The following is a 132,330-nucleotide window of genomic DNA, read 5'->3' as shown; positions in this document are numbered from 1 at the left end:
CAGTGTCATCCCAGGGTCCTGAAGTGGAGCACGTTCTGAGGACACTGCTCAAATGGCTTTGATAGCTCTGAGATGCTACTGATTTCATTGTTACAAGGTTGAGGAAATCCATCCAAGGTCCATTGGCTGACATCGTCCACTTTAGAGTCTCCGTTCGCCTAGACACTTGCTGTCAAAGCTTGGCCGGGAGAGCTGTCCAATCTGTTCTGCCCTCCATGGAGCTAGACATCCTCTGCGGGCCTCAGTGAACTGGTTGTCGTGTCCCCCATGACCTTGCTGTCTACTGCACAGGCTTCGGCAACCTTGGAGACCCAGTTCTGACTCATGCACTCCACGGCCAGACCTCAGATCCTGTGATCTGTCCCATGGTTGGAGTTCTGAGTCTGGTAATCCAGTTGGGGAGGATCCCCCAAAGAAACCTCACCTGAGGTGACCCCAGACCTGACGCCTCTGTGTGCCAGCCAGTGAAGGATCCAGCTGAGTTTGTCACCCGGCTCAGCCTACACACACATTGGTGGTTGCACTGGTTAGTTCTGTCCCCAGCCCCATCTCATATGCAAACCAATGGATGCTACAGCCCAGCGTAATCCTGCCCACCACACACTCGACTGTCACATACACCAGAGGCAACTGCAACCTAGTCGGGGCAACCCCTAATAACCCCCACCAGGCCCGCCCTCAGCCCCAGTTCCTGCTCATACTGGAATGTACAGCAGACTGGTCAAGTGTATCCTACATCCCATTTGGCTCTTGATGGATGTTGAAGCCTCACTCAGCCCAACCAACCTCATTATCCAGCCCATACTCATGCCATCAGGTGCCACTGCCTGTCCAGCCAGGCCTGTCCCCAGCCCTGGTTCCCATGCTGACTGGTGGGAGTTGCAGCCCACATTTTCCCTGCTAGGCCCCCACTCCCAGCCCCAGATATTAAACTTTCCAGGTGATTGTGCAGTGTAGCCGGCCAGGGCTTGCCCCCAGTCCCAGCAAAGTCCAACCAGCCTGTGCGTACTTTGGTTCATGCAATGCATCAGTGGGTGTAGTCGGTTAGCCCAGGCTGGCTCTCCCCTTAGCACAGCTTGCATGTAGACCAACAGGTGTTGTAGCCCTGCCCGGCCTGGTCTGCCCCCGATTCCAGTTCTCACACTCACCAGTGGGAGCAATGGCCCAGCAGGGGAACCTGTGCTGCCCCCTTACTGCCTGCCCCTCTGCCTGTCACCGGGTCTCATGCATGCTGGTGGAAGCTGCAACCCAACCTGGCCTGTCCTGCACCCCATCCTGGTTCTCAGGTCTTCCAAGTGGGTGTTATGAACTGGCCCAACCTGGCCTGCCCCCAGACCTGAGCCAACGCATGTGCCACTCCCAGACTCTTACACTGCACAACTCGCCCCCGCCCCGTCTCGGCATTTGTATGAGCTGGTGGATGTTGTGGCCCCACACCCAGTTTGCCCCACACCCAATTCTTGGGTGTGCCTGCAGTTGCTACAGCCTGGACCAGCCTAGCCTGTTCCCACCCCCAGTGCTCATGAATGCAGATGAGTTCTGGGATCATGCCTCACTCAGCTCATCGCTACTCCAAGCCCTCAGGCAAACCAGCTGACATGGCAGTCCCAGAGGGGTGAGCCCAGGATCCCCCACAGAACCTATTCCCACACCCGGTTCTCTCATGTGCTGGTTAGTGTCACGGTCTAGCCTAACATGGTCCACCCTCCATCCTGATGCTCACTGGTGCTCGCTGGTGCCGACCCCCAGCCCCAGCTTTCATGAGTCATGGCAGATGGTGGCTGATGCCAGCAAAGCCCAGCTCAGGTCTCCCACATGGGTAAGTGTACCAGTTTGGCCCCCAAAAGTTCTTCCTGTCTCCCTCCTCTAAACCGCCCAGTCTCAGCCCCCTTATTTACCTGCAAGTGCAGGTTGATGAAGTGACTCAGAAGCCACTCTTCACCCGTCAGCAGTCCTCCCTTCCACACATGCCCAGATCTGCTTCACTGAGCAACCCACAGCCCCCCATGCCCGCTGATCCCCAAGCCTGGTCCTCTGGGGGTGTGCCGTGCCAGCCTTGGGCCCTGCCTGCCTGCCCAGGGCCTATACATGCTTGTCTGCAAGTCCCCGGCCCCTGCTTGCTGCTGGGCCTGCATCTTCCCCCCATATATCTTTAAAAAGAATAATAAAATAGGCATCTACACTGGCACAGTGTTGTAGTTAGCACCATTCGACATTCACCAGGCCCAGGATGCCCGCCAGCTGTTGGCTGCTTTTCTCCCAGCAGTGTAACACTTGCCTAGGTACAATGCAACCTAGGCAGTTGCGTGCAGCTGGGGGTAAAACTAAATCTTAAAAAAGAAGAGTAAGGGCCCAGCGCAGTGGCCTAGCAGCTAAAGTCCTCGCCTTGAACGCGTCGGGATCCTATATGGGCACCGGTTCTAATCCCGGCTGCTCCACTTCCCATCCAGCTCCCTGCTTGTGGCCTGGGAAAGCAGTCGAGGATGGCCAAAGCCTTGGGACTCTGCACCCGTGTGGGAGACTCAGAGGAAGCTCCTGGCTCCTGGCTTCGGATCGGCACAGCTCTGGCCGCTGTGGCCACTTGGAGAGTGAATCAGCAGACAGAAGATCTTCTTCTCTGTCTCCTTCTCTCTGTAAATTTGCCTTTCCAATAAAAATCTTTTAAAAAATGAAAATGACCAGAGTTTTCTTTCCTCGCTCCCTCTCTTGTCTCTTTCCTTCTTTTTCTTTGATGCAGTGAACGCGTTTAAATGCAATTTCCCACCCACTGCCGTCCAGCTACAGGCAATGTTCCGGTTTCGTCACCAGGTGGCTGCATTGCCCCACGCCTGGAACACTTGCCCAGTGGAGAGGGCTGAACCCCAGCTCCCCAAGTTCGCATCCTGCTCTCCCTCCAGCTGGGTCGGCCCTGGCCACCCCCCAAAACCTCTTCTGCTACCGCCCATGCCCTAAGATGTAACCAGATGAAACTAATGAAGATCTGGATTAATCTATTTTCTGTGCCAGGGCTGGGCTGCGCTGAAACTGCCGGAAGGGAACTCAGTCCTTGTGTGCCCCGTGGGTACCAGGGAGTGAAACCTCCGACCCAACACCACGGCCTTCAAGGCCAGGAGCGGGTGCTGGGTCTGGAACCCTGACACTCACAGGGGTCTTCACCACCAGGCCCAGTGCCCGCCCCTCTCTGGATGCTCGGGCCCCTGCACCCACCTGGGAGACGCAGATGCAGCTCCCGCTCCTGGCCGTGGCCTGGCCCAGCTCTGCAGCTGCAGGCGTCTGGGGAGTGCACCAGCTCGTGCAAGCTCTCAGAGAAGCACCTAAGGACAGAGCAGGTGGGGAACCCTGGGCCAGGGCAGCCCGCGGCCTCCAGGGAGGAATCAGGCCTTGGTGGATGCTGTGGTTCACCGTGATGACCGCTCGGTGGTGCCGGAGGACCGGCTCCGGCTGCTCCGCCCCCGCCAGCCTCAGCTAGTGGGCTCCCTAGGCCCTGCCTGGAGCTCCAGCCTGCAAGCCCCTCCCAGCCCTCTCAGCTTCTCTCCAGCCTGCCTTGATTTATTTGAAAGGCAGAGTTGGAGCTCTTCCCCTCTGCTGGTTCACTCCCCAGATAGCCGCCACTGCCAGGCTAGACCTGTCAGAGGTCAGGAGCCAGGAGCGTCTCCCTGTCTCCCTGTGGGTGCAGGAGGCCGAGCACGCGGCCCATCCTGTGTGGCTCCCCCAAGCAACAAGCAGAAAGCGGGATCAGAAGTGGAACCGCCGGGACTTGAACCCCCACCCATATAGCATGCTTAGTGCTTTGGCGCAACCTGTCCTTTCCTGAAGTCCGTGTCAGTGTCCCCAGGGTCCTGGGTCATCACTGCCTGGACCGCTGACTGCCAAGGCATCTTGTGGGGGAGTACCTCAGACACTCCCCTCCCTCAAGGCCACTGCTTTCCAGCATGAGCCCCAAAGTCCTGGCCAGTCTGCCCCTGGGCAGAACCAGGGGCAGGGGACAGAGGGAGGGGCGGCAGCACTGCCTGGCATGGACAACACCGGGAGGGGCCGGGGAGCTGGGTCTTAGGACAGGAAGACAAGGACCTTGGAGAACCTGAGCACATGGGTGCTGTGGTGGCCGGGGCAGGGAGGACCCAGTGTGCATCAGGTGGCCAGGGGGCTCTGTGCTGGCCTCCCGCCTCCCTGGGGACTCTGGGCCGGCCTCTTCAGTCCCTGGGGGCTCGGTCAGTGTCTGCCTCTGCCCTCCCCGGGGACTCCGTGCCAGCCTGCCCCGGTCCTGCCCCCTCCTCCTGCCCCGGGGCCTTTCCTTTCCGGTGCAGGTGACCCGAGCACACCCCTTCCCCTCAGGTGACTATAAACACACTGTCGGCAGCCGGCATGCCTTCCCCTGCCTTCCCCTGCCTTCCCCTGCCTTCCCCTGCCTTCCCCTGCCTTCCCCTGCCTTCCCCTGCCTTCCCCTGCCTTCCCCTGCCTTCCCCTGCTTCCCTGCACAGCCAGAGCCCAGGGTGTGCTGGGGTCTTCCACCTGCGAGATTAGGTTACCAGGAACCCTAAGGGCTGTGGGACAGCCTCTTCTTGGGTGGGTGTCTGGGATATTTCTGTTCCATCCCAACAGTGGCTCCCTCCTAAGGGGTCCCTGGGAAGGTGCAGCAGGGTGCAGGAAACGGGTGAGGCATCCGTGACCCTGCAGGCCAGGCGTGAGCCTGCCACCACCGCCCTGCTCCCTGTAGCTGAATATTCATCGTGGTTTGGGCCTTGGCCCCTGCCTGCGCCCCAGCCGCTCTATTTTTACCAGCCCCAGGGGACGGCTGACGACATTGCCTGGCCAGAGGTGAGAACCCAGACGCCGCCAAGCCTGGCAGTGCCACCTGTTTTGTTTGGGAAACAGGACATCTGTGTCCTGGCCCCCGGCCTGGCCCCTGGGAGCACCTGAGTCACACCCCCCGGGGCCCCGCTGAGCGAGAAAGGCTCTTTGGACAAACCGAGATGATGTTGATGCAAGGCACGTCCAGAGGTAGTGTCAGGCCCAAGGGCTGGCTCCCCTCTGCCCCGGAGTCCAGCCTGCTGCTTGGCCACCATCTTGTAAGTGCTCCAGCTGCAGGGGTTGTGTACCCAGGCGTGGGCTGGGGCCGGCTGCCTGGGTGAGGTCATCTTTAGCCGTGGTTAGGGTCCTCCTGGGGCCCGGTGTCCTGGGGTCAGACACTGGGATCCCCTCCCCGCTCCTGCCAACTCTGACCCTGTGTGCTGGAGCAGCCCCTGGCAGGTACCTGTGAGGCAACCCAGTAGTGTGTAAGAGGCTGCTGTCCAGAGGAAGCGGGTCACGCCGGTGACAGTCTGGGGTGGGGCGAGGCCTGGGGTCCTAGTGCCCCGTTCTCAGGGGTCACTACAGGACCTCTCTAGACTCTGTGTGGTCTCTGGGGGGGTTGCCTGCTGCAGGAGGCCAAGCTGGGTACACGGTGGGCCCTCGGGCCATCTGGGGGCCCAGCCAAGGCCCCCCGGGGCCGAGCGGCCTACGAGCACATACAAACACACACACATCTGTCCTCTGTCCCTTCATCCCCTCTTGTGCACCTGTGCGCTCATGCAACTTTTGGCTACATTTTTTCAGTTGCTTCCAGGATCAGGGAATTTCTGGGTTATGTCACCGAGACACTGTGGAGCAGGGGTTCCTGCTGAGAAACTGCATCTGCCCTATGGGATGCTGTGAAACCACCCCATCCCACCTCTCATCCCCCAACAAGCCCTGTAAGGACCTTGCTTGGTCTACTGCCAGAGATTTGGTGTGCCTGAGAAAGCACTTTAGCGTTTAGGTCTGGGATGAGCCGAGGTCCCTGGAGACAACCTCCATGAGGTCTCAGGTGGTGAGGTGGGCACAAGTAGGGGTCGAATACCAACGATGGACACAGGTGGTTGGGTCACGGGCACAGGTGTGTGTGTGGGGGGGCAGGACATCCCAGGTGGGCTGAGCAGGTGCCCTCTGCCGAAGGCTGCTCTCCCCGACCCAGCTCTCAGGTGGCCAAGTTCTGGTTCATTCCGTGGGTCCCATGGGGGGTGGCAGCTGGAGGGGGACCCCCAGTGCTGGTGGCACTGATTCCTCCCCACCTCTCCCCACCGGCATGGGAGAGGGGTGCTCAGATGGAGTTTCAAATGACGTGAACTCACGAAATGGAATGGAAGAGAACCCAGGCACAACACGCTGAGGCTTGGGGATGCAGCAAGTGCAACACCAAGAGGACAATTCGTGGCTCAAGGAGGAGAGGGAATGGCAGTGAGCCAACAACCCTAGGCCATTTGGAACTCAGAAACTAGGAAGACGGTTCCTAGGTTGCAAGAGGAAGGAAATGATAGAGATTAGAACAGAATTAAAAGGCATTGGCATTGGTATTCCGTGTGGATGCAGGTTCAGGTCCCAGCTGCTCCATTTGCCATCCAGCTCCTTGCTAACACAGCTGGGAGAGCAGTGGAGGATGGCCCAAGTGCTTGGGCCCCTGCACACACATGGGAGACTTGGAGGAAGCTCTTGATTCCTGGCTTCAACCTTGCCCAGCTCCCATCCCTCGTGGGCAGTAAGATCCTCCATCTGCTGGTTCACTCCTCATGTGACCACAATGGCTGGAGCTGAGCTGATCTAAAGCCAGGAGCCTGGAGCTTCCTCCAAGTCCACTTCCCATCCAGCTCCCTGCCTGTGGCCTGGGAAAGCAGTCGAGGACGGCCCAAAGCCTTGGGACCCTGCACCCGCCTGGGAGACCTGGAGGAAGTTCCTGGCTTCGGATCGGCTCAGCTCCAGCTGTTACAGTCATTTGGGGAGTGAATCAGTGGATGGAACATTTTTCTCTCTTTCTCTTCTCTGTATATCTGACTTCCCATAGAAATAAAGAAATCTTTTAAAATTACAAACAGTGCCCAGAACATACTTACCTTAGTTTCATTGCTCATCTGGCACTAAATCTTACCTGGGGGGTGTCTGTGTATGTGTGGTGTGTCTGTGTGTGTTCTGTGTATGTGTGGTGTGTCTGTGCGTGTTCTGTGTGTGGTGTGTCTGTGTGTCTGTGTGTCTCTCTGGGTGTCTGTGTGTCCCTGTGTGTGTGCACAGCAGTCCCCCACCCACCCAGCTGCAGTTTCTGCTCCTGGGCATCTAGCCAGACACTGGTTGGTACTATCTGGGGGGATCCGTGCCCTTCTCCCGAGCACTGGCATTCCTTTTCCACTCATCACGCTTTCCCAAACAGCGCAGTGAGCCAGCGATGTGCGTGGCGCTCTGCCACTCGGGGGGCAGAATCATCCAGAGCCACTCCTGCACTGCCAGGGGACTCCCGACTTATGGCCAGACCCAGACAGCGAGGCACCCCTGCCCCCAGCTCTGAGAGCCCCTCTTGATACACTCCCCATCCGTGGCACGCAGGCACAGTCCACCTGCACCCAGCCGGGGGGGGGGACCGTGCCGTGCCTCACCAGCTCAGCTTTTAGCATCACTCTCCTCTGTGTGACAAAATTGGATCTAGAAATAACCCACATCAAAAGGAAGAGACCTATTAGCGGCCAGAAGCACTAGGAGACAATGGGACTCGTCTTCGTGTATGTGATTAGCATGGGTGGAAAACAAATTCAGCAACAAAAAGAAAAAGAACTGATCTCCCGGCAGTGGGTGTGGGTGTGTACCCTGTAGGCTGGGATGCCCGCAGCCCTCACCTGAGGGCTGAGTTGGAGTTCCATTCCAGCATCTTGACAGGCAGCAGGAGATGGCCCAGCGCCTCTGATGGGATGCGGCTCTCATCAGAGCATGAGAGCCAGGGCTGGGGGCGGGCCCGGCTGGACAGGCAGTGGCACCTACCAGCTTAGGTATGGGGTGGAGGGTGGGGTCAGTCGGGGGACTAGACCAGTCCACTGCACATACCAGCATGTGCAGTAACTGGGGCTGGGGTGACCCTGCCCATTGGTCACTTATGAACTATCTTGGTTATCAGCCGGGGTGTGTTCTAAATGTATGTTCACATGTGCTTCACTGACCCTTGATGGTTTATTTAACACTGGTCCCCAAGTTCAAGGGGCAGGACAGACTGTAGGGTGTTTATAAGACACACCAGCATTAATCCCAGCCGCCCCGCTTCCCTGCTTGTGGCCTGGGAGGGCCGTCGAAGACGGCCCAAGGACTTGGGACCCTGCATCTGCGTGGGAGACCTGGAGGAGGTTCCTGGATCCTGGCTTTGGATTGGCGCAGCTCCGGCCGTTGCAGCCGCTTGGGGAGTGAATCATCAGACGGAAGATCTTCTTCTCTGTCTCTCCTCCTTTTTGTATATCTGACTTTGCAATCAAAATAAATAAATCTTTAAAAAAAAAGACAACCCCGGCGCCGGCTGTTTTCTTAGCTTGCCATTAGCTCAAGCCCCTGAGTAGATCACAGCCATTCTCTTAGGGTGTAGGCATCCCCCAGGCTGGGTTCCTAGGCAGCTCTGGACACTCGCCAGTCCCCGTGGGGACACAGCTTCCAGAGAGTCACGCTGGATATCAGAGGTGCAGGTGGGGAGGGGACTCCGCACACCCCAGAGATATAGACCCCTCCTCTCTTTCCTCACATCCTCTGCGGTGGGGGCTGAGTTCGACTCAGGCGGGCGGCTGTGGGCACCCAGGCTGTATGGGATGTGCTCAGCTCTGGAGGCAGGCAGCTGTGGGCACCCAGGCATATGGGATGCTGACAGCTCCGGGGATGACTGTGGGCACCCAGGCTGTATGGGATGCTGACAGATTGGGGGTGGGCTGCTGTGGGCACCCAGGCTGTATGGGACGTGCTCAGCTCTGGGGTGCAGGTGACTGTGGGTACCAAGGCTGCATGGGATGCTGACAGCTCTTGGGGGTGGGCAGCTGTGGGCACCCAAGCTGTGTGGGACGTGCTCAGCTCTGGGGGCGGGCGGCTGTGGGCACCCAGGCTGTGTGGGATGCTGACAGATGGGGGGTGGGCGGCTGTGGGCACCCAGGCTGTGTGGGACGTGCTCAGCTCTGGGGGGCGGGTGACTGTGGGCACCCAGATTGTTTGGGATGTGCTCAGCAATGGAGGACGGGTGGCTGTGGGCACCCAGGCTTATGGGATGCTGACAGCTCCGGGGATGACTGTGGGCACCCAGGCTGTATGGGACGTGCTCAGCTCTGGGGGTTATATCTCCCTGTGCTCCTGGAGCGGGGTAGGGCTGCGGAGGTGGGAACCAGGAGCCTAGGCCGGAGGATCTGCGGGCCAGGCACGTGGTGGTACTGGTGGGAGGTGGGGGTTGGCATGCACTGTCCCCGTTTGCACCTCCCTTGCCTTCAGTCCGCCAGCGAGTGAGCCGAGCTCCAGTTTGAGAGTAATTTGTCAGCCACTGCCTTTCAATTTCCTCCGGGCAAAGCGAGTGAAGGACACCTGCTCCGTCTGGCACAGAACTCAAAGGGCCTCACGACAGGGTGGGGAGGGGAGCAGGAGAGCGGGAGGCAGCCTGCCTTCCCACCTCGCTCTGTCTCCCTCCAGCTCCAGCCTGGCACCCCACGGCTGCCGGTGCACCAAGTCCCTTGGTCTCTGGTGCTGAGGGGCAAGGGGGGGAGGTGGGACGCTCTGAGGAGGGGTGTCTGCTGGTTGCTGCCACCCACCGCCATGCAGGCTGGGGGGTAGTGTCAGCTCAGCCCTCACGTGGGGGTTGCATTGCTAGGTCTTGTCACTGTTGGTCTCCCAGGGGCACCCCTGGGTTTCCACCCCGGACTCCATGGTGGCCTTGTTTCCAAGTCCTGCTATGGTGGGAGCAGGGGGCAGACGGGGAAGTCTGGATAGTTGCCAGGTCTGCCCTCCTCTGGCACACAGACTTGGAGGAGGTGATAATGATCATGGCACCAAGGCTGGCATCTGGCGTGGACGTGTCCAGTGCCCAGGGCTGCGGGCTCTGCCAGTCACACTTCCACAGCTGAAGGTGGGCCTCTCACCCTCACCACACGTTGCCTTGGGGTCTCTGCTCTGTCCCCAAGGGACGTCCTGGGAGTCCTGGCCAGGGCGGTGTAAGCATTGGTTCCATGCCAATGGGTGTCCCCTCTGCCTCTTCTGACCTGCATCGTCAATGACTTCTGTCCAGCTCACTGGCCGGGGCCCACGGAGGCTCAGCCCTAGGCACAGCAAGGGGCTTGTACAGCTGACCGACAGCTCCAAGGCGGAACTGGGGCCTGGGTTCCATTCTGGAAGTTTCTGCAGAACGCAGTGGGGGTGAGCAAATTAGGCACTGGATTCTAAAACGGCCAGATGGGATAATTTAGAACAAGGTTGGAATGCTCCCAAGAAAATGCTATTGGCCTTTCCCCCCAGATGTGACCCCGTCCCCCACCGCTACTTTCTGTCTCTGCAAGACACAAAAAGTGCCAACCGCCCCCATGCCCACATCCACAAGGCAGCTTGGCAACGCCATAGCCAGGTGAGCCCAGCCTCCGGGCTCCAGGCCTGCTCTCGTCTGCTGCTTCTTAGAGAGGATGCTACGCTGTTCCCATCCTTCCTGGAGCTATGGCTTCCGGCAGACTCTCCCAGGAGCCTCAGCGAGACGTGGGACAGGCATATCCCTCACCTACTCCCTGGGCCCTGGGTGACACAGCTGGGTCTCCGCCGGGCATGCTGTGGTCCCTGGAACACCCACCGGTGTCACTGAGAACGAGCTAGCCCAGCTCTGCATGGTGGCTGGGAAGCCTTGGCGTCCTGGGGACATGTTCGAGGGAGGATGACAGCTCTGACACTGTTGCTAAACACGTCTTGGGGCGGACCAAGGATAAGAGCTGAGCCAACACAGCATCCTCCTCTTCCCGCCCCGTACTGAGGACTGCCGTGGGACAAGAACATGTCCGGAAGGCACCTGCTCAGGCCCCGCCAGCCCCTGTCCCTGCCTCCTCCTCACTTCTAGGTCACCTTGGATAAGCAGGGAGGGTACTGGAAGGTCATGGGTAAGGGCATGATTTGATTTGCACACCATTGAAAGTGTCCTCCATTGAAACACCATTGAGAGGTATGGAAGTTACCTCCCCGCAGGCCCCCTGCAGCTGTCCTGTTAACCTGGGAGCACTTCACCGTCCAGGACAGCTGGCCCGATGGTCCTAGAGGAGCTCCTGGAAGAGCACTTGCCTCGAAGGCCTCTGTTGTTCTGGCCTTGCGTGTTCCCAGGGATGGAGGTGGGAGAGGGCTTCACCAAGGGGAAGTAGGAACGCCAGACAGGGGACACCCTGGCTCATCCAAGAGGGCTGCGTGGGGTGGAGGGGGCCGCTGAGCCCCCAAGAGGCATGCAGCATGCCCCGTGAGACACTGCATGGGGTGGAGGGGGCCGCTGAGCCCCCCAGGAGGCACGCAGCATGCTCTGTCAGTTCCAGGTCCCTGCCCTCCAAAGGTTCCAACTTGAGCAACTGTACTGCTTCTTGGCTGTGCTGATCTGTTACCATGGCAACAGGAAACTCCCATCAGGAGACATTTCTGCTTACACACACACACACACACACACACACACTCTCACCCATTTCCTAGTTCAGGGCCTCAGGTCCGACCACCATGAGGGGCATTGTCCTAGGGGTATCCCAGCCCCTGCTAAGCATGGCTCCAGAATGCTCTGGGCGAGACGTGCCACTCCAGCCCCTGCCCACGCTCTGGGGCTCCTGGGACTCCTGTGGGCTTGGCCTGTCCTTTGCTTGGCAGTGAGGGCTGGTACGGTTCAAACATGATCAGCTGGGCACCAGTGCTGTGGTATAGTGGGTAAAACCATGCAGGGGCCTTGCCCACTCTACACTGCCGAGCTCCTAGCTGGAGCCTAGCAACCTGGGGGGCAACTTTTGGGGGGGAAGTCAGGAGGGAGCACCCAGTGCCCAGGTGACAGTCACATTCATGGGTCCCCCGGCTGGTAGAGTGCAGGGCACAGGAGAATCCTGGGGGACACAACCAAGGTGCCAGCTTCTTACTTAGTTGAACAGTAGACTGATAGAAAGAGAATCTTCTATCTGCTGGTTCACTCTCCGGATGACTGCAACCGCCAGAGCTGAAACAGTCTGAAGCCAGGAACTTCTTCCAGGTCGCCTGTCTGGGTGCAGGGTCCTAAGGCTTTGGACCATCCTGGACTGCTTTCCCAGGCAGGGAGCTGGATGGGAAGTGGAGCAGCCAGGACATGAACCGGCGCCCGTATGGGATCCTGGTGCTCGTGAGGTTAGAATGTAACCCTGGGAACACGGGGCCCATCCTTGGTCTTGCTGCTTTCCTCGGAGCAGGTGTTTGGCTGCGCAGTTGGGATGTCTGTGTCTTTTAACAACCGAATCCCCCAACTCCAAGTCTACCTGCAGGAAAGACTCAGATGGAGTTCCTGGCTCCTGGCTTCAGCGTGATGCAGCTCCAGCCATTGCAGGCATTTGAGAAGTGAAGCAGCGATGAGAGCTCTCTATGTATGCTTCTTAACTTAGCAGAGATCATCAAATGCTTTTGCCTCTCAGTTGCAGATGGCTGCTGTGGCTCAAGCCATTGCATCGCCTTCAAAGCCAGAGGCAAAGGGTGGCTGCAGGAAGTCTTTTCCAGAAACCCTGTTGCACATTGTTTCTTGTTTTTGTTAGGATTTGTTTATTTTTATTTGAAACACAGAGTTACATGGAGCGGAGAGACATACAGATAAAGATATTTTCAATCTGCAGGTTTACTCCCAGCAGGACCACAATGGACAGATCTGGGCTGGTCCGAAGCTTCTGGCTCTCCCATGTGGGTGCAGAGTCCCAAGGTCCTGGGCCATCCTCCACTGCTTTCCCAAGTGCATTAGCACGGAGCCGGAAGAAGTAGGGCAGCTGGGTCTCAAAACAGCATCCGTACAGGATGCCGGCACTGCAAGTTGAGGTTTAGCCAGCTCCAGGACCTGGGAAGCTCACTGCAATGTCCACTTCACCCACACACGCAGCCCCAGAGCGCGGCACCTGGCTTAGGACCACGCTGAGGTCCCAGCTTTTCCTTGAACCCCTTGGCAAGCTGGGGGCTGCTGGGCTGGGCCGAGTTCCCACGTGCCTCCCTCCCCTCCATGGCTTTATCCAGTCCTGCTTGGGCTGTCCTGGAGAATCAGCCTGCCTCGCCACTTGGACAGAGTAGGAAGTTTTGCCCGCCAAGAGCCAGTGGTATCAGGAGAACGGCCTTGTGAGGCTGCTGGAAGCAGGGCTGGTGACGCTTCCTCCCCTGGTGGGCTGGACCCCAGGGTAGACCCTGTCCCTACCCCTACTTCCGGGGCCTTGACCTTCCAAGCAACCCCTGGTGAAGGATCCTGAGCCCCGGCAGGCCACAGCTTGTCCCCTTGGCGGGCAGGATCTGGGGCCGCTGGTGGGGGCGCTCCTGGGCGCCAGAAGCACACAGGTGCAGGACACGGAGGAGCAAGGCCAGGCAGCAAGTGTTGCTCTGGCCTCGGCTGCGGGAATTCTCCGGCCCCTCCCCGTCCCCCCACCCCCAGCCCAAGCCTCGTTCAGAAGAATCCAGAAAGAGGAGAGGTGTGTCCGCTTTGGGCCTTGCCATAGGTGGCCAGAATTGGGGCTATTGAGAAATAATACAAACCCCATAGGAACAAGACAAGCGGCGAAGAAGTTTGTTCTCGCCAGTGTCCAGTGCCCACAGCAGCAGCCTGGCATAAGGAGGGGTCTGGGCACCGCGAGAGCTGCTGGTCAGGGTCACTGGAGAGCTGGGGCGACTGTGTCCCCTGCGAGTCTCTGGGGAACGGTGTCTGCCTGGCTAGGGTTGGGAGCTGCTAAGGGGCAGCAAGTGGCATTGCCACCACACAAGGTGAGCCAACAGTACAGGGCCTTATTTGTCCAAGGCTGTCCCCCCAATACACCTGTCCCACGGAGGAAGAGCCTGACTCCCAGACTAGGACAGCAGCCTCTGTGGGAATGAGGTTACAGGTAAGCCCCCGGAGTGGCTCCCCTCTGCACCTGCTGAGTGGATGTGGTGAGATGGCTAGGAAGGGCCCTCAAGGATTCTTCTCTTCAACAAAGGTCAGGAGGTCACCAGCCAATGACCCTGGGGGCCGTCAAAAAGGAAATTCACCTCTCATGCCTTCCAGCTTCCAGCTAGACCCTCGGCCAAACCCAGTGTGGGTCAGCTCTGCCTCCAGTTGCAGTATAGACGGAGTGGGGAATGGGTTTACATCTAGAATTTTCTATGCTGTGTGTCATCTGACCACGCAGTAGATGCTCAATACGCATTCACTGGATTGACCCTGGTGGGAAATCTTTTTTATGCAAATAAGTTGAGCCGGACACGAGCAGTTCCCCCAAAACCTTGGGCTCCTGCAACCATGTGGGTGACCCAAAAGAAGCTCCTGGTTCCTGGTTTCAGGCCTGTCCAGCTCCAGTCATTGCAGCCATTTGGGGGAGAGAACCAGTGGATGGAAGCTCTCCCTCTCTCTGAAATTCCACCTTTACAATGCTTTTAAAAGTCGGTAAATCTCTTTGGAGGTTCAGATGATAAATGTGATGTACATTTGACCACAATGGAGAAAGCAGGTTAATGTTTCAGTTTAGCCGAGTCATCTCTAAATGCTACCCGACCATGATAACAGGACAGGACAGGGACAAAAAAAAAAAAAAAAAAAAAAAGGACTCATATTGATGTTTGATTGGACCCGAGCTTAAACTTGAAACTTGTTCGAAGTTCCGTGGTCTCCCTGCTGGCAGCATACACTAATTGCAGGCCAGGTCCTGGTACCTCTGGCAAGGCCCTTGTGGCAGGTGCACAGCCCAGGGCTCCTGGCTTGTGAGGTGGGCTCCCTGGAAGGACTCTTGGCTTCTGCTGAGTTCTTTCTCTCCACAGAAGGGACCAGCTGGGCTCCACAAGCAAAACAAGCTTCTGGGAGAACAAGGGGAAAAAAAATATCTATCTCTCCGTGCCCAGCTAGGAGCCATGGACCCTTTCTTTCCTGATGTCTGCAGGAAGAAAACAGCGGTTGGGGTATTGGAGGGAGGTAGACCAGAACACAGGGAGAGGAGAGATGGGTGCTGGCTTGTACACCTGACTCACCGCTCAGCGGGAGGCCCCGCTGGAACAGCAAGCTCCACCCCGCTCGGTCCTCACTCAGCCCTGAAATTACAAACAAATCCTTGGCCCGGCTCCTAAGGAGCTTGTGGCAAGTGCACAAAGCGCAATGAGACATACACACGGGACCTGAGAGAGGCCAGGTGGGGCTTGGACTGGTGCTGGAGCTCCGGCCCCCCAGGCCCTGCACACCCTCTGTGCCCCGGCCTTCTCTGCGTTAGGGCTCATGACGGTCAGTAACACCCAGAACATTGCGTTTGGGTTTCAACACTTGGATGGGGAAATGAGGAAGAGGTTGTGTGTGTGTGTGTGTGTGTGTGTGTGTGTGTGTGGTGGCACCACCAGGGGAGGTGACAGGGAGGGATGGCTGACACCTCCATTGGAACTTTGAAGGGTTCAAGGAAAATGTACTCTACAGATCAGTTCGCTTTGGTGCATTTTTATTTTTATTTTTATTTTTTATTTTTTTTTTTATTGTTGCTTACATTGTATTATGTAGTACAGTTTTATAGGCACTGGGGATTCCCCCCACCCCTCCCATACCCCTCCCCCCATGGTGGATTCCTCCACCTTGTTGCATAACCATAGTTCAAGTTCAGTTGAGATTCAGTGCTATTTGGTGCATTTTTAAAATTCCGTGTGTACATTGTCCACGTACAAATAGCAAAGTACAAATGTGAACGTTTAGATTTAAAAAAATTACACCGCCCAAAGTCTTGGGATCCTGCACCTGTGTGGGAGACCCAGAAGAAGCTCCTGGCTTCAGGTCAGCTCAGCTCTGGCTGTTGTGGCCAGTTGAGGGAGTGAACCAGGGGAGTGAAGATCTTTCTCTTGGTCCCCTCTTCTCTCCATAAATCTGATCTGCCTTTCCAAAAGAAAAAAAAAAAATAAATCTTGTTTTAAAGTTTCTGGCTTTCTTTTCTTTTCTTTCTTTCTTTTTTTTTTTTTTTTGAGATTTATTTATGTATTTGGAGGGCAAAGTGACACAGAGAGAGGAGAGAGAGATATGTTTGCTGTCCCCAAATGGCTGCAGCAGGCTAGAGCCAGGAGCTTCTTCTGGGTCTCTCACGCGGACACAGGGGCCCAAGCACTTGGGCCATCCTCTGCTGCTTTTTCATTTTTTCAGGCTCTTAGCAGGGAGCTGGATCAAAAGTGGAGCAGTCGGGACTCGAACCTACCAGCGCCTATGTGATACGCGAGTGTCGTAGACAGCGGCCCCTAAAATGTGCGTTTTAATGTTTTGTTTTCCATGGGCTTTCTGCAGTACACCAGCCAGGTTTCCTGTTTCCATCACAAAGAAGCTTCCTAAGCCCTCTGGCAACGTGGAGGCTTTGGGTCAAAGAAATCGCAGCATCACTTGGAAACCAAGGTCTTAGCTGCAGGTCCCGGTGACCGGGTGACTTGCGCCCGGTTCTCAGGGCCTTGGACTTGCGGTCAAATAACAATGATGATAAACCATCTCTCAGCCCCTTACCTGGAGAACAGGTGAGGCTTAGCCAACGTCAGCTGTGTTTGTGATGCAGGGCCATCTTCCCATGCACTCTGTGCAATGACCACACAGAAGCGAGCGTGGGTGAACACACTGCCTGCCTCTGCCTCCCTCTGCTGCCCAGGGAGGGCATTTCGGATGATGAGAAAGCCTGGCAGCCAGTGCCAGCTTGTCCCATAGCGGGAGGCAGCCACGAGGGACTGTTTCTGCCAGCTGCCTGTGGAGGCTGCAGATGGCAAAGCCGTGGGTCTGCCGGGGCTGTGATGAGAAAGCGTCCGTCATCGCTGCCACCAAGCTCATGCCCTCCTCAGAGACGAGGGGACAAATGGCTGGCCTGGACAAAGATGGCTTCCACGGCAATAGTGGAATTCCCCTGCAGGTTAACTTCAGTAAAACAAACAAACAAACAAACAGGTGGGTTACTTTTCTTTCCTCCTTGGAGAGAACAAAGATGGGTTCTCTGGCTTCCTCTCTCTCCTCCCTCAGCCCATTCTCCAGTGGCCACCAACATACTCAGCAAGCCCTCCACTGATGACTCTGAGGGAGGGAGAGCCCTGAGCTGGGGTGGTAAGCTCTCCCCATCATGGGATAGAAGAGGTTGTGAGGCAGGCACAACTCCCCACAGGGGAGTGTGAGCAACCTCTGGAGCACCTTGCCCTGTGTCCACCCTGGTTGAGAAGAACTGACCTGGAGCAGGTGTCTAACCCAATGGGTAAGATGCCCACATGCCACGCTGTACAGTCTCGGGGAGCAATCCCAGAGTGGCCAGACTGGAAGCAACGCCCACGTGGGATGCTGGCACTGCAGGCGGAGGCCTAACTTGACACGTGCTAAGGAATCAGAGGGTGCCCGTTGAGCCGTGGCCACAGCCTGGCAGAGCTGGAGGCCATCGCCCCGAGGAGGACTCACTGAGCCCTTGTTAGGACAACAGCTGGCAATCCTTCCATGTAGAATGGAAGAGTCTTGTTGACCAACTTACCAACAAGCAGCTAGCCAGGTGTACACTGGTGGCAGCAAATTTCGGTCTGAGTACTTGGGCGCCTGGCACCCTTGGGGAGAGACCCACATGGAGTTTCCAACTTCCTGCCTTGGCCCAGCCCTGGCTATTGTAGGGTCTGGGGAGTGAATTCCATCTGTTGGTCTATTCCCCTGATACACTTGTAACTGAACAGCTGGGATGGGCCAAGTTGAAGCCAAGAGCCACAAGCCAGGAACTCAGTGCAGGTCTCCGTATGAGTGGCAGGGGGACCCCATCACTGGAGCCACCACCCGCTGCCTCCCGGTCTGTGCACCAGCAGGGAAGTGGAGCCAGGAGCCAGAGTTAGAGTTGGGCATCATGAAACCTAGGCAACTGTGACACAAAGCATGGGTATCTGCTCAACCATATGCCCACTCTGGACTTAGCTTCTTCCTGTATTTACAGAGAGGAGAGACGAGCGAAAGGTCTTCCATGTGCTGTTTCACTCCCCAGGTGGCCACAGTGGCAATCGTATCCACTGGTACATGTAAGCACAGGCTGGTTGGGCTTTGCCACCGCATGAGCTGGCAAGTGCTGGGACTGGGGGCAAGTCCTGTCAAGCTAGACTGCAGAACTACCTGAAATGTGCGAGATCTGGGACTGGGAGTGAGCCTAGCAGGGAAAACATGAGCAACCCTCTGATGAGCTGCAACTCCTACTGGTGAGCATGGGAACCAGGGCTGGGGGTGGGCCCGGCTGGACAGGCGGTGGCAGCACCCTCTGGCATGAGTGTGGGCTGGAGAGTGGGATCAGCTGGGTTGAACTAGTCTACAGCACCCGTTGTATACAAGAGCTGAATGGGATGTGGGACAGACTTGACCAGTCTGCGTACATACTGGCAAGCACACGAACAAGGGCTAGGGGCAGGCCTAGTGGGGGTTATTGGGGGTCGCTCTAAGGCTGCAGTTCCCGCTGGTGTACATGAAGGTTGAGTGTGTAGTAGGCTGGGTCGGTGAGGGCCGCAGCATCCATTGGTTTGCTTAAGAGATGGGGCCGGAGACAAACGACCCAGCAACTGCATCCACCAGTGTGCATAGTCTAATGTGAACCCCGTCCTGGCAAATACACAAGGAGGCAGATCTGGGATCACCCTAGATGACGTTTCTTTGGGGATCCCTGCCTCAGAACTCCAACCATGGGGAGAATCGCAGGATCTGTTGTCGGACCATGGCGAGCATCTGTCAGAGCCGGGCGTCCTCAGTGGAAGAGACGGAGGAGTGGACCACACACCCAGGTGCACATGGAGGATGTGGCAGTCCATTGGGGCCCTGCTGAGGACATCTGGTATCACAGCAGAGGAAGGAGGGCAGCACAAACTGTTCAACTACCCTGCAAGCCTTGACAGCAAAATCTGGGCGAGTGAAGACTCTGGACTACGTCAGTCAATGGTCCCTGGAGGGATTGCCTCATCTTTGAATTGGCAGTAGCAACAGCATGTTAGAACTACCGACACCACTTGAGCAGAAACCTCAGAGCATGCTCCACATCGGGGACCCTGGGATGACATCAGGAGATGTGCCCCATCCCGGGGTGCTGGGGTGGTTGGGAGGCTGGCTGCGGCTTCTCTCCTTTTGTTCTCCTTCCCCCAGATACAGGAAGAAGAAAAAGAAAATTTGGAAACAAGGGTCTTGCCCATTTTCGCCTAATCCTCAACCCTTTAAGTTGTAAAAAAAAATTTGTTCATTTTTATTGGAAAAGCAGATTTACAGAGAGAAGAGAGAAAGAGAGACAGAGAGAAAGATCTTCCATCCGCTGGTTCACTCCCCAAGTGGCTGCAATGGCTGGAGCTGAGCCAATGCAAAGCCAGGAGCTTCTTATAGTTCTTCCACGTGGGTGCAGGGTCCCAAGGCTTTGGGCCATCCTCCACTGCTTTCCCAGGCCACAGGCAGGGAGCTGGATGGGAAGGGGAGCATCCAGGACAAGAACCAGCGCCTATATGAGATCCTGGTGCCTGGAGGGGGCAGATTAGCCAATTGAGCCATCATTCTGGCCCTGGAACTTTACTTTCCATTTTGTCTTTTTTTCTTTTCTTTTCTTTTCTTTTCTTTTCTTTTCTTTTCTTTTCTTTTCTTTTCTTTTCTTTTCTTTTCTTTTCTTTCTCTTCTTTCCTTTCCTTTCCTTTCCTTTTCTTTTTAAAAAACAGTGATTTCATTTTTATTACAAACTCAAAAATACAGAAAGAAGGAGAGACAGAGAGGAAGATTTTCTGTCCGATAATTCACTCCCCAAGTGAGCACAACGGCCGGTGCTGTGTCAATCCGAAGCCAGGAGCCAGGAGGTTCTTCCAGGTCTCCCACATGGGTGCAGGGTTCCAAGGCTTCGGGCCGTCCTCGACTGCTTTCCCAGGCCGCAAGCAGGGAGCTGGATGGGAAGTGGGGCTGCTGGGTTTAGAACCGTGGCCATATGGGATCCTGGCATGTTCAAGGCGAGGACTTTAGCTGCTAGGCCATGGCGCTGGGCCCGGAACTTATCTCTCAATGCCATTTTCCCACAGACGTGCCGTGTGTATGTATATGTGTGGGCACATCTGTGTGTCCAGGAGTGTGTGTGTGTGTGTGTGTGTGTGTGTGTGGACTCTGGCCAGGAGTTGTAGAGCTGGGGATGTGAGGTTGTTCTGGATTCCCTGGGGGATGGCAGCTGGACCACATGCTGTTCACGGGACATTTCTGCTAAGGGAGTGTTTGTGATGACAGAACTGTTCAGAGCCTGTTCAGCAGAGAGCTCCCTGTGGCCCGCGTCAAGCCTAGAAGCACCTGTTGGGCAGCCGGGTCTCGGGTGCTGTCAACAGCATCTCCTTTCACTCCATCCTCGAGTCGCAACAGCAAGGGGTTTGATGTCCCCACCTGCCGCTCCCGGATCTGGCTCTGCTACAACCCATCTTGACTCTTAGCTGACCCCAGCAGTCCTGTGCCCCGTGTGGTTCTGGCAAGAAGAATTGGGGGTCCTGGGGGTAGTGCAAGAACATGTGACAGCCCGGGCTGTCCCTGCAGGCTCCTGGAAGTCAAGATCTACTTCTCCTGGGCCCAACGCGGTGGCCTAACTGCTAAAGTCCTCACCTTGATTGCACCAGGATCCCATATGGGCACCGGTTCTAATCCCAATGGCTCCACTTCCCATCCACCTCCCTGCCTGTGCCTGGGAAAGCAGTCAAGGGACAGCCCAAAGCCTTGGGACCCTGCACCTGTGGGACACCTGGAGGAGGTTCCTGGCTCCTGGCTTCGGATCGGCATAGTACCAGCCTTTGCAGTCACTTGGGGAGTAGTGAATCATCACGGAGAATCTTTCCCTCTGTCTCTCCTCCTTCTATGTATATCTGACTTTGCAATAAAAATAAATAACTCTTTCTTTTTTTTTTTTTTTTTAATCTACTTCTGCTCGTGGGCCGTTGGTGTGACCAGAGATGGTCCTCAACCAGCCCTGCTTGCACACTTCCTGTTTCAAGGCTCTCAGTGAAATCGGTCTGCACTACCGCGTCACTTGCAGACAGCAGACCTTACAGGACGCTGGGCGCCGGTCCCCGTGTCTCTCCTCCTCTTCCCCTGCTGCTTTGGCGCGGACATAATCCACACACCTGGTGCTGGAGGCAGCTGTCGGGCTGCTGGGTCCCACCCTTCCAGCAGGTGCAGGCGCCACCTCCTCTGGCCAGCCCACCAGCCCCTCCCCCGCCCACAGGACAATTGCTCTGGGGGAACTCCTAGCATTCATTCACTTCCCAGAGGGATGCAGGTCACGCACTTTGCATCCGGAAGCTTCTTGCCACAGCCTGGCAAGAGGCGAGTGTGACGGAGCCAGTGTGCACAGTAGGCCTTGGATCCTGAGCAGAGCCTGGCCCTGTGGCTGTTGCCAGGCAGTGGTGACATAGGTTATTTCCTGTCATGTTAGACTGGGATGCCAGCAGGCTGTAGGGCTCCACACGTGGAAGCTGGCATTTTACAGTCTGTGGTCTGCAGCAAGATCAAAGAATGCTTGCAGATGAAACCAGGGAAGCGCTCTGAGCAAAGATGGCGGTGAGAACAGAGCTTCAACTCAGAGCCTCAATCCAGGGGACAGCACCGTGGGCACGCCTGGCTGGGCTCCTCTTCACAGCCCCAGCTGTGGGATGCCCAGTGCAGCCTTGGGGTCCTTTCAGTGACAGGCCATCCCCGGATATGACCGTGGACCCGAGCTAGGAGCCAGAGGAAAGATCTTCGCTTTGCAACTTGCCCAGTCTGCGATGATGTCGGCAACAGGGAGGAGGCTGGTACCTGGCTCCTGAGATGAGACTGTCCCAAGTCTTCTGAGGGGGCCCTGAACTGATGCTGGGTGTCCTCGTATGAGGCAGGAAACAGGGGGCGGCATTGTGGCTCAGCATGCTAAGCCGCTGCTTGAGATGATGCCAGCAGCCACGTGAACACCAGTTCAATTCCCAGCTGCTCCACTTCCCATCCAGCTCCCTGCGCATGCCCCTGGGAAAGCAGCAGAGAACGGTCCAAGTGCCTGGATCCCTGTGCTCCTGTGGAAGAGCCAGAGGGAGCTCGTGGCTTCAGCCTGACTGAGCCCTGGCTGATGTAGCCACTGGGCTACAGTGAATGGAAATATTCTCTCTCTCTTATTCTTCTTTTCCTTCTTTTTTCTTTCTGTCTTTTCTCACTATCTTGCTTCATTCATTTATTTAAAGGCACAGTTAGCCAGAAAGAGGAAGAAGCAAGCAGAGAGAGCCTTCCAATATTGGGTCACACCTCAAACGGCTGCGACGGCTGAGACTGGGCCAAGCTGAAGCCAGGAACCCAGAGCTGCCTCCAGGTCTCCCATCTGGTTGCAGGGGCCCAAGCACTCAAGCCATCTTCCACTGCTTTCCCAAGCATATGAACAGGGAGCTGGATAGAAAGTGGAGAAGCCAGGACTTGAACCGGTGTCCATATGGGATGCAGGTGTAGCAAACAACTGCTTTTCCACGGGACAATTGCTTTTCAGATAAATCTTGAGAGGAGGAAACAGAGGCCACATGGGAAGGAACAGAGACCACAGTGATGTGGCCACAAGCCAAGGACTCTGGGGGCCATAGCTGTAGGAAGCATCCTGCCCAAGGGCCTTCATCCAGCCCTGCACAACGCCCCATCCAGGACCAACACCAGGGCAGGGCGGGCTAAGCTACCTCTCGCAGCACTAGCATCCTACACAGGCACCGGTTTGAGTCTCAGCCGCTCCACTTCCCATCCGGCTCCCTGCCAATAACCTATAAAATCCTTGGGTCTCTGCACCCACAGGAGAGAATCAAAAGAAGCTTCTGGCTTCAAGATTTACAAAGAGCTTCAGAAACCCAGGAACAGTAACAAAACAACAACAACAACAACAAAAAAAAAACCCTGCAAAAATGGGCAAAGGAAATGAACAGACATTTTTCAAAAGAACAGATTCAAATGGCTAACAGACATATGAAAAGATGCTAAGGCTCCCCAGCCATCTGGGAAATACAAATGAAAACCACGTCCAGGTACCACCTAACTCAGTGAGACTGGCCTACATTCAGAACTCAACTAACAACACCTGCTGGCGTGGATGTGGGGAGAAAGGCGCCCTCCTTCACTGCTGGTGGGAGTGCAGGCTAGTACAACCACTGTGGAAATCAGTATGGAGAGTGCTTGGAGAATTGCAAATCAACCTGCCATATGACCCAGCTATCCCGCTCCTAGGAATATACCCAAAAGGAGTGAGATCTGCATGTGAGAAGGGGATCTGTAGTCCTATATTTACAGCAGCACAATCTACAATAGCAAAGACATGGAAACAAACCAGACGTGTGTCCAAGGAGGAGTGGTTAAAGAAACTGTGGTACATCTACTCCATGGAATATTACCAAACTATTAAGAAGAATGAAATTATACCATTTGCAACTAGATGGTCCCAACCAGAGAACAAATACCATATGAAATCTCTAATATAAGGAAGCCGTCATTCAAAGTGCAACACCAATAACCCATTTTATACTGTTTTTTTTGTTGTTGTTGTTGTTTTGCTGCATCCCATGTGTTTCGATGTTTTTCATTTCAGTTTCACTTATTACAAATACTTTCTTTTCTCTTGTCAAATTCATTGCTGGCTCGTGGATTACAGGGTGGCATCATTTTACCAGGAGACATGTGTGTTTTCTTTTTGTCACCCAAGTGTTGGCTACTCAGTGGTGCATTTTTTCATGGTGCTGTAATCTTTCGTTGTTATTGTTGTTGTTCTAATTCATACCAGTTGCTGACCTTATTTCGTGGCTTCTCATTTAACGGGATGTATAGTGGTGGAGTAATGGAGACTACCATATCCAGATGTGGGGACACAATGCAACATGCATCCCTGCTTCCAAAGCAAAGACGGACTCCCAGTGAAACTGCGGGAAATGTGTAGACAATGGGAAGCTGGACTGCCTGACATCGTCTGCACCAGCAATGTCAGGGCACACTTACATAACAGACTGATGGAATCATGGCTCCTTATGAAGGACTATACTATTGTAGCAACACGGGGGAAAACTGTCGGGGGGCGGGGGGGGGGAATCTCAGACTATATGAAATTGTACTGTAAAATTCCAAAATTCAAAAGAAAAATTTAACAAAAAAAGAAAAAGCAGAGGCAGCAGCTTCTGGCTTCAGACAGGTTCAGCTCCAGCTGTTGTGGTCAATGGGGAGTGAACCAGCAGAAGAAAGATCTCTCTCTTGTCCCGATCCCCACCTCTTTCTGTAGCTCTCCCTTTCAAATACATAAATAAACCTGACAGGCAAGAAGCCTTGACCTTGAACTTCAGAGCTCTCAAGCTGCAAAACAACAGGTGTATGTAGTTGCACGCCAGTAAGGTTGGGCTGACTGCTGACGGCAATTACAGGCAATTTCATTTTGCTGTTCTTATTTTCAGACCACCCGGAGGCAGAGAAACTCCAGATGCAAGCCAGGGACCTGCCCAGCCCCCTTGGTCACGGCTGAGCTGCAGCCACTCCCTCATTCTTGCCTGTACCACACAGCCTGTCCTGAGCCAGAGCGGGAGCCCCAGTCCCACACGGCTGGCTGGCTGATCACCAGACCAAAGACTAACTCCTCCACATTCCCAGAGCTCTTTCATGTCTTCTGAACTCACCTTGTTTGGGAGCTATTTATAGCTGTTTATGATGGAATCAAAATGAGTCAGACTGAGAATGTTGCTGGAGACCCGGATTTAGCAAGTAAAAGTCCTTGGTCACATGAACTCTCCGAAACTTCCTGTGTGGAGCCCGGGGCACCGACCTTGGGTTAAAGTAAAGCAAGGTACGTAGCAGTCCTCCCTGGGTTGGGGAGGGGTTTGGCATGCCGTAGGAGATGTCTGGGATTGTGGCCAGTGCTGGACTCCACATTTCGGTGCAAAGCTAGTTGGAAATCCACATATGGGGCTTGCAGACTAAGTGGGCCAGTACCAGTTCCAGCAGCTGCACTTCCAATCCAGCTTCCTGCCAGTGCACCTGGGAAAGCAGCAGAGGATGGCCGAAGGGCTTATCCCTTACTACTTAGGACACCTGGAAGAAGCTCCTGGCTTCAGACCAGCCCAGCTATTTGGGGAGTGAACTAGCAGAGAGAAGTTCTCTTTTCCTTGTGTATCTCCTTCTCCCTAACTCTGCATTTCAAATAAAAAAAAAATAAATAAATCTTTAACAACACCAAAAAAAATGCACGCATCATTTCCTGATAACAGGTACTGTGTCATGAACTTTTTGAAGATCCCTGTTAGGCAGGCATGGGCAACATCCTCACCCATCCGCTGAAGATGTGGACTCAGGAAGCACGATGAAGAAGAAACCAGTCCTACACAGAGTATAGGACACACACCTCCAGCAGTTACAACCATTTGTATCCAGCACGCAGGTCCCTCCCTTATGTTCCTCATTGGCTGAGTACTGGAGGGGTGGGGAGGGGTACAGTCTTTCTGGCAGCTGCCAAAGTTACAAAGTGACGGCCTTCCTGCCTCTTCTCTGTGCTTCGTTCCCTCTGGTGAGTTCACTCCTCCTGTGAAGGTGTGCAGCTGGTTGATGCGCCTTCCTGTCCTGTGCCTTCTTGTCAAGTTAGTTGACATCACAGAAAGGGTTTCCACACCCCGCCCTTCTTACCTCCCCTGGTGCCATAGGCCCCTTGCATGCCCTGCCCCTCCTGCATCCTACTGTGCTAGGTTAGGTTAATTAACTACAGGGAAACTTTGGGCTCCCGCAGCTCCCTTCCTGCCTCTGCCACTTAGGTAATTGATTGGAGGAAGCTTAAAAATCCCTGACTGGCTGCTCAGCGCAGTAGTTCCTGGAGTGCAGTGTGAGCTGCTGTGGCCAGTAACACTCCCTGTTTGCCTGGTGAGTCCTGTACCATCTGCAGATCGGCTGTACTTTTCCATTCTGGGTTGCCAGCGGACCACCAGGAATGGTGTTAGGTTTCCTCAGAATTCAGAGAGATCACGATTCGGGGTGCCTGCTCCAAACTCTAGCTCACACTGCAGTCACTGTACCTCGGTGGGGCAGTGGGTTGCTGATGGGTGTAGAGCCCACCTAGAGGCTCCGCATGCCACGCCAACAGCAGGGGCTGTGGCAATGGGCACGTGCCCAGGGCACCACCAGGCAGTGACACTTTCTGTAAGGAGGAGGCAGAGCCAATCTCAGCTCTGATCACAGTGTTTTAGCCTCTACAGCTGGCAGACCCAGTTATCTGAATCTCCCAGAGCATCCATCAACCAAACACCCAATCCCAATAATATGTTGGTGCTGCTGTGGCATGGAGGGGAGGGGTGTGCGTACCTGTCCCTGGGCAAGCCATGGAAATAGGTGTTGGTGTCTGAACGATGCACCAAAAACATCCTTGTGCCTGTCTTTCGGAGCCCAGGTACACCCCACATTCTCTTACGAAAACCTGTCCTGAGACTGGCCTTCTGGTGCTGTGTAGTATGCTGTAGGATCTTAATATCACATAAGGGTGCTGGTTCAAGTCCCAGCTGCTCCACTTCCCATCCAGCTCCCAGCTCATGTACCTAGGAAATCAGTGAAGGATGGCCCAAGTGCTTGGGACCCTGCTTCCCCGAGGGAGACCTGGAAGAAGCTCCTGACTCCTGGTTTCAGAATGGCTCAGTTCTAGCCATTGCTACCATTTAGAGAGTGAACCAGAAGATGGAATATCTTTTTCTGTAACTCTGCCTTTCAAATAAAAATAAATCTAAAAAACAGAAATTCTGTTGTGCTTCAGTTGGCAGCATTGGTTTATGTTGCTATGTCTGAAAACTGTGTCTGACATTCATTGTTCCCATTTGACAGGGTAGAAATCTGAGGGTCAACCACTTGCTCCCAAGTACAACTAGCCTGCATGTGGGCCAAACAGGCACTTTTTTTTTTTTAAAGATTTACTCTTTTTTTTTTTTTTCTTTTTTTGGAAAGGCATATTTTTAGAGAGGAGAGACAGAAAGATCTTCCATTCGCTGGCTCATTCCCCATGTGGCTACAATAGCCAGAGCTGAACCGATCTGAAGCCAAGAGTTTCTTCTGGTTCTCCCATGTGAATGCAGGATCCCAAGGCTTTGGGCTGTCCTCGACTGCTTTCCAAGGCCACAAGCAGGGAGCTGGATGGGAAGCAGGGCTGCCAGGATTAGAACCAGCAGCCATATAGGATCCCGGTGTCACTAGGCTACCATACTGGGCCCAGACTGGCACTCTTAAAAAACAAATTTACTTATTTGAAAGTCAGAGTAAAAGACACACACAGACACATCCATCATCCACACCTGCCAGTTGGTGTGGAGCTGCCTGGGTCAAGAACTGCACAGGGCGGTGCTGATGCCCAAGGTGGCACAGGAGCTCTTGTTGCAGAGTGCAGATCACACCAGACCCAAGTGTAGGATGTTAAAGATTTTTTTTTTTTATTACAAAGTCAGATATACAGAGAGGAAGATCTTTCTTCCTTCCATTGATTCACTCCGCAAGTCACTGCAACAGCCAGAGCTGAGCTGATCCAAAGCCAGGAACCAGGAGCCTCTTCTGGGTCTCCCACACAAGTGCAGAGTCCCAAAGCTTTGGGCCATCCTCGACTGCTTTCCCAGGCCACAGGCAGGGAGCTGGATGGGAAGTGGGACTGCCAGGATTAGAAATAGCATCTGAGGAATCAAGATGGCGGAATAGAGTAAGGACACGTTTAAACGGACAGAAAAACATTTAATCAGGATGAAGCAGAGAGGACGCATTCCTGGAAATAGGAAAGGACAGAACAACAGCAGAGGGGTACCTGGAGACTGACAGACACAGGAAAGCAGCGGACACAACGGTGTGGTGTTGCAGTGACTGATACTCCAGCGGCATTCAGCTAACAGCAACTCCACCAGTAGCCGGAATTCCACCAGCAACCAGTTGGGAAGTGACTTTCACTGGGAGCTTGGGAGGTGAACACAGACAAAGAACTGTCCATCCTGCTGGTCCATTTGATTTGACCAGGAGCAGAGACAGAGCGGCAGATTTCAGACAGGCAGTGCAAGAAGAGGGTGGATTTCTCAGCCCAGTCAGCCCCCTAGAGCTCAATTGGGTGCCATTTTGTGTAAGGAGGCAAAGGCAAGGGAAAGGCCTGAGCATACGCCGAGCTGGGAGTGAACTCATTTCTGACTCAGTGAGCTGCATCGATGTGGCATTCTACAGGTTCCACCCGGGGCAGGTCTGGGTAGCCCTCAGATCTGATGGCCAGCAGATCAAGAACTGTAGTGGTGGTACGTCTGGCACCATTTTATATACTGTGGCAATAGCTTTAGGACTGTGCAGGACTGTAGGGACAACATTGAACTGCGCATGTGCTGAGCTCATAAGAACTCACTGAGTTCAGTGGATTGCACTGGTCCCACAGGACCCGTACAGGTCAAAATAGGTCCGTGTGGCACCCAGACCTAACGTCCAACAGGTTCCCACAAGATCAACACCACCAACAATCTAATTATATAGGACACCTGGTGTCTCTCTAATCATGGGACCTGCTCCAACCAGAAGTGAGGGGAAAGGTTGCAGAGACAACTGTGCAGCCTCAGCATGGTATCACAGGAGGTGGAGAGTGGTGAGCCAGGAGCTGGGTCTGTGGAGACCATGGTGGAAATCTAACATAAGAGCCCAGGGCCCGGCACGGTGGCCCAGTGGTTAAGGTCCTCGCCTTGCACGCGCGGGATCCCATATGGTTCCCAGTTCTAATCCCGGCAGCCCCACTTCCCATCCAGCTCCCTGCTTTCCAATTATAAATAAATAAATAAATAAATAAATAAATAAATAAATAAATAAATAAATCTTTGAAGAATCCAGACTTGGAACTTGCTGGAGGTTGTGGCACAAGTGTCTGCAAGCAAAAAGCTGTGTACCAACTGCAATAAGTAAAAATGCATTGTAGATCTGTGGGTGACACAGCTTGGAAACCTGCCCCAAGGAGAAGACTCTGCTAACCAAAAGTACAATGACCAAGAGCAAAAGAAGAGACAAAGGCACAATGAATATTACTGAAAACTCCCCTGCAAAGGAGCAAAACCCCCATGCCAACCTCAGAGTTAACTGAGGAAGACATTGAGAAAATGGGGGACACAGAATCCATAAGACTCATTTTAAAGCTTCTGATCAAAAATGAGAAACACTGGGCTCGGCGCAGTGGTTAAGGTCCTCGCCTTGCACGCCTGGGATCCCATATGGGCGCCGGTTCTATCCCGGCAGCCCCGCTTCCCATCCAGCTCCCTGCCTGTGGCCGGCGAAAGCAGTAGAGGACAGCCCAAAGCCTTGGGACCCTGCACCCACGTGGGAGACCCGGAAGAGTCTCCTGGCTTTGGATTGGCATAGTATCAGCCGTTGCGCTCACTTGGGGAGTGAATCATCGGATGGAAGATCTTCCTCTCTGTCTATCCGCCTTCCCAATAAAAAAAAAATAATAAAAAGTAAATCTTTAAAAAAAATTATAAAAAAAAATGAGAAACACATACAAGAGTTCAAAGAATTTAAGGAAGCAATAAATCAAATCAAGGCTGATATATCCGAAATTAAGAACACAGTAGAGCAAATTAAAAGTACAATGGAGAATCTCCAAAATAGAATGAAGCAAGCAGAAAAAAGAATCTCAGAATTGGAAGATATTTCCTGTCATCAGAGGGAAGCAAACAAAAAGCTGGAAGCAGAGCTGGATCAGGCCAAAAAAAGTTTTCAAAAATTGAAAGACACTATTAGAGGCCAAATATAAAAGTTATAGGAGTTCCAGAAGGTGCAGAAAGAGAAACTGGGTTTTTAAATGTATTTAATGAAATAATAAAGGAAAATTTCCCTAATCTGGAGAATGAATTGGGAAACAAGATCCAGGAGGGGCACAGAACTCCCAACAGGCTTGGGGGAAAAAAAAGCAATCTTCATCCAGACAAATGATTATCAAGCTCTCTTCAATTGAACATAAGGGAAAAGTCATTAAATGTGCACGTGAATAAAACCAATTGACATATATAGGAATGCCAATTAAGCTCACAGAAGATCTCTCACAGGAAACTCTACAGGCAAGAAGAGAATGGAGTGACATATTCCAGATTCTAAAAGAAAAACATTGTCGGCCTAGGATAACCTATCCAGCAAAGCTTTCTTTTGTCTTTGAAAATGAAATAAAGTTCTTCCACAGTAAAGAAAAAGTGAAAAGAATTTGCCTCTTCCAAACCTGCCCTACAAATGATACTTCAAGATGTTCTCGACAGAGAAGAGGAATAGCACCTACCAAAACCAAAGGCAAAAGGGAAAAACATCCCAGTAAAATGACAACAGAAGACTAAACCAATGAACAACCCATTGCTAAAATGACAGGACCAAAGTACCACCCATACATATTAAACTCTGAATGTCAATGGTTTAAACTCAATCAAACATCATAGATTAGTAGACTGGATTAAAAAACAAAACCCATCTGTTTATTGTCTGGAGGAGACACACTCCAACAAAGAGCAGCGGAAACTATATCACATGGGTTTTGTTGTATTCTGTTAGTTTCACCTCTTCAAAACACTTTCTTCTTATTAAACCATTCAATGACTCATAGATCATACAGTGGCATCATTTTCTTCAAGAAGGTTCTTGATTTTCATTTCTTCAGCTACACGTTACTCATTTAATAGCATGTTGTTTAACTTCTTGGTGTTGTTAATTTCTTTTTTCTCCCTGATGCTGATTCTGTTTTGTGGCTTTTCATTTAAGGAAATGTATAGTAGCTGTGTAATGGAGACTGTCATATCTAGTAACATGTCATTTAACTTCACGGCATTGTAAATTTGTATTTTTCTTTCTATTGTTGATTTTGTATTATGGCTTTTCATTTGAGGGGATGTACGGTAGCTGTGAAATGGAGACTAACATCCAGACGTGAGGATGCAGTGTGGTATGCATTTCTACTTCCAGACAAAGATGGACTTACAATGAAACTGTGTGCTATATCTTGACAGTAGGATGCTGGACTCTCTGCCATCGTCCATGCCCGCAATGATGGACATATGACATATGTAGGAAGAACTATATTTTAGTAATGATATAGAGGAACTAGGTGGGAGGAGGGAATTGGGGAGGGGATAAGGGAAATGCCAGGAGCCTATGGAACTGTATCATAAAATGATGATAATAATAAAATGTCAAAAAAATAAGAAAAAAAAAAAAAGAATCAGCATCTATATAGGATTCCGGCAAATTCTAGGCGAGGACTTTAGCTACTAGGCCACCATGCCAGGCCCGGCTTCCAGAGTTTTAACAAGCTCCCATGAGTTCTTGGTGCAAGCTCAAATGTGACAGCTACTATATCAACTCTCAAAGCATCCCAAGGCCAGAGGTTGTCCTTCCCTCCACGGCCCAAGGAAGCTGCTGGAGCTCCAGCCGCGACATCCACGTCCCAGGAAGCAGAAAGGGAAGGTTAAGGACACTGGACTTCAGCCACGTGGGAGCCCACTGCTTCCTCTAGCACAGACAGACTGGGGAAATGCAGTCTGTTCCACATCGTCAGGCACGTGGTTACAACGTGGGGTTCTGTGCTGTGGAACAGCCTGGTGTTGGGACAGCCAGGCATCCCCTCACCTGCCGAGGGTCCATCCGGCAAACAAACCTTGAATTGATCGCTTCACCACCTCCAGGGGTGTTTTGGCTGAAAATGTCACATTTCTCTTCCCCGTTAGAAGTCCCAAACACACCAAGACTTAAAAAAGAAAAAGATTGAGTCTTTGAAAGGCAAAGTGACAGAGGCAGAGAGAGAGAGATCTTATATCACTGGTTCACTCCCCAAATGGCCACAACAGTCAGGGCTGTGCTAAGCTGAAGCCAGGAGTTCCATCTTGGTCTCCCACATGGGTGCAGGGGCCCAAACCCTTGGGTTGTCCTCCACTACCTTCCCAGGTAAAAAGAGCTGGATGGGAAGTGGAGCAGCTGGGACTCGAACCGACGGACCTATAGGATGCTGGCATCACTGGTGGTGGCTTCCCCTGCTGGCCATAGCACTGACCGGCCTGTGCCAAGGCACCTCAAGGCCCAGCATAGGAGGCCCCAGCCAGGCCCCATGCAGTCATCAAGTGAGGAGACATGGCAGCCCTGCCTCGGCCTGCCACTCAGCCAGGTCCATAGAGACGAGGCCCATGACCGCTCCCTTCCCGAACCCTAAAGGAGGCTTGGAGAACCAAACATCACCGTGTCGGGCTGGCCCGGGCACAGGGAGCATACACCCTGAGGTCCCAGTCATGCACACACGCTCCTTCTGTTACAGCGCCTCCTCTGTCAGTGCTGCTCCCCACCCCCGCCACCCCTCCACCCACTCGGGCTCATCACCCACTTCTATTCCCAGCATCCGAGTTCGCATCACCCCTGTTTGCCTAAACTGGGTCAGGCTGGGAGGGAGCCAGGGGCAGACGTGGGCTTCGGAAACCCAATTTAACATACACCTTGACACAGCGACTGATGAAGAAAATGGGCCTGCTGGAAGTTCAAGTGCCTGCGTCGCATGGCATTGTGTGGCAGCAGATGTCCTAATTAGGGCAAAAACACTAAACCCACAGCACAAAGAAGCAGAGGCCTGCTTTTGTCGTTTTGTTTTGTTTTTAAATACATGTAGGGCAGGTTGGCGGTAGGGAGGCCTCCAGCGGGAGCTCCCAGCCAACAGGAAAACAGTGGGGCAACTTCAAATTCTATGGCGTACACTTGGGGTCTCATAGGGACCTCCCACCTGGGGACCCCCATGGTCACAGTCAGCCGTGGCCTTGTCCCTTTGTGAGAGGCCTCCTCCAGGAAGTCACAGCTGTGACCCCCCTTGCCTGGAGCCCTCCGGTTCTCTCTCTCTCTCTCTCATCCCTCCTCCCACCTCTCTGCTGTGTTTTCTTTCTCCCTACCCTCTGTCCCCAGCAGCACGTGGGACCTGGGCCTGTCCCTGGCTGCAGCCCCCAGATCCAGCATGGTGATGCCCACTGCGTACGGAGCTGGGCACACCAGCGTGCTGTGACGGAGGCGGTGAGCAAGAAAGATCACACCAAATACAAGCATAGCAGGTACTCCAGGAACCACCATGCCGCAGGGCCAAGGTGGGTTTTGTTTTGTTCTGTTTTTAAGATTTATTTTCATTGAAAGTCAGATTTACACAGAAGGAGAGACCGAAAGGAAGATCTTCCATTCCCTGGTTCACTCCCCAAATGGCCACAGTGTTAGAGCTGTGCTATTCTGAAGGCAGGAGCTTCTTCTGGGCCTCCCATGTGGGTGCAGGGTCCCAAGGCCTTGGGCTGTCCTCAACTGCTTTCCCAGGCCACAAGCAGGGAGCTGCAAGGGAAATGGAGCAACAAGAATATGAACCAGCACCCATATGGGATCCCAGCACATGCAAGGCAAGGACTTTAGCTGCTAAGCTACTGTACCAGACCCAAGTTAGGAATTTTTAAGTTCCCGCTGGTGCTGCAACAACCAGGAACTTTTTTTTTTTTCCTCCTTCAAAGCATCCAATCTGTGGATTCATTCTGCTTGATGCACATTACAAATCATCAAGTCAGGGCTGCTGTGTCGGCTCAACTCGCCTGCACTTCCAAGTGTGGCATCCCATAAGGGCGCCAGTTCAAATCTCAGCTGTTCCACTTTCCATCCAGCTCCCTGCTTGTGGTCTGGGAAAGCAGCAGAGGATGGTTCCAAGGCCTTGGGACGCTGCACCCACGTGGGAGACCCCGAGGAGGCTCCTGATCAGCCCAGCTCCCGCCATTGCAGCCATTTGGGGAGCAAACCAGCAGATGGAAAATCTGTCTCTCCTCTGTACCTTTACAATAAAAATAAATAATAGATCTTTATAACAAAACAGAAAAAATTATCCAATCAACCTACATTCAGATCACACCTTAAGGCAATCAGCTAGTAGTTCTGCTTATAGAATCAGATAGCTGTGGTCAGCTATGCTCCAAACTTAGTCAAGACACCAAAATGCAGTCACGTGTGCTCACTTCTCGGCGTGCTACCACGGGGCTGCACCCCATCATAGTTACATCGACTCGCTCACACAGTCGACAGTTACCTTGTTTTGGTGTGGAAAAGGCTGAGTGTCAAAGTGTCAAAAGATTTTTTTTTTTTTTCAGGATGTATGGGAAAAGTACAAAGTGGGAAAAATGAAGGCCTAGATTCAAAATTAGTTTTGCAGGCCCTGCACCGTAGCCTAGCTGCTCAAGTCCTCACCTTGAACGCACTGGGATCCCATATGGGCAACGCTTCTAATCCCAGCAGCCCCACTTCCCATCCAGCTCCCTGCTTGTGGCCTGGGAAAGCAGTCGAGGACGGCCCAAAGCTTTGGGACCCTGCACCCGTGTGGGAGACCTAGAAGAGGCTCCTGGTTCCTGGCTTCAGATCAGCTCAGCTCCAGCTGTTGAGGCCGCGTGGGGAGTAAATCATCAGATAGAAGAACTTTCTCTCTGTCTCTCCTCCTCTCTGTATATCTGCCTTTCCAATAAAAATAAAGAAATTTTTTTTAATTAGTTGTGCACCAACTAATTAAAAAAAAAAACTTTTTAAAAAAATGGGAGAGAGAACCCATCTTTGGTTTATGCCCCCCAGGCCTGAGTGGCTGGCACAGGGTCCGGCCAAGGTCAGAGACCAGGGAACCAACCCAGGTCTCTCTTGTGAGAAGAGGAAGTCAACCTGTCTTTCTCTCTGAGATTTACTGATGTATTTGAAAGGCAGAGTTAGAGAGAGAGAGAGAAGGAGAAGCACAAAGGCAGAGAGCCTCCATCTGCCCGTCACAGAGGACAGGGCTGGGTCAGGCCAAACCAGGAGCCAGGAGCTTCTTCTGGGTCTCCCAGTGTGGTTACAGGGGCCCAGAGGCATGGACCATCCTCTGCTGCTTTCCCAGGCCACAAGCAGGAGGCTGGATCAGAAGTGGAACAGCTGGGACTTGAACCCGTGCCTGTGTGAGATGCTGGCACTGCAGTAGGCAGCTTAACCTTATGTGTCACAGCACCATCCCTGTCATAGATTGTTTTTAAAGTCCCTTTGTTGGTTTGAAAGACAAGGGAGTGGGCCCGGCGTGATGGCGCAGTGGTTAAGTCCTCGCCTTGCACGCCCGGGATCCCATATAGGCGCCGGTTCTAACCCCGGCAGCCCCGCTTCCCATCCAACTCCCTGCCTGTGGCCCAGGAAAGCAGTCGAGGACGACCCAAAGCCTTGGGACCCTGCACCCGCGTGGGAGACCCAGAAGAGGCTCCTGGTTTCGGATCGGCATAGCATCGTCCATTGCACTCACTTGGGGAGTGAATCATCGGACGGAAGATCTTCCTCCCTGTCTCTCCTCTCTGTATATCCGCCTTTCCAATAAATAATAATAATAATAATAATAAATCTTAAAAAAAAAAGAAAGAAAAATAAGGGAGAATGTGATGAAAGCATTGTCTTCAGCATCGCTAAGTACTTGGAGCAGTACCTGCAATATCTGGGTTTCTAGGTTCTTGAAGCAGGTGTCCCGTGGGGGGTCTGGGTTCACAGATTGGTGGAGGAGTGAGGAACTGTCGCTGTGTGGTGGTGGTGGTCAGCAGGAGCGTGTGTCCAGTGAGCATAGTAACTGGCATCTCTCAGTGGGGGTGGGAGTGGGGTGCGATGCAGCCACTCCCCACTCCAAGTCCGGCACTGGTGGTCCTCTGGTCCCAGCTTCTGGTCCTCATGGCACCCACTGTGGGGCTTACTCCTCCCTGGGCCTGCAGGCCTCCCTGGGGGGCAGCTGTGGCTGCACTGGGACCTTGGCCCCAGCACTAGGACTGGGCCCCCATCTTGGTTGAACTTGAACTCGCCGGCTCTCCTCTGCCTGCTGGGAAAGGGTGCCAAGGCTGCCGCTGGCTCAGCCTCCCATTCCTCACGCTCACGGTCTCCAGTGTGCTCTGCTTGACCCTGCGTTCAAAGGAAGCTTTGAAACAACACACAGGTGTGGCCAAGGACGAGCTCATTGTGATGTACTTAGCTTCAAGCCTGCAATTTTCTCTCTCTTTTTAAAGCTGCTCTCTACTGGGGGAAAAAAAATCATCTGGATTTAGAGATTGAAGGATGTTGGCTGTGTTCAGTGCTGTGTCTCTCCAGGGCCTGGAGCCCTGAAGGAACTGGGAGATTCGGAGACGGGACCCAGGATCACCCTGCACTCGGCTCCTGTAGAAGACGCAGAAGCATGGAAGGCAATAGTAAAGGACTTTCTATTCTAGTATGTTTTGACAGATTTGAAAGGCAGAGAGAGAGAGAGAATCTTCTACCCGTTGATTCACTCCCCAAATGGCCCAAGAGCCAGAGCCAAGTCAGGCTGACGCCAGGAGCCAGGAGCTTCATCTGGGTCTGCCATGTGGGTTCAGGGTACCAAGCACTTGAACCAACCTCTGCTGCTTTCCCAGGCACATTATCAGGGAGCTGGATTGGAAGTGGGGCAACTGGGACTTGAACCAGCACCCATATGGGATGGCAGCATCTCAGGAAGTGGCTTTACTGTTCCACCACAGGCTGACCCTTAAAGAATCTTTAAAAACACAAGACAGGGCCCGGCATCATGGCCTAGAGGCTAAAATCCTCTCCTCGGACACCAGGGATCCCATATAGGCACTGGTTCTAATCCCGGCAGCCCTGCTTCCTGTCCAGTTCCCTGCTTGTGGCCTGGGGAAGCAGTTGAGTTCCTGGCTCCTGGCTTCAGACTGGCGCTGTACCGACCGTTGTGGTCACTTGGGGAGTGAATCACTGCACGAAAGATATTTCTCTCTCTCTCCTCTTTTCTATATATATTTGACTTTGCAATAAATAAATCTTTTTTAAAAAAACTACAAGATAGCTTTGAGACACAGTGAATGCTCATTGGACACCTTCTTATTATTTTTAAAATTTTCTATTTTTAATTTTGTTTACTTATTTTTTTTTCTGACAGTCGGAGCTCTGATCCAGCTCCCTGCCGATGCCCCAGGGAAAGCAGCTTCAGGTCCTAGGGCTTCTGCCCATCTGGAGATCCAAGAACTTGGAGCAGTACCTGCAGTACCTGGGTTCCCAGGTTCTTGAAGCAGGTGTCCCGGTGAGGGGGGGGGGGTTGGTTCACAGAGTGATGGAGGAGTGAGAAAGTGTCACTGTGTGGTGGTGGTGGTCGGCAAGGGTGTGTGTCCAGTGCGAACTAGCAGACGGAAGCTCCATCTCTCTCTCTCTCTCTCTCTCGCTCTCTCTTCCTCTCTCTCTTCCTCTGTCACTTTGCCTTTCAAGTAAATACACCAATCTTTAACAAATAAAGAGCATCCTGAATTCCGCTACCAAATAACTGGGGTTTGAATGTGTTATTGTGTGAGCATGACCGCAGGGGTGCAGCACCGGAAACCCGCCCAGCTCCCTGCTAATGAAACACACGGATGCCAGAATGACATCACAGCATGGCAGACAGCAGGGGTACACCCCCGCTCCCTGCCCCAGTCACTCCAGAGGCTTAGCAACCACGGGTTGAAGCAGGGACTGTGTTCCCTGAGGAAACCTGTTCTTTATCTGGCCACTCCCCCATGGTTGGACAGCCCAGACAGTCACCTGCTTGGAAACTCAACAACAACTTCACACTTAAGTGCTGTGGAAATTTCCTGAACCTAAGGTCCCATGCCACCAGTCAGCATCGCAGTGTGCCTCCTGAGCCAAGAGCAAACCCAGCCATGCTAGAACCCCCCAAACTCTGTCCACCCCACCTCTTCCCAGAGAGCCCAGCCATGCTAGAACCCCCCAAACTCTGTCCACCCCACCTCTTCCCAGAGAGCCCAGCCATGCTAGAACCCCCCAAACTCTGTCCACCCCACCTCTTCTCAGGGAGCCCAGCCATGCTAGAACCCCCCAAACTCTGTCCACATCCACCTCTTCTCAGGGAGCCCAGCCATGCTAGAACCCCCCAAACTCTGTCCACCCCACCTCTTCTCAAGGAGCCCAGCCATGCTAGAACCCCCCAAACTCTGTCCACCCACCTCTTCTCAGAGAGCCCAGCCATGCTAGAACCCCCCAAACTCTGTCCACATCCACCTCTTCTCAGGGAGCCCAGCCATGCTAGAACCCCCCCCCCCAAACTCTGTCCACACCCATCTCTTCTCAAGGAGCCCAGCCCGGGCTCGTGACCAGGAACAAGAAGCATAAAACAAAGTACAAAGGGGCCTGGCGCAATAGCTCAGTGGCTAAAGACCTCATCTTGCATGTGCCAGGATCCCATACGGGCTCTGGTTCTAATCTTGGTGGTCCCGCTTCCCATCCAGCTCCCTGCTTGTGACCTGAGAAAAAAATCAAGGACAACCCAAAGCCTTGGGACCCTGCACCCACGTGGGAGACCTGGAGGAAGCTCCAGGCTCCTGACTTCAGATCGGCTCAGCTCCGGCCATTGCAGCCACTTGTTAAGTGAGTCATCGGACAGAAGATCTTCCTTTCTGTCTCTCCTTCTCTATATATCTGACTATGCAATAACAAAATAAATCTAAAAGAACCAAACCCCAAAGTATTAAGAAGAGAAAGAGGCAGAGAAAGTTGTAGGGGACCTGGTTGATCATCTGGTACATTCAAAAGAATTAATTAAAGACCCCAAATGGGGAGCCAGCATTGTGGCTTACAAGGCTGAGCTTCCGCCTGTGCTGCTGGCATCCCATGTGGGCACCAGTTCAAGTCCCAGGTGCTCCACTTCCCATCCAGCTTCCTGCTTGTGGCCAGAGAAAGCAAAGCCTTGGGAACCTGCACCAGTCTGGGAAACCCAGAGGAGGCTCCTGGCTCCTGGTCAGTTCAGCTCCAACCAGTGGACAGAAGATCTCTCTTTCTTTCCTTTTCTTTGTGTATCTGCCTCGGCAATAAAAAACGAAAAGTTAATCTTTAAAAAAAAAAAAAGAAAGAAAACGGCTCTCCTCCCCCCCGCCAGCCCGTCTGATTGTTAGCTCTGCATTACATGCACAGAAATCCTAACAGACTTGGGTTGGAAGAAAACAACAAACAAACAAAAAAACCTCTTTAGCAAATCAGACTTCAGACAAAGCACATTTTTTGATTGACTGATTTGAAAGACAGAGTTAGAGAGAGATCTTCCAGTCACTGCTTTGCTCTCCAAATGTACGGAACAGCCAGCGCTGAGCCAGGCGGAAGCCAGGAGCCAGGAGCTTCTTCTGGGTCTCCCACATGAGGCAGGGGCCCAAGAACTTGAGGCATCCTCTGCTGCTTTCCCAGGCGTGTTTGCCTGAGAAATGGACTTGATCTGACGCCATATGGGATGCCACTACCATGCCAATACCCACAGAACATTATAAAAGGCTTAGGATTGATCTTCAATTTGCTGTGGGCCAGCCTCCTCCCCGATCTCCCAGGCGTCCATGCAGGAAGCTTGGAAGCCCAAGAAAGGAGAGGGTGAGTGGCAGGGATTTTCCTAACTGCTGCTTCTGTTTTTCATTTTTTAGGGGACTTCCCACGTTTGCTCACTCCCGAATGCCTGCTGCAGCCGGCTCAAGTCCACTTCCAATCCGGCTCCCTGGCTAACACGCCTGGGAAGGCAGTGAAGGATGGTTCAAGTGGGCCACCTGGACAGAGTGCCAGGTTCCTGACCACAGCCAAGTCGGGGCCAGAGCCAGGTGCCAGGAACTCAACCCTAGTCTTCCATGTGGGTGGCAGGGGCCCCATGATGGATGGATGCTGTCACTGAGTCTGTGCTGGCCAGGAGCTGGAGTCGGGAGTCAGATGCAGACCCCTGTAGGGGAGGGAGTGGACTCAGGCAGGCTGATCCACCCCGTTTCCCATGTTGGGAGACAAGGCCTTGCCTGCAGCTGCTCCTCTTCCCTCTACCCAGGAAACCTGGCAGAGCCTCCTCTTGCGGGGGGGGACGGCCCAGAGCAGGAACGGGGTCCTGAACTCCAGCCCACTGTGCTTGCGGCAGGGCACCAGCAAGGAGGGCCCAGGCTACAGCCAGGTGCATACCCTGAGGCCAAGTGCAGGTTCTGGAAGGCAGGCCTATGGGCCCAGGGCAAGGGACCTGGCAGGAAGAGGTGGGCTGGCGGGCTGATCTCAGCTCCAGAGGCTGCCTGAGCCCCCAGCCCCTTCCAGCAACCCTGACTTTGGGAAGGACAGTGTATACGCATGAGCAGAAGCAATGAGGCTTGATTTTTCCATTGTCTGTCCTTCAACTCCCCTTTTTTATAGAGGAGGGACATTTTGGGAGTAGGGGGCGGGGTGGATTCTGGGACACCTGCTCCAGCTGGCAAAAAACCATTGTTAGTGACGCCAAACTAGTCGTTTTTTTTTTTTTGCACACATGGCTTTCTGGGGCCTGGCACTGTGGTAGCCTAAAGCAGCGGCCTGGGGAGCCTTCAGGAGCCAGGCTACTCGTGTTGGCTGGGTTGTTAGCCCAAACCCACCCGGAGCCTCTCCGTGGGATGTCCCTTCCAAGGCTTCCCTCCTGAGCCTGAGGATCCCCAGGGGGCCAGAATAGAGGCTATGTCACACCCACTTGGCCTTTTTCTGTTGAAAGTGGCATTTGTTTGATAGGCAAAGCGATCTATCTGCCATCCCAAGTGGCCACCACAGCTGGGAGCCTAAAACTCCACCGGGGTCTCCCACGTGGGCATAAGGGCCCAAGGACTTGGACCATCATCCGCTACCTTCACAGGCCACAAGCAGAGTGCTGGAAGGGAAGTGGAGCAGCTGGGACTCGAATGGGTGTCCATATGGGATCCTGGTGCTTGCAAGGTGAGGATTTAGGCATTGAACCAAAGCACCAAGCCCTCACGGTCACATTTTAGAGCCCAGAATGTTCTCTGGCAGCCCTGGAAACCAACCAAGCTCTAGGAAATTATTGGAGAATTGAATGGCTTGTTTTGTTTGTTTGTTTGCTTGCTTGCTTTTTGTTTTGTTTGTTTAGGGTTTTTTTTTTTTTGGTGGTGTTTGTAACTCTAGGAAAAAGCAAAACCAAGTCCGCACCCTTGGCCTTGGCTGGACTAAGTGGGTGGCCGTGTGTGCCTAGACTGGAAATTGACCCGCCAGGGCTCTCTGTGCAGGACAGAACACCCCCACGGCCCTTGGCGAAGTTTCTGCAGGGACTTGCTAAGCCCACAGTGGGTACCTTGGCTCTGGCTGCCTGCAAACTTGGGCTCCTTCACAAAGGTGCCCTTATTATTACGGACAAGCAAACACGCCTGTAGCTCTAGCCAGGGAACTAGCGGCTGGGGCAGGTGGGCACGCTGCCCTTCCCTGGGGTGTGGGAAAGTTAAACCAAGCTGCCTCCTGGCTGAACTTGGCCGAGGCACGGGCGTCCACACGGGCGGCATAAACAGGCCAAGGGCCTTCTTGGCAGCAGCTCTCAGGCCACACCGATGTTCTGAGCCAGAAGTGAGCATATTAGCTAAACCACTGAAGCACATGCATGCATACGGATGATGGTTCAAGTCCCAGATGCTCTACGTCTTTTTTTTTTTTTTTTAAGATTTATGTTACTTTTATTAGACTGTCAGATATACAGAGAGGAGCAGAGACAGGGAAGATCTTCTGTCCATTGATTTACTCCCCAAGTGGCTAGAAGGGCCAGAGCTGAGCCGATCTGAAGCCAGGAACCCAGAGCTTCTTCCGGGTCTGTGATACGAACAGCCTGACTATAAGTGCTCCACACTGACATTGCTCCAGCAAAACATGACCATAAATAAAAATGGAGCTTTGGGAAATATGGGTTGGAGTACTATTAATAATCTTAATTGTATCCTTAATATCGTTATAGTTTTATCAGAAATTGATGACCCAGAGATAGCTGCAATAATAGACCTCCTTTGCAAGTTATGCTGTGACTTAATAATGGATATAGTGTGTATATTAGAGTCTTTTAATAAAGGTGACTCCATCTTCCTAAACTACTGGTGAAATGGGGCTTCCTCTCCTATCGCTCCTGTCAAGAGACTCCTGGGTACACAAGCCCTCCCCTTATCACCTTTGTCAAGAAACCACAAAGTACGTAAGCATGTCATGGTAGGAATGATAAAGAAGAAACAATTGTATACTAATGAATAGGTATGTTTTGAGAATGAATATGCATGTTTCTTAGAACTGAGAGAAAGCAAGTGTTACTGATAGATAACACGTAATAACCAATCAAAACATTGTAAACAACTGCCTGCCTTGCCCCTGGATTTGTATATAAACCCATGCATTTGTCCCAGTCAATGAAGCCAGCAGGCTCCCACTAGATCGGAGCCAAAGCCCCTGGGCTTCCACTCGAACTTGCAGGCTCCCACGAGGCCGGAGCCAAAGGCCCAGCAGACTTCCACAAGACTGAAGTCAAGAGGCACTCTCGGTGGCTTCCCCCATCCTGTTTGGTGTGTGCTTGCCTGAATAAATGCTTGAATGCTTGATTGCAAAGCATCCACTCTCGACTCTTGGCATTTGTTCGGGTGACCGGGCTCGGTGTTCGCGACAGTCTGCCACATGCGGGTGCAGGGTTTCCAAGGCTTTGGGCCGTCCTCCACTGCTTTCCCAGGCCACAGGCAGGGAGCTGGATGGGAAGCAGGGCTGCCGGGATTAGAACTGGCACCCATATGGGATCCTGGCATGTGCGAGGCAAGGACTTTAGTCACTAGGCTACTGTGCCAGACCCTTAGCATGTCAGCACAGGATTCATTCCCTTAGGGCTGAGGTGGCCAGGGGGTTCTCCTCTCACATTGCACCACATTCGCTCCCAGTCCTTCCCAGGGACCTTTGTTTGGTCTCATCAAACACAGGTGCCACTGTTTCCAACCCCTGGTGGCAGGAGGGGCAGGAGCAGGGGCAGGCTGCGAGCTGCAGGATGGGGCCGAGCTCATGGCTCTGCTCCAGCAGCCCACTCATGGTCCAGCTCACTCTCTCGAGCCAGGCCTCTGCCGCAGACCCAGAGCTGGGAGGTGCGACCGCAGCCTTCTGTCCCTGGAGGCTGGTCTCCTCCACCCCGCCGGGGGAAATGGGTGTGTCCATGAGAAAAGACTGGAAAGTGCTTCCTTGGCCATCTACCTCTGTGTATCTTGGGGACAACCTCTGTGTTTGGGATAAAGGCAGGGGTGGGAATTTGGTAACCCCTGCCCCCCACTTTATACCAAGTGGGAGTACCGGGATTCGAGTCCCCACACTGCTCCTCATTTGGGCATGCCTCTTGGTGCACACCTGGGAGGCAGTGGCAATGGGCCAATCCTTGGGCCCTTGCCATCCAAGCACAGCGACGCTCATGGCTCCGCCTGCAACCTGGTCCCAGCCCTGGCTGCTGCAGGCACCTTCGGTTGGGTGGAATAGCAGATTGGAGACTGTTTCTTTGCCTTCCACTCCGTCAAATGGACACAATTGAGAAGGATGCTCTTGGGAACCTGACCTATGCTGCCCCTCTGTCTGCCCACCGGGGATCAGACACTGGGCCGATGTGGTGATGAATGGTGTTAATCATCTCCTGGTAGCACCAGCAATCCATATTGGCACTGGTTCTAGTCCCAGTTGCTCCACTTCTTTTTAAATAAAAGTTGTTGTATATTTCTTTTTTTTTTTTAAGATTTATTGTATTTTTATTTGAAAGTCAAATATACAGAGAGAAGAAGGAGAGACAGAGGAAGATCTTCCATCCACTGATTCACTCCCCAAGTGACCACAATGACTGGAACTGAGTCGATCCGAGGCCAGGAGCCTGAAACAGCTTCCAGGTCTCCCACACCAGTGCAGGGTCCCAAGGCTTCAGGCTATCCTCCACTGCTTTCCCAGGCTACAAGCAGGGATCTGGATAGAAAGTGGAGCAGCTGGGACAAATATCGGTGCCCATATGGGATCCTGACTAGTGCAAGGTGAGGATTTAGCCATTGAGCCATAGCACTGGACTCGCGGCTCCACTTCTGACCCAACAAGTTCTCTGCTTATGGCTTGGGAAAGAGCAGAAGATGGCTCTAGTTTTGGGGTCCCTGCATGCGCGTGGGAGACCCAGAGAGTGTTCTAGGATCCAAGCTTCAGCCTGATTCCACCCCAGTGATTGCAGCCATTCGGAGAGTAAATGAATGAATGAAAGCTCTGTCTGTCCCTTCTCGTTCTATTTCTCATGCAGATAAACAAATAGGGCCCTGTGCTGTGGCCTAGAGGCTCAAGTCCTCGCCTTGAATGCACCAGGATCACATACGGGCCCTGGTTCTAATCCCGATGGCCCCACTTCCCATCCAGCTCCCTGCCTGTGGCCCAGGAAAGCAGTCAAGGATGGCCCAAAGCCTTGGGACCCTGCACCGGTGTGGGAGACCTAGAAGAGCTTCTGGCTCCTGGCTTCGGATCATCTCAGCTCTAGCCGTTGTGCTCACTGGGGGAGTGAATGATCCGACAGAAGATCTTTCTCTCTGTCTTTCCTCTTCTCTATATACATATATCTGACTTTGCAATAAAAAGAAATAAATCTTGAGAAAAATAATTTTATTTATTTATAATTTATTTTTTATCTTAAAAATAAACAAATACATTGTTTCTTACTTTTTTTGAAAGAAAGAGAAATAAAAAAAAACCTAACAATATGTCCAATCGGGTCAAACAAGGAAGCTTCTAGAAAAGATGAAAGTACTTGTTGAAAAAAAAAAAAAACCAGAAGGGGTTGTGATTGGGAAGCAGCTGGTGGATGGAGGAAGAACCTTTGGCTAACAAAATAATTCAGATGAAAATGACTTAACCAGGCGAGATAAGAAAGCATATGGCGCAAGGACCATAATGAAACCAGGCAGGAGGACCATAATGAAATCATCGAAGACACAAACTACCTCCTGGGATGGTGAATTAAAGGCCACTTGGTTGAAGATTACACAGAGAAAGACTGCAAGGAAGAAACAATGCGTGGTTTTTAAATATCCCAGAGTGAGAAACAAGTGCAAGCCACCTGCACAGCTCAGAGCAGCCCCAGGAAGGACAGGAGGGGGTCAAGCTGGAAGATTCCTGGGGCTCTGGTCCCACCCGGGCTCCAAGCGGCCCAGAAGGCCAGCAGAGGACGAAGCTGCACACGGCCGCGACCTGGGGCACCCCCAGCCTGCGCTCCTTCCTGCCCCACGCGGGGAGATCCCTCAAATGCTCCTCAAATGCTACTGCTCATGTGTCTGGCACCCACGGCCAAGGTGAACACGTGTGCACAAAGGGTGAGCTCTGTCCCCTCCCCTCGCGCTGCCCTCCATGCCACGACCATGACCGTGATGGCCAGCACTGACCACCCAGGGAGACAACCCCTGCCAGTATGTCAGTGCATGCCTCACATCGGGGACCTGGGATGGGTGGGAGGCTGGGTGGGGCTTCTCCCTCTGTTTCTCCCCTGACCCCAGATACAGGAAAAAATGATGATATTAGTGTGGGAACAATGGTATTACCCACACACACAAAAAAAAGAACCCAAAGAACAATTTTTAAAAAAGCAAATGCAAATTTTTTTAAAAAGCAATAAAATAATTTTTTAAAAGATTTATTTATTTTTATTGGAAAGGCAGATACAGAGAGGAGGAGAGGCAGAGAGGAAGATCTTCCATCTACTGGTTCACTCCCCAAGTGAGTGCAACTGCTGGAGCTGAGTTGATCCGAAGCCAGGAACCAGGAGCCTCTTCTGGGTCTCCCACACGAGTGCAGGATCCCAAGGCTTTGGGCCATCCTCGACTGCTTTCCCAGGCCATAAGCTGGGAGCTAGATGGGAAGTGGGGCTTGCCAGGATTAGAGCCAGCGCCTAAATGGGATTCTGATGTGTTCAAGGCGAGAGCTTAAGCCACTAGACCACCGTGCCTGACTCCGGGTTTTAAAAGCACCATGTAAACCAGTAAGACACCTGGATAATATTTATAGTATTGATCATATGTTGAAATTATAAGATTATCACTTGGCTGTCTTGGGCTGAATTAAAAGCCATGATGCTTATTTGTTCGTTTACAAAAGGTATATTTTTGAAAGGCCAAGGTAGAGAGAGAAAAGGGGAGACAGAGAGATGGTCCATCTGAGATTCACTCCACAAACGGCTGCGATGGCCTGGGCGGACACACCTGCTGCTACCGCCTGGCCATGTCCCAGCTCAACCCTTCTCTCCATCACAAACCCCACTCTAGACCCCACCCCTACCCCGCCAGGTTTTCCCTTCTGCACGTTGTTGCCTCCACCTTGCAGGTCGGTGCTCCCACACAATCCCAGCACGTGAACTTTTATTTTTTTTTTTTTACAGCAATGCCCTTAATTAATTAATTAATTAATTTTTATTGATTACATTGCATCATGTGACACAGTTTTATAGGCACTGGGATTCCCCCCTCCCCTCCCCAAACCCCACTCCCCATGGTGGATTCCTCCACCTTGTTATATTACCACAGTTCAAATTCAGTTGAGATTCTTTCCTTGCAAGCATCTACCAAGTATAAAGTCCAGCACCTTATTGTCCAGATAAGTTCATTCGGTTTCTTGGGGAGACCATCTCTGGTCTGAAGGTAGAGCTGGCACAGTATCATCCCGATCATTTAAAAGCCCCGACATTACATCAGTAACAATTTATAGTGTTATGGAATTAGTTGACATGGTATTGAGTAACCAATATGTTAAAAGAGAAAAAAAAAAAGAATGCAAGTTCTGAACCACATCCTGTGACTTCTACATTGACATTTCAATTATTAGTTTATATATAACTGGTTTCTTTTTTAAGATTTATTTTATTTTTATTGGAAAGGCAGATATACAGAGAGGAGAGACAGAGAGGAAGATCTTCCGTCCGATGATTCACTCCCCAAGTGAGCGCAACGGCCGATGCTATGCCGGTCCGAAGCCAGGAGCCAGGAACTTCTTCCAGGTCTCCCACATGGGTGCAGGGTTCCAAAGCTTTGGGCCGTCCTCGACTGCTTTCCCGGGTCACAGGCAGGGAGCTGGGTGGGAAGCGGGGCTGCCTGGATTCGAACTGGCGCCCATATGGGATCCCGGGCGTGCAAGGCGAGGACCTTAACCACTGTGCCATCGCGCCAGGCCCTATATAACTGGTTTCTATACACCTTAAAACGGCTATAGATTACTATTCAGCTGTCTCATGTCTATTTTAATTTTAGTATTTAGCAGTTAGAGCGTTGAAGCATGACTTTGCTGAACCTGGCTGTTTTTCGGGTAGTTTAACTCTATAACTCCAACAAGACATATGTCAACACTTTAGGTGAACAGTTTTAGGAGGGGTGTGCAGAGAAATCCTCAATACCCCAGTGAGGAGTATCTAATCTCTGTGTCCCACCAGTGAGTTATAAGTCCCAGCACATGAACTTGGGGGAACATCCCAGTCAGAGCCAAATAGCCCCTGGGGTCCTACAAAGCTCTGTGACTGCATCCAGGTAGAGAGAGAGAGAGAGAGATGCTGGTTGGTCCAGACACACAGCTCCAAAGGGGCCATGCGGGGACGAAAGTCAGTCAGGCCACTGCAAAGTCTGACCTCGCCACCAAAAATTGGACCAGCCGAAGCCCGCAGAAATGGCATCAGTCAGCGACAACACAGCTCAACCTGTCCACGTGGCGAACCCAACACGCTCTCAGTTCTGAACGGAACAGCTGCCTTTCCTGGCTTGCAGCAGAACCCTCAGAACAGACACACGGTTTTGTGACAGTTTTGGCCTTTGCAGAGGCAGTATTCTTCTGACATCTGTTTGCCACATTATGAAGTCAGCTTTGCCCTTTGCCCCTAATTCTATTCACTATTTTTAGGGCAACTTTGTCGAAACACCATCCTTGTTTGTGTTATCTTTCTGGTGTGGGGACTTTTTTGGTAAGTCATATTATCTATTTATATCTGAATTATATATTTTTAAAGAATGTTCTCATTATTCTGCCAGTGACAAAACTGGGGCTTGTGACACAGCATGATGAGGGGGACAGGGAGAAGATGACACAGTTGCCATGGAGACGTTACTGATGACTATTGGACTGCTCTGCAAATTCTGAATAAAACCCAGTGTTGACACAGTGAACCATAAAGTTGCAAAAGTAGCAGGGGCCGGAAGGTACTTAAGCCCTCTGGCTACAGTGTCAGGACAACTGAGGAACCTTAGAGCAAGTATTCATGGGAAGTCTTGATTTTTTTTTTTTTCATCTTTAAGATGGGGCTCCTGGGCCTGGCACAATAGCGTAATGGTTAAGGTCCTCGTCTTGAACATGCTGGGATCCCATATGGGCACCAGTTCTAACCCCAATGGCCCCACTTCCTATCCGGCTCCCTGCCTGTGGCCTGGGAAAGCAGTGGAGGACAGCCCAAGGCCTTGGGACCCTGCACCCGTGTGGGAGACCCGGAAGAGTTTCTGGCTCCTGGCTTCAGATCGGCGCAGCACTGGCCATTGAGGTCACTTGGGGTGTAAATCATTGGACGGAAGATCTTCCTCTCTGTCTCTCCTCTTTTCTGTATATCTGACTTTCTAATAAAAATAACATAAATCTTAAAAAAAAAAAATAAAATGAGAATGCTAACGTCTACTTTTTCCAATTCTGTTTCACGGATTCAGTGAGGCAAGGATGATAGCTCATTCCCATACCTCCTTTGGTTCCATGGCAGCTGTGGTCATGACCGTGATGTTCATGACGGCTCTCCCTTCCTGCGAGCCCCAGCTGACTCCGAGCCCATCTCTGATCCCACTCCAATAGAGCTGGGTGCCTTGGGTGGAGAGATCCACAGCTGGACCCTTCAGCTCTGCGCTCCTGCTCATCTGGGGTGTGGCTGCATGCTGTCTCCCAGTGCACCTGCAGGGATCAGCCGGATGCTCCCTCTGGGCCCAGCCACCTGGCCCCCTGCTCCCCCTCATCTTGCTGCCTCTCTCCTGCTCATGAGGGGGAAGGGCTGAGCAAGGGCAGGTCACAGCTTCTGTCCTTTCTCAGGAGCCCAGCTGCCTGACACTGGTCACACAGCCCCCAGAGCATGCCCGATCTGGGATGTCCCCCTGCAAATCCATCTGCAGCCCCTGTCCTCGGCCTAGGATGCTGTGGAAGTTAGAGAGTAGCATAGGCTCCGCCATGACGGTGAGCTTAAATAAGATTCCACAGGTGTATAACCAACTCCTCCAAGGGCTTGAAGAACTGGCCCAGGCACCCTGGCGTAGCAGGCTAAGCCCTTGCCTGTGACACCGGTATCCCATATAGACACTGGTTCGAGTCCCAGTTGCTCCACTTCCCATCCAGCTTCCTGCTTATGGCCTAAGAGAGCAGCAGAAGATGGTTCCAGTGTTTGAGCCTGGACACGCATGAGGGAAAGCTGAAGAAACACTTGGGTTCGGATTAGCCCAGCTTTGGCCCTTGTGGCCATCTGGAGAGCTAACCAGCAGATGGAAGCTTGGTGGCTCCTCTCTCTGTAACCCTGACTTTCCAATTAATTAATCTTTAAACAAACAAACAAAAGAACTGGCCCGGCACTGGAAGGCTGCAGTGCCTTGCCAGGCCCCTGCCCGCATGCAGGTAGCGGCCCAGGCCACCCAGCAGGTGCAGGGGCAGAGGCAGGGCACACGAAATGCTTGCTGCCATGCCCGGCAGGGAGGGACCTGGGCTTCTTGCCCCTAGAGTCCCCGGGAGCCTACTTAGCAAGGGGGCTGACACTGGGTATGCAACCTGGAGCCCAGCTGAGGGGGCCATGCTGTGCCCCACTTACCTCCATTGTTCTTATATCAGCCGCTTTGGGTTTCTTTTTTTTATGTGAATAGACATGAGCCAGCTGTCATTTCTGAGCTAAATCTCCTATTTCTATTTAATAATCCGGGCCACGACCCGTCGCCTAGCAACAGAAGCCGCCTCCCCGCGCCCGGCGACGCCCGCGCCTCCTGCCTCGCCGCGCCTGCGCCTCCTGCCCCGCCCCTGCGGCGCGCGGTGGTGACGTGTCAGTGCGCGCCGCTCCGGGAGCGGACCCGGGTGGACGGGCCCATGGCCTCCTCCGGCGTGGGCTCTGCGCGAGCGGCCGAGGACGCGCTGCCGCCGGCCGCCGAGCCGCCGCTGCCCGAGCCCAAGCCGCTGCCGCCTGCCCAGCCGCCGCCGCCTGTGGCCGCGCCCCAGCCGCCGCCGGCGCCCCAGCCGCGCCCGCAGTCCCCCGGCGGCATGAAGGAGGAGGAGAATTACTCCTTTTTGCCTTTGGTGCACAACATCATCAAATGGTAAGGAGTCTAGGAGAGGTGGGGACGAGGCCTGAGGCACGCCCCGCCGAGCCCCCACTTCTCAGACCTGCCACCAGCGCGCCTGGAGTGGTGGGGTGCATGGGGTGTGGGGGCCAGCTCCTCGTGGGGTGTGGGGGCCAGCTCCTCATGGGGTGTGGAACCGACTCCTTGTGGGGTGTAGGAGCCAGCTCCTAGTGCAGTGTAGGGGTCAGCTTCTCGTGGGGTTTAGGGGTCAGCTCCTCTCCCTCACCAGGCCCCAGGCAGGGGACAGCAGGCATTACCCACCATGCAGAAAAGCCAAGCGCTAGCTTAGCTCTCCCAGAAGGTGGTCGCCCCGCTGGCCCCAGTGGGCAGGGCAGCCCCCCTGAGCTTTGGAGAGAGACCCTGTCGGGAGCGCTGTGCAACCGGACAGTCCTGTGCCACCACCTCCTGCAGATGCCACTCGAGTCCAGTTGCATGTCGGGAGGGAGTTTTTTAAGTGGGAGGTGCACCCTCTCAAGGAATAGCAATTAGGAGCCTTCTTGGAGAAAGTGCCTATTATGCAAAAAATGATCTGAGTCAGACTGAAGCCAGGAGCCAGGAACCTCTTCTGGGTCTCTCACATGGGCGGCAGACGCCCCTGGGCCATACTCTCCCTGACTTTCCCAAGTGCAGAGAGCTGAATGGGAAGTGGAGCACTCTGGGTCTCTTGGTTTGCACCAGGAGGCTGGCTCCTGCGCCGACAGCGTGAATTCCATTTCTCTTGGATTTTCCGATGTTACCTCATTTTTCCTCACTGTCAAGTACCCATGGAGTTTGTGGAAACGGTGCTGGCCGAGGGGATCTTCAGCCCCGACGTAAGCTTGTGCAACCACCATCATGTACCTGGGACCCGGTACTGGCTGTGAGCTCCTGGCTTGCAACTCATATTCAACCATGACACATCAGAGCTGGGCTAATGGACAGAGCTGTTGCTTGACGCACTGGTGACTGGCTGTGCTGTGATGGAGTGGCCAGCAGCAAAAGGATAGCCTTTATTTTTTTTTTTAATGCTGCATTTATTTATTTTGGAAGATTTATACAGAGAGAGATATCTTTTTTTTAATAGCTTTGTTTTTTTTCTTAGAAGATTTATTTATTATTGGAAAGGCAGATTTACAGAGAGAAGGAGAGACTGAAAGAACTTCTTCTACTGGTTCACTCCCAAAATGGCCGCAACGGCCCGAGCTGTGATGATCAGGAGCCAGGAGCTTCTTCCGGGTCTCCTACATGGGTGCAGGATTCCAAGGCTTTGGGCCGTCCTTGATTGCTTTCCCAGGCCACAAGCAGGGAGCTGGATAAGGAAGTGGAGCAGCTGGGACATGAACCGGTGCCCCTGTGGGATCCTGGCAGTTGCAAGGCGAGGACTTTAGACATGGAGCCATGGTGCCGGGCCCTGAGTAGGTGTCTTCTACTGACTGGTTCATTCCCAGAAGGCTGCACCAGGCAGGCCTGGGCCAGGCTGAAGCCACAAGCCAGGGGGCTTCGTCCAGTTCTCCCCTGTGGGTGGCAGGGTCCCCGGCACCTGGGCTGTCTTGCAGTTCCTTCGTCAGGCCATTAGCAAAGGGCTGGATGGGAAGTAGAGCTGCTGGGACATGAGCCCAGGGTAAAAGACTGTGGCCTGGATCCCATATGGGCGCCGGTTCAAATCCTGGCAGCTCCACTCCATGTCCTGTGTTGGGCCAGCATGTGGTCTCCAGTGAGGGTGTGCCCAGGAGTACCAGCCCACGGATGCTGCTGTCCTGGGGGATTATCCGGGGTGACCCAGAGGTGAGGTTTCAGGAGAGACCAAAGCAAATCGTGGACAGTGACAGGTGGGGGCTGTTCTACGGACCCCGGCACAGCGCCTGGGTTTGGCTGGCCACGCCAGCAGATAAGAGGGAGAGAGAGAGGGAGAGAGTGGACATGGGTCTGGGCTCGGATCCAGGTGCTGGCTTTCTGTCGCTTGCCGTACCGCCTGCCCTTTCCCAGCTGCAGTTCTGGTCATTGCAGATTCTAGCAGGGGCCGTTAGCCCTGTCACCTCTGTCCAGGTAACCAGGTGGCCACCTTGTTCTGTCACGGCAGGTGATTGAAGCACCCCTCCCTCCCCAGGCAGAAGCAGGTGGTGGGGAGCCCTCATGAAATTACATCCACAGTTGGCAGTCTGAAGGAGGTAGATCCTGCCGCTAGACTGGCACCAGAGAGCAGTGGTCCCTCCCTGGACAGTGACCAACTCGAGAGAAACCACCTTCCTCCTGAGAAAGAACCCTTGTCTGTCTGTCCCAAGGAAGGGCCTGCAGCTCCCACTCAGCGGACGGCCAGACCCTACAGGAAGAGGGCTGAGCCGGCAGCTGAGAAGCCCCCAGGAGAGGCAGGGGTGACTTCACGGTGAGAGCTGGCTGGAGCCTGCAGTGCAGGCTATGTGTCCAGCTGGAGGCTCTTGAGGGCCCAAGCTTGCCAGGGGCCGTGGCGCTAGCAAGTCTGAAGCCAGGCGAGGAGGAAGGGCATGGCATGGGTGAGGGGCCTCAGCCTGGCTACAGGCTCGGCCCTTAATGGTATCAAACCCCAGTCCAAGTTGGAAGGGAGAGAGCTGACAAGGAGAGAGGAGCCAGCAGCAGGGCCAGCACAGCCGCCTTGGCAGCAGGGCTGTGGCCTGAGGGCTGGCTGGGGGAGCTGGCAGTCCAGCAGGCCTGGCGAGCCAGGGCGAGGTCAAGGCCGGGCCCTGTCTGCACTGGGAGCCTCAGTGTGCGGCCACTGCCCCATGGCTTCTTCCTGTTTGTTGAGCCTCTGCCCAGGGAATAGCTAAAAAGGACTGGCCCCTGACACCTCGAGCATGGGCTTTCCTGTCCCTCTGGAACATTCCGCGTCCTGGGTTGGTTTCTGTAGGAGACTTTGTAAGGGTCTGAAGGGTGTACCATCCACCCCGGGGTGACTGTGGAGACTCGCACGTGCAGGCTTTTCCAACTCAGACAAGTGGAGAACAGGCTGCCCTGTCCCGGACTCCTCTCCGCGTCCCACCCAGCAGCCCGCCTCATCAGGCCACCACCGCGGGCGTACCGTTAACCTGAGCTGCGGCTGGGCCTCGTGTAAGCAGTCTCGAGCTCAGAGCAGGTGCTGCACCCGGGGCCGGCTATCTGGTGTGAGGTTTAGAGCATTCTCATGAAGGATGCAAAAAGGCCCACTTGCCAGGCATGTGAGTCGGGTGCTCCAGTTAACCTGGGAAGTCTGTCAGCTCGTGTAGCTGGGCTCCGGGGCAGCCCTGGAAGGGAAGGGGGCGCGAGCAGCCCGTACCCCCTTGGCGTTCACCTTTGTTTGAGGGGCCCCAGCGCCAACACACCATATTCCTTTTATTGTCAGCACCCATTGATTGAGCCTTGGGGGCTCTACGAGTGAATTTTTTTTTTAAAAAAAGATTCATTCATTTTTATTGCAAAGTCAGATATACAGAGAGGACGAGAGACAGAAAGGAAGATCACTTCCCAAGTGACCGCAATGGCCAGGAGCCAGGAGCCAGGAGCTTCTTCCAGGTTTCCTACGTGGGTGAAGGGTCCCAAAGCTTTGGGCCGTCCTCCACTGCTTTCCCAGGCCACAGGCAGGGAGCTGGATGGGAAGCAGGGCTGCCGGGATTAGAACTGGCGACCCTATGGGATCCCGGGCATGCAAGGCGAGGACCTTAACCACTACGCCTTCGCGCCCGGCCCTGCGTGGTTGTTTTTATGCACTCTCTGTCGGAGGTGTGAGGTGTGAGGAGTGCTTCCCGCAGTGGCCTGTCTGCTCCCTGGCTGTGGGTGCCGCATGCTGTCCTCTGGCTGCCCCCTCCTGGGCCGGTGGGCCCTGGCAGGAGGGCTCTCCTGGCCAGATGACGCTTAGCTTCTTGGGTTTGCTATAGAATGGGTGTTGAGTGCAGTGTCCTGCCCTGGCCGGTCGCCCACCCATGCGGTGGACCCCGGGCACTGTCTGGCCAGGTGCTCCGTCCTGCCCGCCCGCCGCTCGGCCTGCAGTCTCCCGGCACGCGTGGCTAACATTCACCTTGCCTTCTCCCCCTTCCCTTTTGCTCACCAGCTCGAGTCTTTCAAAGTGGTCGCAGAAAATGTGCTTTTACCCAGCAGGCGTAGATGGTAAAATTCCCAGGAGCTCTCTGAGGTCACCTGCTTGGCCGTGATCTTATCTCTGTTTGCACCTGTGCTGCTAAGCCTGTGACACGCTCACCAAGCAGGGTGTTTCACCTTGTTTTGTATCTTTTTGAAAAAGGTTTGTTTATTTTTATTTGAAAGGCAGAGTGACACACAGAGAGAAGGACCTTGCCCTGGGTCTCCCACATGGGTGCAAGCACCCAGAACTCCATCTGTCCTCCACTGCTTTCCCAGGCTCGTTAACAGGGAGCCGGGTCAGAAGTGAAGCAGCTGAGACTTAAACTCACGCCCACCATGTGGGACGCCAGCACCGCTGGCGGAAGATCGGCGTGCTGCGCCACAGTGCCGGGCCCTGGCTTGTGGGGCCGGAGACTTCTCGTCTCCTCCCGGGTGCTCTGTCTCCTGATCCGTCTGCCGAAGCAGAGTTTTCTACTCACAAGCCCCAGGGCTCCCTGTTCCGCCCCGACTCAGGGGGTCTCAGACCCCCGATGGTCTTGTGCCAGGAGCATCCACCGCAGAACCCGGAGGGGGACCCGCCCACCTGCCCCGGGACGCTTTCATCTCTCCCGCAAAACCCACACAGTCCGGTTCTGCTGCAGCAGCAAAGGGAGGAAGCTCCCAGCACGCCTGCGCGAAGGTTACCTGCTCTGGGACCGCCCTGGCCGTGTGCAGGAGCCGCAGGCCCCCATGCAGGGGGGGGAAGGGAGAGGAAGTGCTGGCCACCAGGCCAGGAAAGCTGCTCTTCGTGTGTGTGTGTGTGTGTGTGGGTGTGTATGTCCATCTCCTTCAAACATGGCAGATCCAATCAGCCTGAGCTCCTGATCTCCACAGCCAGGTTCTGCCACTGCCCGCCCTGCTGCCGGCCCTGTGGCCTGACCATCCCCCTGCAAGCCCCCAGGACGCTGTAGATGGACACTCAGCGTGTCCTAACGGCCTGTTCTTGCAGATGGCTGGGGGTGTGGGCTGGGCGGTCAGGGCTGGCCTCAGCCCTGCTGAGGGCTGAGTCACAGGCAGGCCGTACTTGTTCAGCACGTCCACTTGTCACGGTGGGTCAGCAGGCCCCGGGCTGGCCCCGCTCACATGGGAACACGGTAGGACCGGCCTGCTGCTTCCCACACAAGGTCTATTTTAATCTGCCTGGCCCTCCAGGCCAGCTGAGGCCTACTCCCACCTTAGGGGAGGGGATGGGTTGTGCTGGCGGTGGCTGCAGCCCGTGTCCCTGGTGAGGATGAGTGATGGCTTGGAGGGGCTGTGCCAGGCCCCCCTCAGGCCCTCCCCGTTCGTCAGCCCCTTGGTTGTACTTGTGCAGCATGCCAGGCAAGCGTCTGCAGGCCCCCCAGGACAGAAGCCCCACTGCGTCACAGGGTGCTTAGGGCAATGTAAGACATTTTCTTGGGGTGAACAAACCTGGTGAGTGGTGTTGGGTGGGTAGCCGGGAGCGGCTGCTCGATCACCTGGAGGTCACTGGGGCAGAGGGGCTGGGCAGGACTGGCCAGGCTGGGCTGGGGGGGTGGGGTGGGGAGCAGGCCCTGGGGCAAGTGGGGCATGTCCCAGCCTCCAGAGGGGGTCCACAGAGGTCAGGGCAGTTCTCCCCAGAAAAGGGCTTGGTCACCATGAGCCAGGAGGCAGGGCTTGAGGGGCAGAGCCTGCTCCCCTGCGTCCCCAGGGTCCGGCGGGCCAGGAGCAGAGAGCATGATGTCATGGGCAGTGCTGTGACAGGATCCGCCCACTGTTCCCCACAGCGGACGTCAGCACAGGCCTCTGCAGAGCGTCGTGGTCACATCTGTCCCAAATTGCCTACGCTTTGATCCAGAATTCCCATGCGTCGGAAGTGATCTTCCACACAAGTCTTGCACAAGCCCCAGAGGACGTGGACACAGTGTCCGTGGCTGGCGGGGTCAGCCGCAGACACTACAAAGCCGCCGTCTGCGTGCTGACGTGGGAGCCGCATGCCCTGCTGGGTCAGAGCAAGGCCTCGCGCAGGCCTGTGTTGGCACGCTGCTGTCTGCGAAGGGGCCAGCTTCAGTCACCCTGGGGGTTCCACTTTGTGCCTGAGTTGCGGGGGTTTGGGGGGCGGCACAGCTGCTGAAGCACCTGGGCTAGACGGGGGCAGAGCGATTCCCAACTCCATTCTGTTTTCTTGAACATTCATTCCATTTACTGGAAAGGAAGGGTTAGAGGTCTTTAGTCCGCTGGTTCAGGCTCCAAAGGGCCAGGATAGCCAGGGCTGGCCAGGCCAGTGCCAGGAGCCAGGAGCCTCTTCCATGTCTCCATGGGTGCACATCCCAAGTCTTTGGGCCATCTTCCGCTGCTTCCCAGGTCACGAGCAGGGAGCTGGATGGGAAGTAACGTGGGCACTGTGGGCCAAAGCTCATCCCACCACACGCCTGGGCTGGCCCCAGCAGTGGCACTCCTGTCCACCTCCTGAGCACATGAGGTGCTACTCCGGGCCCCTCTTCACCAGGCGGGTGTTCTCCCCTCTCCCCAGCTTCTCCTTGCCTGGGCGTTCTCCCCTCTCCCCAGCTTCTCCTTGCCCGGGCGTTCTCCCCTCTCCCCAGCTTCTCCTTGCCCGGGCGTTCTCCCCTCTCCCCAGCGTCTCCCTGCCCTGCAGGCTCTCAGCCTCTTGCTCCCTCTGAGGTGGGCGGTGACTCACAGAGGCTCTGAGCTGTCTGTTCCGCTCACGTCTGGGTCGGCCTGTGCTGCCAGCAGCCTGCAGCTGTACCCCCCCCCTCAGTGTTCCGCTGGCCCCTTGGGTCGCTCACCTAGGCGGAGTGACCTCCGGGGGCCATGGCTCCCTCTCACCTTGGGTCCCCACTGGGCAGCTTTCTCGGCACTGCTCGCTGCTTGCCGACAGCTACCTCCTTGCGCAGCAGTGCACCGAGTAAAGAATGGCAGCCCTGGCCACTGGGGCGCTTGCGGAAGTGGGCATCTGGGCCACGGCCTGCTTTCTTCCTGGCAGCTCCAGGTTTCTGAGGACACAGCAGTGTGGCAGGGTGGGTCAGACCCGCACTGGGCAGTGACCTGTGAGCAGGAAGGCCTGTGCTCCGCCCACCTGCCCGCAGGGACACGATGGGGCAGATCTGAAGGGGCAGTAGACCCCAGTGACCGTGGGTGTGTCAACCCAAGGCAGCCGGGGCAGGAAAACTGACAGGCTGGTGTGAACTGTCCATGCCCACTCTCCCAGGCTTTAGCAATTAACTATTTGTGTCCCCGGGAAGTCAGGCCCATCTAAGCAAAGGGCATTAGATGGCATGGGAAGGACCGACCAGGTGCCCTGGCGCAGCCGAGGGCTGTGTGTGCAGTGCAGCAGGCCCGCGGCCCGGGTGCCCGTACAGGGCCAACAGTGGCAGAGTGAACACAGCCCACCAGTCTCGGGGCCGAAATGCCCCACTGGGGACAAGGTGGCCGGCGGTGGCAGCGTCTCCCTCCTGTGCTGCCCTGTGGGCTTACCCTCAGAGCGCCTCCCCGCCTGTTAGCTTTTCATCTCAGCCACTTGTTTACAACAACCAGTCCACCAAGAAACTTTAAAAAAAAAAAAGGGCTGAAACAACTGATTGCCCTGAATCTTGGATGGCGGAAGCAGGGAGCGAGGGGTTCATTTAGCCTTTCCCTTGGCGGGGACAGAGAAGTGAGGGCCCCCTCCCCCGGCAGCCCACAATGGCCAGGAGACACGCTGGGTGAGCTCCCTATAAAAGGCGTGGGTTGCATGACTAAGCTAGGGAGAACTGCTTGTAGCAATGTAAAATTTATGAACCACTCTGTGGAACTCGGTGGTGATATTAACAGGTATGAGCAGGCAAGGAAACCGCAGCTGAAGTTCCCCCTTGCAGGGCCTGGTCGAGCTCCACACTGGACTCCCTGCCGACCTAGGCACAGGGGCCAGGGACGCGGACATGAGGCGGCAGACGTGGCCCCGGCCCCGCAGAGAGCACTCGGGGCTGCAGGCTGTTCCTCCTGCTCTCCCGCAGTGCCTCCTCGGGGCGGGCAGAGCAGGGCAGGCAGGCAGGGTCCCACCTGGAAATGCTAACCTCTGTTGTCATCCCAACCCTGTAGCATGGACAAGGACAGCCCGGATGTGCACCAGGACCTGAACGCCCTCAAAGCCAAGTTCCAGGAGATGCGCAAGCTCATCAGCGCCATGCCAGGCACCCACCTGAGCCCTGAGCAGCAGCAGCAGCAGCTGCACAGCCTGCGGGAGCAAGTGAGGACCAAGAACGAGCTGCTGCACAAGTACAAGAGCCTCTGCATGTTCGAGATCCCCAAGGAGTAGCCGGGGACGCGCCACCTGCTGAGTCGGCCCCCCTCGCCCGGGTGCGCCCTGCTGAGTTGGGGCTCCTCTCTGCGGCCCCCCTCGCCCGCACCTGGTACACGTTGTTCTGGTTTCCAGCACTCTGCCAAGCATTTGCATAGCATCCCCCGACACGTCGGGCCTGTACTCACATGGCTTGGTTTAATGTAATTAAAAGAGGCTGTGGGAGAATGAGAGGCCAGAGGGAGGCGTTCCCGTTTGCTCCCTTTCTGGTGTGAGCTGAGGAAGGGAACGGAACGGAATAGATCTGTGGGGGTGGCCGCCTGGAGCCCCGCAGGCCAACTGAGCCTGGGCCTCACCTGCCGCTGGCCTCTCGCTGCTCCTGTCCATGCGGGACAAAGGGCCACATCACTCCAAACCCACACAAGCTTCCGGGGCTGGAGAGGGCCGCAGGCCTCCCTCTTGTGGCTCTCGGGCCCACCCCAGGCCTCAGCACTGCCGGCCATGAGCACTCATCCAGCTGCACCCCTGGCACCCCGTCCTGTGGAGGAAGGGCAGGGTGCTGGGTCCCCAGCACTGCCATCAGTACTGCTGGCCTTGACTTGCAGGGACCTGGCCAGCTCCAGGGCTTGGCAGGTGCCTACCAGCTGATCTAGTTGGCAGACCTGCTAAGGAAGGCATTTGTGACCCAGAGCGGCCATGCCCACCTCCTGCTGTCAGAAGATGCCTGGCCTGGGCTGTACGGGGTGCCTGGGGGGCACCGTGAGCTTTGGGGGCTGTGGACAAGAGAGCCGGCTCTGGGTCTGAGTTGGACCCTCTGTGCCTTGGGAGCTGTAATCAATTATTACAGTTATTTTCTTGAAACTTGCTGGTAGGTAGACTGGTTTTAAGGCTCTGATCAGAGCCCGTGAAGCATCGCGCCTTCCTGCCCACGCAGGAGGAGGGGTGGGGGGGTGCACTGGGAGCCTGCTCGGAGTTCTAAGCAGCAGGATCTTATTTTTTTCAAAGCGAATTAAAAAGAACTTTCTCCACCCGCTGGCCATCATGGTTTTCGTTTTGCTGAGAAACACGTGGCAGGATCTTGGCTAGTGGAGGGGAGTGTCACCCCCCTGCCCCCAGCACTCCCACCAGCCACCGAGGTTGTCACCCAGGGCACACCTGCTGTGGGGCTCACGGGGTGCTGGGTGCCCCTGAAGAGGTGGAGCTGGAGCGGGGGTGGGTGGCAGTCCCCTTGGCCAGGCGCAGAGGGGCTGGGCACCCCAGAAGGTGGAGGGCGGATTCTGAAGCCTGCAGCCCGGAGCTGGCGGGGGAGGGGCAGGGCCCTCTGCCTACCCTCACCTCCCTGCCTGTTCTCACTTCCCCTGCATCCTGCAGCCTGGTGACCGAGGGCAGGGATGCACTCTGTGAGCTCAGCCACGGGGAACCACTACTCCAGGAACAGCCTTAGGGGCCCCTTCCCCACAGAGGCCCTGCACCCCACCATGCCCGGCTTCTCCTGGGGGCTGGTTGGGGCAGCTGTGTCCAGGAAGAGAAGTCCGCAGAAGCCCAGCCTCAGCGCCCCTCCCCTCCCCTTTCTCCTCTCCCCTCCCCTTCCCTCCCGCCATCTCAAAGCAGAGGAACTCTTGGATTTCCATATTAAATTTATTTTAGATATATAAAAAAAGCCATTCGTTAACTTAAAAGAACTCACACACACACATAGTATAAACAGCTGGATAAAATTTTTGTTCATGTCCGTGCTGACACCAGAACTATTATTAAAGTGCAAGTTTTATGTCTGTCTGTCCATGGGCAACATCATAGACACACATACACGCGTAAACAAGTCGCTTGGCTGTGATCCGGCCGTTCCCACCGGGCAAAGGCCTTGGCCAGCTGCCACGGCAACGCAGGGAAACAGACAAGCTCATGCCCACCCGCTGCTGGGCGGGAGCCGCCCCTCCTAGACCCACGGCCCCAGGGCAGGGGGCGCCGGCGGGAGCGGCCAGGAGGGAAGACGCCAGTGCCTGCGGGCCCGCGAGGGGCGCCCCGGGACACCAGCACCCCGGCCCTTGCAGGCTGTGTGGCCGGCCCGGTGAGGGTGGTCGCGCTGTCCTAGCTGATGACGCAGCGCTCCTTGTCCTTGGCCTGGCCGCCGGCCTTCTCGCGGATGTACATGAGGTCGCTGTGCACGCTCGGCCTGCGCGCGAAGGGCGCCACGATGCCAAAGGCGTCGCCCGCGTCGCCGCCGCCGCCGCTGCTGCCCGCGCGCAGGAGCTTCCTGCTGCGCAGCGCCTTCTTGTGCAGCGCCTCGCAGTAAGGCATGGTCACCTTGCGGTGCAGGTCCGGGCTCATCTCGCTCGGCAGCTTGGCCATGGCGAAGAGCGCGCGGAACATCTGGTCCAGGCTGCTGTTTTTCTTGGCCGAGATCTCGAAGTAGGCGCAGCGCCGGGGGTCGTCGCCCACCAGCTGCTGGATCTCGCGCGGCTCCACCTCGCGATCCGAGTCGCGGTCGCCCTTGTTGCCGCAGATGACCAGCGGCACCTCCACGTTCTCTTTGGTCTTGTTCTTGAGACGGGACTTGGTGTCCAGAATCTGCTGCTTGAGCCTCTGCACCTCCTGGAAGGAGTCGCGGCTGTCCAGGCTGAATACCAAGATGAACACGTCTCCTGCGGGGCGGAGGGGGACGGGGTGAGGACGGCGGCCCGGCTGAGCTCCGGGCGCGCCCTTCCCCGCACCAAGGTCCCCGACAGCCCGATCCGGAATGTCTCAGTCGGATGGGGGAGTGGGGGTGACTCCCGCAGCGGCGCCAAGCTCAGCGCGTCCCTGTCCGAGGGTCCTCGCATCCCGGCCCGGGGAGGTCAGGGGTCAGGATCCGACTTGGGGGGGTGCCCGGAGAAGGACTGCGCGCGGCACCCCAGCCCCGAGGAGATTGGGACAAATCGGATTTGGTGGGTGGGGGAGAGAAGAGGGCTTTCCCGGGGCTACGCCAAACTCTACAAGCGCCAAGTTCAGACCCACGGAGGAGGTCCTGGCGCCCCGACTCACCTGTGAGGATGGAGAGGCGCCGCATGGCGGGGAACGGGTGGTTCCCCGAGGTGTCCAGGATGTCCAGCTGGTAAAGCTCGCCGCGGATGGAGTAGAACTTGCGGTGGAAGTCCTCGATGGTGGGCGTGTAGGTGTCCTCGAAGCGCCCAGTGAGGAAGCGCGACACGATGGCCGTCTTGCCCACCTTGGACGAACCCAGGATGACCATGCGGTAGCAGTTCTTGGCTGGGATGCCCAGTTCCGTGTCGCTCGGGCACATCTTGTTGATCATCGCGGCCAGCTTCATGGAGAGGGCTGGGGGGGCGCGGGCGCACAGATGGAGGAACGCAGAGGACAGCGGGGAGCGGCTAGAGAGCTCGGCTCGGGCGCGAAGCGGTTTCTCCCGCGGGGCCGAAGGCTGCGTTCAGCTCAGGAGCTTGGCGACAAGGTCCCGGGAACCAAGCGCTGTGCTGGCCCGCGCCCGCGTTTATATGCAGCCCGCGCCCGCCCGTCCCCGCCCCACGGCCGCCCCGCGCGTCACTGCCCGCTCCGCCCCGCCGCGCGCACCGGCTCGGAGAAAACAGTCCCGGGCCAGGTTCGGGCTGGGGATGCTGGACTTACGGTCCCTGGACGCCACGCACCCGTGATTCTTTTTTAGGGGGCTGGGGGAGAGCAAAGCTCCCCTTAAACCTTAACGCCGCAACACAAGCACGTGCGTACGCGTGCACTCGCTATTTTCAGACCTCAGTTTCCCCCCAAAAATCGCTGATAATCACTCCGCTAAAGCAGCAGCAGAGCGTTTGCGGGGTGTTCGCGCACATCCTGTGCTTAAGACCCCAGCCCCGCAGCGCTCCGTGCGGGAACTCGTTCACCGCAGGGCATGTTGGCGGCCTCCGCCGCAGGAGGGCAGCAGAGGGTCCCGCCGAGTCGGACGCGCGGTGGGGATCGGGGCTCAGGATCTCGGCGCTTTGGGGTACTTACTGGTCGGGGGGCGCCTGCCCACCCTCCCCCATCCCACCCTGCGCTCTCTGGCTCCCTTCCGCAGCCAGGCGCGCTAAGTGGCCTGGAGGTGTCGTCGGGCGGCTGCTGACCCCCGAGGACGTGGAGCCTGCCCTTGCCTGGGACAGAGTTGGATGGCTGGAGGTTGTCTTCATCCAGCCAGCGCCCGGGAGGCGTGGGGGGCGGGGAGGAGGGTTAAGCAGCCTGCAGTCACCCCTGGTTTGTATGCAGGGAGTTGGGGCTGCACGCATGGCATCGGAGAGGGCACACCTGTCCAGCCCTGGACAGGCCAGTGGCATGCGGGCTCCTGGACCCCATGCTTCCCTGCCCCCATCCTTTCCCATCTCCGTGTGACCCTGTGAGGCGCGGTGGAGCCCTCCGCGGGCTGCTGTGTGAACACCTGGGGGCAGCCACCGCAGGGCCAGATCCCCTCTCTAGGTCAGTGACAATGCTGGGAAATGACCAAAGGACAGCGGCAGGGACACCAGGCCCCACCTGAGGTTCCAGCCACAGCGCCTGTGCCTGCAGCATCGCCCACCCCCACGCGCGTGCGCGCGTCCAATCACAAGAGGCGGCCTTTATCGCATAAGTAACAAAGGCTCTTGTTTAAAAGACAAAAACAAAATCCAGAGCAATTCTGGATGAGCACCAAACCACAGTCCCAAGGATTACACAGGCACCGCAGCCCCTGCCCGAGCTGGGGACACAGGTCCCCCCACCGCCTGACCTACCAACCCGACTGCCCTCCCCTGCTCTGGGTGGGGGGCACACGTACCCCAGCTTCTCTCACATGCCTCAGCCAGGGTTCTGAGGGGCTCAGTGTGTTTGGGACCTGCGGGCACCGTGGCATAGTGGGTTAAGCCACCACTTCATCTCCTGCATCCCTTAGGCACTGGTCATATCCCAGCTGCTTCACTTCCCATCTAGCTCACTGTTAATGGCCTGAGAAGGCATAGAAGGACGGCTCAAGTGCCTGGGCCTCAGCACCCACACGGGAGACCAGAAAGAACCTCCTGGTTCCTGGCTTCGGGCTGGCCCAGTCCTGGCTGTGGCAGCCATCTAGGGGAGTGAACCAGCAGATGGAAAAGGCAGTAGCAATTGTTGGGGTTGGCGTTGTAACCTGGTCTAGAGGCTAGAAGGTGCTGGAAGGTGTGGGACGCTGGGAGCGAGGACAGCGCCAGGCAGGCCTTATCGGGTGGGAGTGCCCATAAGCAGGGGTGTGGCCTGGGAGCCTGTGCCTGATGACCCAGGGCGTGGCCCAGGAGCCTGCCTCTGCCAGCCCTGGTCAGCCACCATCCTACCCTCGACCCCTTCCACCGACAGGCCCCATCCTCAAGCCGGTGCACTTTCCTGCTCTGTCCCCCACCCCACAGCCATGTGGACCCCTGGAGTCAGCAGCAGGTCCTCAGGTGAGGGGGTGCTGGTGGGTGTGCTGGGGAGATGCAAACAGAGAAGCCAGGACCAAAGCCCTGGGTAGGGGCCAGTCACCTGGTACATTCTTGAAGTGCTCCGTGGGTGTGGACATGCCGCGGGGGATAGCAATGTCCCCATCCCCCTCCCCACCCGGCACAGCCGCCAGCCACAGGGGATATGCTGTGGGCCTGCCCTGTGGCCCTCTCTCACCTGCCCGAGGCCACAGCAAGGCTCGCCCAGCTGGACAGGCAGGTCATCCCAGCTGATCCCGGTCCCAGCCACAAGCCCTTCCCATGGCTCGGCACATATCCGTCTGCCTTCCAGAGGCCTCCTTCGGGTCTGAGACATGTGGATACTGGATTCTGACCAACTTGGCATTGAGCGGGGAATGGCAGGTGTCTCTGGGTGCCGCAGTCAGCGGTCCCTCACAGTGTCCCATGCATCTGAGCTCCCCTGTGATCCCCTTGACCCCGGTGGCTCCTCTCCGTCCTCTGCACAGTGGAGGGCGAGCACACTTGTCCATACACTGGCCCCACTGCGACCTGTGGCAGAGGGAGCGACGGATGAACGAGTGGACAGAGCGTGGCGCGTGTCCCTCATGGTGCAGGGGACAGCAGCCCACTGAAAGCCCGAGCATCGCCCTCTCTGACCAGGAAACTGCCCAGGGGCTCTTTGTAGAGTCTTGCCCTCCTGCCAGGGGCCCAGATCCTGGTTGTGCCCGGCCCCTCACCCCCCACTGGCCCAGGCGAGCCACCTGCACAGCCTGAGGGAAGACACAGGTGTCCCCAGCTTGCCACAGTACGGCCTCCATCTCTGCTTTGTCCTCTAAGTTGTCCACCTCAACTGATCTGTCGCAGCTGTCTCCTGCAGGGCCCCTCACTGTGACAGGTGCGCTGCCTAGGAACACTGCAAGGCCGGGGCGGAGAGGGGGGTGGATCCCAGAGCGCCTCTCCAGCTCAAGGAAGGGGAGGAGGTAGGTGGGTCAGTGGGAAGCCTGAACTGGTTGCCAAGGAAACCACACTGCCTCCCCGACCCCTCACCTGCCCGCCAATGTTTTTCACATGAAGCACAGATGGCAGGCACCAGGCCCAGTCTCTCTGAGGCCAGGAGGGATCCAGGACGGGCGGCAGGATGCCACCCCAAGTGGAGTGGCAAGCTAGGCACCTGCCCAAGCCAGAGGAGTGAGGAGGGGCAGCTGGGCATGAGACCACGACCATTGAAGGACCTGGCTGACGGCTCCTGGCCAGAAACTCCCAGGCGCCCACTACCCTGCCCTGCAGAGGGCCTCTGGCTTGAAGCCAGGGCTTGGACACAAACGCAGAGTGACACTTGGGCCTGGGGACAGCTACGGGAGGCTGGCCCCGGGACACTGTCCTGTGCTGTCCTCAGCCAGGTAGTGGAGCCTAGGAGTCATAAGTTGAGGAGGTGGGCCTGGCATGGGTGTGGAGCCCTTCCTAGAGAACGCAGGTGCCCACAGGGCCTTCAGGGTCCACAAAAGAGATGCACAGGGCAAAGCTAGCCAAGGCAGCAGCTCTGCTGTGATCATCTTCCCAAATCCTCCCAGGGGAGCATGGAGACGTGGGGTGTGGCCCAGAACGGAATGAGGGCGGTGGGGAGCTAGGGGCCATGGGATCCTACGCTGTGATCCCCTGTGCCCTGCCCGGCACCAGCCCCCCAGACCCCTCCAAGCAACAAGCATGAGTCCCATGGTGGTCCTTTATATCCACGGGGCAGTCCTGGAAGACTGCATAGTCTTGGAAGACGCATGGCCCTGGCGTCTCCTCCACTGACCGCAAGGGGAATCTCGTGGGGGCACGGCGAGGGGAGATGGCCAGACATTGGGGCCTGCTGGGGTCAAAGGGGCTTTATTGGTGTGTGCGGTTACGGCCCGGGCTGAGGCCACGCGACAGCGGGCCCAGGGCCCCCAAGGCAGCAAGTTCCCAAGGCTCGGGGAGGGCTCCGCTGGCTGCTGCTCCCCCACGCGGGGTCTGCTCATCTCCGTTTGTGGGACCTGGCAGTCTTTTGCCGGTAGATCTCTGCAGTGAATGGCCTGTGGGAGGGGCCGGGCATGGCAGGCCATGGTCAGCAGGCCCTGGGGGGGTGGGTGCCCAGCCCCTCCCCTCCAATAGGACCCTCTCCCCCCACCCCCACTCCTACCCCCACAGGTGAGAGCCATCAGGGAAGGGGGCAGAGGCTGAGGGTGGGTGCCCACCCCAAGCTCCTGCTGTGCACCTGTGACTAGGCAGCCCACATCCCACCCAGCACGCCGGCCCCTACTCACTCCTCATAGTAGACGGCCACCACGTAGACGAGGGCCACCACAGCCGTCAACACCAGGCCAGTGGGGCTGGCTTGCCTGAGGAGACAGGTGCGCACACATCAGGGTGCCCTGCCCCCCCAACACTCTCTGGGCTTCACCAAATAAGCGACACTGGCCCCGTCTCCCCTTCCCCGGCCCGGCTGTCTACCCGGCAAGCAGGATGTGTGCCATCCTGGCCACGGGATTCCCCAGCCCAGAGGCAGGAGGGTCTAAGCCATGTGGGGACACGAGTGGCCTCTTGGAACAGCCCCAGTGACCAAGTCTTGGAAGAAGAGAAGTGGGGAGAGGGGCATCAGGAACCCCCACCCCCATCTGCCCTCCCCACCCCTAGGGGGAGGTGTCTGTTCTCTCTCCTGTGCTCAGGGGCAGAGTGCCCAAGTTCAGGACTGGGCCTGCTGCTGTCCCACGGGCTGCCAGGAGGGAGCCTGCAGGGACCCTGGACCCTGCCAATGCCCCCCACCTGTCAGTCTGTTCATTTGGGAGCTCAGCCCAGTTCTGGGGGTTGGCAGCGCCTCTGCAGGGGGCGGAGCTCCCCCTCACTGCCACAGGGAGATGCTGCCGTGGAGTGGCCAGCCCCAGAGGTGCCATGGGACCTGACAGCCACGCCCCTCCCACACCACACCACACCCCTGCTCACAAGCCCAGATGCAGCGACACTGAGCCCCAAGTGGGGAGCACCCCGTGGCTCAGGCACCTGCAGCTCCCCACGAGTGGGAGCTAGATGGGCCCGGGGTAGGCCTGGCAGCCACGAGGGACAGTCCACAGGCCGAGCTCCAAGGACTGCACACACACAAACCCCAGCTGCTCCAACTCCTGCAGCTCAGAGGGCAGGGGGTGGCAGTCAGGGGGCGGCAGCTGGCTCCTGACACGCCGCCACGTAAGAGCAAAGTGTGGGGGCTGGCGCCAGATGTCACACTTTAATTCTTCACCTGCAGCACCCACATCTCACATGGGTGCTGGTTTGAGTCCTGCCCCACTTCTGATCCGGCTCCCTATGAATGTGCTTGAAAAGCGGTGAAGATGACTCGAGTGCCCGGGGCCCGTGCCCACGTGGGAGACCCACACGGGGTTCCGGCTTCAGTCTGGTCCAGGTGTGGCCATCTGGGGAGTGAACCAGCGCATGGAAGATCTCTCTCCCTCTCTCTGTAATTCTTTCAAATAAATAAAGCAGCCTCGAGAACAAGGACCTTAGTGCCTCCTCTGCCCACAGGACGGGGGGCAGGAGCAGTCCCGGGGAGAGCACCCCCTCTGGAAGGGTCTGTGCTGTGGAGCTGGGTCCACCTGAAGGGCTTCTGGAAGCCAACGGGGCACAGGGAGGTTTGGGGGTTCACTTGGGCAGCCTGCATGCCCTCTCCACCAGGCAGCCCTCGGGGAGAGGCTGGCGGGAGGGAGTGTGGGGGGCTTCGGCATTTATAAATGATGAAAAAAAAAAAAATCAGCAGAGGATCCAGTGCTGGGGGTGGGCAGGGAAGGGCGATCACACTGCAGGTGGTCCCTGGTGGGCTGGCTGGGCTCAGAGGATGGGGGCTTCCGAGACAGGGCCAGCTCCCGGCCCAGCCCGGCACTCACATGAGGGCCCAGCCCAGGTAGTTGGCCGTGCTTCCCCAGTACATGGGGTTGTCCAGGATGTTGAAAGGGAATGTGGTCACTCTTGCTTCCTTGAGGATCCCGAAGTAATCACCTGTGGAAGAGTGGGTGGTACAGGGGTCACTCAGGGGCGGGGCCAGGCCTCCTCCAGCCACCCCCGGGCCCTTGGCACATGCTGGTCCCTCTCTTGGATCGTAGCTGATCCCTGTTCTGTGTGTCCTGTCCCTTCCCCCTCCGCGCCCCCTCTGGCCCCCGCCCCCATAACCTCTCCCCTGGGGCTGTGTGCCTCACACCTCCACCACCCCAGGAGGGCAGAAAGGGCCACCCAGTCTCCCCATTCCCTCCCCACTCTCCAGGTGCTTCTTAAGGGATAGATGGCGGTCACCCCCAAGCCGTGGTGTGGAGGAGGATGAAGCTGTGAAAGCCACCAGGCCCTGTGCCCAGAAGCCCCTCCTGTGGAGGGACAATGCACCTCCCTCCACTCCCCGCTCCCCAACTGGCAGAAACTAGGACAGCCACAGGCTGGGGGGCAGCCGGCACCTGGGGCGCCGGCTGTTGTCTGGGGACAATGAATGCAGGGCTTGGGGCTGCCTAGGGGCTGCTGGGAAGCAGGAAGTGGGGCAGTGGAGCCAGGAGGTGGGTGGCCTGGAAATCCACCGGAGGCTGACTCACAGCAATGGGGCAAGGCAGGGGGTTTCTAGGCCAAGGCTGCGCGGGGAGGGTCTGCTGCCTCCCTCTGATGGCCTCTGCACTTCTGGGACCCTGGGCAGAGGTGAGGATGCAGGGATCCCCTTCTCCCCCAGGGGACCAACAGCCCTGCCCTAGGAAACTGCCCTTGCCCCGCCACAGCCCTGCCTGCAAGCCCCAAGTGCCACGAAGGGTCATTGCATCTTGGTCTTGGCAGGGAGCAGGAAGAACGCAGTGGAAATGGCCAAGGGGATGGAGGCTCTGCCACTGCACCCCTGTGCACCTGCGCTTTGCTGTGCAATGGGGTGCACAGGCCGAGTGATTACCTCGGAGCAGGGGATGATGGTGGCCCAGGGCCAGGGGGAGCTGCCTCCACTCCAGGAGGCGGGGTCAGATGTCAGCTCCCAGCTCCTGGTTGACCCACAGCTGAGCCAAGCCCCCCAGTGCTCACCTAGGAAGGTCCCAGTGAAGCCCAGAGCGAGGAAGCTGGAGACCACAAACAGGATGCCCATGGCCAGCAGCGCGAGGCCCAGGTGCTGGACCAGGGCAGTGTCCAGGCTGTCCATCTTGGGCTGCTGCAGCATTGCCTCTGTGAAGCTGCGGAGAGAGGTGGGGCAGGCAGTGGTGTCACCATGGAGGGGCTGTCCCACCACCCCCTCCTCCCAGCTAGCCTTTAACCCCTGTGGCTGCAGGTGGGACCTGGGACCACCCAGGGAACCCTATGCTGTCCTAGGAGGGTGACTTTTTGGTTTTCCATCTACCCATTCATCCAGCCACCCCCACCCATCCACCAGCCAATCTATTCATCTATCACCCCCACCCATCCATCGTCCTGTCCACCCACATCATGTACCCATCCATTCATGCATGGGAAAAACCCATCTTCCTTTCTCTTTATCCATCAACATACACTCCATTGAGTCCATCTCCACCTGTTCGGGCATCCATCCATCTATTCATCTACCCATCCCCACCCATCCATCCATCCATCCATCCATCCCCACCCATCCATCCATCCCCGCCATCCATCCATCCATCCATCCATCCATCCCCACCATCCATCCATCCCCGCCATCCATCCATCCATCCCCACCCATCCATCCATCCATCCCCACCATCCATCCATCCATCCATCCCCACCATCCATCCATCCATCCATCCATCCATCCCTGCCATCCATCCATCCATCCACCCATCCATCCATCCATCCATCCCCGCCATCCACCCATCCATCCATCCATCCCCGCCATCCACCCATCCATCCATCCATCCCCGCCATCCACCCATCCATCCATCCATCCCCGCCATCCACCCATCCATCCATCCATCCATCCCCATCATCCATCCATCCATCCATCCATCCATCCATCCATCCATCCCCACCATCCATCCATCCATCCATCCCCGCCATCCACCCATCCATCCATCCATCCCCACCATCCATCCATCCCTGCCATCCATCCAGCCAGCCAGCCAACCCCTCCCTCCTTCTCTCTTCATCGTCCATGCATCCATTCATTCGTCACAAAGCCTAGCTGCCTGCAGGGATTTCCAGGCAGTGAGGTCAGCAGGCCCGTTTGCTCAGCCCTTCGCTATGTTCAGACTCTGACACTGTTCTCAGCTCTGACCTGTGATGAGACATTCTGCTTGGTTGGGGGCGGGGATCAGGGTGCTGGTCCTTCCCTGCCATGTGCCCTGTACTTAGCATGGGCAGCAAGGGACAGAGAGAGCAGCACTCCCCCGACCCCCTTCTGCTTCCCTCATCAGAGAGAGTGGAGGGGAGGCATACCCTGGACAAGCAGCCGACAGGCCGCAGTACATGGAGGCCGGCCTGAGGTGACCTGCCATGGTGTCTCCATGTGTGTCAGGACAAACCCAGCCCCGGGCACGCTGCCCACACCCCCAGCTCTCTACCCAGCCCTGCTCTCCTGCTTGTCAGCTCTGGGTCACCTTGTAGCTGCAGCCAAGCTGCCAGGATTGGCTCAAGGCCACAGCTGCCCTGGAACTAGTGTGTGACGTGAGGAGGCCCACCCTGCCCCCCACCTTCAGCCTGTAGGGCTGGCTGCTGTGGCCCGAGAGAGAGAGAGAGAGAGAGAGAGAGAGAGAGAGAGAGAGAGACGGATGGTGGGGTGGGAGAGGTACAGACGGAGGGCTCGGGGACGGGGCTCACCTTCCGGCTGTTGGCTCTGGGAGCCCAGCTGTTGCCTTGCTGTTTGTGTGCACACAACAGGCCCTGGGGCTTGTGGACAGTGGGAAGGACAGACACGCAGGGTGACCAGAGCAGGAGGAAGTGCGGGGTGTACAGGACAGGTGTATGCACCCACACACGCACACACACGAAGGGGTACTCCAGCTGAGACTCTGGGGAGACCATCAGGCATGACCAAGGCCAAGGACACAGACCCTGGGGCATCAATCGTGGAGGCCCAGCCTGCTTCCGGGCCCAGCAGGAAAAGCATGATGGCCAGTGGTGGCAGCAGTGGCTGCTGAACCCCGAGCGTGGACCGGCCTGAGGCCAGGCCCGCGGAGGCCCACAGCGGCTATGTGGCTGCCGCAGAATCAACCTGCGTAGCCCTCGATCCAGCCCCGCCAGCATCAATCAAGCTGTGGTGGAGGCTGAGGGCAGAGACCTAGCCGGTCACAGCCACATTCTCTTGCTCTGTGATCAGAACATCAGGGTTATGGGAATTAAGGCCCAATTAGGTGACGGCGGTGTTCCGGCTCCTGCATCAGAGCCGGGAAAGCACAGCCCCTTCTGCCCAGGAGATGGACGAGGGCAGGCGGCCTCGGGCTCTATTTATAAAGCTTGGGATCGAGCTTCCGGGCACTGGCAGGCCTCTGTGGGGTGCAAGTGGGGAGGAAGGCATTGTAGCCCTGAAGACCCCAACCCACAGCTCCCAGACCAACGGCCCAACCCTGACCAGCACCATGTTCCTGACTCCCTAAGGTCAGGGCGTTACCCCTCACCAGGCCACCCCCTTCCCCAGTTGGTGGGCCTTGCTGACCTCCCTGCCCCTCCTTGCAGCCCTTTCTTCCTGCGGGACGCAGCTGCTGCCAAGGCTCCTTAGAAAGAACGTGAACACACACAGCCCCTCTGCACCTCAGCGGGGCGAGGTATGGGGTCGGCGGAGGCGCCTGGAAGGCCTCCGCATCCCAGCTGGCCCCCCTTGTGGCCCTGTGTCTAGCCTAATCCTTTTGAGTTTGCTTTTATGGACCTCACCCACAGCTTCTGACCCAGGCAGGAGATGGGAGAACTCAAAGGAGTTCAGGGACCCACACCCCTGTCCCACAACCACACTTCCGATCTGATGCCAAATCTCAAGTTCAGTGTTCACAGTGCTGCCCGAGTGCATCTCAGCCTCGGGGAGCCTGGGAGGGGACCCATCCCCCCTCCAGCCTTCGGAGACAAGCTCACAGCCCAGTGATGGGGACCAGGAACAGGGTCACAGGTTAGCCTCCTCTGCTGAGAGCCTGCCAGCTCCACCTCAGGCTGTGACTGGGGCTGCTACACATTCACAGCTTTAAAGACCACAAACGTGGCCAAGGAGCGAGAGGGACCTGCACTTGCCCCACAGTGCCAAGCTGATGGGAAACAGGGACAGGCAGACCCGGCTGCCCAGAGCCCCCCGCCCCATCTCCTCACAGAGGGCATGGGTTGTGGGAAGAGTCCGACAGGGGAGCTACGCAAGCCCCTGCTGCCGCCTTCCCCATTCCCACTGTAGCCACAGCACACAGCTCTGCCCTGACCAGCTGCCCGCCACCGTGGTCTGGATCACACCTGGCCCTGACCAGCTGCCCGCCCACTGTGGTCTGGATCACACCCGGCCCTGACCAGCTTCCCGACACCGTGGTCTGGATCACACCTGGCCCTGACCAGCTGCCCGCCCACCGTGGTCTGGATCACACCTGGCACTGACCAGCTGCCCGCCCACCGTGGTCTGGGTCACACCTGGCCTCCAACTGCCCAGCCCAGCTGGTGGAGTGACCCCTGGTGACTGGGACCCTCACACTGTCCCGCGGCCCGACATCCCTTGGGCTCAGCTCCCACTGGGTTCCGGCCCCCTGGGAGGGCAGGGGCAGTAGCCAAGTCCAGGGGGTGCTGGCAGAGGGTCTGGGTGGTTGCTGGCAGGGAAAGGAAGAGGGAAATTTTCAAGGTGGGTCACCAGGAACCCACGGATGTCACTGCCTCCTGCACCTCTAAAACACAGGCTTGGCATCGTGTGTATGTGGTCTCCCAGAACCTGCAGGCAGCACATGGCTGCCACGTGGTTGCAGCTGGGAGATTCTGTCCCCTGTGCCCTCTGCGAGGTCACTGGGACTCCTGGGGAAGGGGGCGCGGGGTGGCTATAGAGGTCTCTGATGGCCTGTGCTGACACAGCCCCTCCACAGCCCACATGACCCCAGGGCACCTGCGGCGGGTGGCCGGGCACACTTACCAGTGGGAGCGCAGCAGGTTCAGCAGCAGGATAGCAGCACCCAGGGCATAGCAGGCCAGGTAGGGGGACCCAAAGGCCTTGCTCAGCCTGTGCGTTTTCTGTTCCCATCTTGCAACCTAAACATCCAGAAGAGAGAGCGGCACGTGAGCTACTGTCTGGGGCCGCCCGCAGTCACGCCCATACCCTCAGATCTTCTGCCCATCCTGGGGCCAGGACCCAGATCTGCACGCCCACTGCCTTTGCCCGTTTGGACTAGGGCCAGCTGCGAGGGAGGAGTCGACCCAACATGAGTGCAAACCCACCAAACAGCCAAAAGGCACGGAGTGAGGCAACGAGCGAGTGTGGAGGGTTTGCACCGGAGACGCACAGACCCGGGCTCCACCCCTCCTGCCCTCGACCCCCACCTGGCACCCACTCACCACAGGGGCACCTCTGGCATCCAAGCAAACCACCCCCCAACCTGGGACCTGCCGGGGTGATCCCATTTAAGCCCCAGAACCCATCTGTTCTCCTAACTCCTGGCACGTGGGAGAGGACAGAGCCACGGCAAGTGTTGCCAGCCTTGAAGCTGTCCCCAAGCTGCCCTGCACAGCCGGCTCTGCTGCGCTTGGCCCGGCCCTGCACAGGGATGCACAGAGGCAGGGAGGGGGTGGGGAGGATGGCCGGAAGCAGGTACGCACACACAAGCAAATGTGCAACGTGTTCCTAGGCACCCGCGGCCACTGTGGTCCTTCCTGGTGCCTGGGCATCTTCACTTCTCACCCACAGATGCCCACGTACACCACAGGGCTGACCCTCAGGGTAGAGTCAGCATGGCGCCCAACTGCAGGCAACACTGCGTGCTCTGAGCAGGTGAGGCCGCGCTGTGGAGGGGTCACCTGGAATGCCCCCTCTGACACGGACCCTGCAGCTCCGGGACACCCTGGGGGGGCACAGGGAGGTGGTGAGTCAAGTCAGGCAGGAAGTTCCACTTCCAGGGTGAGCTCAGCAGTGACTCAGGTTGCTGGCCTGCGCACGCAGCCGTCATTCCCAGCAGTCCACTGGGAAAGCGGTTATCAGCTCCATGGTCCAGGCCCCGCCCTGCCCCCTGCTGAGGCTGGCAGGGGGGGTGGGTCGCAGGGGACCATGCAGGGGAGGTCCCAGGTGCCAGGAAGTCCACCTCTTTAGGCCACTGGGTGTTTCTTAACAAAAAGCTCTCTGGAGATAAAACTGCAAGTGGTTTTCACTTGTGCTGCCATGATCTGTTCCAGAACATTCCCCTAACCCTGCCCCCTCCCAGCCCAATGCCTTATTTCACCTTGTGCAGCCAGCAGCCCCTGGGGGCTGCCTCTAGGGATCCGCCCCTTCTACATCGGCTAGGTGTGGCCTCCAGCTGCCACTGTGCACCCAGCCCCCTCAGCTGCAGTGGGCAGAAACCTGGGCTGTTCCCCGCCGCTACAGACCCCAGAACTGCTGGCAGCCCCGTCCTGTGCACTTGCCTGTGTCCCCTGTGGGAGTGGACCTGCTGCCCGGCTCATTTACCGCCTGGGCAGCCCTCAGCCAACACTTGCTTGCTTGCACTAGAGCTGGCCCTGGGGCAGGTGGGTCTCCATCTGGCCCAGGAGGCCGGGCACCAGGCCACGCACGCAGCCACCATCTGTGCGCCTTCTGTGTGTCGTGAGGCGGGGCCTCGGGCAGGTCTCACACTTGAACCTGGTGTCTTTCTTTCACTGCCGAGGTGAACAAGAGCCCACCGCCCCTCTGCATGAGCTGCATGGCCTCTGATACATAGCAGTTTTATGTTGGGGCATGGCACCCATAGAAACTGCTATCTACAGCGTTGGCATCCCATCAGGGACACCAGTTCAAGTCCAGGCAGTTCCACTTCTGATCCAGCTCCCTGCTGATGCACTCGAGAAAGCAGCGAAGGATGGTCCAAGTGCTTGGGCTCCTGCACCCACGCTGAAGACCCTGATGTGGAGCTCCTGGTTCCTGGTTTTGGCCTAACCAAACTGGCTGTTGCAGCCATTGGGGGCACGAACCAGTGGAGGGTTCCAGCAGTCTGTCCCTCTGGAACGCTGACTTTTAGAATAAACACATATTAGGGCCTGGCACAGTGGCCTAGTGGCTAAAGTCCTCGCCTTGAATGCGCCAGGATCCCATATGGGTGCCGGTTCTAATCCCCAGCAGCTCCACTTCCCATCCAGCTCCCTGCCTGTGGCCTGGGAGGGCAGTCGAGGACGGCCCAAAGCCTTGGGACCCTGCACCTGCGTGGGAGACCTGGAGGAAGTTCCTGGCTCCTGACACCGGGATTGGCACAGCACCGGCCGTTGCGCTCACTTGGCCAGTGAATCATCGGAGGGAAGATTATCCTCTCTGTCTCCCCCTCTCTGTATACCCGACTTTGTAATAAAAATGAATAAATCTAAAACAAACAATAACATAAAATAAATACATATTTTTAAAAATTCAACTTTACTCAAGCAGCCTCTTTCAGATCCTCTGGCACGTGCCCAGCCCCACAGCACCTGCCAGCCGTGCAGACTGGCACCAGGCCACAGCATTACCTAGTGAGGCCGCTGAAGAAAAGAATCAGCAGCCGAAGGGCTGGGTCGCGGGCAACAAGAGGAGCCTTCCCAACCACCTCATCACCCACTGGGAGAGCCTGGCAGGCAGCACATGGCCGGTGTCCCCCTGGACCCAGGCAGGTCCCACGGGTGAGGCGTCCCCCTGGACCCAGACACCCTTGCCAGTCCTTGTGCTCTCGCCTGGCACTTTCTGGGGTTCTATTCTTTTCCTTTTTTGGAGGGGGATAAAATTCCTTTTGAAAGATGGAAATGACAGAGGAGACACAACAGGGATTCACCTGCTGGTTCTCTCCCCCAATTCTGTATCAGCCAGGGCTGGGGCAGTCCACAGGCAGGAGCCAGCAGGTCTGTCCAGGTCCCCCAGGTGGGGGCAGGCCCCAAGCACTTGGGCCATCCTCTGCTGCTTCCCCAGGCATATTAGCAGGGAGCTGGAAAGGAAGCAGAGCAGCCGGGACTCGAACCGGTGCCCATGGATGCTCGTGTTGGAGATGGCAGCTTAATGGACTATGTCACCACTACCCACCCCCTTTTTCTGTTTCACAGCTCTAAATTCATGGCTTGCCGAGGGATAGCATCCTTGGGCTCAGACACGGATCTCAGATGGGAGCCCAGGATGGTCTGGTCAAGCAGCAATTGATCCAACAACAAAATGTGTTTTCACATCGTGGCATGAAGTGCAGTGGGCCTGTCCCACTCCACCCCGACCCTTCCTGGTCTCGGGCAGCTGAAGGTGTTGCAGGATGCACATCCCCAGTAGGCTGGGCAGCTTCCCCTGCTGTGCCAGGCTTGGCTCCCTGGGACCACGGGGAGTTCTGTGGGTGACTCATGACTTGGCTCAGATCTGGACATCAATGTGCATGGCCTGTGTGACCCCAGGCCACTGCCTCTGCTGGAGCCGGTGCAGGGTGCTGGTAGACCTGCCGGTGCTGGAGCCAGTGGACCTGCAGGGCAGGACAGCCCCAGGAGCACTGGTCCCTGTGCCCAAAGGTCCCGGACAGAAGCAGGAAGGGCAGGAGCTGCTGGGCATTCTGTCATGGCCCACCAGCACTGGCAGCCCTGTGCCCAGGGTGACAGCTGAGCAAGGACACACCCTCTGATCACCTCACAGACCATAAAGACTTCCAGCCACCTTCACATCCAGCCAGCCATCTACCTGTACCCTCAGCTGTCCACTAGCCATGCAGCATCTGATGGATACCCCTGCCCCTTAAACCTTGCTACCTCACTGACCAGGGCTCTCTGCCTCATGGCTGAATTCTTTCTGGCAAGGGGAACCACCCTACCCCTCTCATGTCCTCTAACACATCCACCCCTCACCCCTCGCCTCTCCATCCACTGTGTATTCGGCCGTTATCCATCTACCCACCAGTCTGCCCATGTGCTCACTGATCCATTTGTGGCCGCTGTGCCAGGGTGCTGCAGGAAGCATGTGTGAACTGCTGTCCACAGGGAGAGTTCAGGCTGCCGGCCACACAGGCTGCACAGTGGCCAGGTCCACTGTCCCCAGGGAGGGCTCAGGCTGCTGTCCACACAGGCTGTGCAGCAGCCAGGCCCCACGCCCTCTGGCCAACTGTGGAGCCGCCACTGGTGGGCTTCTACAAGCCTCAGGTTCCCAGCCTGGCACCTGGGACAAGCCTCAGGTTCCCAGCCTGGCACCCGGGGCCACATACTGGACGGCGAGCACCACTGCGTGGAGGTGCAGTGCTAAGGCCCCATGCAACGAGCAAGGCCCCTGGGAGCTGCGGGTGTGGGTGAGGCCGTTGCCCTCTGCACAGGCCGGGCTCCTGCTGCCCCCCTTGGGCAATGCAGCTGCTCTGGCAGCATGTACCCCTGGCCTGCCCCTGCCCACTGCCTGACCCCAGAGACTGTCCTGGACGAGGCTGGGGACTGGCACCTGTGCGCTGCTCTCAACTCGGTGAATGAATGATGGAATGAATTAGTGCCAATCAAGGCCTCCTCTGCTCCCCTCGCCCCCACCACGAGACAAAGGTGGGACCTGTCCAGAAGCAGTGGGGGAGCTGCCCTCTCAGCACATAGCAGGGGGTGGGGGATGTGGACTGGCTGGGTGAGCTCTCACCCTCGCCCACATGCACCCAGCTTCTCCACATGCCCAAGCCCTCACTGGCCTCTCTCCTTACTCCCCTAGTCTGCAGTGGGGTGGCCTCCCCCTGCTCAGAGTTTTGAGCCTGCAGCAGTCCCCTCCGGAACGAGGGGCCCAGTAACTGTTCACCGTGTGTTCTTGACCCCATGGCTCCAGGCACACTGCTCAACCTGCCATGGCTTCCCTCCTGATGGTTCCAGCAGCTTCCCCTGCACTCAAGCATCCCATCCCTGCCCCGTGCAGTGGCCTCCCATGGCTCTTGGCTACCTGTGGGAGAGAGAGTCCCCAAGCCACATTTGGGATGCCAAGGCCAGGTAGCACCAGAGACTGTTCTAGATGGAACTGCGCACGATTCGACTTCACATTGGGTGGTTGGGAGAGGTCCCCTCTCTCTGCCAGCTCTGCATCCTGGCCTCTGACCTGCCATGGCTACACAGGGCAGAGCCCAAGGACCGAGCCCCAGTGAGCAGCTCCGAGCCAGCTCTGGGTTCCAGTTCCAGCCCCAGTACTCCCAGTTCCAGCCCCAGTACTCCCCGTCCCAGCCTACCCCAATGGGACCCAAGGCAGAGGCCATGGGCAAGGGCCCTGTCACTTGTAGGCATGGGGGTGCAGGCCTGCCCCAGAGCACAATACAGAGGAAGCAGGAAGAAGAGCTCCAGGATGCCCCACGCAATAAAAAGCCAAGAGCAGGAGAGGGTGTGCCCACCCACCTGTCGCCTGGAGGTGGGTGTGGGGGGGCGGGGACGGCCACATACCCATTCACTCCTACTTTCTGTTGTTTGTTCAAACAACTTCCTTTTATTGCTCACACATGGAAAGTTCCCAGCATTCTGTTGTTGTTGTTTGTATGTTTGTATTTGCAAGACAGAGAGCAAGCCCCTCCACTGGTGCCCGTGCCCAAATGCCCATGAGATCTGGCACATCGGATTCTGAAAATCCACTTAAAAGGTGAAACGGCTACCCTGCCATTCCTGATGTACACACTGTATTCTCCAGGGGAGTCAGATGGCAAAGCTCTTTGTAGAATCCTCCCAAGTGTGGGGGCAGGAGGCAAGCCGCAAGGCTGTGTGGTGCAACGGCTGATGGAGTCAGGGAGCCAGAGCACGGCTGGCAGAGAGCTGGACAATGGGAGGGCCAGGGCGGCCTCACCAAAAACACAGATCAATCCTCCGGTCACTGAGCGGAGGGGCCTCCGGCTGTGATGCAACAGGAAGTGTGGGACTGACTGGTCAGGACGCCACTGACATTTTTGTAGGCCAAATGGTCACATCTTGTGCAATTTCACTTACTGGGGGTGCTTAGGGGCAATCAAAGAAAAATGGAAAGACCAGCTTGTTTTGGTGTGAAAATATTGTATCCAATGAGGGGAGCTCAAAAAGTTCATATAGATGCGCTATCAAGGCCAGCGTGGGAGCATACAGGCTAATCCTCCACCTGCCATGGCCAGTACCTCAGGGTGCCCTGGTTCGAGTCCTGGCTGCTCCACTCTCCCGCCTAGCTTCTTCCTTGTGGCCTGGGAAGACACTGGAGGAGGCCCCCAAGGCTTGGGCCTCTGCATCCATGTGGGAGACCCGGAGGAGGCTCCTGGCTTCAGACCAGCCCAACTCTGAACATTGTGGCCACTTGGGGGCATGAACCAACAGAGAGAGGAGGATCTCTCTCTTTACGTCTCCTTCTCTCTGTAACTCAGCCTTCCAAATCAAACACACATCTGAAAAAGAAAATGCATTATTATCTTCTAAGAAGCTGGCACCGGCACAGCTGTATCTCGCAGTTCCTGTGTCTGAAGAACTTTCTCAAGTGCACCTGCGTCTCAGCGGAAAGGACGGCACATTCCATGGAGTGCTCTCATCCAGGATGCCTCGCCAGCGTCAGTGTACAGGACACAGACAGACAGAGAGGACCAGAGTCACCCGGTCCAGATGACTGCACCGCGCAGAGCGGCCCCGTTTCTGCACTGAATGGACGTCACGGAGAAGGAAAGGAGAACCGTTACCCAAACGCCAACGGGGGCGGGCTTTGCGTATGTCTAGGCGCAGACACAACTGCTTAAAAAAAAAAAAAAAAGGACATTCTTGGAGACCACCAGGGGCAAGTGAACGCAGGCTGAAACTGGGAGGAGAAAGACATCCACGGTTGGAAAGGAGCAACACATGCAGAGACGGCAGACTCCAGCCTCTGGCCACGAAGGCACCGGGGCACCGATTTCACCCTATATCCTACTGACGACCACATTAAATGCCTAAACATCCCCGAAAGCCTAAATACCCCAATGAAAAGGCAGAGGTTGTCAGGCTGGGAACAAAACAGGCCTTAAATCCCCGCTGTCTGTAAGAACCATATTTTACTTACAAAGTCACCAAAGGGTTGAAGGTATGCTGCAAGACACGCCAGAGGTCTGGCGTTGTAGCACAGTGAGCAGAGCTGCTGCCTGGGAAGCCGGCATCCCAGTGGACACCGTGATTCCAGCCCCAGCTGCTCCACTTCTGATCCAGTTCCCCGTGGAGGTGCCAGGGAAGGCAGTGCGGAGATGGCCCTGGTGCTTGAGCCCCAAACCCCCACGTGGGAGACCTGGAAGGAGCTCCTGCCTTCCAACCGGCCCTGCTCTGGCCACTGTGGCCATTTGAGGGGTAAACCGGCAGATAGCTGATCTCTCACTCACTCTGTAAGCATCATAAGTCGGTATTTTTAAGATTTATTTATGGACGGATGCTGTGGCATAGCAAGCTAAGCTTCTGCCTGCAGCGCCAGTATCCCATATTGGCGTTGGTTCATGTCCCAGCTGCTCCGCTTCCCATCCAGCTCCCTACCTGTGGCCTGGAAAAACAGTGGAGGCTGGCCCACAGCTCTGGGACCTTGCATCCATGTGGGAGACCCAGAGGGGGCTCCTGGCTCCTGGCTTCATTCAGGTCAGCTTAGCTCCGGCCACTGTGGCCACTTGGGGAGTGAACCAGCATAGGGAAATGCTCTCTCCTTCTCTCTCTGTCACTCTTTCAAATAAAAATAAACAAATCTTATTAAAGAAAGAAGTTTATATGAAACAAACTTAGGAAGTTTATGAAAATGCATACTGTAAAAAAGAAAAGGCAGAGATTTCCAAATGATTTTTTTTGCATAAAAATAACCTTGTGTTTTAATTCCATTTTCCTGTAAATTTTTCAACACAGCCCTGAGGCCAAGCAGGAAGATGAGGTAACTGCCTCACCGAAAGCTTAGGCGGAGATTTAAGGAAGGGCCCTTACAGTATGCTGGCTTAGCCTCGCACTTCTAGGCTTTTGCTTTTATTTCAGAATAAACAAGACCCACCTGCACAAAGCTTCTGGAAAGACAACCTAGGAGTTGTCTTAGCCAAACACAGTTCCTGGGTCAATATTGACATGGACTTCAGCCTGCCCCACCAAACAAGCGGTCAAGTGGCTATCTAGATAGGCCGGGCCTCGCCAAGCAGCTGGGGCTGGGCTCTCTGACTAAGCAGCAGCAGTACCACCTCCATCACCTCCATCACCACCATCACCTCCATCACTTCCATTACCACCACCATCACCTCCATTACCACCAGCAGCACCACTACCATTACCATCTTCACTACCACCATCATCACCACCATCATCACCATCCTCACCACCATCATCACCATCCTCACTGCCACCACCATCACCACCACTACCACCACCATCATCACCACCACCATCACCTCCATCACCACCATCACCTCCATCACCACCATCATCATCCTCATCACTATCATCACGCTAGATAAGACATCTAAAATCTATGTGAGAGATCTTCCATCCTTCCTCAAATGTCCACTACAGCCAGGGCTGGGCCAAGCCAGAGCAGGAGCTGAATGTAGGTCTCCCATGTGAACAGCAGGAACTGAGCCACCGGGGCCACCCCTGCTGCCTCCTGGGGTCTGCGTTAGAAGGAAGCTGGAGTTGGGGGTGGAGCTGGGCCTGAAGCCCAGGCACGCTGAGGTGGGAGGTGGCCATCTTAGCTGGCGTCTTAACTATCCGGCCAGACAACAGGTCCAGATGTACTACTGGGGCAGAAACCGCAGAGTACGACTGGGGCCTGTTTCCACAGATGCACAGGCCCGTGGTCACAGCCAAAGCACGACAGAGCACACACCCAGAGAGCCACTACCCGGGGCCTGTGCCAGCCCCACCCTCCTGTCCTCCCATGTGTCACCTGAGGGGGCCTCACAGTGAGCTGAGGCCTCCTCCACCGGGTAGCCCCCTCTGCGACGTGTCCAGGGCCTCTGCAGTTGGGCGAGACCCGAGTCAAGTGAGAGGCCTGCTGGGGTAGGGCGTGGGGGGCTGCGGGGCCTGCGCAGTGCGGCTCAGTGTTTCTTCCTACCGGAAGCTTTTGCGCTACAGGAAGAGCAGAGCCACAGCAGGCTGATGTCCTGCCCTCGTGGACCAGGCCGGGGGCTTCTCCAAGGAGGGACTCAGTCGGCTGGAGTCAGGGAGCACTGTCTAACCACCAGGGCCAGGTCGGCTCCTAGGACAGCAGGCTCCCTGCCACCGCCCACCCCCCCATCCAGTATCGCTGGCTGAGGGAGCAGTGGTCAAGGCAGGCTCCAACTTTGCCCTGAATCCAAGACCCCTAAGGGGCAATTATCATTATGTCTGCTCTACTGACCAGGATTCTGAGCTGCCCGGGAACTCTCACAAACCCACACACACAAACACACAACCCCTGGGACGGGGAGGGACTGGGCCAGGCAGCGTTGCCAACATCTAAGCCACTTGTCCTGGCCTGGCGCTGCCTCCAAAGAGGGGGTCGTTCAAGGCCGGCAAAGGCCCTGAGCCAGAAGGCACAGCTAATCTTGTTTCTGTTAGAGCAAACCCTGTGCTGTGGAAAGTGGCCCTCTCATCGCTATCTCTTTTGCATTTAATCCGAAACCCAGGGCAGGCGGGGTCTGCGGGCCTGGGATGGCCTGTGCCTGCTCGGGGCTGGCGGGGTCTGAGGGCCTGGGGTGGCCTGTGCCTGCTAAGGCAGCCCCGAGGAACAATCAGCTCACGAGGCCTCCCAGGATTCGCTCTGGGCTGCACCTCTGCCACCTGTGCCATCTCTATGCCGCTGGGAGGGAGGCGGGGAAGAACATGGAGAAAGGGCAGCCGGTGCTTTGAAGGGATGGCCTTGCCACAGGAGGAAAGGCAGCACAAGGCTCTGTCCCTTCCAGTAATGACAGCAACAGCGGCCAGTGCTGACACGGCCTCTCGGGTTCCCAGGGCTGTTCCACACCCCAAGTCCACTCCATGCCCTGCTGGGCTCTGGCCAGGTGTGGGGTCGACAATGCGAGCCTCATCTCACAGACGGACGTGCAGGTTCAGAGTGTATGCACGTGACCATAACTGGCGTGCAGGGCCTGGGGGACAGCAGGGACCAGTCCACAGGATGACAGGCGAGGGTCCGAATCCTGGAATAACACCTGCTCCAGGGCACAGCCTGAGCTGGAAGGGCATGGGGTTCGGCCCCTCCCCTCCAGCTGTGCAGGTTCAGCCCTGCCCCTCCCCAGTTGTGCGGATTCAGCCCCGCCCTTCCAGCTGTGCAGGTTCAGTCCTGCCCCTCCAGCTGTGCAGGCTCAGTCCTGCCCCTCCAGCTGTGCAGGCTCAGCCCTGCACCTCCCCAGCTGTGTGGCTTCAGCCCCTCCCTTTTAGCTGTGTGGCTTCAGCCCTGTCCCTCCAGCTGTGTGGCTTCAGCCCTGCCCCTCCAGCTGTGTGGCTTCAGTCCTGCCCCCTCCCCAGCTGTGTGGCTTCAGCCCCTCCCTTCCAGCTGTGTGGCTTCAGCCCCGCCCCTCCCCAACTATGTGGCTTCAGCCAACCTCTCTCCAGCTGTGTGGCTTCAGCCCCGCCCCTCCCCAACTATGTGGCTTCAGCCAACCTCTCTCCAGCTGCTCTCCCTCATCACCAAAACCAGGAGGCAGTCCAAAACACTGAACCCCAGGCTGCCAAGCCAGCATGTGCGTTTTTATCTTGATGCCCAGGGACCCTGGCCAGCCCTGGTCAGTCCCTTGGCCACACATGGACCATCCCTTAGTATGGCCTGTGCTTTGGTCTCTCCTCTCAGACCCATAAGGCTGCAATGTGAGCACGTGCCCATTTGGCCTCCAAGACTACAGGTTAACACCAGCACCAGTGCCTTCAGGACAGGCTCTGGGGGTCCAGGCTGGGGGGTCAGTCCTGCCTGGGACCCCCAAGGATGCTCGCCACCACAGCAGCAAGAGGCTCAAGGCTCTTGGCCTCCAGCCTCCCCAGTGCAGAGGCCTTGCGCCTGGGTCCCCAGCCTGGCCCACTGGGAGAAACTGGAGCTGCCCACCGGGAGGAACTGGAGCTGCCCACCTCCTCCGTTGGGGGTCCAGGACCCACAGCCAGGCTTGCCCCTCCCCCAGGCCACAGCCTTAGGCCAGCAGGGCCCAGGGCCTCCTCCCCCACCTGCGACTCCTGTGGCTCGCTAGCTGTTCAGAATATGTTCTCCCCTGCCTGCTGCGAAGCCTCAGCTCTCAGCACAGTATCCCGTGGCCCTGCCACCAGCCTCACCCAGCTAAATGCTGAATCTGTACGCCACGGCAGGCTGCCCTGCTCCTCTACCTGGCCAAACCCTGCCAGCCCTGCTCCTGCACAGAGCTGGCCTCCCCTTCAAAGGAGAGAAAAGGAAAAGGGGGAACCCAGTGGGGGAACAGACAACCTGATCCACAGAAGGCACATCCCCTGAGCTGGCCCCAGCATCGGGAGCACCCAATGTTCCCCATTAGCGGCCGTGCTAGGAACACAGAGTGGATTCATCAGGAAGCAGCTAGCCACAAGGCCTCCTGGGGGCTGCGTTACACCTGCCAAGACCAATAGGAGGAGGAGGAAAAAGACAAGATGGCACCCATGCAGCCTCCACCCGCTCCATGTGCACACGGCCCTGCCTGTGCGGCTGTGCCCCTGGTGGTTTGTGTGTTGTGGTGGGGCCAGACACATGCCCAAACTCTTGTGCCCAAAAGGCAATGTGACCAGGACCCCTGGGCAGACAACACAATCAGAGTGTTTTTAAAAATAAAATAGGGCAGAGTTTGGTAGTCTATTGGCTAAATCTTTGCCTTGCATGTGCCGGGATCCCATATGGGTGCCAGTTCCTATCCCGGCTGCTCCACTTCCTATCCAGCTCCCTGCCTGTGGCCTGGGAAAGCAGTGGAGGACAGCCCAAAGCCTTGGGACTCTGTACCTTCTTGGAAGACCCAGAAGAAGCTGCTGGTTTCAGATCTACTCAGCTCTGGCCATTGTGGCCACTTGGGGAATGAAGCAGTGGACAGATTTTTCTCTGTCTCCTATTCACTGTGCATCTGTCTTTCCAATCAATAAATAAATCTTATAAATAAAATGTAAAGGGGAGATCAGGGTTGTGGTACAGCACGTTAAGCTGCTGCTTACAATGCCAGTGCCCCAGATCAGAGGGCCGGTTTAGGCACTGGCTGCTCCACTGCCCATCCAGCTCCCTACTAACGTGCACCCTGGAAAGCAGCAGCTTGGGTCCCTGTCACCCATAGGGGACCCCCAGATCGAGTTCCTGGCTCTCGGCTTTGGGTTGTTGCAGCCACCTGGGGCGAAGCAGTGAACGGATGATCTCTCCGACTTGGCCCCACCCCCCATCTGTCTTTCAAATAACGGATAAAATAATAATCTGGGAATATTTTTGCATTTCCAGAAAAGCTGGCAAGCCAGCACTGGGGACACGCAGCACTGTTCCGGCAGCAGCCTGCAGGCCGCTCTCTCCCAGACGCTGTGCCTGCAGCCCCCGGGCAGTGTGGAGGTGGGGGCAGAGGGAGAGAGCAGGAATAAGAAAGACAGAAGGCCAGGGACACCTGAGCCTTCTTTGCAGGGAGGTGCGACTGTCCCCAAAACGGCATCTGACAGCGAGGGGACAGCGTGGCTGGCTGGACGTGGCGGGTACAGCCTGGCTTCCAAATACCATGTTCCGTGCTCAGTGTCCTCTCACGGCCGCACTCCATGGTCCCTGGGGCCAGGTGTCCTCGCCGCAATCTGTGCCCAGAGGGGGGGCGAGGCTGCGGGGGGGGGGCGGGGGGGCGGGGAGGCAGTGGCTTGTTCGGCTTTCCGTCTGCTGAGCAAGGCAAGCTTGTTCTTTCAAAGATTTATTTACTTAGCTGAGAAGCAGAGTTAGAAAGATCCTCTATCCACTGATTCATTGCCCAAATGTTCACAATAGCCAGCGCTGGACCAGGCTGCAGCCAGGGTCCTGCAACTCCATCCGGGTCCCCCACATGAGTGCAGGGGCCCCAGCACTTGACCATCCTCTGTTGCTTTCCCAGGTGCATTAGCAGGGAGCCGCAGCAACAACTGGGGCCACCCGCTAAAGGATGCCAGCAGTGCGAGTGGCAGTTTAGCCCGCTTGGCCACCATGCTGGACTGCCCCCTCCCGCTGCCAAATACAACCAGGTTTTTAAGAGGAGCCCTGCCAGGCCCTTGCAGGGGGGTCGCTGGGATGGAATTCAGGACCCTGGGGCGCTTTAGGCTCAAGGCACTGGAAGTCAGCTGGCAAGAGGGACTTGGCAAACACATCCCCCGCCCGGTGACAGTCACCCCCACACCCAAGGCAGCTTGGGGTCTGCATGCGCACGTGCACGTGTGGGCATCAGATGAGCGGGCAGGTGGTCTGCTTTCCCACCTTCCCCAAGTCGGTGAACAGAACCGAGTTCTGCCAGCAGACCAGGGCTGAGGGCATCGTCACAGTGGAGGCCCTGCAGGAAGACAAGGGCTGCCGAAGGTGGGGGCCCTGCCTGCCACAACAGCACACTAGCATGGAGGGCCTTGGGGTGACAGAGGGCGTCAAGAGTCCAGGCAGGTAGGGAAGCGACCACATTTGCCCAAGACTTTTAGGGGTGGCAGAGTACACTACAAAGAACCCAGGGATTGGCACCATGGCATAGCAAGCTGAACCTCTCTACCTGTGGTGCCAGCATCCCAACAAGGGCTTGGGTCCTAGTTGCTTCACTTCCTGCCCAGCTCCCTGGAAAAGCAGCAGAAGATGCGTCAAGTTCTTTTGCCCCAGCATCCACGTGGGAGAGTGCAAGAAGCTCCTGGCTTCTGCCTGGTCTAGCTCCTTCGCAGGAGGAGGCTGCTGGGGACACACAGCCCTGCCTGCACCTGCCCCACCTGGGAGCAGGAGCGTCCCCCTTCTTCCCACACACACAGCACAGAGGTGAGAACGGGCCATCTGGCAACCTGCACTACCAAGGCTGAGCTGGCGGGGACTCCAGCCGCCATGTGGGGCTCCGTGCTCGCTCGGGCGAGCCCAAAGCCCCAGAACAGCTTCAAGCTGAGTTCTCAGAACAGCCACTGCCGCTTCACACCGTTCCGCATCACATGTGGGGTAATGCATGCTCCCGAGCAAGTGCCCTGCGGGGGTCATGAAGCTGGAAGCATACACTGGCTGGGTTGGGCACAGCGAGGAGCCCCCGTGTGCTGCAGAAAGGCACAAGACCCGCCCCCACAAAAAAAAGAGGGGGAAGAAAAATCCAAACCAGGATCACTGAAAGTTGCATGAAAACTCTCACACCATGAACATCCTTTGCGGGGGCAGGGTCTCCCTGGGCTCCCGTGTGCCAACTCGGGTCCTGTCCCAGTGCTGCGAGATGACTGCCCCAATGCTGCACAATACCCCACACCCCACCTGGGGCCACGGAGACACCCCCCTCCACCCCCAGCAAGCCGGCAGAAACACCCTGACCCGTTCCAAACCCCACCTGTGGACACGCTGGATCCAGGCTCATTAACAAGAGGTCAAGGCCACAATGCACCCCCCCCCCCTTTGTTATGTTCTGTGTTAAATGATCCTGCTGTTGGCAGTTCAGGTCTAAAATTAGGCCACTGGATCTCACACCAGGGCGGGCAGGCTGCGTCTCGAAGCTGACCGCAGGCAGGCGTTAAATCCTCTCCTTCGGAACACGCTGCTCCCCGAGAACCACCTGCCTCCCCACCACCCCTGTCCCGAGCCCTGCCCAGGAACCTGGGCTGGGGTAGGCACTGGAGGTCTCTACCCCTGGGGAGTCTCAGCTTCTCACCCGACCCCTGCCCAGGAGCCCTGACCTTCCTCCTGGAAACCCGTGGCTGGGGGTTCCCACCTGGGCGAGGAGCTAGCTGGGGATTACATGATTTTAATGTCAAGCTAATGTTTTCACCTTGCATGTACCAGGATCCCATATGGGTGCCAATTTGTGTCCCAGTGGCCCCACTTCCCTTCCAGCTCCCTGCTTGTGACCTGGGAAAACAGTAGAGAATGGCCCAAAGCCTTGGGTCCCTGCACCCGCGTAGGAGACCAGGAAGAAGCTCCTGGCTCCTGGCTTCAGATCAGCTCAGCTCCAGCCACTGCAGCCACTTGGAGAGTGAACAACAAATGGAAAATCTTTCTCTCTATATCTCCTTTTCTCTGTAAATCTGCCTTTCCAATAAAAATAAATACATCTTTTTACAGAGACAGAAAGACTTTGATGTCCTCACACACAGCGTTCTTGCCTCCCCACCTCCAGCCAGGAAGGATTTGCTGTCCCAGGCCCCAGCTGCCCACAGAGCAGACAGGCAGCTGGAGGCCCACCGGGATGCTGCAGCCCACAGCGAGCTGGGCTCTGGGCACCTGCACCGGGCTTGTGTGCACATGCGCATGCTTATCCAGAGCCAGGCCGCCCGCCTTCCAGTGCCTGAGGTCATGGCTGCAGTACAAGGTCAGCCTCTGCTCTCGACCAGCATACAGGGGAGCAAGACGTCAGCACCCCAAGGTTTCCATATCCACCCTTGGACTGCCCTGGCGTCAGCAGCATACCACAGGGCACATCTAGAATGTTCTGGCAGGTGTGGTGCTGGCGGAGGGGGCTCCCGCCCCATCTGGCTAACTTCAAGTTGCAAGGAGAGCTCTGAGCCGCCTGGGCCCTGCCTGGGGAGTCCCGAGCGGCAGGATCTCATTAGGAGCAAACACTGCACTCACGCGCATTTAAAAACCAAACACGAAACAAACGGCAAACACCCACCTCGCGGAGGGGGAAGGCAGGAACTCACCCCACAACACCCCTGGCAGGGCACGGCCTCCAGGCCCCCTAGAAAGAGCATGAGCTCTGAAGGGGCTGGACCGCTCCCCCAAAATCACAGCCACTCCAGAAGCAGGAACTGCTGTCCCTAGGGGACCATGGACCCCCCCCCCAACACTGAAATCCACACCCCCCAAAGTGAATGGTGACATCATGGGGGAGATGGCAGGGCCACCCCAGGCTGGGAGCCCTACAGGCCCTGGGTTCCCACTGGCCCCTGACTGTGCACCTCGAACAGGTACCCAACACCCAGCGGCATCAGGGGCACCACCTGCCAAGCCTGCACCATCCACAAGAGGCTGGGAGGGACCTGAGCGGCTGGGCTGTTCTCCTTGCCCCCTCCAGGACCCATGGGTGCATGCTGACTGCTTGTACCCATGGTAGCAGCCCAGGGGCCCCAGCCCTGCAGCAACCTGAACACTGGTGGTCTCTGTGGCAACAAGCAATGCCAGGAATGTGGGGACAGCTCCTAATGGGCAACTGGTGGGACTGGGGACCAGCACCCCACTGCTACCTGCTGGCTGGCAGCTCCAACAAAAACAAGTTCTGAAGTGGCCAAGCAGACCCCGTGGGACCAAGTCTGGCCAGAGCAGGTGTCTTTCATGGCATCCCTGGCAGCTCCTTGATCTGATCACCAGGCCACTGACAGGTGTCTGGAAGAAGGCGGACAAGGAATGTGCCTTCCTGGAGTCCCACCCAGGTCCTACCTGGAGGACATCAGAGGCAGGGATGTGTCCTATACGAGATACCAACCTGGGGCCCAGCAGGATGGCTCAGTGGCTAAATCCTTGCCTTGAACATGCAGGGATCCCATATGGTTGCTGGTTCTAATCCCAGCAGCCCCACTTCCTATCCAGCTCCCTGCCTGTAGCCCGGGAAAGCAGTCGAGGATGACCCAAAGCTTTGGGACCCTGTACCCGTATGGGAGACCTGGATGAAGCTCCTGGTTCCTGGCTTCAGACCAAGCTCCACTTGGGGAGTGAATCATCGGACGGAAAGTCTTCTTGTCTCTACTCTTCTCTATTTATCTGACTTTCCAATAAAAAGAAATTTTAAAATGATAGCAGCAAGGCCAGTGTTGCGGCTGGCTGAGCATGGCCTGCCTGTGTGGCACTCGGCAGTGGGTCCATGACCACTGCTCCCCTTTGCTGCCACACACACACACACACACTCCCCGGGGGTGGGCTGGGCACTGCCCTTGACACACAAGGCCTAATTCCACCAAACAAAAGGACCAAGGTGCACAGAGAGGGCAGTAGCTTGCCCAAAACCGCACAGCCAATCATCAGCTCAGCTGGACTGACCCTACTCCCGCGGGGCCCCAGGGGGAAGGGACTGCTTTCAGCTGGGCGGGTCCTTGAGGAAAGCCCAAGCAGCAGGTGGAAGGCAGCCTTATCCACACCTCTCCAGCTCCGCCCGCCCCACCCTTCCCCTGCAATTGCCTTCTGAGTGACCTGGCTGCACTAGCCCTCCAACCCGCTCAGCAGCCACACAGCCTTCTCTGCTCCCTCCTCCTGGCCCCAGAAACTCTATTTGCCAGCGGGGTCCCCCGGGGATGGCAGGACCCGTGGGCGCCCCAGGCACCAGACATTCACAGGGCACGCTGCTGGAGAACCCCGAGGACAAAGCCATACCCAGCCTGGGCTCTGTCAGGACTCCCTCACCACTACCCTGGCTGTGGGTTCACAAGGGGAAACTGAGGCACAGGGCTGCAGTGCAGGGCCTTGCATGCAGATGCATGGGACGTGGGTGCTAAGCTGACTGACTGCCAAGCCCGGCTGTCACACCTATGCCACAGGTGAGGACTGAGGCGCTGGCAGCTGGCCATCCTTCCTACACCTCCCCCACAGCACCCTAAGAGGCCCCAAAGCCAGGACAGGATCTGCAGTCAGACACTGGGGGGGATCGCTTCTCGGCCCTTTGGCTAAGATCAAGTGCAGACGCCCAGGGAGCTGGAGGCGGCGGAGTGGGAACTGGGTGGGGGCGGCTCCATGACTGTCTTCGGTCCCCTGGATGAGGGGACAGGCCGTGGCACTGCCTCACGTGGCCAGCCCACGTGCAGCCTTGCCTATAGGAAGCCCCACGTGTGGCCAAAATATTGACACAGGTGGGGTGTACAGGCAGCGCCAATGTCGGCTTGTGAGGCTCGCATGTTCCTGCAGGGAGGGCGACCCAAGACAGGTGCCGCCAGAGCGTCTTCCTGCCCTGGGATTCCTCCTTGCCCCACGTGGCCCAGGGTCCCAGCTGTGTGCAGCCGAGAGGCAGCCCCCAAGCCAGGCTGCAGGCAAGGGCCCCCACACTGCAGCCGCAGCCCTGGCATTCAGCCCCTGCCATCACCCCCCTCTCTGACAGGAGACAGCACAGCGTGCGTGTGACGGCCTCTGTCACCCTGGGATGACCCCCAGGGAGCCGGGAGCTCTGACCCCTCTCTGCCTGGGACAGAGTGCTGCGACGGACAGGGAAGGTATGACCCGGGACATGCTGGGGGGGTGGCGGTGGGGACACAGGGCGGGGGTACACACATGCCATGCCCCCCACATCCCGTGCGGGGGTCCCCAGGGGTGACACCAACAGGCGAGCCTCCTACTCGCCCTCAGCACAGACAGCCTGGCATTGCCACCTGCCTCCTCCAAAGACCCCCAGGCACGCACAGCTGGACGGACACAGGGGTTCTGGGGTGCTGTGCTGTGACTGAGTCAGCTCCTGACCTCTGACCCCTACAGCCCCCCTGGGTTGCTCCCCTCTGGCACAGGTGAGTCCAGAAGGCTCCAGAGGGTTCCATCCAGGCCCTGGCTCCTCTCTGCAGCTTCCTGCCGCACTCCAGGGAGGAAGTGGGGACGGCTCTCGTGGCCAGGTCCCTGTCATCCATGTGGGAGACCTGCATCATGGTCTCATTTCTGCCTTCAGCCACAGCCAAGCCATTGCATGCACTTGGAGAGTGCCCCACCACCACTCCAGCCACCTCTCACATATAATTTTAAAATAAATAAATCAGGGCCCAGCACCATAGCGTAATGGTCTAGGTCCTCACCTTGAACGCGCTGGGATCCCATATGGGCACCAGTTCTAATCCTGGCAGCCCCACTTCCCATCCAGCTCTCTGCTTGTGGCCTGGGAAAGCAGTGGAGGACGGCCCAAAGCCTTGGGACCCTGCACCCACGTGGAAGAAGTTCCTGGCTCCTGGCTTCAGATCAGCACGGCACTGGTCATTGCGGTCACTTGGGGAGTGAATTATCGGACGGAGGAACTTCCTCTCTGTCTCTCCTCTCTGTATATCCGCCTTTCCAATAAAATAAATAAATCAGGCGATTAAAAAAAAAAAGACAGCCTTCGGGCCAATACCACTGGTAGAAAAAGGCATAATGGGCTGGCGCTGTTGCAGAACAGCGTAAGCCTCCGCCTGTGGACTCGTGCTCCATGTGGGCACTGGTTCGAGTCCTGGCTTGCCCCACTTCCCATCCAGCTCCCTGCTAAGGGACTTGGAAGGCAGCAGAATTGGGCTCAAGTTCCTCCTCCTCTCCCTGGTCCCATGATGGTTAGAAGCAGAACAGAAGTTGCTCCAACCTGTCCAGCGAGGCAGTGCAGGGCTCGGCTCCACGTGATGAGGGTCCAGCACCCTGAGCCCTATCCGCCCACCTGGGTCCCCACAGACAGCCTGCGAGAACCTGACATGGTGACCCACCCCGCAGCTTCCCACACTGGACCACCAGCTGGACGGGTCGGGTCCCTGACGCCACCACCTGCCCACCCACCGGCAGCCTCTCTGAAACTAGTAACTGTGCACCCCGACCCCCTCCACTCAGGCCCTTATTCAGGGTCACTCACACCTGCCACCCTGCCCGGTACAACCTCAGCAAAAGCACCACCCCAGACCTTTGGCCATGAGACCTACAGAAGTCCCAACACACAGCAGGCAGGGTCACGCTGGCGTGCTCTCGTGGGCACAGCAGGCAGGGCCACGCTGGCGTGCTCTCATGGGCACAGCCCGCAGCCCAGCTCCACTCGCTCAAGCTCCACCGTAGGGGAGTGAGGTGGCTGGGAAACAGACACAAGAGCAGAATCAAGGGTGGTCAATGGGCCTTGGCAACAAAGTCCACCAAGCCGCAAGCCCACAGCCACCCGCCAGAGGCCGGGGCACCCAGCTGCAGAATGGCACATTGAAGCAGAAACGGCGGAGGTGGCAGGAGACACTGCTGGGAGCATCACCCGTGGCAGTTGGCGCCCACCACGGCCGCTCCTCTGAGCCAAAGCCCTTTGCCCCCGGTCCTTTCCCCTGCCCATGTCTGGGCAAAGTGGGGCAGAGGCAGCCACTCTTCCTGGCAGGTCCACAACTGCATATTCCAGATAGTGGGGTCAGGTTAGCCATGAGGCAAGGAAAAATAAAGAAACTGTAAAACCCCACAACATAACAAAGCTTCCAGCTTGGAAATTTCTCAGGCAGTCTCAACTAACCCCAAAAGGAAGAGTCATGAATGGGGGGAGCACACACCACAGCCAGGCCATGCCCCTAACAGTAGGGTCTCTGGGCCCCCAGCCAGCTGGACAGGGCTCACTGCCCTGGAGTCCAGCAGCCCAGGACCGCCATGGGCTACTTCCTGGAGAGTAAGCCCAGACCTGCCCTTGATTCCCAGGGCACTCCCTCTCTCTGTAACCCTGCTTTTCAAATAAATAAAACAATATGTCTTAAAAGACAAAGACAAGGATTCAAATTCCATCCTGGGGCTGGCACTGTGGTACAGTGTGTTAAACCTCTGCTTGCTTGCAGTGCTGGCATCCCATATGGACGCCTGTTCAAGTCCTGGTTGCTCCATCTCCCATCCAGCTCCCTGCTTGTGGCCTGGGAAAACAGGTGAAGACGGCCCAAAGCTTTGGGACCCTGCACCCACATGGGAGACCTGGAAGAAGCTCCTGGCTCCTGACTTCAGCCAGGCCCATCCCTGGCTATTGCAGTTATTTGGGGAGTGAACCAGTGGACAGTAGCTCTCTCTCCCTCCCTCTCTGTAATTCTTTCAAATCAATAACAAATCTTAAACAGCTCCCCATGCCCGTGCCCCAACTCCTGGCCTTCAGAGCAGGAGCCAACCACACCAGGTCACAGAGCCGGCAGCACTGCCCCCTGCTGCCCAGCGACCCTCACAGCATGACAGCCTCCCAGCACTGCGGGACGGGAAGGTGGGAGAACGGGACATCCACTCAGGAGGAACTTGGTCAGGAGACTCTGACTGCGCACGTGCAGAACACTGGGCCCTGGGAGGAGGCGGGGCTGGGGTGGCTGCTGGGGGTCTTGCCGGCTGCACCATCACCTTCCCTTGGTTCCGCTGTGCCATCCGGGCAGAGCTGGCTAGAGGATGCCGGCTGATCCAGCTCCTGCTGGGACACAGTGAGGAGCCAGCCTTGAATGCTCCCTGGACCAGGGGCAGTGAGGGCAGTGGGGACAGGGCCAGCTGGGCCGTGTCCAGCTAGGGACACAGCCCGTGGCTGGGAGCAGCTAGGAGGGTCCCCCATTCACCCCCGATCATCCTGCACGCTCACAGCCAGCTGGCTCTGTTCACAGAAAAACCATCCCAGTGCCCCAGGCTGCAGCCGCAAGCCCAGCCCAGCATTCCCGCAGTCCCACGCCCTGCCCGGCAGACACAGCACCTTCTGGATGGGAGCCCAGGGGCAGCGTGTGGCCATGCCCTGGGCGCCAGGTTTCTAAGCCAAATGGAAGCAGATCTCTGGCCGGCTGGCTCACGCCCCCTCTGAGAGCGCCTGCCCCTCTGAACAGAACAGATACACACACACACACACCAGCCTTTATCAATCAAGCCAGCAGTTAAATTCCTCCCCCCATTGGAGGAACCAAAGCCACGCATCCTCCTTCCTTCATCCCCTCCACCTGTGCCCACTCCATGGAAAGCCCCTGAGCCAGCTTCTCCCCTCGCTCTGGCGGCTCCCTCCCTGTGCCTGGGCCTCCTGCAGCCCGCAGGCCCAAGCCTGGGGTCCTATTCCCGGGCTGACTGACCGCGATGACCCCTTCCCGCCCACAGCTGGACCGAGTGTCCTTACTCCCCAAACGGGGACACCCCACTCAGCAAGGAGGCCGCAGTGACAGGCCTCAAAGGGGGCTGGCGCTGGGCAGGTGTGTTCCTCGGGGTGCCCACAACGGGGAAACACCCCCCCCCCCGCCGGAGGCCAGCAGTGAAGGCAGGGGAGGGAACATAGGCAGGGCCAAGGAGGTGATCAGCAGTCACCCCCTCTCCTCCCGTACCCCACAGGTGAACCCTGAAGAGCTGGCCTCATCCTGCCTCCCTGGGCCCACAGCGCCACCCTGCAAAGTGGCGGCCTCTGGCTAGGCGGGGCACGGAGGGGTCCAAACATGCTTGCCACAGGAACCCCAGCTCCACAGGCAGCAGGACTGCGACTGAGAGAAGGCCAGGACCACCAGGACCACCAGAACCACCGGCCCCGCGCTCCTGCAGGCAGTGTCCGAGTCAGGGCCGGGGCATGACTGACACCTAGTGGACACAGGCTGAACGCCCTTCAGCACCAAACAGTGACCCTGACCAGGAAGAGGGTGACAGGAACTGGAGAGGGTCTGAGGGAGGAACTCAGGCTGCAGACAGGTGGCCTGGGGGACGGGGCAAGAGGCAGGGCATAGGATGCTGGCAGAGCCATGCCCGCCGCAACAGGAGGCAGTGGGGAGGGCTGTGTGCCTAGGGACCACTTGAGAGGACTGGTAGGCAGCCTGGTCAGGTCATCGCCAGGATGCAGCTGATGGGCTGAGGCCGGGCAGCCAGAGGCCCTGGGGTTGGGGTTTCAAAGGAGTCGAGGGTGGACTCTATCCCTCTGCCCTGGACCCTGGGGAGGTGGCCCCTTCCATGGAGATGGAAGAGGACAGCACAGCAGGAGGGCTTGGTCAGGTTTTATCTTGGGGTCTGGAGGCCCCAGGCCAGGCTGCAGTGCCTGGACCCCAAGTCCCTGCGGCTCTGAGCATCCCAGGCACATGGAGGAGACCCAGCCATGCACAGGTCCCTGCAGCCCCTCGCAGTACGGCCTCCAGGGGTGAGGCGCCACGGCCAGACCCTGCCCCAGTCATCCTGGGCCTCCCGGCCATCACCAACCTCAGCGAGCAGAGCTAAACGAACTCTCTTCCTTGGCCACCCATCTCATGGCACTCGGGCCCCCAGCACGGAGCTGGCTGTGGTACCCTCGCGATGCTGCCAGACTCCTCGGGGCCATTTCCACCACCTCCACGGGCGTGGACCTGCTTTCTCCGGCTCTCCAGCAGCTCACCGGCCTCCCAGTTCTGCTGCTGGGACCCATCCCAGGACCCTGAAGAGCTGTGGGTCCCAGCTCAGATACCAAACACTACTTTCCCACAGCCTGTCGGGCTCGCGCCACTGCCCCTGTCCCTTCCACCTGACTCCGGGCACAGGCCTGCAGCAAGATCTCCTGCAGCTGCCATTTTCCCTGGCTGGTGGCCAAAGGTTTGCCCCTTAGGAGGGGCCTTCCCCGACCACCCCACGGGACTCCCCTTCCTGTCCTGCATCCCCCTCCCACAAAACCTGGCCCATGCTTGGCCCTGCCTAACCTCCCCAATCTGGAGGCCCTGTGAGTTGTTTGCCCTGGCGGGGAGTTCATGTCCTGGAGGGTCAGAGCCTCAGGAATGGGGTGCTGGGGACTCCCCCAGGACCACAGGCTGAGTTCTCTCCTACAAGGCGCTGTGATAAAGCGAGGTCACCCCAGCAACCTGCTCCCCGTCCCCAGCCAGACACCTGTGGCTCTCTGCCCTATGCCAGTCCTGCCTACCCCGTCAGCTCCAGTTCCCAGAGAGATGACAGCAGTGACAGGGGCAACCTGTGTGCTTCCCGACTCCCCCCACCTTGGAGGAACCCCACTCCCACCCAGAACCCAGTGACATGATACACAGTGGGGGGGGGGGGTCACATAATCCCTCCTGCCCTGCCAGCCACCCACAAACAGTCCCAGGCAGGCAGATCAGGAGCTTATGGTGAGAACAGACCCCTCTGAGCAGCACACCGGTCTCCAACTGAATCCTCCCCAGCCAGCTGAGTCCCAGGGCCGGGCAGCCATGGGCACAGGAGAGGCAAGGACCTGCAGCCACACCTGGCCGGCACCCAGCCAGAGCCGGGGCCCGGGCAGCTGTGGGAACCCCCAGCAGCCTCCCCTGGGGAGCAGCCTGCAGCTAGGATGAGGGGAGAGCTCCCCAGCCCAGGAGGGTGCAGCAGAATGGATAGGAAGCCTGTGCCATACCCCGCACTCATTTCCTGAAGCTGTGAACACAAACAGGCTCCCACTGCCTGGCTGCAGACAGATGCCTCGGCTCTCCCTTTCCCCAAAGGCCGGAAGTTGGACATCAACAGCGCTGAGACCGGAAACGGGGGGCCTGCAGGGCCAGCACTCCCTGCAGCCGCTGGAAGAGAGCCTGGCACGCCAGCCAACGGGCGAGCCGGGCACTGGCCAGCTCCTTGTCCCATCTCAGAGGCACAGACTCGCCCCCTCCCCGTCGTGTGAGTCTACCTGGGAATGCCCACCTCTCTGCACCCCTCATTGCCTCGTGCTCCGGTGATGCGTGTGCACCTAGGACAGCGCAGATGTGGGGACGGACGGACAAATAGACGGACTGACGGAAGAGGGGCTGCACACACACCCTTGCTGTGTGGAATCAAGACGGGTTCAGGTGGCCCAGCCTGTTGGCCAAGGCCTCTGGGGAGGAGGGGGGGAAGTGGCCCTGAGGCCCAAGAAGGTCTGTGTTTACACACATCACTGCCCCCACCCCCTCCTGCGCTGGGTGCACCGTGTTCCTCCAGACATTTGGAAGGCAGCCTCTCTCCTGAGACCCACCGCCCTCCCTTCCCCCCCACCTCCCTGTCCTTTCCCGATGGAGAAGACTGAAGCAGACAGAACACCGCCCAGAGCTCCCCTTCAACACCAACACCTGGGAACAGTGCTGTGCTGGCACAGAGACCCTCCCAGGTGTGCACAGGGCGTCCGCAGCTCCACATTAGCAAGTTGGCCCAGCATCCGCCCTCCCCCGCCAACCCCGGGGGAGAACGCCACAGGAGGGGGGGGACACACTGAGAGCCACACGCCCACAGTCCCAGGGAGGGGGCAGGCTGGAGAGCAGAGCCAAGCCCTGGGCTCCCTCCACCACACTGCCCACAGGGTTCCCAGCTAGGGTAGCTGGCTCGTGGCAGCAGGAGGGTCTCCTCCACTGGCCTGGACAACTCCCCTCACCTGTTGGTACGGCTAACACAAGGGCCGACTGTGGCGGGCACAGGGAGAGGAGCAGGGGCCAGCCACCTGTCCAGCCGTGAACATGCCCCCATATGCCAGCGTAGGGCACTCACCACATTCCAGAAGAGTGGGTTGAACGCTATGGTGAGGACGGCGACCACAAAGCTGGGATGGGAGGGGTCCACGTAGCCCAGCAGCTGGTTCATAACGCGGAGATCTGCCTGGAGAGACACGCGTCCCAGTGCGTCAGCAGGAGCCCACCAGGCCCCTCGCCAGCACCCTCCTCCCCAGACCTCAGAGACTGACACGCCACCGCCGGGAGGCTGGGAACACACACGTCCAGCGGAGGTGACTCCCGGGCAGTCGGTGAGCGGGAGGCGAAAAAAGCCTGAAACCCAACCAACTGTGTCCTGTCTCGGGAGCCAGCACCGGCGCTGGATGAGGCAGCTGGCAACTCGGAATGTGGGCGTTAAAGGGAAGTAATACCAAGTCGGGGGGCAGGGGGTGGTGGCCCAGGGGAGGACCGTGACCCGAGCAGGGACCAGAGAAAACCCAGGAAGCCGGACGCTGGAAGGCCAAGGCCAGCCAAGACGATGGCAATGCACCGGTCCTTCCATGGCCGACAGTCGCCCGCCGTGGGGGCACAAGGAGCACGGGACAAGAGGGGCAACTTCCAGAGCAGGGGTGGGGCATGGTGGAGGTGGCATCAGGCACAGCAACGGACCAAGAGACCCGACAGGGAGTTCCAGACACCCGAGCCCACCTCTGGCTGCAGAGAGCATCTGGGGGAGTGAACTGGTGGATCAAAGATCTCTGTGTGTGTGTGTGTCTTTCAAATCAATAAGTTAAAAAAATTTTACAGGAAAAAAAAATGGGGAGAGATGAAGGGGAAAGCAAAGAAATAACCTGGGCCCCCTCAACAGAAGCAGCAGCTCTCAGCTTCCCCCAGTGCCAGGCGGGCACAGGGCCATGGTTCTTGGAAAATGGCACCCAGGAGGCAGCACGGAGCAGCCTCCCATGTGGGCTCCCAACAGGCTAGGCTGGGCTGGGCTGGCCCCCCAGCTCTTCCTCCCTGGAGGCTGGTAGCTGCCCAGAGCAGCAGGACCTCCCACCCCCCTACCCCCTGCCGGCCTCCCACCACCCAGCGCCCCGCCTGGTTCCGAAGCTCAGGACCAGTGTGGAGCACACAGGATGCTCGGCTAAAAAAAAAAAAAAAGAAGTTGCAGATACTTTAAAGAATGCACATTTGCTGGGTGCTCAACTCTCCCAAAGTGTCATTTATAAAAGAGAAATTGTTTTGATCTATGTGAAAGTAACAGTAACATAGAGAGATCTTCCATCAGTGGTTCATTCCCCAAGTGTCTGCGACACCTGTGTGGTCCTGTGGTCGGCCGGGCTGCAGCCAGAGGGCAGGGGACGCCCTCGGGCTCTTCCACATGGCCAGGAGGGGCTCAGGGACCTGCTTTCCTGGTGCCTCAGCTGGGAGCTAGGTGCAAAGCGGTGTGGCTGGGCACCATGACAGGGATAACAGCCCCAAACTGCCCACTGCGTGTCAGGCCCAGCCCAGCCCCACTGTGTGTCAGGCCCAACTGCACTGCCCACTGCGTGTCAGGCCCAACCCAGCCCCACAATGCTTTGCTTCAGAGACCCTCTGGTACCAACTTCTGGGGGCGGGATGAGATGGACATGCCCCTGGGAGCTCGCCCTTGATCTGCCACTGCCCCTCCCCAGCCTGGGGGCATGGTGGGGTGGGGCCGGTTGCCTCCAATTCCTCTGCAAAGCTCTGTCTCCCATCAAGATCTTGTTGCTTAGTGGGTCTAAGGAACATTCTGAAAAGTCACTAGCACGTAACATTTCAGAATCCTAGTATCCTCTCCGGCAGGAGGGGCAGGGAGGCTGTGCACACCCCAGGGCAGCCCAGGGTGTGGGGCTTTGGAGCAGCGACACTGACCCTTGGCCTCAGGGACGCTGTCCTCCCACTCGGGCACAAAGGGGGGCAAGGGTAGACCCAAGAAGGCCCGGGCCCTGGCTGCTCAGTGCATGGAAGGTGAATGGCTGCAGCTCTGGAGCCAGCCCAAGTCCCCACTTGCCCCTAGCCCTTCTTTCTGCTGCCCATTTCCATCCCTGGCCTGGTTTGAGCCCCTCCCCGGCCTCACCCTCCCACACCATGGCACTGTCATCCCATCTCGCACACAACCACGGCCACCAGCACCCCTCCCTGGTCCTGTGGTGGCGCCTGCTTCATGAGGTTTCTGCGCGTGTTGGAAATGCTCCCAGGCAGGGACTCCCACCATCCCTCAAGACCCCTTCTTCCCTCCCACCCCCTCGATCATATTAGTTCTTTTCCCTTTTCTTTCTTTTTAAGATTTTTACCAGAAAGGCAGATCCAATTTTACAGAGAGAAGAAACAGAGAGAAAGGTCTTCCGTCCTCTGGATCACTCGCCAAGTGGCTGCAATGATCGGAGCTGACCAAATCCTAAACCAGGAGCCAGGAGCCTCTTCCAGGTCTCCCACGCTGGTGCAATGTCCCAAGGCTTTGGGCCGTCCTCGACTACCTCCCAGGCTACAAACAGGGAGCCAGATGGGAAGTGGAGCGGCCAGGACGTGAACAGGCACCCGTAGGGGATCCTGGTGTGTGTAAGGCGAGGATCTGATCACTAGGCCATCGTGCCAGGCCCAATAGCTCCTTTTCTTGTGAAGTTTATGTCTCCACCACATGGTACAAGGTCGATGCCTCTTCTGTTGATGAAAGCATTAGGCTTCCCCCAGCTCGGCACCCTCAACTCTCCTCCGGCGAAGAAGAGAGGGAGAAGGCGGGCAGATCCCTGGGGACAGGGACGTGTGGGATCCGGCCTCTTCGCAGCCACAGGAGCTGGGTTCCCTATGGGTGCCTCACTGGTACCTGGCAGTGTGGCACAGCCTGGGCTGAGACCCAGGCCAGGTTTGGAGCCAGCACTGGACAGTGTTAGGGTCAAGGAGAAGGCGGAGCCTCCCACGGTTCCCGCCACCCCTTCTCAGCCCCCAGCAGGCTGTCTCTGCAAGGCGCACCGTCAGACTGAGGTCCCGGTGTGTGCGGCTGGACAACGAGTGGCACGTAGGTGGGGCATCCAGATGCAGGACCCTAGCAGGGCCAGAATGGTCCTGGGGCCTGGCCTTTCCCCTGCAGCCAGCATCCCACCCTGGAGCTCTGGTTCGAGTCCTGGTTACCCCAAGACCCATTCAGCTCCCTGCTAATAATAATGCACTTGGCAGGCAAAGGGAGAAGTACCAAGGGCTGCGGCCCCTGCACCCACCTGGGAGACCCCGACGGAGCTTCTGGCTCCTGGCTTCAGCCTGGCAATGTGGGCATCTAGGGAATGAGACAATAGATGGCGCTCTCTCTCTCTCTCTCTCTCTCTCTCTGGATAATGAGAATCCCCGAAGGGCATCTGCCGCAGTACCAACTGACCAGGGTTTTGTCTGCTCTGAGGGAGGACCCCACTCTGCAGCAGTCACCAAGCCCCCAGGGGACTCTGCAGCAGGCCTGTGAGGGGCTGTCTTGCCCCCACTGCCACAGACTGGGGCTCCTGAAGATCTAAATGGCCGTGGGCTTCAAGCTGCTCCTCCTCCTCCCCTGCCCCGGGACTTTGGGGTCCCCTCCTATGGTCCCTCCTGCCTTTTATGAGAGCCACGGTAGGTGGCAGAGACAGACGCACTTGGAAGATGATCCCATGAACTCTGGGTGACCATGGCGGCGACTGACCACCACCTGGGTTCCAAGTCAGGGCTCAACTGGTCAAAACCAGACCCTGGCCCCAGGCCCCTCCTCCACAGGGGTCCCAGTGCCCAGGGTCAACTCCTCAGACAGGCAGGAGGGAAGACAAATCCAAGGCATGAGGGGCGGATGTGGGTTGCCTGGAGATGACCCTTCTGCTAGCAAGGGGCCGGGGAGGGCTTATGCTGGTTCCCAGCAAGCAGTTCTAACAAGACTCACAGGCGGGGGGCAGTAGGGCAAGCCCAGCTCACAGGGGGTGAACTCCACTGCAGGGACCCTGGGGGCCGCCCAGGAAGATACTTCCCTGAGGGACCAGGCATTGGAGGGTCACACTGTGACACCCAGGCAAACAGCAGGGTCCACAGAAGTCCGTCACACTGACTCAGGGCACCAGGACAGGGAGGGGGTCGCCAGTCAACGGCCTGCGTTGGAGCCGGTGCCCGGAGCAGGTGCGTGTAGGACCCTCTCCTCTCACACTGCCCGCATGGGACCCTGCTGTCTACATGCGGGGCCATGGGGCTCTGAGGAAGGACTCGGCTGTGCAAGCAGCTGTGTGGGCTGGAGCACTTCTCGGGGTCTCCTTCTAGTTCAGGAGGCAGAGGTGGGTGGAGAGGCATGGGCTGCTCCCCTGACCTGCCACGCAGACCCCTCACCTCTCTGCTTTCCAGAGGTGCCTCTGGGAAGACTGGCACCCCGAGGGGAAGGGCCATAGGGAGGACACTGAGTTACACTCTTGACCCCCAAGTCACTGGTCACCGGGATGGAATGGAGGGCCGGAGAGCCCTGGGTGGGAAGGAGGGGCACCAGGGTGGGCGTCACAATGCAACAACGACCCCTGTGGCCACCAATCAGCTGTGGGGACGGTCTCTCCAGGCGCCAACATGAACTGACCCCAATTCCCAGAAGGGGAAGCTGGGTGCTCAGCACCCCCTACTTGCTGGTCCCTCACCTAGGGTCAGGGGCCCCACAGCCCTTCCAGGGGTTGAACCTCCGGATCCCTCAAGGAAAGGAACCTGAACCTCTGCAGCTGGGAGCGGGGTGGTCTCGCTTTTCTCAGCGACTCCAAGAAGGGGCTTGGCAGCCCTCTGAGGCCAAGGAGGCTCCGGGGTCAGTGTCTCCACACATCTGACAGGTTGAAGCTGCTGGGAGCTACCAGCCACCCTCACAGGGAGTTAACTGGTGCCAAGGCCTTGAAGGGGACAGGACAAGGACAGACGCAAGGCTGTCCTGGTGCTCAGGCCATCCCGGGCAAGCCTTGGCGTCTCCATCTGCAGGATGGGTACAGCAGCAACACCTGTGTCAGTGCCATGAGGCAGATCCCCGCAGGATGGCACGTGGGCTGGGCTCTGGCAAGCAGCCAGGCTGGAGGAGGGGAAGGAGGCTACAGCACCCCCCTGGGGGGACGCAGGACTGGAAGAGCCGACAGGCGAGACCAAGTCCAGGGAGGAACCTGGTGCTCCTGTGCCTCAGTCCTCCCTTGGTGACACTCGGCTAAGGAGGCAGGAGGGGGCGCCGAGCAAGGCCACCACCCCCACCACTCTTCCCCCAACACAAACCCAGACGGACTGCGCCTGCGCCAACGACCACATCTGGCCTTTTGCCGAGACGCTGCCACTCGGGACAACACCGCAGCCTCCTTCCCATCCAGCTCCCAGCCAGCGCACACCCTAGGAGGCAGCCTGAGCCTCTGTCAGCATCCTTGAGTGAGCGATCCTGGCCCAGCCCTGGCTGTTGTGGGAATTCAAGGAACGAACCAGTATCCCTCACTCTGTATCAAATAACTTGAGAAAAAAAAATAAATAAATTTTAAACTGAATATTACAGAAAGTATGCAGAAGATACTCTCCGACTACAACAAAATGAAACCAGCAATCAGTAACAAAGACATGGCTTCCGAGTAAATGTTTCAGAAGACATGAACCACCTCTGACCCAGACATAAAGGCAAATACAGTGGCTCGGTCGTGCAGGGCTCAGGGCTAGCCGGGAAAGAGCTGGCAAACCCCCAAACCCTCAACGCCCTGTGAGCCCAGTTGGCAAGGAAAGAGAAGGAAATTGGTCAACAGCGGAGGGAAGGTGAAAAGAAAGCACGTTTTCAATGCAGAAAACTAATCTTTTTTTTTTTTTTTTTAAGATTTATCTTTGGGCCTGGAGGAGTAGCCTAGTGGCTAAAGTCCTCACCCTGAACGTGCCAGGATCCCATATGAGTGCCGGTTCTAATCCCGGCAGCTCCATTTCCCATCCAGCTCCCTGCACGTGGCCTGGGAAAGCAGTCGAGGACGGCCCAAAGCCTGGGGACCCTGCACCCGCATGGGAGACCTGGAGGAGGTTCCTGGCTCCTGGCTTTGGATCAGTGCAGCACCGGCTGTTACAGTCACTTGGGGAGTGAATCATCGGATGGAAGATCTTCCTCTCTGTCTCTCCTCCTCTATGTATATCTAACTTTACAATAAAAATAAATAATAATAAAAAAAGATTCCTTTTTATTGGAAAGGCAGATTCACAGAAAGGAGATACAGAGAGAAAGATCTTCCAACCGCTGGCTCACTCCTCAAGAGGCTTCAACGGCCAGAGCCGAGCTGATCCAAGGCCACGAGCCAGGAGCTTCTTCCAGGTCTCCTGCACAGGTGCACGGTTCCAAGGACTTGGACCATCCTCTGCTGCTTTCCCTGGCGCATAGCGCGGAGCTGGACCAGAAGCCGAGAAGCCAGGACTTCCCTGTACAAGAAGCCCATGTGTCAGGCACTGGCTTAACCTGTGCCATAATGCCTTCCTCTGTCCCCAGAAATATAAATAAATAAATAAATAAATAAATAAAAACTGGTTCTTTGAGAAAAAAGAAAAATCTCACCCACGGGCCCAGTGCAGTAGCCTAGCAGCTAAATCCCTCACCTTGAAAGAACCATGATCTCATAGGGAGGGGCGCCCAGGAGAGGCTCTGGGGTCCTGGTTCCAGATCAGCTCACCTAGGCCATTGAAGCCGCTTGGGGAGTGAATCAACAGACAGAAGATCTTCCTCTCTGTCTCTTCTCATCTCTGCATATCTGACTTTCCAATTAATAAAAAAAAAAAAAAAAACGTTCCCTGCAAGAGACCCCAAGTCCTGCATCAAAATGCTTGGGGTTCCAGTCCTGGCTCTGGGTTCCCCATCCAGCCTAAGATTTAGACACTCACCCCACAGGAGGCCCAGCGCCAGCTGCTGCAGCCCTTTGGAAAGTGAATCAGCGCATGGGAGAGGGCTCTTTCTCACACACAATAAATAATAAATAAATAAATAGGTGTGGCCTGGCGCCTAAAGTCCTCGCCTTGAACACACCCAGGATCCCATATGGGCGCTGGTTCTAATCCCGGCAGCTCCACTTCCCATCCTGCTCCCTGCCTGTGGCCCGGGAAAGCATTCGAGGACAGCCCAAAGCCTTGGGACCCTGCACCCGCGTGGGAGACCCGGAAGAGGCTCCTGGCTTCGGATCGGCATAGTATCGGCCCGTTGCGCTCACTTGGGGAGTGAATCATCGGATGGAAGATCTTCCTCTCCGTCTCTCCTCTCTGTATATCTGCCTTTCCAATAAAAAAATAATAAAAATAAATCTTTAAAAAAAAATAAAATGACCCGATATTTACTTCCCCCGCCCTGATCTCATTTTGGTCTTCTCTGTAACTTCCCCCTCCCCCGTTTTATGGACCAAGACACTGGAGTGCATTGTAGGGACATCTACCCTGAGCTGGTGACATGGCCACCCTCTGCCCAAGTGAGCAGGTGGGTCCCTATGGAGAAGGGCCTGATGGCCAAGCAGGACAGGGGCCCTCCTGACCCCCGCCTTGGTAGAGGGGCTCTGTCAGCCTGGGCGCCCCAGGAAACCAGCGCCTGAGGTCCCCAGGCACTGTCTGCCGAATCCTGAGGTCACCCGACGCTGCCCCCACAAACACACACACCTATCCCCAATGCCACCGCACGGACAGCAAATCAGCTGCTGTCATCCCCCTGCTGGCCAGTTTGGTTTCAGGAAGCTGTCAAGTTGAAGGGGGAAGGTTCTGGAATCCCATCATGGCAGGCAAAAAGGCCAGGGAGGGCACACCCCCTCGCTTCCAACAGGAGCCTCCCAAGGGGCTGGCGTTGTGGTTCAACGGGGTCTGCAACGCCAATACCCCCACACGCGTGCTACTTTCGATCCAGCTCCCTGCACCTGGGCAGGCATCGGAAGATGTCCCAAACGCTTGGACCCGCTGCCGCCCGCGTGGGAGCCCGGATGCAGTCCCGGGCCCCTGACCTCTGACAGCCTTCTGGGGGAAGCAGCGGATGTAAGAGTTCCTTCTCCCCCTCTGTCCCTGGACCTTTGGCCTCCACACTGATCAATAACAGCAAAGCACACACGCACAGACAGGGGTTTGTCCCAGTTGCAGCAGGTCCAAGAGGCGGCTGGGGAAGGGGCTGCTCCCACAGTCACGCCTGCAGAGCAGCGTGGCAGTGCCAGCCACACGCGGCCCAGGACTCCTCCTCTCTATATCTGATTATCCAATTACAAAAAAAACCCAAAAAAAAAAAACAGCTGGGGCTGGAGCTGTAGTGTCGCTGATGAAGCTGCCGCCATCTGTAATGCTGGGATCCCACACTGGCCCCAGTCCAAATCCCGGCAGCCCCACTTCCCATCCAGCTCCCTGCTCGTGGCCTGGGAAAGCAGTGGAGGACGGCCCGAAGCCTTGGGACCCTGCACCCGTGTGGGAGACCTGGAACAAGTTCCTGGCTCCTGGCTTTGGAGCAGCCCATGCTGGTCATTATGACTATTTGGGGAGTGAAATACAAGATAGAATCTGTTTCAGAAGTGGAGCAGCAGGGACACAAACCAGTGCCCATGTGGGATGCCAGTGTGCCTGTAAGTGGAGGATTAGCCAGCTGAGCCATTTGTGCTGGCGCAGTATTTTTTTATTTTTATTTTTTTAAATATCTGCATGGGCACACATGATGTTTCAGTTACCTCATGCTGGTCAGTGGCACCAAACCCCTACAACTCAGATGCCTACAGGACTAAGGCAAACAGGGACACAGCGAGGGCCACCAAACATTGAAGCAACAACACCTTTTAGGATGGGCATCTGGGGTCACAGGCAGGGAGGGGGCACGTGTGGGGCTGTGGAGCAAGGGGTTCAGCTGCTGCCAGGATGCCTTCACCCCAAATTGGTGCCTGCTTCAGGGTCCAGCTTCCTGCTCACGCATTGCAGGAGGAGCACAGACGATGCTGTGAGTGTGTAGGGCCCCCGCCACCCACGTGCGAGAACCGGACGGAGTTGCTGGCTTCTGGCTTTGGGCTGGCCCAGCTCTGGCTGCTGGCAGCTTTTGCAGAGTGAACCAGCACATGGAATATTCTCTCTTTATCTCCTGCTTTTGTTTCTCTCTCTGTCATTGGAATATATAAAAATTTTTTAAAACAACGATGCCCTTTGAAATTCCCACACCACACACTGGAGGGCCTGGGGTAAGTCCCAGATCCAGTGCTGACTCGTTCCCAGCTAAGGTTCCAGCCTTGGAATCAGGAGGTGATGGACCCAGGGCCTGGGATTCTGGGGACGTGTGCCAGTGCATGCAGGTCTGGCAAACTAAATGAGTAACTTAAATATATATATATATAGGGCCCGGCGCGGTGGCACAAGTGGTTAAAGGTCCTCGCCTTGCACGCTCGGGATCCCATATGGGCGCAGGTTCTAATCCCAGCAGCCCCGCTTCCCTTCCAGCTCCCTGCCTGTGGCCTGGGAATGCAATCGAGGACGGCCCAAGGCTTTGGGACCCTGCACCCGCGTGGGAGACCCAGAAGAGGCTCCTGGCTTCGGATAGGCATAGTATCGGCCCGTTGCGCTCACTTGGGGAGTGAATCATCGGATGGAAGATCTTCCTCTCTGTCTCTCCTCTCTGTATATCCGCCTTTCCAATAAAAATGAAATAAAAATAAATCTTTAAAATATATATATATATATGTATGTATTTATTTTTATTGTGAAGGCAGATATACAGAGAAGAATCAGACCACTGGGTCACTCCCCATGTGGCCGCAACGGCTAGAGCTGAACCAATTCAAAGCCAGAAGCCAGGAGCTCCTTCCAGGTCTTCCACACGTGGGTGCAGGGTCCCAAGGCTTTGGGCCGTCCTCCACTGCTTTCCCAGGCCACAGGCAGGGAGCTGGATGGGAAGCGGGGCCGCTGGGATTAGAACCAGCGCCCATTTGGGATCCTGCTGCTTACAAGGCGAGGCTTAACCCATTGAACCATTGCACCATACCTAGTCATTTCTTTTAAAGATTTTTATTTACTTGTACTTGAAAGTCAGAGTTACAGAGAGAGAGGCAGAAATCTTCCATTTGCTAGATCACTTCCCAAATGGCCACAATAGCCAGAGCTGGACTGGTCCAAGAGTTTCCTCGAGGTCTCCTACATGGGTGCAGGGACCCAAGGACTCTAACCCTCCTCCCTGCTTTCCCAGGCTACTTGCAGGGAGCTGGATCTAAGTGGAGGCACCAGGACTCGAACTAGTATCCATAAGGGATACTGGTGCCCCAGGTGGAGGATCAGCTTGCTGTGTCACCATGCTGGCCCCAAGTAGTTTTTAAAATAAATAAATGATAAGGTTAAAAACTTTTTTTCAACTAAGGATCCAGGAGGTTCCACCTAAGGATACATGTCATTCTTTTTTTTTCCAACTCCCTTGGCAACAGACAGCTTAACTGTACCAACAAGAGCAGCAGTGGAAAAAACAGAGCGTTGGTCAGCAACCATCACCACGACCTGCTCCCCGCTGCCAGCCCCCAGCTCTCCACCAGCTCTGGAGAACAGAGAGGCCCTCCCCGAGCACTGGGTGACATCCCAGGCTGGCCAGGCTCACCCCCGGACAGGCCTGCAGCAGGAGGACCTGCCCCCACACCCTGTCCCTGAGGCTCTGCGGCTTCCCCCACCACAGCTCGCATCCACCCTGCCTGCCCCGTCCCTCTGGTGACCTGCTGAGGGAGACCGCCAGAGAGCCTGCAGGAGCCCAGCTGGGAGGACCACAGAGTGGTCTCTGGCCTGCTGAAGGCTGTGTGGGGGTGGACAGTGGAAGGTTGTGGGTGGTCTCCCTCCCAGGGGTGTGGTGGGGGTATGATGCCAGTTTATAATTGAAGGGTTTGCATTGCCGGAAAGCAGTGGTCATGCACCACCACCTGTTGAGGGATCTGGGGACCACCCTGGAGGCAGCAGGTAACAAACCAACCAGATGGTCGCCCCTTCCCAGCCATGCAGACAAACCAGATGGACACCCCTTCCCAACCACGCAGACCAACCTAACCCTAACCCGACCAGGCAGACAAACGCACGTGAGACCACCACCTCTGCTGCTACACCCCAAGCCAGCGGTGTCTCTTCCGTCAGCCCCTCCAGTGATGACCGGAGCTCCTGTGTCTTGTCACCCGAGTAAACCTGAACTTGGGCTCCTCTCTCCGCTGCCCGGGTGTCTGTGTCCAGGCCAGGACAGACTCCCTGGTGCCCACTGCCACTGGACACTCCACCTGAGCCAGATCCCTGGTACTGTCCCCCGCCCCTCTAACACACTCCAGGGCTCTGCACCTGCTCCCCTCTCCCAACCCACGAGTTGAGGGATGCAGGGCTCATAGCCCAGCCACCTCCCTGCCCACCACTGTGCAGGGGGAGGCCTCGGTGGGGGACCCCTGTGACCCAGCCAGGGGGACGGAGAGGAGCCGGGGGTCCCCCAAGTCCACTGGCCGGGCATGTCCAGGGTGTCACAGCCAGCTTGGGGCGGACGGACACATAGTGCTAGGACACACACACACACCCTCCTAGCACAACCCCACACACACACAGGGTCACAGGGGCCTCCCCACCCCGGAACCCGCGCGCGCACCCCGCCCCTCGCGCCGTTGCCCGGCAACGCGCGGCCCCGCCCCCGGGCGCCGGGGCGGGACTCGGTCGGTACCTTCCTCCAGTCGACGTGGCCGAGGCCTCCGCAGCACTCGGGCGCCGCCCCCAAGCCGCTCATGGGCTGCTCGCCCCCCGACACCCCGTTATCGCCGCCACCCGCGGGTCCCTGCGCCCCGTTACCGCCGCCTCGCTTCAGGAGGGAGCGCACGGGGGCCCTCCATCGCACCAGGGCAGCGCCGCCGGCCGGGGCTCTTTCCCGGCGGCTCGGACCGCCCCGCGGCCTGCTGGGAAGTGTAGTCCAAGCGCCCGTCCGCGTGGCCGCGCCTTCTGCGAGCTCGCGGCGGCGGCTCCGGACCTGACGGACTACATTTCCCAGGGCGACCTCGCGTCCCGGCTGCCCGGCGGCGTCCTCTCGGGCTCAGCCTCCGGCCTGCGACCCGCCCGCTCACCTGCACGGTGGCTGTGCTCCTCTGGCGGCGGCGGGCGGCCGTAGGTATAAGTAGCTTCCCGCGCAGCCCCCCGCCGGCCTGGACTTTGGACCCGCCGGGGTTTGCTTCATCCCCGGGGCGCTGGCGGGACCCCTCCTCCCGACGCGGAGGGGTGGGGGAAGTGCAGGGGCAGGCTTGTGGTCCGGCAGGTAGGACCCGCTGCCCCTGCTCATGCAGGAGGTGCATGGGTGGGGAAGGGCCTGCTGGGCGCCCTGCGCTGCCCCCAGCCCTGCAAGCACCAACCCCAAGAAGCAGCAGGTCGGGGTTCCCTGTCCGCCATGAGGAGGGGTCCCCAAGCCTGGAACCCAACGCGAGCGTTTGGGGGAACGAACTGCGGGCGGGAAACCTCAAGTGTCTGTGCCTTTCAAATAAATAATAATTTAGAAATTAAGTTTAGGGCCTGACAGACCACCACCACCAGGGCTTCTCCAAATCTCTCCCTCCCTCGGGGCTGGGGGTGGGATCCAGTCGGGGTCCTAGCTGCAGCCACCCCCGGCCGCCCCTCTGAGTGGCCCTGTCCTCTGCTGGTCCCGCGTCCGACTGCCTACCTGATCGCTTCCCTGGTGTACCAAGCCAAGAAAACCAAACAAAACCGAACTCTGCGCGTGTTTGCCTGAGCAGGGGCACAGCCAGGTCCACGACCGCCGTCCGAGGTCACCCCAGAACTGACGCAACAAATCCAAAGCAAACAGCTTCCCCAGAGCCCTGCTCCCTCGCATCTGAGCGTCCCGGACCCCACACTCCATGTGGCCAGCAAAGTGTCACACCCACAGGGAGACTCACTGCCTGCCCAGGGGGCTGCGCCACCCGGATCCCTCCCTGGTGGAGTTCCAGACAGAGAGCAAGATCTTCCATCCATTGGCTCACTCCCCAAGCGACTACGACAGCTAGAGCTGAACAAATCTGAAGCCAGGAGCCAGGAACTTCTTCCGGGTCTCCCACGCGGGTGCAGGGTCCCAAGCCTTTGGGCCATCCTCAACTGGGACATGAACCAGTGCCTATATGGGATCCCAGCATGTTCAAAGAAAGAGCTTTAGCTACTAGGCCACCGCGCCAGGCCCCCCGCATCTTAATTCTACTTTGCAAACTAGAGTTGTCCACAAGAACATGTCTACTTTCATGTGAGACAGACGAGGTTGCCGCCACCCCCATCCACTGTGGGTACAGCCCAGGCTGCAGTGGCCTTGGTGCAGGCAGGTTCTGTCCCCACCTACCCCTTCCATGTGCATAGGGCCCTCCTGCCCCAGCACCAGGCCCCTTCCTTCCCACTGGCCGCCCCCACTTTCCCATCCTGCTTCCCACGCAGTTCAGCCTGCTCCCTTGCTGTGGACTGAGTGGCCCCCTGGCGGGAAGTGCATTGTATGCACAGGAAGAGTTTTATCTGTTTGCTGATGGCTCTCACCCGCCCACCTGCCGGGACAACCCCCGAGGGAAAGCCCAGCAGTGCGGGCGGGTGGGCGTAAACAGTGGGCCTGGTGGGTAACCCTGCCACCTGGAGAGACCACGATCGGTACCCCCAACCCCCCTGCCGGGGTGTCTGCACCTCCCTTCTGGAGACTTGAGCCCCCTTCCTGGGCCCCTTCCTGCCTCTCTAATTATGTAAGAGGCAGACTTCCCGCGTGGACCCCACAGTTGGGGAGACAGGTCTAGCCCGTCGGGGTGGATTCCTGGAACCGAGCACCTCTCTGCTTCCCATTGTGGTAATGCAGGGGCATGCAAATGGTGGCCCAGGTGCTTGGGCCCCTGCCACCCACAAGGGAGACCCAGGTGGAGCTCCTGGCTCTGATTTGCCAATGGTTTGGGGAATGAAGCAACAGATGGAAGCTCTCTGCCTCACGCTGTGCTTCCAATAAAATCAACGAAACTCTCCATAAAACAGCAATAAACACTTGTTACAAAAAATGCACAAGACGGGCCCACTGCAATAGCTCAGTGGCTAAATCCTCGCCTTGCACTCACGCCACCAATTCGTGTCCCAGCTGCTCCGCTTCCCATCCACCTCCCTGCTGGTGGCCTGGGAAAAGCAGTCGAGGACGGCCCAAAGTCTGGGGACCCTGCACCCACAGGGAGGCCCAGAAAAGTCTCCTGGCTCCTGGCTTCGAATCGGCTTGGCTTTGGGCAGTGAAACAACAAATGGAAGACCACTCTGTTTCTCTCTAACTGGTTTCTGAGTAAAAATAAATTTCTAAAGAAAGAAAAAGGAGCAAGAGACGGTAAAAGTAAAAAGAGAGTTCATTTAGCGGAAGAGACATGTCCCTGGGGCTTCTCCAGGGTTTAGGGGAATGCAGGGGACAGAGCGAGCAGGAGCCCTCCCCCTGCGTCAGGGACAGCAGGTGCCCTGAAGGGGCCAAGGGTGCTGCACCCTTCACACGCGCCCTGGAGTGTGTGGTCACCGCGCCTACCAGGGCACTGGAGGGGCTGGATCTGTCCGGAACGGGAGGGGCCGCAGGAGCCAGTTACGTCACCGGCCTGGTGGGATTCCAGCCGACCAATGACACACCTGAACGGACATTCCTTACATAATTGGGGCACAGACTGTCCCTTTGCCAGCCCACGTGTCCAGAGGAGCATAAGACCCCTGGACACGTATCGCAGTTGCCCTTTTCGCCTCCATCTTCCTTCCACTCTGCGCGAAGGGGGCCCAGGAGCGGATTTTCCAATCAATGTGGACAGCCTGCTGGTATTATTCCACCAGTGGGTGGGCGGTCGGTGGGCATCATCCAACCATCACCTTGGTGGTTGCATCCGCTCGACTACAGAATGTTACATTCACCAGTGACAGTCACAACCAACTTTTACTGTAAATGAGAGGAGAAGCAACCGACGAGCTGGGAAGATGGAACAGGACCTTCCCAGGGTTCTCCAGGGACATTCCACAATAGCTTGACAAGGGGCAACTCACAATAGCCTGCCAGGGGAGGAGGAAATATCAGACATTCCCTACCTATCTCAGCTGCACAGCCGGTGCCTGCCTCTTCTCTGCTTCAGCGATTGAGGTAACCACCCATTTCATTACTCGGAGCCACCTGCGAGATCACCAGCCCCGGGCCTTGATTCAGGAGAGCTGGAGCCCATGGGTGCTAAAGGCCGTTCGGCCGGCGAGCCCACACAGTTTCTTAGTAGCAATGAGCCACGTTTCCTCCATCTTGGTTTTGGTTCTACATGGCGACAGAGGCGAAGGCTTGCCCTGAGCCTCCCTAGGCAAGCCACAGGACGGCACCTGTGACGGCACGTTCACGGCTGGCACTCGCCACCGCAGAGCCGGCGCCTGGGGCCTGACCCGCCTTCAAAGGACTGGAAGAGCCTGAGGTTCCTCCACACTGTGGGATCCGGCCAGAAAACAGTGCCAAAATCCCAACCATTTGCTCATGGCTCATTGCTGCTAAGAAACTATGCGAGCTTGCAGGCCTGCAGGAGTCCAGCTCCAGCTGAGTTCGGAACTCGCAAAGGGTGCGTAGATGAGGCGTAAAGAGGAAAGAAAGAGACGGACCACTAGGATTTCATGGTCATAATGGACAATGCGGGAAAGCTGTCTGCTTGATTTATACAAAATCAGTCAAACTCTGGCTCAGACTTTTTACGTCACGGTCAAGTTGGGAATTTCTAAGAATAATTCTGCCGTAGTTTTACCTAGAAACAATAGAAGTTCCTGCTACAATTCTTATCCTACAACTCAATCTTGTATCACAAAGAAAAGGAGAACTTAAAGGTCAAGGAAAGAATGAAAGCCTAAATACAGGTCCCTTGATTAGCAGAGGTTCAATGGGGACAGCCAAGACAGTAGGAATAATAAAGGGCCCTTTTGCAAGACACCTCCAAGCTCAGGCTGAGCAAAAGGCCAGCCTCACAGTAGCAAACAAATGCCAGGATGGATTAGAATTCCCCGGCAGGGTGGTCCGGTGTCCATGCAAAAGGTGGAGTTGCCTTCAGGTGGTTGTAGAGACATCCGCCGGGCGGGCCCTGCCAAACAGCGGGAAGTTCCCTGCGGCCCTGCCTGCAATGGAACAACACTCTTCACCCCCTCAGGTCCCCCACATCTACTGCACGGACCCCAACACAGGCCAAACGGCCTATGTGACCTTTGGCACTGATGGGGCCCAACTCTTATGAATCAAGGCCCACCTAAGTCACAGGTGGCTCCTAGTAAGTGAGTGGGTGCTTCCCTTAGTTGCTGGAGGTGTGGGCTGGCCGGGCAGCTAGGTAGGGAATGTATGCTATTTCCCCTCACTTCGCAGACTACTGTGAACTGCCGTTTCTCAAGCTATTGTAGCCTGTCCCTACAAACCCTATGAATGTGCTGTTCGGGGCCACACTCCTGGGAAGGGGTGTTGACACGTCCGGGCCGGCTGGCCGGTTGGTCAGCCAGCTGTCTGCTCTCAATCAAGAGCCCAGGTTCAGATGTGCTGAGCTTGAATAAACCATCCTTGTGCACTTGGATCGACTTCTGATTCCTGGCGATTTCTGCGGATCTCAAAATCTAGGCACAGCAACAGGAGGGCTGGGCAAAACGGTTATGCGTGAATGTTTGGGGTGTGAACCAGCAGATCAAAGATTCTATCACTTTCAAATAAAGCTTTTTTTAAAAAAAAGATGTATTTATTTGTATTGGAAAGTCAAACATATAGACAAGATGAGAGACAGAGAGGAAGATCTTTCATCTGATGATTCACTCCGCAAGTGACCACAACGGCCAGTGCTGCACCAATCTGAAGCCACGAGCCAGGAGCCTCTTCCAGGTCTCCCACGCGGGTGCAGGGTCCCAAAGCCTTGGGCTGTCCTCGACTGCTTTCCCAGGCCACAAGCAGGGAGCTGGAAGGGAAGCGGAGCTGCCGGGATAGAACCGGTGCCCATATGGGATCCTGGTGCGTTCAAGACGAGGCCTTTAGCCACTAGGCTACCACGCCAGGCCCAAAACTCTGTGTTTTAAGAAGACTCTATGACAGACAACACGTGACAAGCTCAGCAGCAGCGTGCTTCCCACAGCCAATAATTGCCCCCGTGGATGTGCCACTCTCGCTCTGACCGATTTGTGAGACTGGCTGGCGGCTAGCTGGGGTACAGTCATCTCGCCAGCCAGGAAGTTCCGGAGCTGGGACATGAATTCCTGCTGGGCCCCAAGCCTGCTGAGCTGCCCACCACTGCCCACCACTTCTCTCCCTGTGGACGGAGCCTGCTACTGGCACGCTGGATGAGGGGAGGGGAACTGACTTGAAATCTTGCTTTAGGGCTGCTGGGGTAAGAAGCGGGGACATTGCTGGCAACTCCCGTCCCAGTCTCTATAATGATGTGACGGTCAGGAGTGCGGGGGGCAACAGCGGCCCGAGAACAGACTGTTGTCACCCCACTGGCACAGTCACCACCCCATGGCAGGACGGGGACCTGGGACCCTCACCCGGGATCCTGGCCATGCGACCTCCCTCACTGAGCGGGCAAAAGCGACTTGCCTTGGTGCATGTCCAGACGGGGCTCCCTGGGTGCCAGATGGCCAAGGACCTGAGCCTGAGGCCTGGCCAGGCCACGCTGACCTGCAGGCTCTGGGAAGCTCAAAGCCAAGGGCGGCCACACAGGCGGAGGGATCACCTGCAACACCCCAGGCTGGCGTCACCAGCTCACAGAGCCTAACCCTCTGCAGGAGGGAGAGTGCCACGTGTGTGCATGTGTGTGTGAAGGGCGGGGGCAGAGTGTGTGTGTGTGCATGTGCGTGTGCGTGTGCGTGTGCGTGTGCGTGTGCGTGTGCGTGTGTGTGTGTGTGTGTGTGTGTGTGTGTCTCAGGAGGAGGGTTGATGCCTGTGGGAGTTGGAGCAGGGAGAACCCGGTCTCTTTTCAGGCTAAGCCTGCATCGCCACCTGGTGGCCGTCCGGCAGCACTGCGGGAAGGGACGCGTGCCTTTGGGGTTGCGTGGTCCCTGGGGTTGAAGGGGAAAGCAGAGCTTGAGCCTCCAGGTCCAGGACAGAGATGGCTTGGAACTTCGTCACGGGGGCTAATAGCCGATGAGGGGCAATAGGTGAAAAGCTGTGAAAAGCTGCCAGCCAGAGATCAGAGGGCTGGCCCCGTACATCAAATTCGCAGGAATCCAGCCAGGGGGTCCTTAAAGGATGGCGAGCTGTACCCCCACCACTCTCATCCCCGCGTGCTTGTCTTCACTGCAAAGCTCCTCCGCACTCACGAACTGGAGCAGCGCCTCTCCCTGCAGCCTGTCAGAGGGATATGTGGGGGGTAGGGATGGGATGTCTCTTTTCTCTCCACCCTCTCCCCGGGGAAGGGCGGGAAGAAGAAGTGAGCCACGGGGGTTCCTGGAAAGGCTCAGCCAGAGAGGACCATCTGGGCTCGTCCCCACATTGGCGGGGAGGACCGGGTGCCAACTGATCCCCCAGGTGAGTGGACGACACTGGAGAAGATTTCAGATGATACCAGAACCGAGGGAGACCAGCAGCCTGGTGCACCTGGTGTAAGCAGGCACTCAGGAATATGCTTGGGGGAAGGGCGGCAAGGTTGTGACGCAATGGCTTAACCAGAGCTCCGGACACTAGCGTCTCTACGGAGGCTGGTTCGAGTCCCGGCTGCTCCACTTCCCATCCAGCCCCCTGCGCATGCCCCTGGGAAAGCAGTGGAGACGGGCCAAGTCCTTGGGCCCCTGCTCCTATATGGGAGACCACAAGGAGGCTCCTGGCACCTAGCTTTCACCTGGCCCGGCTCCAACCATTGTGGCCGTCTGGGAGTGAACCAGAGAATGCAAGATCTCTCTCCTTTCTCTGTGTACCTCTTACTTTCAAATAACTAAGTTTTAAAAATTGGGCCCGGCACAATAGCGTAATGGTTGAGGTCCTTGCCTTGAAGGCGCCCGGGATCCCATATGGGCAACGGTTCTAATCCCGGCAGCTCCACTACCCATCCAGCTCCCTGCCTGTGGCCTGGGAAGGCAGTCGAGGACGGCCCAAAGCTTTGGGACCCTGCACCCACGAGGGAGACCTGGAAAGAAATCCCTGGCTCCTGGTTTCGGATTGGAGCAGTACTGGCCGTTGCGGCCACTTGGGAAGTGAATCATTGGACGGAGGATCTTCCTCTCTGTCTCTGGGGCTGCCAGGGGAGCCTTGCCACATCTGGGGTGGAAGGAGCCAGTGGTCTGAGCCACTGCTGCCTCCAAGGGGGTACCGTAGCTGGATCCGCAGCTGGGGCTCGAACCCAGGAACTCCAACAGCAGATGTGGGTGACTTACTTGGATTTTTTTTTTTTTAATTCATGCTTGAATGTGTACAAATTTGATGGTTTATTTTGATTAGAAAGGCAGAGGGACAGCAAGAGGGATATTCTGCCTCCTGGTTTACTTCCCAAAGGCTGTAACAGCCGGAGCTGAGATGAGCTGAAGCCGGGAGATTCCTCTGGGTCCCAAGGCTTTGGGCCGACCTCGACTGCTTTCCCAGGCCACAGGCGGGGATGGATGGGGAGTGGAGCAGCCAGGACTCGCGAAAGGATGGAATATGTGACACCAGCATACCAGGTGGCAGGCTTCCCACTGCACTACCATGGTGCCACACAGAGAATTCCCATGGCTCTGGGAAGAGCAGTGTGTGAAAGCCTGTGACTACAGCTCTGGTCAGGAAGGGCCTAAGGTACAGAGAGCTGGGAGGTGACAGGCTGTGGGGACAGGGCTACAGAGAGCGCCGGGAGGTGACAGGGAGACAGACAGAGCTGGGAGGTGACAGGGACACAGAGAGAGCTGGGAGGTGATAGGGAGACAGAGAGCTGGGAGGTGACAGGGACACAGAGAGAGCTGGGAGGTGACAGGGAGACAGAGAGAGCGCTGGGAGGTGACAGGGAGACAGAGAGCGCTGGGAGGTGACAGGGAGACAGAGAGAGCTGGGAGGTGACAGGGACACAGAGAGAGCTGGGAGGTGACAGGGAGACAGAGAGAGCTGGGAGGTGACAGGGAGACAGAGAGAGCTGGGAGGTTACAGGGAGACAGACAGAGCTGGGAGGTGACAGGGAGACAGACAGAGCTGGGAGGTGACAGGGACACAGAGAGAGCTGGGAGGTGACAGGGACACAGAGAGTGCCAGGAGGTGACAGGGACACAGAGAGAGCTGGGAGGTGACAGGCTGTGGTCTGAAAAGCAGGGGAAGGGAAATGAACATGGGCAGTACAGGCATCAGGACAGTGACGCTAAGGAGAGCCATGAGATAGGAGAACCCATGTGACACCTTACTCCAGAGCACACATGTCATCATGGAACACACGTGATCATACATCAGAGCACATGTGGTATCCCACACCCAAACACACGTGTCATCCCATGTCAGGACACACGTGTTATCCCATACCCAAACACACGTGTCATCCCATGTCAGAGCACATGTGTTATCCCATGTCAGGACACACATGTAATCATACACCAGAGCACACGTGTTATCCCATGTCCAAACACACGTGTCATCCCATGTCGAAACACATGTCATCCCATGTCAGGGAACACATGTCATCCCATGTCAGGGCACATGTGTCACTCCACATCCAAACATACGTGTCATCCCATGTCAGGGCACACGTGTCATCCCATGTCAAAGCACACATGCCATCCCATGTCAGGGCACATGTGTCACCCCACATCCAAACATACGTGTCATCCCATGTCAGGGCACACGTGTCATCCCATGTCAGGGCACACATGTAATCATGCATCAGAGCACACATGTCATTCTACCCCAGAGCTCGTGTGTCATCTCACATCACTCACCCAAAACTACAGACAGCATCATGACTGAACTGGCAGGTGTGGCGATGCAGTGAGGGCATCATGGAGGCACCCACGTCCTGGGTCCGGTCCTGGCTGCTGGATCCTGATCTAGCTTCCAGTTGACACACACCCAGAAGGCAGCAGTGGTCGCTTGTCTGCTCAGTCCCCCGCCACCCTTCTATCATCAGCGGGTCAGGGGATGCAAGATCTCTCTCTCTCTCTCCTCTCTGTCTTTCAAATAAAATGGACATTTCCGGTCCTGGCTGGCCTGGCCACAGCACACACACACACACACACACACACACACACACACACACACCAGTTCCCACGAGAGTCTGGGTTGGTGGCAGTTTGAGCTGGCCTAGACTGCAGCACGCAGCAGCTGGGGCGAGAGATGGGAATTGGAGCAGGATTGACCAGAAAGCTGCAACCACTGGCACGTGCATCGGTTGAAGGTGACCGACTGCATCTGACCCTGCACTGGCTGGCACACACAAGAGCTCAAGTCTGATGTCACCCCCGTTGAGGTTTCTTGGTGGACTCCTCAGCTCCATGGCTGAACCCAAACCCTGACAACGGGCAACCACACTCTATGTGTTATGACCTTGGCATTGTTATGACCTTGGAGCGCACGGATCAGGACTGGGCCTCCTCAGTTGCTGATGGGGTGGACAGAATTCCCAGACGCACATGGGGGACATGATAGCCGGCTCATTCAGGTCAGCAGAGGACAGCAAGGGCCTCATCGGAGGATAGAAAGCAGAACAGGTTGGACAACTCTCTCGACCAAGTTTTGCAGCATGTGGTCATGTGGTCTGTGGACACACTAAGATGGACTTGGTCAACTAATAGACCTTGGAAAGATTTTTCTCAACCCTGATACAATGAAACTGACCATCAGAGCTATCAAAGCCACTCGAGTAACACCCTCAGACCACTCTTCCCCTCATTGGGAAGATATATATATATGTGTGTATGTGTGTGTGTGTGTTTACCTTTTTATTAAAAAGATTGGCAGAGAGAAGCAGAGAGAGAGAGAAAGTTCTTCGAACCACTGATTCACTTCCCAAACATCCACAATCATCACAGCTGAGCCTATCCGAAGCCAGGAGCTCCTCCAGGTCTCCCACACGGGTGCAGGGTCCCAGGGACTTGAGCCGTCCTCAACTGCTTTCCCAGGCCACAAGCAGGGAGCTGGATGGGAAGCAGGGCCACTGGGATGAGAACCGGCACCTATATGGGATCCTGGCTCTTGTAGGCAGAATATTAGCCAATTGAGCTATCATGCCAATGTCTAGAGTCTTGCTTTTAGGATTTCTATTCATTTATTTGCTGTGAAAGGTAGAGTTGTCTACTGCTTGTCCAGGCGCGTTAGCAGAGAGCTGGAGGGGAGCAGAGCGGCTGGATATGAAGCAGGGCACATGGGTATGGGAGGCAAGTGTCTCAAACAGGGACAGGGCTCCTGCTCCCAGACACGCTCACCTCCACCAGAACCTTTACCAAATCCAACTGGAGCTTCTCCAGATTCGGTCCAGCCCTCACAGCCTGGGGACGGGGAGCCCTCGAAGCAACGCTTGGAACTCCAAGTCAGGGGTCAGTGCCTTCCGCACCAGCATCCCAGATGGGCATCAGTTTGAGTCCAGGCTGCTCCACCTGTGCTCCAACTCCCTGCTTACGCACATGGGAGAGCAGTGGCAGATGGCCCACGGGCCTGGGACTCTGCACCCTTGTGAGCAGGCAAGCTTAGCAGACTTCAAAAGTGTTTGGCAGGTGACAGCTGTTAGCATAGATTATGGGCAGGGTGGGGCCAAAGGCTACAGGAACCCTGGACTCTACAGCTGGGAGAGACTTCCCGGAGGGCAGATCCCTCTGACGGACAGCAGCAGCCCCCTGGCCTTGGCTCTGCCACTGGTCCTGTCCCATGCATGTCGCAATTCCTGACCTGGAGCCCCACAAGGCACTCCTGACGCTGGCACAGGCTCTGTCTCAGGATGGGGAAGCAGTCATGGAGATGACACAGTGGCCAAGGGCTGTGGTTTGAGTAAGGGTCGATTCTGAAACTCCTGTAAGACTTTTTTTCTTTTTTCTTCTTTTTTTTTTTTTTAGTGCAAGATGTTTTGGGCCCAGCGCCATGGCCTAATGGCTAAAGTCCTTTTAAAAAGTTATTGTATTTGAAAAAGTTATAGACAGAGAGAGAGAGAAAAAACTTCCATCTCCTGGATGACTCTCCAGATGGTCATAGGAGCTACTTCCAGATCTTCTACATGGCTGCAGTGGTCCAAGGGCTGGACCCATCCTCCACTGCATTCCCAGGTGCATTAGCAGAGAGCTGGAGCACAAGTGGAGCAACTGGGACTCGAACTAGTAACCATATGGGATGCTGGCATTGTAGGTGGTGGCTTTTCCCACGATGCCGCAGCATCAGTCCACACAAAGGACTTTAAATCCAGGAACCAGCATAATGGTGCCATGGGTTAAGCTACCACCTGCAGCACTAGCATCCCGGATGGGCACCTGTTCAAGTCCTGGCAGCTCCACTTCCCATCCAGCTCCCTGCTTGTGGGCTGGGAAAGCAGTGGAGGACGGGCCAAAGCCTTGGGACCCTGCACCTGTGTGGGAGACCAGAAAGAAGCTTCTGGCTCCTGGCTTTGGACTGGTCCAGCTAAGGATATTCTGGTCATTTGGAGAGTGAACCAGCAGATGGAAGACCTCTCTCTATCTTTCTCTCTTTCTCTCCCTCTCCACCCTCCCCTTCAAATAGCTAAATCAGGGTCTGGCGGCATGGCCTAGCATCTAAAGTCCTCGCCTTGAATGCCCCGAGATTCCATATGGACGCCGGTTCTAATCCCGGCGGCCCCACTTCCCATCCAGCTCCCTGCCTGTGGCCTGGGAAAGCAGTCGAGGACGGCCCAAAGCCTTGGGACCCTGCACCCACATGGGAGACCTGGAGGAAGTTCCTGGCTCCTGATCAGCACAGCACCAACCATTGCCATTGCAATCACTTGGGGAGTGAATCATCAGATGGAAGATCTTCCTCTCTCTGTCTCTCCTCCTCTCTGTATATCTGACTTTGTAATAAAAATAAATACATCTTTACAAAAATAGCTAAATCAATCTTGTTTTGAAGACCAGCATCGTGAGACCTTGGGAACCCCTATGGAGCCCATACCCCGTCCTCAGCAGGTCCCACCCTGCTGCACAAGGGACTCCCACAGACCTCAGGAGTTAGGGTGCAAGCGGCCTCTGGGGTCCCCCACCCCAGAGTCTGAGCCAGAGATCCTGGTGGCTAACACACAGTCAGCCGGAGCTGGTGGAGGCCAGGCTACAGAGGGAGGCAGTGTCTGCTCAGAGAGGTGGAGAGGATAATCCCAGGTCACACAGTGGCAGAAGCGGGGCCTGCCAGGCTAACTCCAGCAACTGTGTTCCAGGGAGATGGGGCAGGAGTGGCTCCTGTAGCTGGGTGTGAACTGGGGTTTGGGGGAGATAGGAAGGAAGTGACTCAAGGTGAGAGCAGGTGGGAGCAGGGGGGAGGGTCCCTGCTAAGGGATGGATTCCCCATCTTCTCCAACCCTGGGGCCTCAGGTCAGACCCCAGAAACACCCACACCCTACAACATAATGGGGTCACATCTAAGTCGTTCAGCCAAGCGGTGGTACCACAGTACAGCAGGCTCTGCTGTCACCTGCAGTGCGGCCATATCCTTTTTTTTTTTTTAAGATTTATTTTATTTTTATTGCAAAGTCAGATATAGAGAGAAGGAGAGACAGAGAGGAAGATCTTCCATCCGATGATTCACTCCCCAAGTGAGCACAATGACCAGAGCTGAGCCGATCCAAAGGCAGGAGCCAGGAGCTTCTTCCAGGTCTCTCCCACATGGGTGCAGGATCCCAAGTCTTTGGACCATCTTTGACAGCTTTCCCAAGACCACAAGCAGGGAGCTGGATGGGAAGTGGAGCTGCCCGGATTAGAACTGGCGCCCATATGGGATCTCGATGCGTTCAAGGCGAGGACTTTAGCCAGTAGGCCACGCCGCCAGGCCCTATTTTAATAAACTTTACATAGTTGATTAGGGCACAAAGGGTCAAGGGCTACAGGAAAGTGTGTAAGACCCTTGTTTCCACATTCTCTCTCTCTTCTGTATCTGGGCTAAGGGTGGAGATGAAAGGAGAAGCCCCATCCAACCTCCCTCCGATGTCAGGGTTCCTGATGTAGGGCGTGCGCCAAGGGCATTGCTCAAGTGGTTTTGAGAGTTCGACAGTTCTGAATTTCTGCCAATCTCACCATTCCAAGCATAATGAAATCTCTCCAGAATCCGCTGGCTTAGAGTGTCCATTTGCCCAGATTTTCATTGTCAACATTTGTCTGGGGTAGATGATCGATTTGTCCTGTCCTCCATCCTCTGCTGTTGCATCAGGTGTCCTCTGCAGTTTCCAAGGGACTGCCATATCCTCCATGTGCACCTGGATATGCTGTCCACTGCTCCGTCTGAGCCTCCGAGGAGGCCCAGCTCTGACACTTGCACTCCGTGATCAGACCACGGAACCTGCACTTCTCTCCATGGTTGGGGTTCTGAGTTCAGCAGTTTGGTTGGAAGGATCCCCAAAGAAACTTCATCTGAAGTGATCCCAGACCTGATTCTTGGGTGCACATACTTGTACAGCATCCCACACTTTTTGTTGCCCCCCCCCCCATCAGCTTATGTACATGCTGGTGGTTGCAATTGCTGGGTCAGTTCTGTTTCCAGCCCTGTCTTCCACTGGAACCAATGGCTGTTGGAGTCCAGTCCAATCCTGCCCAGCGCACACTCAGCCCTCACACAAACCGGTGGGAGCTGCAGCCTAGTCAGAGCAACCCACAACAACCCCACCAGGCCCGCCCCCTGCCCTGGTTCCCATGCTTGCCAGTATGTACAGCAGACTGGTCCAGTCTGTCCCCATCCCATTCAGTTCTCACACATGTCAATGGGCCTTGAGGCCTAGTTCAACCCAAACAGCCCCACTATCCAGCCCACACACATGCTGGGCTTGCCCTTCTTCTAGCCACACCAGCCCCAGTCCTGGTTCTCATGTTCCCTAGCGGGAGTGGTAATCCAAGAGGGAGGTGCCCATTTTTTCCCTACTGGGCCCACTTCCACTCCAAGATCATGCACTTTCCAGGTGGTTCTGCGGTGTAACTTGACAGAATTAGGCCCCAGTGCCAGCTTCTGCCAGCTGATGCTGCGGCAAAAGCCCAAGCAACCCTCACCTACTCTGATTTATGCTTGCACCAGTAGGAACAGTCAGCCCAGCCTGGCTTTTTCCTGATCCAGCTCACATGAGGCCCACAGGTATTGTAGCCCTTCCTGGTCTGGTCTGCCCCCATCCTAACTCACACACTCCAGTGGGAGTGGCAGTCCAGCTGGGGAGCCCTCCACATTCCCCCCTGACGTGTGCTGGTTGGGTGCTGTGGTCCAGTCTGGCATGACCCACCTCACCTCAGCTTTTGCCAGTTGGTGTTGTAGTCTGGCCTGGCCCAGCCCAACCCCATTTCTAGCTCACGCTGGTGGGGGTTACAGCCTAGCCCAGCCCAGCCGGCACCCAGCCCGAGACATAATGTGTACTGGTATGTGTTGCAACCAAGCCTGGCATCACCCACACTCTATTCTGGTGCTCAAATTCACCAGTGGGTGATGTGAACTGGTTCAGCCTGGTCTGTTCCCGACCTGGACCAAATGTATGCCAGCGTGTACCATTACCTGACCTGGTCTGGGTTGCTCCTGATTATGGTTCTTGTGCTCACCTGCAAAGACTGTGTCCTGACAGAGGAGTTTCCCAAACTCTTCCACTAGAACCTCTCCCTATGCCAGATCTCACGAACATGGGTGGGTCCATGGGCCAGCCCTACTTAGTCCACCTGCTGTCCTGGAAGGAACAGTGGCCTTTCCTGATGGGTCTTCAATCCATTCTGGTTCTTACTGTTGGATGTTTCAACCCAGTCAACGCTGGTCCACACCCAGGCACAGCTCACACATGGCTCTGTCGGGGCAGAGACCCAGCCTAGCCTGGCCTGCATCTACCCTGTTTCTCACAAGCGCCAGTGGGTGCTGGAGTCTAGCCCAGTTCAGTGTGTCCAACACCAGTGTGCCGAGGGACACTGCAGCCATATCCAGATCAAAACGCAGCTCCCACTCTGGCCCCCGTACTCGCCAGTGGGAACCCAACCCAGTCACGGTGTCCCCTTAGCTCCCCAACCAGGCCTGTTCCCAACTATAGATCGTATGTGTCCTAGTGGTTGCTCTGACCCAGCTTGGCTTAGCCCCTCACCTGTCTTGGCCTTTGCCTTAGATGCTGTAACCTGGCCTGACCCGGCCTGCCCCACGTCCTGATTCTTGCTGGCGGGTGATGGAATCTGGCCCTGCTCAGTCTCTTCTCATCCCTGGCTCACGCAGACCAATAGGTGTAAGAGCCTAGCTCAGCATGACCTAAGCTCCAGCCCGATTTCTGTTCTTGCTGGTGAGCTAAGGTCTGTTCAGCCCTCCGCGGTCCACCCTCTTTCCATAACCAACCCACACATTAGCCAATAGTTGGAGCTACTTTGCCCAGCTTGCCTGACCCCCAGACCTGGACCACGTGATCATCAGTGAGAGTTATGACTCACTAGGAGTTTCCCAAGTTCCCCCACTCCCAGACACAGATCTCACAGATGCCAGCGGGTGTTAGGCCAGTGCCCGGCATGGTTTGGCCTTCTGTGAGCTGATGAACGTTGCAACCAGGCCCACCCCACACCCTGTTTTAGGATGCTGGTGCTACAGCCTGGACCTGCCCAGACTGTTGTCAGTCTCTTTATCCATGAGTGATGGCAGGTTCCATGGTCACAACTAGCTCAGCCCATCACCACCCAACTCTTGAGCTAACTAGTGGTTTTGGTCCATACATACCCCACAGAATCTACCCCTGGACCTGGTTCTCTCACTTGCTAGTTAGTGTTATGGCCCTGCCTAATGCGACCCGTCCCCTCATCTGACATTCAGTCAGTTACTAGGATCTAGCCCTGCTAGCCAGGACCCCAGCCTTAGCTTTCACATGGACTGGCGTGTGGTAGTCAGCCTTGTTTGGTGGTAACAAGTCCTACACAGGGATCACATGTAGGCTGGTGTATCAATCTGACCCATACAGATTGTCCTATCTCTCTCCTCCAAAGCACTGGGTCTCAGTCTCCTTGCTTACCTGCAAGCACAGCGACCCTGTTGTAGGGAGTCCCTCAGAATTGCTTCATCACCTAAACACTCAGTGGCCTTATTCATGGGCATACCTGGGCAGCAATTCCACACCCCTCAAGACCCAAGAGATCGCCACCGGGAGGCCAGCAGGTGGAGCCTGGTGCCAATTGGTGCACTGGCCGCCCAAAAGCTCAGGACTTGCTCACCGCGTGGCAGTGGTGGCTGTGGCCAGGGCATTGAGTCCGACCTGGGTTGGGTATTCCCAACAGCCTCTAAGTTACTGCAAGCTCTCTGCACCCAGGCCCCGAGGTCAAACTCCCCTTGGACCCTCCCACTGGGCAATGTTGTGGCCGACTGCTCCGCTTCTGATCCAGCTCCCCGCTCACGCAGCTGGGGTCCTTGGACCTCTCCACCCGTGGGGGGGACTTGGAAGAAGTTCCTGGCTGTCCTGGTTATCACAGCCATTTGGGAGTGAACCAGTGAATGGAAGGTATTTCTCTCTCTTTCTCCTTCTCTCTCTTTTGATTCTGCTATGCTTCCAAGTAATAAAGATATAAATCCTAAAAAAAAAAAAAGCTTCAGGCTTGTTTATTCTGGAATTTTCCACTTCATGTTTTGCATAGAGTAAAAGAAACTGTGGAAACTTAAGTAGGAGGGGCAGAGTTAAGTAGGAGGGGTGGGCAGAGGCAGTGGGGTGGGCGACCTCTGCATGCTGGGGGAGACACACATGCGGCTACACACTCGCACACATGAACATGCACAAACATGTATGAACATGCATGCACACGCATGTACACAAGGCCTGGAGCTGAAGCTGCCCTTGGTCCAACAGGGGCCTAGACAAAACCCTGCCCAGCCACTTGGGGGGCAAACTTGCTACCCAGGAACCTCCCAAGCCATCCCAGCAGCAGCAGCTACTGTGGTTCCCCCAACCCACTCCCATCTCACCACTTCCCTGGGTTCAAAGGATGAACTTCCGGCAGCTGGGCCTCCGGCAACACCAGGAGCAGCTTCTCCAACGAGAGCCCAGCTGCACACCTGTCCTGCGTCCCTCACCTGGCCCAGCCAGGGTGTGCCTGCCCCACCCTGCCCCACCAAGGCCAGCCAGCCCCCACTCGTACCCGCCCACCCAGTTAAAGCAGGAGCAGGCAGAGGTACTCCCCATTCAGCCTCACCCTGGCCTGGGCGGTTATCTCCCAGACAGCCTGCCCCTGGCCCATGGAGCCCCATGAGTACTGGCCTGCTGCAGCCCCTCCAGCCCAGCTCAGCGTGGCTGCCTTTCCCGACAAAGATCGATAGAAAACCTTTTATCTCCTTCCTGGCTCTCAAGCCCCGAGCAGAGCTGTTACTATGGTGACCCTCCAGCTCGGCTCCTCCCCCCAGCCCCCCATGGCAGGCTCTGTCCACCCACCCTGCTGCTTGCTTTGTGGCCTTGTGGGGCCTCCCCCCTAGACTTACTGCTCCCCTGCCTTTGCTGCCAGGATGACCACCCTGTCCTGTAGACCCACCAGCTTCTCTGCCTCTTCTCTTTTTAAAGATTCATTTGGGCCCGGCATGGTGGCCTAGCAGCTAAAGTCCTCGCTTTGAATGCCCCGAGATCCCATATGGGCGCCGGTTCTAATCCCAGCAGCCCCGCTTCCCATCCAGCTCCCTGCTTGTGGCCTGGAAAAGGACGGCCCAAAGCCTTGGGACCCTGCACCTGCATGGGAGACCTGGAGGAAGTTCCTGGCTCCTGGCTTCGATCAGGGCAGCACCAGCCATTGGGGTCACTTGGAGTGTGTGAATCATCAGATGGAGGATCTTCCTCTCTGTCTCTCCTCCTCTCTGTATATCTGACTTTGCAATAAAAATAAACAAATCTTAAAAAAAAAAAAAAAAGATGTATTTGAAAGACTGCCGGGGTGTGAGACCCAGACAGGCAGTGATAGAGAGAGCTTTTATCTGCTGGGTCACTCTCCCACAAGGCTGTTGGAAAACGGGAACCTGGGGCTCCATCTGAGGCTCCCACACTTAGCTGCATCTTCCTGACCCGGGGTTTGAACCCTGGCTCCACTGGCCTCTGGTGCCGGCTAGTGCAGACCTGCCTGCTGGATGGAGTCCCTGATTCCTGGCTTCAGGCCTGTGGAGGGCAGTGTGCCATGCAGGGAGGGAGCCGGGAATTAGAGCAAATAAATGACGTGTATCTGTTTAGAGAAAGAGCTATTTTATTCGAAAGGCAGAGTTATAGAGAGGAAGAGGAGAGAGAGAAGGAGAGAGAGAGAGAGAGATCTTCTGTCTGCTGGTTCAGTCCCCAAATGGCCACAAAAGGCCAGGGCTGCGCCATCTGGGTCCCCAGTGTGGGCACAGGGGTCTAGGCACTTGGGCCATCCCAAGTGCTTTCCTACACACATCACCAGGGGGCTGGATGCAAAGTGGGAGCAGCGGGGATTCGAACTGGTGTCCATACGGGATGTGGGCCTCTCAGGCAGAGGCTTAACCTGAAAATGCCAGCTCCAGAAACCTTTCAATGAAAACCAAGAGACCCAGCACCTGGAGCAAGAGACACTGGTGTGGAAGAGCAGGTGATGGCTGGCCCCCCCCCGGGGGGGTGGGCACTGCCCTGGATGGTGGTAGCGAGGGAGGAGAGGGGGGGTGGGGGTGCTCAGAGGCCACAGGAGATCTGCCAGTCATTTTTCGGAGGGTAGAATGGGCCAGGAAGAAGGGACCCAGGACACGCCAGGGGCCAGACACTGGTCCCAAGGTCACGGTCAGTGGGTGTCTGGGGAGGGTAAAAAAGAACAAAAGCACCTGGACAGGGGAGCGTGAGGAGAGACGGGGGGGAGGTGCAACCACTGAGCACCTACTGTATGCCAGGGACTGTGCCAAGAGCCCCCCCCCCCCAAGCTTTGTGCCATTGTCTCCTCGCCTCGCCCCTCCCCCCTCCAGCGCTCGCTTGGTGGCTCACGTGGTTACACAGCAGGGCCAGAGGGGAAGGCTGGGCGCCTGGCAGGGGGAAGGCAGGGCACGGCTCTCATCTAAACAGGAGCGACAGGGACACTGGTCCTGGCCTGCTTTCGTCATGCTCTTCTATCGATTGTCACAGAGAAAGGAATCTGGGTTTCATTAACAGCCAAGGGCTTTTTTTTTTTTTTCTGTTGCTGGTCACAGCAGCAACAACAAAATCCACAGGGACCCCCGAGTGTGGCAACTCTGGCCCTCCCAGTGCAAGATGACTTGAGGCTGCTCCAAGTCCTGCAGGGCCGGGGGTGCAGGGGACCAGGGGTGCAGGGGGCAGAGGAGCAAGCGGCAGGGTGCAGGGGTGTAGGGGGCAGGGGTCTGTGCTCAACTATATTGAAGTGGATTCCTAGTGGGTCTGTGCTTTAAGGGTGATTGATTTGAAAGCTTGAGTGGCACAGAAAGAGAATTTTCCACTCCGTGGTTCATTCCCCAAACATCCACAATAGCAAATCTGGAGCCAAGAGCCTGTAGCTTCGTCTGGATAGGAAGTAGAACAGCGAGGACTCGAACTGGCATCCATATGTGACGCCAGCACTGCGGGTGGTGGCTTTACCCACAGAGCTACGGCAACAGTCTGCAGTTTTGACTTCTTGTGGGGTGGTCATCTGAACCTTGGATCCAGCCAAAGGCCAGAGGTCCAGTTTCAGGCTCAGCTGGATCCAGGCGCTCAAAGGCTGCAGCTCTGAGCGTCCGACAACACTACCTTTCTCCATGTCGGCCTCTTTCATGAGCTTTATCCAACTCTGCAGGTTCCGGCAAAACACCCCAGGAGCTTGGGTGGGCAAATGGGGCAGCGGAGGGGGCAGCACTGGATAATCGCTGCCTCCTGGCTTGAACCACATGGGATGGGAATGGGACAGGTGGATCCCACTGGAAAATCGAGGCATGATCACCACCAAAAGACTGGGTGTCGGGTAGAGCCATGTCCAGTCCTGCTGCCCTTCTGCTGCTGGAAGCGTGGGTGCCACTGCTGTGCCAATGTGAGGGGCTCCCGGGGACCGAATGCTGTTTAACCCTGGGTGGATTTGCTGCTGCCCCGGGCTCTGATTACCGTCAGCATCAGTCTGCTGTCTCAAGAAGTCTGTCTTAGATGGGGGGCACAGGAAAGACAAGGACGAGATGGATAAATGGACAGAGGGAGGGAGGAAGAGGAGGGGGCTGGAACTTGCCCCACTGCCACGCTCTGGTCCCCTCCCCTTGTATGCAGGAAGTCCCAGAGTCTCTCCTTGTCTCTCTTATAGGCACCTTGCAGTCTGCTCCCCTCTTCTAGGCACCCACCTTCCTGCCCAGGGCTCCAGGCATGCGCAAGACCTGTGCGAGACACAGCTCGGGTCCCAGGACCCTGGGATCCCCTGGGGAATGTGGAGGAGCAGCAGTGGGCCTGCTCAAGGGTTCACTCATGGTCGGGCTTAGCCTCTGGACAAACAGGAGGCTCAGGAAGGGCAGAGGGGGTGCCCAGCTAGGGACGCTGGTAGGCCCGGCTGGGACTGTGTCCCCTCCCCTGCTGCCATGTTACCAAGCTCCGTGCAACTACCGTATCTCCCCGCTGCTGCCCTTTGATTCCTTGCCTTGCCGCATGCAGGCAGTGCACACAGTAGGTGCTAAATAAATGCTGCCGTGCACCCTACCCTCTGCAGTGGAGAGCCCCTGGGGTGTGCGTGTGTGTGTGTGTGTGTGTGTGTGTGTGTGTGTGTGTGTGTGTGTATCTTTACCTCCTGAATTTCCTCCTTTGGACAGGGGCCACTGACTGAAACCTACCAGTTCCGCGCTAAGCCTCGCTGCGTCTTCCCGTCTGGCCCCGACCCAGGCAGAGAGCAAGGCCTTATCCTGACTCATAGCAGCAGCTCCTACTCCGCCCCTCTTTTCCCAGCCTTCCCACCGCCGCTGGGGTCTCTCTCCCAGAGGCCGGAAACATCACCTCCTCTTGACCTCGGACAGAAAACCCAGAGGAAGTTCAAGCCACAGAGAGGCCAAGCTGGGGAGGAAGGCATGTCAAAAGCCCGGGCCTGGTGGCGGAGGGACCAGCCAGGTGACTAAAGGGGTCCAGAACAATGGACAGGGCTGGCCCTGCCCCCGGGAGAACGCAGGGTCTCTAAAGGTATTTTAACTTTAGAAATTTCTGTTTGCTTTCCAATCTAATCAAACCCAGAGCTTGGATTTGACCTCTTAGCTGCAAGTCTGGGTTTCTTTCCTTTCTTTCTTTTTCTTCTTTAAGATGTATTTATTTGAAAGATTGAGCTATGCAAAGAGGAGAGGGGGAGAGAGATTCCATCTGGTGGCTCATTCCCCAATTGGCAGTGACAGCCAGGGCTGGGCCAGGCTGAAGACTGAAGCCAGGAGCTCCATCTGTGGGTTCAGGGGCATTAGCAGCGAGCTGGACAGGGAAGTGGAGCAACTGGGACTTGAACCACAGTGGGCACAGGGCGGCAGTTGGGGCTCCCTTGCCTCAGTCTTTGCATCTGTGAAATGGGAGCATTTGGGTCATGTAAGGTCTGGCCAGCTCACAAAGGTCTCCACTCACTCCCCCTCCACCGCTCACTGTCAAATCAGTCCATTGTGGTCACTCAGCCGAAGTCACAGGGTCCCGGGGGGTGGGAAGGGAGGAGCCACTACAACAGGAAGGATTTGTGGCTGGCCTCTTCACCTTTTTCCTGGGGCAACAGCAAGGGGTCACGGTCGAGACGGCACAGCTGGCCACACCACTTGACCTTGAGCCAGCCGGCAAGGATGCTGATGCTGGCCTCTGGGCCTGCGGAATCCAGCAGCCGCACTCTCACCAATTCCAGAGAATTCCAAAACAAACCCGAGAAGTGACAGGGCACCAATCGCAAAGCTGGGGAAAGGTCATCTTGGGGATCTGGAATTCTGGGTTGGGGGTTAGCTTCAGAGACCCCCTCCACTGTTGAGGGGGAGCAGAAGGCCCTTAGGGACCCCTCCTCTGTCTCCCCCAAGAGCAGATGGAGGCACCACAGGGAGGGTGGGAGGCCAGGCTGGAAGGTCCCTGAGTGGACAGAGGACCCTTCCATTCACCTAGCATTTTGTTTTACTTCTTTCAAAAGTTATTTATTTATCTGAAAGGCTCTGAGAGAAGCCTCTGTCTGCTGCTCCACTTCCCTGGCTGGTCGTCATGACGGTGGCAGCTGGGTCAACGCAAAGCTGCCATCTGGACCTCCCATGTGGGTATAGGGACCCTAGCACGTGGGCCGTCTTGCACTATCTTCCCAGAAATGGTGAGCTGGGAGCTGATTGGAAAGTGGAGCAGCCAGGACTCGAACCAGCGCTCACAGGGGATGTCAGCATCCTCTATGCTGGTATGACACGTGGCACCAGAACACCAGAATCCCATCACATAGCATGTCACCCCA

At 56.9% G+C, this 132,330-nt stretch overlaps 3 protein-coding genes across 3 annotated transcripts; 1 reads left to right on the top strand and 2 right to left on the bottom strand.

Annotated features, from left to right (window-relative positions):
- Nucleotides 1-49,855: 49,855 nt before the first annotated feature.
- MED9 (mediator complex subunit 9) lies at nt 49,856-59,493 on the top strand. Its single transcript, XM_040974549.1, has 2 exons — nt 49,856-50,082; nt 58,267-59,493. Exons 1-2 carry the CDS (start codon nt 49,856-49,858, stop codon nt 58,481-58,483), a joined length of 444 nt encoding a protein of 147 aa, XP_040830483.1. The 3' UTR covers nt 58,484-59,493.
- A 1,061-nt stretch (nt 59,494-60,554) lies between these two features.
- On the bottom strand, nt 60,555-61,865 carry RASD1 (ras related dexamethasone induced 1). Its single transcript, XM_040974548.1, has 2 exons — nt 61,490-61,865; nt 60,555-61,110 (listed from the first exon to the last, which is right to left on the bottom strand). The coding sequence occupies exons 1-2, from the start codon at nt 61,773-61,775 to the stop codon at nt 60,557-60,559; spliced, it is 840 nt and encodes a 279-aa protein (XP_040830482.1). The 5' UTR covers nt 61,776-61,865; the 3' UTR covers nt 60,555-60,556.
- A 3,864-nt stretch (nt 61,866-65,729) lies between these two features.
- PEMT (phosphatidylethanolamine N-methyltransferase) lies at nt 65,730-109,751 on the bottom strand. Its single transcript, XM_040974547.1, has 7 exons — nt 109,607-109,751; nt 98,015-98,122; nt 72,911-73,026; nt 68,926-69,071; nt 67,770-67,881; nt 66,162-66,236; nt 65,730-65,930 (listed from the first exon to the last, which is right to left on the bottom strand). Exons 1-7 carry the CDS (start codon nt 109,667-109,669, stop codon nt 65,873-65,875), a joined length of 678 nt encoding a protein of 225 aa, XP_040830481.1. The 5' UTR covers nt 109,670-109,751; the 3' UTR covers nt 65,730-65,872.
- Nucleotides 109,752-132,330: the final 22,579 nt, after the last annotated feature.

This window comes from Ochotona curzoniae, unplaced genomic scaffold (assembly GCF_017591425.1).
Source record: "Ochotona curzoniae isolate NIBS_2020 unplaced genomic scaffold, NIBS_Ocur_1.0 contig_2456, whole genome shotgun sequence".
Classification (NCBI taxonomy): Eukaryota; Metazoa; Chordata; class Mammalia; order Lagomorpha; family Ochotonidae; genus Ochotona; species Ochotona curzoniae.
This window is presented reverse-complemented; position numbering and strand designations above follow the sequence as displayed.

What these genes read in the sequence shown, in the direction of transcription:
- MED9 (XM_040974549.1), top strand. Translation starts at nt 49,856, where the DNA reads ATGGCCTCCTCCGGCGTGGGCTCTGCGCGAGCGGCCGAGGACGCGCTG. An exon ending in GTGCACAACATCATCAAATG is followed by an intron (nt 50,083 to 58,266) that starts GTAAGGAGTCTA and finishes CCAACCCTGTAG; the next exon opens with CATGGACAAGGACAGCCCGG.
- PEMT (XM_040974547.1), bottom strand. Translation starts at nt 109,669, where the DNA reads ATGAGCGGCTTGGGGGCGGCGCCCGAGTGCTGCGGAGGCCTCGGCCAC. An exon ending in TACCTGGGCTGGGCCCTCAT is followed by an intron (nt 66,237 to 67,769) that starts GTGAGTGCCGGG and finishes CTGTCTCCTCAG; the next exon opens with GCAAGCCAGCCCCACTGGCC. An exon ending in GTGGCCGTCTACTATGAGGA is followed by an intron (nt 65,931 to 66,161) that starts GTGAGTAGGGGC and finishes CCCCTCCCACAG; the next exon opens with GCCATTCACTGCAGAGATCT.
- RASD1 (XM_040974548.1), bottom strand. Translation starts at nt 61,775, where the DNA reads ATGAAGCTGGCCGCGATGATCAACAAGATGTGCCCGAGCGACACGGAA. An exon ending in GCGCCTCTCCATCCTCACAG is followed by an intron (nt 61,111 to 61,489) that starts GTGAGTCGGGGC and finishes TCCGCCCCGCAG; the next exon opens with GAGACGTGTTCATCTTGGTA.